The sequence below is a fragment of the Hibiscus syriacus genome, unplaced genomic scaffold (genome assembly GCF_006381635.1).
Source record: "Hibiscus syriacus cultivar Baekdansim isolate YM2019G1 unplaced genomic scaffold, ASM638163v2 tig00116974_pilon, whole genome shotgun sequence".
Taxonomy (NCBI): domain Eukaryota; kingdom Viridiplantae; phylum Streptophyta; class Magnoliopsida; order Malvales; family Malvaceae; genus Hibiscus; species Hibiscus syriacus.
In genome coordinates, this window is record NW_024063498.1 from 246135 (window position 1) to 389353 (window position 143219).

General features: G+C 34.3%; 15 protein-coding genes, 1 long non-coding RNA gene and 3 pseudogenes across 21 annotated transcripts in view; 7 read left to right on the plus strand and 12 right to left on the minus strand.

Annotated features, from left to right (window-relative positions):
- The first annotated feature begins 529 nt into the window (after positions 1-529).
- LOC120192344 lies at positions 530-1015 on the plus strand. The gene is made up of 3 exons (XR_005522768.1): positions 530-609; positions 688-758; positions 936-1015. It is a non-coding gene; the product is annotated as an uncharacterized LOC120192344 (long non-coding RNA).
- Positions 1016-1770: 755 nt separating this feature from the next.
- LOC120192343 (coiled-coil-helix-coiled-coil-helix domain-containing protein 10, mitochondrial-like) lies at positions 1771-2216 on the minus strand. The gene has a single exon (XM_039195131.1). It carries the CDS (start codon positions 2204-2206, stop codon positions 1775-1777), a length of 432 nt encoding a protein of 143 aa, XP_039051062.1. The 5' UTR covers positions 2207-2216; the 3' UTR covers positions 1771-1774.
- A 3930-nt stretch (positions 2217-6146) lies between these two features.
- Positions 6147-9447, minus strand: LOC120192294 (protein CONTINUOUS VASCULAR RING 1-like). Its single transcript, XM_039195084.1, has 7 exons — positions 9064-9447; positions 8152-8204; positions 7831-7940; positions 7091-7258; positions 6864-6961; positions 6600-6726; positions 6147-6324 (listed from the first exon to the last, which is right to left on the minus strand). The coding sequence occupies exons 1-7, from the start codon at positions 9193-9195 to the stop codon at positions 6230-6232; spliced, it is 783 nt and encodes a 260-aa protein (XP_039051015.1). The 5' UTR covers positions 9196-9447; the 3' UTR covers positions 6147-6229.
- Positions 9448-17622: 8175 nt separating this feature from the next.
- LOC120192293 (dynein light chain 1, cytoplasmic-like) lies at positions 17623-18399 on the plus strand. The gene is made up of 2 exons (XM_039195083.1): positions 17623-17899; positions 17988-18399. Exons 1-2 carry the CDS (start codon positions 17762-17764, stop codon positions 18129-18131), a joined length of 282 nt encoding a protein of 93 aa, XP_039051014.1. The 5' UTR covers positions 17623-17761; the 3' UTR covers positions 18132-18399.
- A 150-nt stretch (positions 18400-18549) lies between these two features.
- Positions 18550-20878, minus strand: LOC120192275. The gene is made up of 4 exons (XM_039195070.1): positions 19997-20878; positions 19753-19884; positions 19554-19710; positions 18550-19197 (listed from the first exon to the last, which is right to left on the minus strand). Exons 1-4 carry the CDS (start codon positions 20876-20878, stop codon positions 18560-18562), a joined length of 1809 nt encoding a protein of 602 aa, XP_039051001.1. The 3' UTR covers positions 18550-18559.
- Positions 20879-27971: 7093 nt separating this feature from the next.
- Positions 27972-30336, plus strand: LOC120192276 (rho guanine nucleotide exchange factor 8-like). Its single transcript, XM_039195071.1, has 7 exons — positions 27972-28206; positions 28276-28407; positions 28773-28927; positions 28999-29073; positions 29157-29423; positions 29537-29860; positions 29954-30336. Exons 1-7 carry the CDS (start codon positions 27972-27974, stop codon positions 30149-30151), a joined length of 1386 nt encoding a protein of 461 aa, XP_039051002.1. The 3' UTR covers positions 30152-30336.
- A 469-nt stretch (positions 30337-30805) lies between these two features.
- On the minus strand, positions 30806-34628 carry LOC120192373 (aspartate aminotransferase, cytoplasmic-like). Its single transcript, XM_039195161.1, has 12 exons — positions 34431-34628; positions 34064-34135; positions 33887-33948; positions 33710-33793; positions 33476-33575; positions 33257-33377; positions 32745-32908; positions 32456-32593; positions 32231-32352; positions 31766-31860; positions 31500-31620; positions 30806-31121 (listed from the first exon to the last, which is right to left on the minus strand). Exons 1-12 carry the CDS (start codon positions 34482-34484, stop codon positions 31037-31039), a joined length of 1218 nt encoding a protein of 405 aa, XP_039051092.1. The 5' UTR covers positions 34485-34628; the 3' UTR covers positions 30806-31036.
- Positions 34629-42612: 7984 nt separating this feature from the next.
- Positions 42613-43573, minus strand: LOC120192277 (transcription factor MYB1-like). The gene is made up of 3 exons (XM_039195072.1): positions 43406-43573; positions 43196-43325; positions 42613-43114 (listed from the first exon to the last, which is right to left on the minus strand). Exons 1-3 carry the CDS (start codon positions 43536-43538, stop codon positions 42613-42615), a joined length of 765 nt encoding a protein of 254 aa, XP_039051003.1. The 5' UTR covers positions 43539-43573.
- Positions 43574-64644: 21071 nt separating this feature from the next.
- Positions 64645-65190, minus strand: LOC120192336. The gene has a single exon (XM_039195123.1). The coding sequence runs from the start codon at positions 65126-65128 to the stop codon at positions 64754-64756; it is 375 nt and encodes a 124-aa protein (XP_039051054.1). The 5' UTR covers positions 65129-65190; the 3' UTR covers positions 64645-64753.
- Positions 65191-66389: 1199 nt separating this feature from the next.
- LOC120192360 (mechanosensitive ion channel protein 10-like) lies at positions 66390-68933 on the minus strand. Its single transcript, XM_039195150.1, has 3 exons — positions 67480-68933; positions 67262-67385; positions 66390-67193 (listed from the first exon to the last, which is right to left on the minus strand). The coding sequence occupies exons 1-3, from the start codon at positions 68847-68849 to the stop codon at positions 66423-66425; spliced, it is 2265 nt and encodes a 754-aa protein (XP_039051081.1). The 5' UTR covers positions 68850-68933; the 3' UTR covers positions 66390-66422.
- A 1875-nt stretch (positions 68934-70808) lies between these two features.
- On the minus strand, positions 70809-73241 carry LOC120192296 (vacuolar protein sorting-associated protein 2 homolog 1). Its single transcript, XM_039195085.1, has 5 exons — positions 73066-73241; positions 72372-72502; positions 71715-71819; positions 71224-71484; positions 70809-71103 (listed from the first exon to the last, which is right to left on the minus strand). The coding sequence occupies exons 1-5, from the start codon at positions 73100-73102 to the stop codon at positions 70966-70968; spliced, it is 672 nt and encodes a 223-aa protein (XP_039051016.1). The 5' UTR covers positions 73103-73241; the 3' UTR covers positions 70809-70965.
- Positions 73242-76845: 3604 nt separating this feature from the next.
- On the minus strand, positions 76846-78043 carry LOC120192314 (protein BIG GRAIN 1-like B). The gene has a single exon (XM_039195105.1). The coding sequence runs from the start codon at positions 78039-78041 to the stop codon at positions 76890-76892; it is 1152 nt and encodes a 383-aa protein (XP_039051036.1). The 5' UTR covers positions 78042-78043; the 3' UTR covers positions 76846-76889.
- A 10695-nt stretch (positions 78044-88738) lies between these two features.
- LOC120192279 lies at positions 88739-92161 on the plus strand (annotated as a pseudogene).
- Positions 92162-93876: 1715 nt separating this feature from the next.
- Positions 93877-97809, plus strand: LOC120192354 (nuclear transcription factor Y subunit A-5-like). 6 transcript variants are annotated; one of them, XM_039195145.1, is made up of 7 exons: positions 93877-93975; positions 94855-94909; positions 95621-95985; positions 96327-96439; positions 96522-96593; positions 96888-97058; positions 97246-97809. In XM_039195145.1, exons 3-7 carry the CDS (start codon positions 95685-95687, stop codon positions 97594-97596), a joined length of 1008 nt encoding a protein of 335 aa, XP_039051076.1. In that variant the 5' UTR covers positions 93877-93975; positions 94855-94909; positions 95621-95684; the 3' UTR covers positions 97597-97809. The 6 variants fall into 6 exon arrangements, with proteins under 6 accessions (XP_039051076.1, XP_039051074.1, XP_039051077.1 ...); XM_039195143.1 differs by having other exon boundaries at positions 95624-95985; XM_039195142.1 differs by lacking the exon at positions 93877-93975 and adding an exon at positions 94263-94448.
- Positions 97810-98146: 337 nt separating this feature from the next.
- On the plus strand, positions 98147-106660 carry LOC120192280 (annotated as a pseudogene).
- Positions 106646-110383, minus strand: LOC120192313 (annotated as a pseudogene).
- Positions 110384-111528: 1145 nt separating this feature from the next.
- Positions 111529-112909, minus strand: LOC120192303 (WD repeat-containing protein VIP3-like). Its single transcript, XM_039195091.1, has 2 exons — positions 112534-112909; positions 111529-112252 (listed from the first exon to the last, which is right to left on the minus strand). Exons 1-2 carry the CDS (start codon positions 112882-112884, stop codon positions 111638-111640), a joined length of 966 nt encoding a protein of 321 aa, XP_039051022.1. The 5' UTR covers positions 112885-112909; the 3' UTR covers positions 111529-111637.
- Positions 112910-128459: 15550 nt separating this feature from the next.
- LOC120192330 (mitogen-activated protein kinase kinase 2-like) lies at positions 128460-131575 on the plus strand. Its single transcript, XM_039195120.1, has 9 exons — positions 128460-128738; positions 128826-128910; positions 129107-129253; positions 129648-129872; positions 129956-130138; positions 130249-130472; positions 130754-130799; positions 130907-131006; positions 131390-131575. Exons 1-8 carry the CDS (start codon positions 128656-128658, stop codon positions 130994-130996), a joined length of 1083 nt encoding a protein of 360 aa, XP_039051051.1. The 5' UTR covers positions 128460-128655; the 3' UTR covers positions 130997-131006; positions 131390-131575.
- Positions 131576-133571: 1996 nt separating this feature from the next.
- LOC120192281 overlaps positions 133572-143219 on the minus strand; it is a 10885-nt gene continuing 1237 nt past the window's right edge. Inside the window, exons 2-17 of the mRNA XM_039195073.1 lie at positions 142218-142749; positions 141864-142143; positions 141453-141748; positions 140380-140562; positions 139445-140197; positions 139226-139320; positions 137909-137968; positions 137698-137806; positions 137565-137588; positions 137268-137274; positions 136676-137158; positions 136289-136363; positions 135982-136052; positions 135820-135877; positions 134710-134983; positions 133572-134546 (exon numbers count right to left, since the gene is read on the minus strand). Coding sequence (XP_039051004.1) covers positions 133936-134546; positions 134710-134983; positions 135820-135877; positions 135982-136052; positions 136289-136363; positions 136676-137158; positions 137268-137274; positions 137565-137588; positions 137698-137806; positions 137909-137968; positions 139226-139320; positions 139445-140197; positions 140380-140562; positions 141453-141748; positions 141864-142143; positions 142218-142627 — 3789 coding nt within the window. The 5' untranslated portion in view covers positions 142628-142749 and the 3' untranslated portion in view covers positions 133572-133935. The remainder of the gene's footprint in view (positions 134547-134709; positions 134984-135819; positions 135878-135981; positions 136053-136288; positions 136364-136675; positions 137159-137267; positions 137275-137564; positions 137589-137697; positions 137807-137908; positions 137969-139225; positions 139321-139444; positions 140198-140379; positions 140563-141452; positions 141749-141863; positions 142144-142217; positions 142750-143219) is intronic.

Sequence of the window (143219 nt, forward strand, 5' to 3'; positions counted from 1 at the left end):
GCAGCATCTCAAAAGCCCACTCCTCCACCAGTTACAGTATGGCAATCTCAGCCAATGACACCACCCCCACCTTTCATGAGCAGCAGTGGAGGTTCTGGATCTAATTATTCAGGTTCCGAAACCCTGCTCCCGCCGCCCTCACCAGGTATTGCTTTAGGTTTCTCGAAGAGCACATTTATGTATGAAGAATTAGCGAAGGCAACGGACAGCTTCTCAGATGCAAACCTGATTGGACAAGGTGGTTTCGGATATGTGCACTGCGGAGTTCTCCCGAACGAGAAACAAGTAGCCGTGAAGCAACTGAAGGCTGGAAGTGAACAAGGGGAGAGAGAATTTCAGGCAGAAGTGGAAATTATCAGCCATGTTCGTGTCATTGTAGGATACTGCATCTCGGGGAGAACAAGAATGTTCGTTTACGAGTTTGTTGCGAACAACATTTTGGAGTTTCATTTGCATGGTAAGAATAAGAGTCTTGTTTGGATTATTGTGAATGCTGAGTAATGTTCATAATGCTAATTCCAGTAAAGGGGCAACTTACCGTCGATTGGTCGACGAGGATGAGAATTGCTATAGGATCTGCGAAAGGACTGGCATATCTTCACGAGGACTGTATGGTTTTTGGCTATCTCCCTTGCATGCTTGCTCTAGATTTGGGATTTTAGTCTCTTGTTAACTACTATTATCAAGGTCATCCTAAGATCATTCATCGTGATATTAAGGCGGCTAATATTCTTTTGGATTACAAGTTTGAGGCTAAGGTATTTATTTCATTCTAATTTCCTGATACATATAAATACTTGAAACATAAACAAAATCCGATGTATATAGGTTCGGTTTCAAATGGTCGTCTTGGTAGTTTTTGTCGTCGTCGCCCGAATCCGTATGTTTCCCTCACAATCTTGTCATGAGATGACGGATAAAAATGTTGTTTTCAGGTTGCTGATTTTGGACTCGCAAAGTTTTCTTCCGATTTCAACACTCATGTCTCCACTAGGGTGATGGGTACCTTTGGGGGTAAAAAGACCGACGCATTCTGTTTTCTCGGTTCATATGCTAGTTGTTTTGGTTTATGTAAATCTCACTCTCTGTTGAATAACTAGTGAAGAAACACATAATACTTGTATATTGAATAGAGAATGAATGCAATACATGGTTTACAACTCCTCTGCTGTTTATATACAGCTCTCCATAGTTGTTATAGTCTTAACAGACTTTGTAACTACACATTAACAACCTCAACTAAACATTAACAGCCTTAATTGCTAGCAAACTTCTAGAATCACTAAACAGCATTAACTCATTATGCTAACATTCCCTCTACTTCTTCTTCTGTTCTTCTAACCTTGAACACACTATTATAGCAAGCTCTAAAAACAAATTACAACTAATTTTTGACATTCAACCTTCTTGATGAAAAGATGAATAATTGAATCGAAAGTGTCGATGCTTCCTTCCGTTCACTTTGAATCGAAAGTGTCGATGATTCCTTCCGTTCACTTTGAATCGAAAGTGCCAATGCTTTCGTTCTTCTTGAATCACCTTCATTTCTTTCTTCTTTATCCTCTTTTACAAGGTTCCTTGACATACTTTTTTTCCCTAATCAAGAGTTAAAGTTGTCCACCTAGAATTCTTTGTAGAATCCATACAAACTCATGTTTGAGCTAACAAAGCCCATGTTCCAGAATAGTAACAACTATATATCACGAAAAAAATCACGCCTAGTAACATCTAAATTGCAACGATCTTGATATGAGATAATCAAGCTTTGCCATCATCAAGCATCCAACGCAGCACCGGAGCTCCTGCGGCATTCTTTCAACATGTCCTTGTAGAACTGGCATTTGCTAATGTCACTTCCATAGTTGGTCAGACTATCACTTAGAGCTTTGGATTGACCGCCACAAGCATCCGAGTTCACAAGATTGTTCGTGTTTGGTGCGGGAGCAGCAAAGGCAGCTGGTTCTGATGAAGCAACAGTCTTGTGTTTGATGACACGAGGGCCAACAATGGCATCAACTGCCTTGTGAGCCATAGCAGTTCCAACACCCCATCCAATACCATCTACGATTGCAACGCCAAATCCATTTCCCTTTTGCACAGGTGTCGGGGGAGGGGCAGAACTAGCAGGCTTTAAAGGAGCATTGTTCGCTGGCGCACGAGCAGTAGGGCGTGGGATTGACCTTCCTCCTGAGCTTCGGCGAGGCATCGTTTGGAGATTGCAAATTATAGGAATTTGACTTGTTAAAGGCTTGAACGATAAACAAGAGAAAACAAATATCGCAGGCTTTTCATCTAACAGTGTCCGGGTAGTTGCAACTGGTACCCGAGGTGGCAGTGAAGGAAACGAGCAATCAACAGCTTGGCCGCAAGGTTTACGGGCATCTTCCTCGGTTGTAACTCTAACAGGCTTTTCATCAAACAGTTTCTGGGCAGCTACATTCGATGCATAAGAAGGCAGTGAAGGAAGCGAGCCATCAAGAGCTTGGCGGCAAGGTACTGTACGTGCATCTTCTTTACAAAGCAAGACTTCATTTTTCTCTTCCTCGTCCTCCGCATTCGTTAAATACAAAGGAAGGGGTAATGCCTCAGAAGTTTTGGCGGTGGAAACGGAAGTCGGCGGCAACCGAGGAGGAGGAGGACGAACTCCATGCAGCGACTGTGAATCAGCAGCAACCATGAACACCGAAACTTCTTGCAGCAGAAACGATATCTCCAGGACTTATGGCGATTGATACCATGTTGAATAACTAGTGAAGAAATACAGAATACTTGTATATTGAATAGAGAATGAATGCAATACATGGTTTACAACTCCTCTGCTGTTTATATACAGCTCTCCATAATTGTTATAGTCTTAACAGACTTTGTAACTACACATTAACAACCTCAACTAAACATTAACAACTTTAACTGCTAGCAAACTTCTAGAATCACTAAATAGCATGCACTAGAGCTCGAGCCACATAAGAGCACTAACTCATTATGCTAACACTCTCTAGATATTTGGCTCCCGAGTATGCTTCAAGTGGAAAACTCACGGACAAACTGGACGTTTTCTCTTTCGGAGTCATGCTTTTGGAATTGATTACCGGACTCAGACCCGTCGGCTCTTCTTACATGGAAGACAGTTTGGTTGAGTGGGTTAGTTATCAATTTTGGTCTATGTTTGTCCGAGCAATCACTCACGAACACACATACTTTCATCTGCATATTCTTCTCGGACTCTACGAACAAGTTCCAGTAAATCTGAATCAGCATTGCAGGCTAGGCCATTGCTCACACGAGCTTTGGATGATGGAAACTTCAATAGTCTGGTGAATCCCAAGTTACAAAAGGAATATAACCATAATGAGATGACTCGAATGGTTGCTTGCGTCGCTGCTTGCGTGCGACATACAGCAAGACATCGACCTCGGATAATCCAGGTAAATGGTGTAAAAAAAAAGTTTCCGTTTGACCTTATAGTACTTTAATTAAGTGGACTCTGACCAAAACTGTAGCCAAGCAGATTGTACGTGCTTTAGAAGGAGATGCATCATTGTCTGATAAGACTATCAATGATTCAATACATATTATTTATGCAACAAAACTTGAATTTAGAATATTAAAGGTCTTAAGATTGTAATATTATCACTGAATTAAGATCTTATTAACAATAATTATACGATTCATTATATATAGCAAACAAACCTTGCCTACCCGATGCTTGTCCGTGTACATAATTCAAAGTCTGATGACTCGAAAAAGCAGACAGCAGATATTGAAGAAGCTGGACTTTCATATCTACTGGTTTGTTGGATCATACAATCTATTTTGTGTAGGTAATTCAAAGTGATTGCCTGCAGTGTTTATATACACATTGTTTGTATCAGGCATGCCACGGAAGAAAGGCTACTGTTTAATTTGTCTGTTAAAGCAACAAAATTTTAGATTTCATTTCTGTAGTCCAATAAACCCCCTATTTCGATTGGCATTCTCTGATACTAAGAACATGATTCACTAGTCCCACAAAATTGCACTCTTCTTTTCATTGTTTTGTTCTTCCAACTTTCGGCAAAACAAGTCAAAGACAAGGTGAAAAGACGAAAAACAAACCCATTAAAATCTGGGACACACTCCAACCTTTTTCGTTTCTCAAGTGAAGGGTGAACGATGTTGAGAGTTACTGCACTCATATGTATGCAGCAGTCCCAGATGTGCTTCCATGCATGCTCATGCATGATATAGTTGAGATGGTTCTAGAATTAATAAGTCTAGAAGCTAATTGGTTATAACAGAATATTGTTAAGCGGTTTTTAAAGCTTTGTAAAGCTATTATATAAGCTGGAAGAACGTGAGGCTTGTAGTAAGCTTTTGTAATCATCTTTGTTAATTGAATAAAGAAAGTGCACAAGTTCTTGAAGGTTTCTCTGGTATATTCAACATGGCAGCATTCTCATATGGTATCATTCGCTAAAGATCCTGGCATCTTTGTTTTCTTTCACTATTGCGCCGTTGATAGTTGATCTCAAGTTTCGTTGATGTTGTTCCGTTTCTTCCATTGATTGTTGTTTTTCTTCTCAGTCGATTGTTTTTCCTTCATCCGTTGCTATTTTCGTTTGTTGTAGATCTAAATCAGTTCAACTATTGTTGCTTTCTCCATCGGATTGTCACTTTCCTCTGCTGCCTGCACCAATTTTCTGCAACCCATTTTATTTTCATAGTAATCCCAATTCTCTTCTTCAACAGTTTATCCACTGAATCAACCTTCTGTTTTGAACCAATGGTGACCAACACCACTTTGGACAGAGTCTGCCCTTCCCAGGGATCCCATAACAATGTAGAAATCGAAAACCCTACTCGCTTTTCCGTCGACGAGCACAACAAGAAAGAAAACGTGATGGTCGAGTTCGTGCGAGTTGTGAAATCAAGCAAGCAAGTGGAGTCTGGGATGTTTCACCATTTGACGGTGGAAGCTATCGATTCCGAAAGATGTTCATGGACCAATACTGTAAGTTGTGTCCACAAACGATCCTGTAGTTCATGGTGCTACAATCATGCTGTGAAGACTATACAACAGAGATCCAATTCGCTGCTGCCTTACGAACTTATAGAATTCGTTCATGCCAACGCCGAAGTATCAGAAGATTTCGCGAAACTAAACATTCTTCTTAAGTTGAAGAAAGGAAGATAAGAAGAAAGAAATGAAGGTGAACAAGAATAACGGAAGGAAGCATCGCACTTCCGATTCAAGTGAACGGAAGGAAGCATCGACACTTCCGATTCAAGTCGAACGGAAGGAAGCATCGGCACTTCCGATTCAAGTCTAACGGAATGAGGCGTCGCACTTTTGATTCAAGTGTTCATTTTTTTTCATTAAGAAGGTTGAGAAAGAAGGAAGAATGTTGAGAGTTACTGCACTCATATGTATGCAGCAGTCCCAAACGTGCTTCCATGCATGCTCATGCATGATATAGTTGAGATGGTTCTAGAATTAATAAGTCTAGAAGCTAATTGGTTATAACAGAATATTGTTAAGCGGTTTTTAAAGCTTTGTAAAGCTATTATATAAGCTGGAAGAACGTGAGGCTTGTAGTAAGCTTTTGTAATCATCTTTGTTAATTGAATAAAGAAAGTGCACAAGTTCTTGAAGGTTTCTCTGGTATATTTAACATGGCAGCATTCTCACAAACGAAAGCTGTGAAGGAGACTCCATGGGGCTGTCGGTGGCCGGTGTTCTTGCCTGTATGGAAGACGACTTGTCACCATCGTGGGAGTCCCTTGAAGGGATTTGAACGTAGTAGAGTTGGCGTTTTGAGGATCTTCGTCAGAGATCATGACGTCAGAATCTGATCGGTGTGCATTTTGAGCTTTTGTGAAAATGGACCAAGGACGAGAGAGTTTGCTTTTGAGGGAAGAAATTTGCAGTGATGAACCGAGGAAAAAAGGAGACAGTAGTAGGTTCGGAGGTGAAGCTGGGGGTTGGAAGAACGAGTCTCGGCTATGATTTCATTAACGTCGTGTTTGACAGAACATAACGAAGACTGAAAACGTCCTCCGTTTTCGAGATAATACAACGACTAATGAGATAGAAATAATAATACATATAAAATATATTAGGTATACAATAAACATTTTCTGTTCCAATTTTTGAAAGAAATACAACCTAACACCCAAAAAAGAAAAACTGCCCCAAACTATATTCGAAAGCAAACACTATTCTGTTACAATCTATGTAAACGGGCGACAATCAGCTTCTGTTAGATCTACTTCTTTCCAGTGGCAAACGTGTACCTAGCGTCGACAGGATCTGGGGCATTGACATTCCTCCGGAGACGACGATTTCTGCAGTGAAAAGAATGAAAGAGATAGAATGAGCTTTAGGTTGAACCGGGAAATGTTATGGCAATGCTTTCGCTCTATTTGATTTTATTTTCTTCCTACATATAAAACCCACAGCTATAACGACCACCGCTTCACAAAAGAAAACCCGTTCTCATGTGAAGTGGCAATTTCGGAAAGTAATGAGAAGACAGACTAATTGGTAATAGCAAGCAAAATGTAGTTTCACCCTCCCTTGTGTTTTGTACATTACAACAAAAAGAAGGGGAGTCCCTCACCGATTCCTTCACGGACTGATAGATTTGGTCTGGTAACATCATTGGTATTGATGAGGAATATATCACCGATGTAAAGATGATTTGTGGGAACATAGACACAGCATAGCTCTTCTTCACCGGAGTAGGTCTGCATTTTAAAAATGATAAATAATAAAAACAACATTCCGAAAATGATATTTTCTGAAAGAAAATGCGATTTAGACATGCATGCCAATCACATCATGTAGAAATTGTAATTTCGGAACAAAAACTTCAATTGCCCACCTGTAGAGTGACAGATGAAGTAATGAACCCAAACGCATATTCACCGATACGTGGATGCCTTATGATGGCTACTTCCTTGAAGGCCTGGGTGTTTTGATCTGAAAATAAGATATATAAAACGTGAAAGAAGATGCAGAATATAGATCGTCACTATCTGAAACAATTTTAATAATGTGAACAACCCAACTAATTTTTGTCATGTGGAAGAAAACCAGAAGAATTCACACCTGGTGAAATAGCAGAACTAATCTGCTTGGAGGCATTGTAGATATGGCGAACAAATGGCATCCGCTTGATAAACCACTCACCAAGGCCTAGGACAGATGCTCCCAACCATGATGACATGAAAACCCCAACCAAGAAGATGAATGTTATAGAAGTTACAAATCCAAGACCTGTCGAAGAAGTGCAAAGAGAAAACATCAGGAGGCCTTTTAGGTTAAGCAGATGATACATACCCTAATAGTAGACATTTCTAACAAAAACTGACAAAGATTGACATCAGTAAATGTAAAAAGGGTAAACTATGTGCAACATGTCCAGAATATATAGAGATATATCTGTTTGTGTGTCTATTTATTTCCATGTTATCAAAGTCTCTTGCAAATTTCGTTAGAAGAATGCTAATAAGTATCATCTAGGCAGACTAGGCTGTAAGCATAAGGATATTTTTTGAAAAGATAGTAGAAGATAATGAAAGATTTCTCAACTCCTTGTAGAATATCATCCAAGATCTCAGAATTATCAATTTATCACAAATATCATCCACAATCCCTCAAAAAAAATGCAGCGCACAACAATACTCTGTCATTCAAAGGCCCTAAGGAAAGATCACATAAATTTACAAACTCCAAGATGCAATTAAAGAAAGGAAAGAGAATGATTTAACAAACTAATAAACAAGTTCACAGGTCTAAAAGGGAGAGGCAAAGAAGAGAGCTTTTAAGCTACTAAGTGAGATGATAACCAAATATATCGATGCCAAGTTGAGCATAAATTGGAGAGAAAAAGCTATCCACAAAGTGAATAAACCACCATGTTATGTAGAAAGTGATTGCTATAGGAAACAGAATGACACTGCAAAACAAAAATGAATCAGCCACTGCCATAACAGCAAAGTAAATGCCAATAGAATTTCCATAAGATAAAATTTGAAACCAAATCTACGAAGATTCTGAGTCATCAAGTAAAAGTTTACTACATAGTCATGATGGTAAGAACTACCATTTTTATATAATGATAGACAAGTAGCAGAAGAAATTCATGATAAATCAAGCATGCCACCTACCATCCCGTCATGAACTTCTTTGAAGCCCAGCTCCGGATAAGTTTGTAAAATGTCTAAATAAAACAAAGCTTGTCAGTTAAAATATTCAAAAAAATAATGTACATGTTTCATTACAGGATCTCATAGGTATAGTTCCAGTACAAGCAAGCAGCTGAAAACATTTGTTTCAAGAAGATATCAATAGGAACTATAACAATACTCTTAACCAAATCCATCAACCAGAAAAAATAATGTTAACAAGTCCCATAAGGGGAAGAGTGAGATCAAATTCAAGACTAGGATTCAATACCCAAACTTATCAGAGGGAATTTACAACAGAGATCGTGTATAAAGATTTTTTTTTGATAAGATCGTGTATAAAGATATTAGTAATCATATATTCTCTGGTACACAATTTAACATGAGTCACAACCCATTTTAAGCTAAAATATAAATCTGGGATACATACAAAAACTTACATAGCCTCTAAGAGAAAAAAGGAACCATTATCACAAATCTTGGACAAGACCCATTCAACCATCAGTCTTATATTCTGGTTTAAAAAACACGTAAACATGAAAAAAAAATACAAAATTTTCAACAGCTCCAATAAATTATGCGGTAATCCTACAACACAATATAACAGTTCAATTTCATATAAATATTCTTAAAAAAAACAATGATATCTTAATAAAAAAACCAAGTTAGAAGATCCAAATTTCTCTCTTAACATTCAAACAAAATCACATTAAGCTCCATTATGAAAGTAATAATTCACATGAACTGATTGCAACCTTACCGGTAGCAACAACAACAAAAAAAACGGCTGCAGCAGACCAAGTCAAATCGAATCCAATAAAGAATGTAACGCCAATTAACAACCGAAAAAGTCATTATAAAATGATTTATTTCTAAAAGGAAAAACAAAGAGACCTCGCGGCCGGCGTGATGCGAAGAAGATGAAGGAGAAGGTTTGGAGGTATCATCGTGGGGAGAGTCAGCGACCGCGATTAGAAGTTCTCGATCTCTACTCGCCATCACGACCATCGATTTTTCATCGCCCATCACAAAAACTTCTCAGCTGCTACTAATCTCCACGGACAAAAAATCCCGAAACCCTAGCTCGCTTCCACCCTTTCCTCCCAGCTCACTGATTATATCAATCACGAACAACAAACACAGAAACAAAAAATGTATATAATTTGAAATTTGGAAATTGAGATGAAACGAGGGATATGGAGGAAGAGCTCTCTGAAATCTCTGCTTCCTTGTTCGATGATGAGTAGAATAATGGGGCGTCAAGAGGTGTAAAACATGTGAAGGGTGGTTTTCCCAATGGAGATATTGGGGTGTTTTTAGCACTAATTATGGGGTTTAATGAAGGATTTGATTAACTAAAGATAAAAAGGCTTAAATATTTTAATTTGGTTAAGTAGCGGTTGCTGGCGTTGTAATGTAAATGAGCTGTCGTTTTGAATGTTATTGGGTGCCAGCGTTTTGCCTCGAAACCCGTATCTGTAGAATATAATTATTTAGTTTTAAAGTTTTTTTTATACAAATGGATATAATTGTGATTATAATACGATTTCAATCATTATTTAGAAAATTTTCAATAAAGGCTGCATTCCATTATGATTAGGTATTTTCGTTTAAAAGTGTTTTAAGTAGGGTAGTCATGAATCGGGCAATATCAAATTTTTATTTATTTAAATTTAATTCGAGTATAAATTTTTTTATTTAGGGTAAATTATGTGAATAGATTTTGTATTTAGGGTCGGACAAACCTTGATAGTCAATTTAAAAATTAAGGATAAATTATCCATTGCATTATCAATTCGTTCGATTTAAGTTCGTCTATTATTAATTTTTGTTAACCCCTTTTGTTTAAGTATATTTTGTTTAAATCCTAACATGTTGAGGGACTAAAATTGAATTAGAGTTAACGACCTAGGGACTAAAATCAAATAGATCGATAATATTAGGAACTACAATCAAATGGATTGATAATGTTAGGGATCATTTCCCCTTAATTTTTAAATTGGTGAATAAAGTCGGTCAAATAGAAAACATAAGGACTATTCGCATAGTTTACCCTTTTATTCATTAATTGATTCGATATTCATTTAGAGAAATTTTATTGAACTGGTATTTAGGAAAAATTATATTTGATATGATCTATACAAATATATTATTATTATCGAGTTAATTATTTTATCTTAAATCCATATTCGATAATATATGATCTTATCCTTAAAAAAAATTGACTTGATCTAACTTGAATCTGAATTTTCATAAATCAATTTAAATTTATAAACTCGAGTCAAAGTTAACTAAATTCGGGTCAAATATTCATCTTAATTTTAAATAGTAATAGTTTTATTTAAACACCATTTAAATCATAATTATAATTGTCATAGCGTCTCCCTCGATGATACATTAGAATTGAAATATTTAAATTCGGAGAAGGTGATGAAATTCAATTTTGAAAACAATTTGATTTTTAAGTCCCCACCAACCTTTAAGTTAGGTAGTTGGAAACATTAACGATTATATCAAAAATGATATGCATTTTATCAAAAATTCATTTTTTTAAGAGTTCGGGAGTCGATTACGTGTGGGGAAGAATAAGCACCCCCACAACACCCAAGTTTGGTACCTAAACGATTATATGTTGTTTAAATATTGGGAATTACAATCTCAAAAATATATTTAAATTACGATCCTTTTATTCATTTGACGTTATTCAAAAAGTGTCGATTTTCGGATAGTGAATGACCTTTTGTGTGAAAAATCTTCGGGAATGCACATCCTTTGTAGTTTTTCCCATAGTTTCCCTTCACAAAAGACATTATTTCGTAATTTTTCGCAAAGATAAAATAAAATAAAATAAAACAAAATAAAAGTGAAAAGAGTTGAAAAATAATCAAAATAAATAAACGTGGAACAAAGAGAATTATCGAATCCAAAACAAACATTTATGCAAAAAAATCCTCAAAAAGACACCTTCCCTTATAGTCGGGAGATATCTTCGTAGATTTCTCTCACAATAAAATTTCACATTTACATATTTAGAAAACAAAATGAAATATATATAAAAAATAAGGTTGAAGCAATAATATCAATGCAAACAAATAAGGAACCAACATGCAAGATTTCTAAACAAATTATTTAGATTAAAAATATCATACAAGTTAGAAGGTAAATAAATAAGACTAAAACATAAACATTAAAAATTATAGGCACAACAAATAAATATACCACCAACAAGCCCAGTAACTAAAATAAAATAACAGAAAATAAAGTGCCGAAATCATAAATAAATAAAACATGAAACATAACATATTAGTGACTAAATTTAAAGTAATAAAACTAAAGTGCTAAAATAAAATAAATAAAACATAAGGATTTGGGGACCAAAATATAAAACACGCCTAATAGTACAGAAACTAAACATAAATTAAATCAAAAATACAAAACATGCATCATAAATGGGTAAACTACAAAAATGGTCCCTTTAGGTGACCATTTTACATAACACGACAAACTTAGGGGGATTTAAAGTGAAATTTCGCCCTAAAGTTTTCTATAAATATCATTTTTTTCTTTTTTATTTACATTTCAATTTTTTAAAATTATTTTTAGAGAAAGAGGATCTCCCCTCTCTCTAAAAAACCGGCCAATCGCTAGTGATTAACTTCGTCGGCCATTGTGTCGGCCGCTGCCACGCCGCCATCGCCGCCGGTGGTTATGGTCACCAAATTTCACCAGGAGATTCACCTTGACCTCCTCGTTGCCAATCTAACCTCCGTTTCACGAGACTCGGCTCCGTTAGTCATAAAAAGGCCGAAAATCGCTCAGTCTTCCCCAGCTCTGATTGTCGCCGTCCGTCGTTAGATTGTCCTAGTTTTCGTATGCTGCTCGCCTCATCGATGTGATGCATCTCAATGTTTGGATCTTGGAAAAGAAGTCTCGATTATTGGCGAATATCCGATCGAATGTGGCATTTCCCCTTTCTCTCTTTGTTTATTTATTTTGCTTATGTTTTGAATATATACATATAGCTAGGTATTAATTTGAAAGAGAGAAAAAGAAAGGGAAAATCATTTTCTTGTTGCTTCATTGATCGGAATAAAATTGGGAAAAACCCCTGTTACAAAATAGGATTTTTCAAATCCCCCTTTTACATTTTCAGATTCCCTGTTAAACCACTAAAACCAAAAAATTAAGACCCTCAACCCCTTTTTTTGGGTTTGTTCCCCTTCCCATATTACATTGTTTTATGGGTTCTTATAATCCCATCCGATTTACATAAAAAAGAAAAAAGAAAGGAAATATTCTTTCTGCTTTTGCATGATATTTTGTTGTTTTTTAATCTGGGGAATGAGATGTCACTTTGTTATTTTTGTGCTAGGGCTACTGCTATGCGGATTTGATGCTGCTGCGGATTTGGTGTTGTGGTTGTGAGTTGGTCGGTGCTGGCAGCAATAGGTGTTCACTGATTTTCCCTCTATTCTTTTTTTTTTGGTTTTCAGGCTTTGGTATTGTCCATGGGCTCCTGGATTTAGCTTGTATTTTGGGCTTCAAGTATTAAGCATGCAAAAGTAAATGTAATTGTATAATATTAATTACAATAATAATATAATTTAATAATATTTTTGTAGACCTAAACAAAAACGGGTGTCTACAATAATTATTAGTACATAAATGATGTATATTTATGAATATGTTTCGAATCAATCCAATATAATATAGTCAAATTTTTAGGGGGAAAAAAGAAAAAGAAAAATCAAGTCAAGTTTTGTAAAGACTGAGAACAAATAATGTAATATCCCAAACTATGGGTCAGTGACTAAATTGTAAAACTTCATAATTTTGTGATTAAAGTGGAATAGTTGAATAGTTCAATGATTTATATGGAAATAGTTTATGAATTATTGTTGGTAATTATCAAAGGAAGTAAAGGGAAAATTGGTTATTTGACATGAAAGATATTTTCCCCTTTAATAGGAGAGAAACGCGTAGGGGGAGAGTTAGCTGGAAAACTCTCTTATTCTTCTTCTTGTTTTCTTCTTCTCCATCGTGAACCCAAGGGAGCAAAGGTGAGTTTTCTGATTACTAGATTGTTTGTTGATTTTAAGTATGGGTTTTGATCCTTAGGTGATACTTAAGCTTAAGGAAAGCTTAAGTTGTCTTAAAATCAACAGATGAAGAAGTCTTAAAAGATTAAAGAGAATGAGTTTGTAAGTGAATTTCTGGAAAAGAGTTGATAAGTTGAATTTGAAACTAAATTTGACTTGTCATCAACTTAATTAAGAGATATGAAGTGATATAATTAGATTTAAAGCATCATGAAAATTTGATATGATTATTGATTTACATATGAAAGATGGAATTTTGAGGTTAATGATGTATTGAATGAGTAAAATTAGTTTAAGTATATGTACTTGAGTTAAGAATAGAAAAGAAATTAAACATGAAGAATTTAAGCTGAAAATGATGAATTTTCGAGCTTAAAATACAATTTATGGGCAAAGTGCATCGGTACACATTCAATTTGAACCAATACACTTCAAAAGGAAAATGGAAATAAATCTTTCCTTTAGTTTAAGAAACGAAAGATTAGAGTAGGATGTTTAAAATACTGATAAGTATTAATACATGATTGTGTAGACATCAATTGAAAGCAAAGTTCGGATGGGTCGTCAGAGTAAGATTCAAGAAAGAACAAGAGTTGGTATTGGCAAGTAGCTAATGTGAGTACATGATAATAAGTGTAAGTTATGCTATGGAATTAAGACTTGCGATAAGTCTACTTCCTATATTAGAATGCATGAATTTATGATTATAAGTATGTAAATGACATGATTTGTATGTATACATGATTATGTGTTGATATGATTATATGAATAAGAGTATGTTTACATGGATGTATGTGATATGAACTATATAGGTATATTAAACGGGGATAAACAATATGATTATGAATTAGGCTAAAACATGATTGGGAGATAATTTAAGTGAACTAGTATAATAAAATTATATGATTAACTAAGAAGTGAAATAATATAAATAGCATTGACTGTAGAATACTATAAGAATAGTATATAAATTAAGAGACATAGACATAGTGATTATATGAAGGTGCAAAATAAGTTATATTGGAAAGTTTATATGATTAAAGGAAACTAGGATATGAGGTAAATGGTAAAAATTTATGAAGTTATATGAGAAGATTCTAGGTGCTATGTGGAACTGAACTAAGTAAATATATTAAGCTAGTATATAATGATGTGAATAAAGGATAGATGTTAATATGTTGTGATATATAAATATATATAAATATGAGTTAGGAGAATATTATATGATCTATACAAGGATAAGTTAGGAAACTACATGTGAAATGGAATGACTACATGTGTATCTGTGATGTAATGTGTGATTATATGAAAATATGACATGAACTATGAGATAATAAATGATATGATTTCATGTATAAGTTTATATGTTATTTTATGTGACTACGTGAGAAAGAATATATGTCTATGAGAAGACATAAGAACGAGGTATAAGCAATGTAATATGTGAATATGAATCATATGAAATGTTCTATGTGTAAGTGAACTATGTGCTGATATGAATATGTGATAAATATAAAAGATAATGTACATGTTATGTGTCATGAGATCTAGAGGTATATTTGGCATGCCAAGAGTCGAGAGTGTACGTGGTCCTTCGGGACATATATGTATTCTTTGGAACATGTATGATGTCTTTTGAGACACCTACTTGATCCTTGATATATGTATATGATTCTTAAAGAAATTCTATGTGGTCCTTATGGACATTTTATATGGCACTTCGGTGCATTTCTACGCGACACTTAGGTGCAATTCTACGTGACACTTCGGTGCATTTATACGAGCTGTGGTGACAACATTTGTGCACAACCTCAATGCACTCGCATACCTTAAGTTCTCAAAAGTATACATGGACTAATAAAACATTAATATAAATATATTATATGTGATATGTGTATGTGTGATATGTTATGGAAAATGGAATACAAGGGTTATAGGATGATATGTGTGTTATATGATGTACATAAATAAGAATGTGAATAATAACATATGTGCAAGTGGATAATTGTTGCATGACAGAATATATGTTGTAGTGTGTGTATTGCTTAATTAAGAATGACTAGAAGAAAAATGTGATATGATAATGGAATGAGGTAATGATGGAAATAATGAGTTATGTATATGAATATATTTAATTATATGAAATGTTATATGATTTTGTACGATATGATAGTATTAATTTTACATGCATTGTTATAAGCCAGAGTTTATCTTAGACATTTTATATGCCTCACTAAGTCAACGACTTAGCGTGTGATTGTTTCACAAGTAGGTTTCGAGAAGAGAAAGATTGATAAAAGTTATGCAAGACATGTCAGTTTCTTCTTTCCAAATATCAGTTCATAAAAGAATTGAATAGTTTGTGTTTTGTAATATTAATTGTGTTTGGCATGTAAATAAAGATTTGAATCCGACATGTTGTAATCCGTTTTGTAAAATCATGTGATTGAGTTTTGTAATAATTTAAATGTATTTATGTAAATGGTAACTTTATAATGATGAAAGGTTAAATTTTATGAGTTTTATATAAGTTGGTTGAAATTACTGTAGCAGAGTATTGATATACTGTAGCAGAGTATCAGTACACTGTAGCAGGGTATCGTTACCACTGTAGCATTTTGGATTTTTTTGCATTGATATTGTTCGTTACTGTTCACGGTACTATTTGTACAGTATCAGTACTATTTATACAATATAGTATTATTCAGAAAAACGTTTTTTCCTTAAATTCGTCATAACGAAATATAATTCAACCGTATATTATCGTATTTTCTTAATATAAGTCTAAATGTTTTGTTATTTTGTAAGAATATTGTTTTAAAAAGCCAATGTGACATCTCGGACTCGTATCTGGGTTAGGTACAGGTTGGGGGTGTTACAAATAATGTTCGAGTTTAGGGTGAAAAATCTCTTACCAAATCTCACTTGATATACTAATATAATTTTATTCTGAGTTAATTGTATAATATATCCCCAAACTATAACCCTCATTTTAAATTAGTTCTTAAACTTTTGAATGTTCTAATTTCATTCCCAAACTATGAATTCGTTTTAAAATATACCTTAAACTTTTGAACATTCTAATTTCATCCCTAAACTATGACCCTCTTTCTAAATTAGTCCCCAAAGTTTTGAATATTCTAATTTTATCCACAATTCATCCAAATATATAATTAGTTTCAACCTTAATTTAACCTAAAATTTGTTTTTCAAGCATATATTAATATAACATGGTCTAACAATTTTATTAACAAGGGATGTGATTAGTATATACATATAGCTTGAGAAGAAATTGGAATGTTCAAAAAAGTTTAGGGATCAATTTAGAATGAAGATCATAGTTTGGGGATTAAAATTGAAATATTCAAAAGTTTGAGGATTAAATTAGAATAATAATCATAGTTTAGGGATATAATTTAAATATTTAAAAATTTAGGGATCAATTTAAAATAAGGATCATACTTTAAAGATTTGTGATGCAATTAACTATTTTCTATCTAGAGATAATTGATATAATTATCATTTTTGTAATCTTTATTTTACTCTATAGGAATAAATTTTTTATATATATATTTATATCACATTATATCAAATATAAATTTTTATTTTAAAATTTAAATTAAATTTTAAATCAAATACGATCTTTCTAAATTTGAATCAAGTCAAATTCAAATAAATATATTTTTAAAATGGGTGAAGTACACAAATGATCCATCGACTATATAATATTATTTTGTTAAGTCATTCTATTATTAAAAGTAACAAAATGGTTCCCAACCATAAGATGCTGCTTTGTTGAGTCTATTAATTATTAAAAGTTACACAATAGTCCCCCAACTGTTCATTATGTTTCAAACTAATCATTTTTTTGTTAAAAAATTGACAATAACGAGCTGCACATTAACATGCCGACTGAAATATGATAAAATATTATCTTATAATTTCAAACGACTATCATATATCAATCAACATATTAATAGTTAGCTCAGAGGATCACAAATTTTTTAACAAAAAAAGACGAGTTTAGAATATAATGAATAATCAAATGATTATTTTGTAACTTTTAATAGTTGAAAGATCTAACAAAATATCATACTATAATCTGATAATCATTTTATCTTTTAATAATTTAGACTCAACAAAATAACTAACCAAAAATTCTAACTCAATCCAACCTAATCCATTACCGTACCCAGTGATATTTAAATAATTACCGCTAGAATCCAACAACGCTTCGCGTCACTTTGGATTAGATTCTTAGATTAGATATATGTAGACGATGCCTAATTTGAAGAATCTGACAAATTAGAAAAAGGGTTGGAATACGTGCCGCCATCTGAAAAGTTGTATGATTCATTCGCAATAATGTTCCTCTTTTCCCATTTCCTCTTCCATATAACGGAGCCTCCTGGCTTTACTTTTCAAACTTGTGTGTGTTTTCACTTTTCATATGTAATAAAATCTTCATTACAAAAGCGAAAAGAAGCTGAAAAATGTTGGAAGGCATAGCTACGATAAAAGAAACCGATATGCCGGAGAAGATGCAAACCCAGGCCGTGGATTACGCTTCTCAAGCGCTTGATCTCTATGATGTTTCTGATTGCATCTCGATTGCTACTCACATCAAAAAGGTCTTCATTTTCGATACCCTTTTTTCTCTTTTGTTTTTATATGGAAGAATTTAGTATGTATGTGGGAATTTCTTTTCTTACTTTGCAGGAATTTGACAAGAGATATGGAGGAGGATGGCAATGTGTGGTGGGTTCAAAGTTTGGGTGCTTCTTTACTCATACGAGAGGGACTTTTGTTTATTTTGCTTTGGGGACTCTCAATTTCCTTATATTCAAGGGTTCATCTTCTTAGATTTTAATCTTATGAACACAAGTCGAGTCTGGGCGGAGGGCCAAAAGGGCGGAGCACAGCAGAGATGTAAAGAGTAATATAAGCTTGCTGCTGCTGCTGCTGCTGTCAAGGGTTGTGTTCAAATTGATAAACTCAGTAGTTCAAATGTCTCTTTATGCTTGTTTGCAGTGTTCTTGAAACCAATAATATGGTTGAGTTAGACTAATGTGAATTATTCTTTTTTATTATGAATTTGGTTGCTTCTTGGGTTGGTTGTCATTTTCAGCAAGGCTGCTGCTTATAGGTTGCCCTTTAGAAATTTAAGCTTGACACATGTAGGTTCAATGATTGAATAAGCTTTAGGCCAAAATTGAGTTTCTTGGTGGACCTCCAGAGACTTACAGAGCGGTGGTGTTTATATCTCTTACAGAGACTATGATTTTGAAGGTTTATGAACAAATCTCTGCAATTAATCCTCTTAATAGTTCCTTTTCTATGTCTTCTACTACTTGTATTGTGTCATCCACTGAGAATCTTTTCTTCCAACCCAAGTCCCATATTCCACTCAAAGCTTCACTGTGGTTTATATCTCTTTCCATCATTGCATAAAGGCGAACGGTGGGGTAGTTTTTTCCGGAAATTTCACTATACCTTCTCAGATCTTCGACACCGTCGCAAGTTTCCTTTAACAAATGATCTAGAGAGAGATGCATTTTGGTGTCTCCAACCAGGCTTAACCAAGGAGGGAGGAGCATTCGAGAATTGGGATGGCTTTTCCGTTGAACAATTTCCTTTGCACAGTCAAAGGAAAATCGTGAGTCGGCATCTGAGAAGTCACCAATGCCAAATTTTTGTGAAGCTATAGGAACATCCACGTGAAGATCGAAAAGCTCATCTACATGATTCATAAAAGCTGGACTGCTCAATAGCAATGCCTTTAGATTGATCCTTTTCGTGAAGCTTTCACTGTTGGCTCCGATGGGAGTTATGGGATGATCATCATCGACTTCGTCAAAAGATTTTCTGCTGTTTTGATCATCGGTTGTAACCAGGGTGACATCACAAACATAACTCTCACTGCAGTGCTCTATAAGGGAAACAAGGCAAAAGACAAGAAAAGTCAGCATCCCCATTTTGATCATGTTTTTTTTTTCAGTAAGTTGGTTCTCAAGTTCAAGACAAGACAACCTGAGTTAAAATCTCAACGTGTAGGACACAGTCGATGTCGGATACTATGTTGTTGACAGTCCTAACAGTTCTTGTTGGAGGAGGAAGTGTCAGGCATTAGAAGAGAGAAACAGCAAATTCCAACATGTAATGATTTCAATATGACAGACATTGTATATGCCATTACATCAAAAATGCATCTTTAATGCGAGCAATTGGAATCTGGCTAATGTCAACACTGTGATTTAATAAAATTCCAGTCACAAAGTATGTTACCTCCAATCTGAATATCGGTGTGCTCTGTTCCCTCTTCTGTTGAAAGTTCCTCTGCGGTTTCAGCGCCGTATCCTTCGACAATGGTATTATTTTCCAGCTCGTGAACAAACCCCTTTCCTTCCAAAACTGTATCATTATTTGATGCAATATCAATGCTATTTTCTCCCGAAACAGTATCGTTATTTGATGCAAGATCATTCTTTTCTTCCAAAACAGTATCATTTTCAGATACAAGAACAATCTTCTTTCCTTCCAAAACAACCTTATCTCCTTTGCATTGTAACTTTTCAGTCTGCACAGAAGCTAAACTGCATTTAATAACGTTTCGATCCTGTTTTCATAGCTTAATACATGAAGCAAATGCAATTTAAATCTCGGATGTCAACATGCCATTTAATGAAATAAGAATAATAACAGCAGAAAGTAAACTTAAAAGAACTCACAGATATTTTAGCTATCGTAGCCTTGGTCAATGCCTTCTTTGTTGAACTCTTTTTCTCATCAATAGGGCCACGAACTGTACTTTGTGGTCTGCAAACCAAGTTGACCAAGTTGGAGTTTGCAACTTCGTTTGCGGTTGCACTTGGTTGATGCAAAATTTTATTCTTTGTAACATTTGATGGGTTTTCAGGTTTACAGAGCTTTCGAGGGGCAACCTTGGCTTGATCTTTAGACCTTGATAAGTTCTTTGCTTTAGCAATTTCCTTTTCAACTGGTTTCCTGCTTCCTATCATAGGCTTTGGCATCATGTTGATGTTCTTTGGAGTGGGCATTTTCTTCAGCGATGCCCGAGTTATAGAACTCGAACATTTCACCTTAGTAGGAAAGCTTTGTTTAATCTTCACTTGCTTTGTCACTGCTCTGGTCTCCTTTACTTGTCTGTCTTTTCCATCTTCCTGCCGGATATGTCTCTTCACAGGAGTTTCTTTAGCTTCCACTCTCCTACTCATTTTACCGACGTTTACTTTCGACTTTCTAAGCATAGTTTCCGAGTTCAAGCTTCCCTCCTGAAACACGGGTGCAAACTTCTCTTGCAGTAGCAGATGTGGATCATGTCGAGGTTTTATGAGTACAATAGGTGGACTATTGTTAATCAACCTGTTTCCCGAAAAGAGGCCGATTGATTGACAGGAAACAGGCTCCTTGATGGAGTTGTTTTTCAGAAGCCCTTTAAAATGCATGTTCTCAAGGACATCATTCAGCGTCTTCTCCTGATCTTCTGTTTGGGAAACAAATTGAGACTTCCTTACTTTCGGCGTATTGATTTCAAAAGTAGGTCTCTGTTGACTGAAAATCTTCTTTTTCTCCGTATGTTTCGAAGGCATTTCTTCTAGGCCCATAAGCTTTGCGATCAAACTCGGGCCTTTTGCCTTCTTCTCTTCAGCTGCCGACCAGAGAGACATATCATGGAAGTAAAGTTGTTGGTTTGAAAAGACAAAGATCGGCTTGAGCTAGTGGACGGGATTTCCGAAGCTGAATCTGGATATCTTGAATTGAAGCATCTTCTTTCTTCAGCAATTATGTTAGGCAATAGATTTTGCCTAGCCAAGCTATCTCTAATCACTTCCCTAAGCTCCTCAATGCAATCTCTTGAAGAAACACCAGCAGAAACTTGTGGATTCTGAATTCCCTTCTGGTAATTCTGCTCTCCGACTAGACTCGAATTCACTCTCCAAATCACATCGGAATTTTCCTTTTCTTTCTTCTTCAACCTAGCCAAATGAGAAGCTTCTTGAAACTTCCCGAGCACGTGTAAAGAATCCTGCAATTCGAGAGCTCCTTTCAACAGATCGTTTGCTATATCTTTCGAGTGCTGATCGCACCAAATCCCTCCTCTCGACCACGAGCTGATCACCTGATTCAGCTTTTGAGCTCCTCTCGAAACCTCCAACAGTTGACAGGAAGAGGAGCCATGAAGTTCTTCCATGGCACCACCTTTAGACACCATCTCTCCTCTCTCGCCCTTCCTCGATACTCGGCCTTTGTTCTTATGCTCCATCTTCTTCGTAATTGCCGCGGATTCAACGACTCCCTTCGGATCATCACACACAACAAATGATCTGTAAACAATCGATCTTAGACCATCTTGAGGCATAGTCTGCTTATCCAAACCATTTTATAATATGTCAGATGCTTACAATACTCAAATACCAAATCCACCAACACTAAAACATATTCTCATGAGATGATTTCTTGTATGCCTTTCGATTTTCTCAGTCCTTTTCAAAAGATTATCCGAAACAGACAACAGCAACAATTGTTCAGCTCTGGATCAATGAAAACAACATAAGCAAAAATCCTAACTCAGTTGCTGCCATCCCAATAAACAAAAGCAAAGGCTATTAAAAAATGGAGAAAAGAAAAACAGAATCCCATCTAAATCTGTTGTCGAACCTCTTGATGTAGCAACAATGATCTGCTTGACATCTGGTAAAACCACTGCTACCCATGAAGTTATCGAACTTCTTGTACCACTGTCTAGGAGCTTGTTTTAAACCATACAAGCTCTTCTTCAACCTGCATACTAGGTTTTTCTTGCCTGCCTCTATGAAGCCTTCTGGCTGCCTCATATAGATTTCTTCCTCCAAATCACCATGAAGGAAAGCTGTCTTTACATCTAACTGCTCAAGATGTAAATTCTCTGTAGCTACAATTTTCAATACCAGTCTGATTGTAGACAGCTTCACGACTGGAGAGAAAATTTCATTGTAGTCAATACATTCTTTTTGCTGAAAGCCTTTGACAACCAATCTTGCTTTGTAGCGTTTGCTCCCATCGTGCTCTTCTTTGATCCTGTAAATCCACTTGTTATGGAGCGCTCTCTTACCTGGTGGTAATTCAGCTAATTCCCACGTCTGATTTGACATAAGCGAGTCCATCTCATCTTTCATGGAAGACTCCCACTTGATTGAATCATCCACCTGCATCGCTTCATCATAGCATGTTCTTCCTTCGTCTTTGGTGACTGTTCTTTGGAGAGTCTGAAATGAACACCTAAAGGTGTACTTACTGGTTTAGCATCTTGCATGTTAAACCTGGAGAGTACTTTGTTGATGTACTCAGCCTGTGATACATCAAAGTCCCCGACTTTGTGTCCCTCTTGATCCTCATCCCAAGAATCTGCTTTGCAGCGCCCAAATCCTTCATAGTGGTCTTTTCCTTTGCTATGTTGAAAGCAACATTTCGGGACAACGTCAGTCGGATGACTCCGAGGGCTTGTCGGTCGAGAAGAGCCCAGTCTTCATTCTTCATGCCCTCTGGTTGCTTTCCTGAGAGAGGTTGATAAAGATTTTTCTGGTACAGAAAATCTTCAATCTGCATCTTCCAAAAGCCAAAGTCCGCACCATCGAACTTTTCAATTTTCACCTTCCCTTCGTCTGCAGCCATCGCTTCCACTCGAATCTGGCTTCTTTTGGATCGTTTCTGACAATTCTTGCGAACCACCGTGTATTAGAACACCACCGTCGACAAACTCATATCGCCGACTGAAATTTCACTATTCACGAAATTCACTATTCATGTGAATAGTAATGAATAGTAACCTCGCAGAAAAATTGACAAAATTCACAACCAAAAGCTCTGATTACCAGTTGTATGAGAAGCCATCGGCCTCAAACAAAGTTCATTTGATGAGGCGATTATTCAATTTGCGGATGACGGAAGGGGCATCGGTGGCACAACACCTAAATGAACTCAACACAATCACAACCCAGTTGAGTTCAGTGGAAATTGAGTTCGATGATGAAGTTCGAGCTTTAATTCTCTTATCATCTCTACCAGACAGTTGGAATGCTACTGTTACAGCAGTCAGCAGCTCGTCGGGAAGCAACAAATTGAAATTCGACGATGTTCGGGATCTGGTATTGAGTGAAGAAATTCGACGGAGAGAATCGGGTGAAACATCAACCTCCTCAGCCTTGCACGTGAAGTATAGAGGAAGAACTTCAGAAAGATATTCAAATCGTGGCAGATCAAAAACCAGACGGGAAAAATCCAGAACGGGAAAGAAAGATTTTACCTGTTATAATTGTGGCAAGAAAGGTCACTTTAAAAGAGATTGCCGAGCACTGAAGAAAGATACTGGTGCATATGAATCTGCCAACGTGACAGAGGAGACAGTTGATGTCATGATTCTAAGCGTCAACAGTCTGATTGAATCATGAATCTTGGATTCAGGGGCATCTTTTCACTCCACCTCATGCCAAGAAATCATGGAGAACTATGTTAGTGGTGATTTTGGGAAGGTTCATCTTACTGGTGATGAAACCTTAAAGATCGTCGAAAAAGGAGATATCCGACTAAAGCTGCCAAACCATACCACCTGGAAGCTGACGGGAGTGAGACATATTCTTGGCCTCAAAAGAAATCTGATTTCTGTTGGACAGCTTGATGGAGAAGGATATAGTACAACCTTTTCAGGATGTGAATGTAAGATTACCAAAGGAGCACTCGTCATTGCTCGTGGTAAGAAGACTGGTACTCTCTATGTAACCTCAAATTTAGAGAATATCATTGCAGTAGCAGATGCTGATGGAAAATCAAACCTATGGCACCAAAGGCTTGGCCATATGAACGAGAAAGGGATGAAGACACTTTTGTCAAAAGGGAAGCTGTCGGATCTAAAGAATGTAGATGTCGGACTATGCGAGGATTGCATCTTTGGCAAACAAAAGAAAGCCAGTTTTGCAAAGATTGGCAAGACACCCAAGGCAGAAAGGTTAGAATTGATTTATACTGATGTATGGGGACCATCCCCAGTTCCATCTCTTGCAGGCTCACTATATTATGTCACCTTCATCGATGATTCAACAAGGAAGGTGTGGGTTTATTTTCTGAAGAAGAAATCAGAAGTCTTTGATACCTTCAGAAAATGGAAGGTCATGGTGGAAAATGAGACTGGTTTGAAAGTCAAGCGGTTGAGGTCTGACAATGGAGGAGAGTACAGAGACAGTAGATTCAGAGATTTCTGCGCAAACAATGGGATCAAGATGGAGACAACAGTTCCCAAGACACCGCAACATAATGGTGTAGCAGAGCGCATGAACAAAACTCTGAATAAACGTGCCAGAAGTATGAGGATACATGCCGGCTTGCCCAAATTTCTATGGGCTGAAGCAATCAACACTGCAGCTTACTTGATCAACCGTGGGCCCTCAGTTCCTTTGGATGGCAGAATACCAGAGGAAGTTTAGAGCAAGAAAGAAATAAACCTTTCACACTTAAGAGTGTTTGGTTGTATTTCTTATGTACACATAGACTCTGCTGAAAGAAGTAAACTTGATGCTAAGTCCAACAAATGTGCCTTTGTTGGTTATGGCGGTGATGAGTTCGGTTACTGGTTTTGGGACTATGAAAATCGGAAGATCATCAGAAGCAGAGATGTCATTTTCAATGAAAATGTGATGTACAAAGACAGGTCAACCGCAGAATCAAGTAATACCAAAGCTGAAACAAAGGAATTTGCTGAGTTCGAGGAGATTTCTGGAAATGATGTTCAGATCAGTCCTGAAGCAGTTCAAGAGGAAGAACCAGGCACACCAGAACTGAGACGCTCCTCCAGAATTCCTAAACCAACCCAACGGTATTCGCCTTCTTTGCACTACTTGTTGCTGACTAACAACTGCTATAACCAGATTAGTGAGAATGCAAAATAAAAGCGGAAAAATAATACCCGAAATTGATAACGGAGTTCAGCCAATTTTGCTTACGTCTCCGGACTGCTGCAGATCTTTTACTAAGAGAGAAATTTTACAGGTGTTTACAAAACACTCACTACTCACAAGAAAGCTCTCTAGTATTGGAGAAAGAAATGATTTTTGAATATTATTTTTCCGCTTTTATTTCGCATTCTCACTAATCTGGTTATAGGGAAATTACTTGTACTCGGTTTATTTCCTAACAAAATCATATTCCATAGATTTATTTATCCAAATGGATCCTTAAAACTAAAATTGAGAACCCAATTTCGTCTCATCGTCGACTTTGAACAAAACCAACCCAAGCAAAACAAAGAAGACCCAGATGAGAAAAATGCATGCAAAGAAGGGAAAAAAATAAGAAAGATCCAAGAATTTAACCTGGGAATGCTGACCTTTGCTGCAAGTGAAAGAGCAGAGACTCAGATCCAAAGAGAGAAGCAAAGCAGTGAGGAGCATTGAGTTTGATGTTGAAGCAATGAAGGAGACGTGTGCAACAGAAGAAAGTTCGGGTTTTGGTTCCGAATCAAAGAAAATAAGTTGAGTTGGATTAATTTAATGGGACACAAAAGAAAGAGATGGTTTGAAGAAGAAGCTTGGTGAGCGGCGTGATTCCGCGGCGGCGGTGAGATGTTTTAAATTTATCGTACACGTCTCGCAGGAATAAAGGGTGTAAAAGATAAAAACAAACGAAATCTGTTGGAAAGCACGAGGAGGGAAAGGACAGTTACCAGTAACGTAAGTTTTTTTCGGATAAACTAAACAAATGGTCACTGGTGTTTGCTAATAAATCAGTCTCTTATATTATCTTTATAATAAATTGGTTACTCGTATTATTGGAGTAACGAAATGTTGATTTGATGCGATAAAATGACTGATATGACACCGTTTGGCCACGTGGGCAGCCATTTTAACCGTCTCGACACGAAGGATTCCACTTTGCAGATCTATATTACCTTGTTGAGTAGATGGCACGTAAATTGCATTAATTGCGACCAATAGAGATTGGGAAAGGTTTCGAAGAGAGAAATGAAGCTTTCCCCGACAAGAAACAGCTTGTCATCCAAGCTTCCCACGCCAACCAGTTGAAGTGAAGCTTGTAGCACTTTTATTTAGAAATCATTCTCTTGTGGAAATGTAGCACTTGTTTCGGTGGCTATCATAAATGCAATTGAATCCTCACCGTCTACATGATTGTAAAATAATTTTTAGAATGTATCGTTATTTGATAGTCTAAATTATTTATAAGTGATATAAGATTATAACATTTGATTATCGGAATATAAAATTATTTAGAAATATCTTTTATATTAAATATTTTAGGTTAGAGTAGAGTATCTGTAAAGTGATGCTCCGTTAATTAGTTAAGAAATATTCTTGATAATAATCACCACATACTATTAGAAAAAGAAGTATTTTTTATCAAATTAACCTTGTGATATATTTTCTTTGATTCTCCCTAAGAGCATATTATGTTTTACTGTGTTTTGCTTATCAAATAATGTGATATCAGATTATATGTAATCACCTGATTGGATACAAAATAAAATAAAATAATTAAATTAATAAAATATCCTTCAATCTGGTAGTGACACGTGTCATCAACTAATTGGAGATTAAATTTATTAAATTGAATTAAAATTATGATAAGATTAATAGAATTTATAAATATTAAGAATCAAACATGTAATTATACCAATATTATTAACTGCACGTCAACACTTCTATTAAGTGGTTTGATTAAATGTATTTAAATAATTAGATGACTTGATTGGTAAAATTTCAAAAATGATGGTAAAAAAGAAAAGGGATAATATTTAGGTGGTCAATGGTATAATTTACCCAAAAACTACAAAAAAAATATATAATTAATATTTTATTTTAGATTTTTAATTAATTTATAATTATACACTGAGTCATTTAGAATTTTAAAATTTTATAAATTAAGCTAATAGTGTTGTTCGGTAGTAGTATTCAACAGTGCTTATCAAACATTGTAGAATATTCCTAATATAAAACAAACAAAAAATAAATCTCATTATATATTTTATATTTATAGTTATCGTTCGAATGAGTAATATTTTACATGATCTATTATAAAGTTATAATAGATGCATAATGGATAATGAAATCACGGGTACAAATGAGTCAAGGGTGATCTGCTGCCTGTCTTGCCCCATGACATCCACTACAAACATGAAACATCGATATCGGGTTTGTTGGTTAATTAAATTAAATTAGATATTATAGATATTTATTATGATAATGATTATTTAATTTAATTTAATTAATTATTTTAAATTTAATTTTATAATTTTATTTAAAAGATCTAACGTCTCATATTAGACCAATCGAGAATCGACAACTTTAGCTTTAATTTTATTGCCGATAAGTTAGTTAAGGCAGTTAACCGGATATTATGCAACATTGATTTTTCTCAACAATTTAGATGTTCTTTTTTAGACAAAGGTCATCGAATTTCTTTTGTTATTTAGAATTTACGTTTAATTTATGTTTGTGAAAACATGCAGACCGCTCATTCTCTGGACGTAAAAACAGTAAACGATAATTGACCACTCGAACCTTATTATTTCTTCAACCTCTGCCCGTTCACATAAACCCTATCGAAACTTGTTTTCTTTCCCTATTCTTCTTCTTCTTCTTCTTTGTTTTTTTATTTGTATTAACAAAGAAGAAGCGGAATCTGCATAATTTTGACAGTATGCTTCGCACAATAACACGTAAGTGCACCATACTTACCTCGGCGGCATCGTTCAAAGGTTCGAAAACTTCTGACAATTCCGGGAAGCCTCACCACCAAAATCTCATCCCAAACGGTAGCGTCCCCGTCCCCAACGTGCCTGAAGGTATCGACATGAAAAACGCAGAAGAACAATCAATAGTGAATCAAAATGTGGAACAGTCTGAGCCAGTTGCACCCGATGAGTTACGTGCAGGTTAGTTCATCTTTATATAAAATTTTGAGTGTAAGTATTATTCATGATCCGTAAAAATTTCGACCACAGCTGCCATTGATACAGATATGGAGATGATGAAGGAAAGGTTTGCAAAGCTGCTTTTGGGTGAAGATATGTCGGGTGGTGGAAAAGGTGTTAATTCAGCTCTCGCTTTGTCAAATGCAGTCACTAACCTAGCCGGTAGGTATTCTTAATTCTTTTTTTTTCTTTCGAAATATATATATATATATATCCAGGTACGGATCCAAAAATTAAATATTGGGTTCAAGATTTTAGTACTTCTTTTTCAGAAAAAAAATAGTATGCAAAATTCGTATTTTTTTCTCCTCACCATAATCCATTAAACTATTTTTTACAATTTTTTTCAAAAATAATAGGGATGCGCTTGTTCCCTTATAGGCTTAATGCATCGCTGTTCGACATATATTCGAATATAATTATGATTATAGAAAATATCGAGTAAACATGTGTTTTGACACATATTTGTATCCGGCAATCATCTCAAGTTCGAGAAATATATATCGTTACTGATCACATATTTGCAGCATCCATTTTTGGAGAGAAAGGGAAGTTGGAGCCATTGGCTCTAGAAAGGAAGGCAAGGTGGAGAAAAGAAATGGACTGGATATTATCTGTTACTGATCACATTGTTGAATTTGTTCCTTCAAAGCAGACATCTAAGGATGGAACGAACATGGAGGTGACCACATCAATCATAATCTGTATCGAATTTGATTTTGCTGGTAATAAAATTTGTTTCGACTTTGACAGGTTATGGTCACGAGACAACGGGCCGATCTGCTCACGAATATACCCGGCCTGCGCAAACTCGACGCAATGCTCATCGTCAGTATCTCTATTCTTTTCGAGCTGATGGTAAAAGGTTTAACACTTTTGTTGCTGATCATATTGTATGATGAATGACACAGGAGACTCTCAACAACTTTGGACAAGAACAGGAGTTTTGGTATGTGTCCAAGAATGATCTTGAAGGGCAGGAAAGCAGCCAAAGGGAAGACAAATGGTGGCATCCGATTGTTAAGGTTCCGGAAAACGGTCTATCGGAAACACAACGTAAATGGCTGCAATATCAGAAGGAGTCTGTGAACCAAGTGCTGAAAGCAGCAATGAACATTAATGCTGAAGTCCTGTCCGAAATAGCAGTCCCCGAAAGCTACATCGATTCCCTGCCCAAGGTAAAAGAAACCGTTGTCGAAATGTGACATGAATCGATTGGAAGATGAGTTAGGAAGCAACAAATATGCCCGACCATGCTGCCACTGACTTTGTTCCATTATGTCTGATGCAGAATGGAAGAGAAAGCCTTGGTGATTCGATCTATAAAAGCATCACAGTGGAGCACTTCGATACAGTGCAGCTCCTTTCGACGATGGACTTCTCGACGGAACACAAAGTTCTCGACTTTAAGAACAGGATCGAAGCCTCCATTGTTATTTGGAAAAGGAAGATGGTCCAGAAAGATGGAAGGCCTTCATGGCCGGGTACAGGCGTTAGTGTCGGAAAAAGGGAACTATTCGAAGAAAGGGCCGAGACAGTCTTGCTCATACTCAAGCAGCATTTTCCTGGACTTCCACAATCTTCACTTGACATATCAAAGATCCAAGAAAACAGAGTACACTAAAAACCATATTCTTAGTCTTCTTCCTCAATGCATTACGAGTATGATGAACTTGTTTAAACTCTTTGTTGCAACATTTTTCAATAGGATGTAGGACTGGCTATCCTGGAGAGCTATTCCAGGGTACTTGAAAGCTTGGCTTACTCGGTGATGTCAAGAATCGAGGATGTTCTTCATGCAGATGCACTTACTCGAACATCATCGCCGGCTCCATCTCCGATGTCGAACATAGATGCATTGAGATCGAGTGCTGCGGAGATACCGAGACTCTCGGAATCACTATAGACGTCGGTTTCAAGGTTGATAATGTGCCATTAAATGGTTCGACCCCAAAGAAAGTTCTTGCCTCGAGAGGATTGAGAACTTTAATGGGATAAGAAGTACCCCAATGGTCAAGATTGATGGAGGATTAACTGATACAATTTAGAAGGAAAGGAAACAGGAGGAAATAGAAGAAAAAAAGAAAGGTAAAGGAACAAAGATAGTTAACTTACTTTTATGTATATAATAATATAATTCAGCCCCATGCAGGATTTCAGAGGATGCCAATGGGGGCAATAACCTTAATATATAACTGAGATTGTTATTCCTTCTGAACCCTACTAATCTGTATTTAATTTGATTATAAAATACAGAAACATTTTTAATATTTTAAATAACAAAATGAATTTTATAGCCCAAACCAATCTGGATTGAATACCCAAGGCCTTGTTCAAATGAGAATCGAATACAAAATATTCAATATAAGATTTTGTACTCCAATTTGTGTGTTTCTAATGTAGCACCTTTTTATATAAATTGGTACTTTCTTCCCATATACTGGAATTTGACAATTTTAACATGCAATTGAAAATCGAATTGATTATTTTATAATAAAAAAAGAAACAAACAAATATTCTATAATCCGGTTCCGTATCCTACATATTTAGTATCGCAAACTATTGATACTAACTGCAAGTATTCCATTTATGAAGGCGTTTAGCATAAAGTCAAAGGCAATTTTATAACATTGAAATCGAAATATCCAAAAACCTGGTTCGAATCCAGGACTAGCAATTATTATGGAAAATCATATTTGCTTGAAAAGTTGGAGAGAAAAGCCATTACATAGATGGGGCTAAAAGCCAAAATGTAATTTGATGGTCGGTATATAACTTTGAAATTTGCTTTCTAAGAGGCACGGGTGACTGCAGCATGTATAGCATCAGCAAGATGGGGAACGGTACCGGAGCTAAGACCTGCCATACTAATCCTCCTGCAAAATAAACAAGAATTCTTCATTCGATTTGAACCATTATTTAGCATGTTGCAGATCCAACTGTCGATAAAAGAGTTATATGGTTCGTAGAATATACAGACTTCAGAACCCCCCCCCCCAATTTCTATGGGTACGGGTCAGAGTAGCTAGAATTGGACGAAGAGAATCACCAAATGTAACTAGAATTGTAATATTTGAACAATTTCATGTTAGCAGTAAAGAAGCTATCTTCATGTTGAATATAAGGCTTTAATGCTATTCAACATTCATCACATTGGGCATTGGCCATCGGCATCGTATAGGAGGAGAAACCTTATGGAATGATTTTCTAGCCTAGAAATAAAGTTCAAAGAAAAAGGAACTAGATCTGTTTACCCATCAGATGTCATGTAAATGTGGTACTCTTTGGTCATGAAGGCAACTTGATCACCGTTCAATCCTGTGAAAGTAAACATTCCAATCTGCTTGATAATGTGACTCCAGTCACCTGGGGTACCTGCAAGAAAGGAGATAGAAACATGTTTAGTTTCTGATTTTATGGAATACACCAAAGATTCATACCTACCAACCTTAGTTCAAGCCTAAAATAAACATTAAAAGAGCACAGATATAGAGCATTGAAAGAAAGGATTAAGCAAAACCTTTAGCAGTTAAAGCATCAAATAGTTGTTTCCTCATGCTAATAATTCGGTCTGCCATTGCTTTCAATTCAATCTTCCACTCATTATACATATCACTGCAAAATAAATAAACAAAAGAAATTTAAAAGGAAAATATGCAGTCCACAAGTGAATTCACATGAGTAATTACCTCACTCAAAGTCCAACAAGAAAATCATAGATGAACAATTACACCAGAACAAATGAATAAATGTTTTCCTTCCCTAATTAATATCACTTCGGCATTAAAAGTAATGAACTTCTCTAAAGAATCATAAGATTCACTTTTCTTCAATCTATAACACCAATACATGTTGCAGACATTCCATTTTCTGAATTTTTGCAGTGCTTGCGGACATTCCATTTTCTGAATTTTTGCAGTGCTACTAGTTTCTGTGTCATCTGACGATCTAAAATACAGGTAGTTTGGTTACACAAAGAACCTACCTATTTTTCAGGATGGTGGATGCAATTGAGGCACCATGGATTGGTGGATTGGAATACATGGGCCTAATCACAAGCTTCAACTGGCTCTCAACCCTGCTTGCAACATCAGCCGCCTTACAGACCTATAAAATTCTTCTTATTAATTATTATTATTATTATTCCATGAAAGAATCCATAGTAATAATGAAAGAAATTTAGTCAAAATTTACAAGTCTAGCATCTTACAATGCTGAGAGCACCAACACGCTCCCCATAAAGTCCCATGTTTTTTGCATAACTTTGAGCTATAAAGCATTCCCCTCCATCTGCAACAAACATGCGAACAGGTTGTGCATCCGCATCTAAGCTACCACTTGCAAATCCCTGGATGTCAAAATTTAAGTGCGTAAAATAACCATTCTAGAGCTTATGAAAACTATAAGAATAACATCTATGTAGTACACTAGCAGCATTCTAACATTTATCACACTCCACACACAGCTTTAGCCATAAGTTTATAACACCAGACAATTACCTGGTAAGCACTGTCAAAGAAAGGCAATAGCCCTTTAGATCTTATCAGCTTCCGGATCTGCTCCCATTGTTCAACAGTTGGATCAACACCCGTTGGGTTATGAGCACAGGCATGAAGAAGCACTACAGCTCCAGCTGGTGCAGCACCAAGATCCTCTAGCAAGCCTGTTTCCCAAAAAAAATTCCATCACTTTTTATTAGTATATCAAAACCAAGATTTTGTCTACATAAAGCATAGAAAACTTTGGTAAAGGAATTTGAAACCAAAAGCAAGCAAAAGAATGGAAATCACATATTTTTGCAGAAAGACATATGGAGAGTAGCTAAGCCTAGATCCTGTATTGTATAAGCATGTTTTCACTCTCAATGCACCAAACAAAAGGCGACATATATAGAAAACTGTAATAAATGAAGGCATCAATTGTTTCTCCAAGAATTTCTTAATCTAATCAATTGATTAACAACAGCAATTCATTCACAGTGTGGCCCATTGATAAGACCATAAACACAGACCTCGGAAATTAAGACCACGAGTTGTTGGATCATAGTAGCTATAAGTCTTCACCGACAACCCTGCCATCGTGAAAACTTTCAAATGGTTTCCCCATGATGGCTGTGGAATGTATATAGTATGCTGGCAAACAAAAGATGGGCAAAATAAGCATTCCTTGCTCCTCAAATAATAACTTACTAGAACACAAATTAGAAACAGAAAAAGAATCTGCACTTTACTTCGTGATAATGCTTTGCTAAAAACTCAGCTCCAACCCTCAAGGAGCCAGTACCGGACAAGCATTGAGCAGTAGCCACTCTGTTCCGTTGAATAGCAGGACTACCCCAACAGCAAAAAAATAAAAGACATCCAATAAGATATCAAGAGAAAAATAAATAGAGAGTTTCAACTGAATTTTTAAGGCACCGTCATTTTTTTCTTTAATTATTTTATTTGTTTCTTCCTTTCTTTACCTGTCATCACCAAGAATGAGCTTAGCACTCAATTTATTAAACTCTGCAAGACCAAGAATAGGAAGATACTCCTTGACTCTATACCTGGAAATACATAAAACATGATCAACAAATTCACAAAAAAACTCGAACAACTTTAGCAAGGCATGAAAAACAGAATGATTGATCGACACTTACTGGTCATTAACAAGAAGCTGTTCTGCTTTCCGAACAACATTGAGAACCAGAGGTTTTCCTTCCTGTTATTGGCACAAACAAACAAATCAACGGAATCAACATCAAGAAGAAGAGGATGATAGAGCAAATTTATGATCAAGGTGGTTTTTAAAGAGAGGAGAAGAAAATTTACAATACCTCAGTTCTGTAAGCACCAACGCCTAAATTCAACTTGACCGGACTTTGATCCTTGTTATAAGCAACTGTAACCTATTTGTTCAAATAAAATATTCAGAATAATAAAAAAATTGAATGAAATATCAATTAACCAAACGAATTTCCAGCTATTTATTTTCTAAAAAGTAAAAAGCGAATCTAAAATGAAACTTCAAATCATCAATATCAGAGCAACATGCAAATAAGAAAAATGAAATTACTCAGTAATATTTGATCATACAGTTCATGATTACTCGCGATCGAACGCAAAATGATCCGATCAACAAAGAGAATTGAATCAAACTTAAATAAAATTCACGGTAAATCAAATAAAGAGATGATGAGCTACCCCGAGAATGGGATCTTCAGGAGCCTGAACAATGGCTGCAAACACTGAATCCATTCCTTTCGAGGAGAAACGTCGAAGACTTGTTCTCTCGTTGATGAATTTTTAGAGGACGGTAGAGAATGATCGGAGAATCGGTGAAGGGAGATGAAAATGAAGGTTTCAGATTCCTTTTTATAAGCTGAGACTGTTTGGTTGGTTTGTTGAAGCAGCGGGCGGTCTTAAACACCCTAACTGTGGGCGTTTCTTTTTGCTTTTCCAAGTGCCATTCACTTTTTACCACGGTTTTCTGATTTATTTATTTATATTTAAGAGTAAACTATGCAAATAGTCACTAATGTTTGAGTAAGTTTTTGTTTTCACCACTGATGTTTTAAAAGTTACAAAACAATCACTAATATTATCGTTTGTTACAAATCGGTCACTCGTCGTTAACAAGCGTGACGAAAAATACAACTGGCGCGTTAATTACTTACATGAATAGGGTTGACTAGGTTGACTGCCACATTGGAGACCCAAAAACTTTAACGGTCACCTCTTCTCTTTTAAAAAAACCTCAACTCTTAAATTTAATTGAGGGTTTTATTTATTTATTTATTCATATCTCTATTATTTAAAAAAATCTGAAAATTGTAAGAGGAGAAATCTTGTGAAGATGGAAGACTTCATTGATGTTCCGATTTGCAATTGTGGATGCCCAGTTAAGGTTTTATTTATTTATTTTTTCTATCAACCCCAAAAGAAACTTACCGTAAAACATAGCGTTATCCTCCCTTTGTCGTAACCTCTATGTAAGTACAATGTTTTTTCTCTCTTTTTTCACTATTTTTTTCTCAAACGAATGGAAGAAGAGTAAATCATTTTTCTCATTGCGTTTTATCTCAGACGAATTGAAGAAGGAAAAATGGGTTTATGGAAGAAGAAGAGGAATGGTTTAGAATGGTAAATGAAACCCTTGATTCCCTTTATTAATTAGGGTAAACTACACAATTGGTTACTAATGTTTGAGTAAGTTTTTGTTTTCTCCACTGAGGTTTAAAAAACGTGGTGGTCAACCCAGTTAACCCAGTCCATGTAAGCATTTAACGCACCAGTTGTGTTTTTAGTCACATCTGTTAACAACTGTTAACGTTAAGTGACTAATTTATAACAAACGATAACATTAGTGACCGATTTATGACTTTTAAAATATCAATAGTGAAAACAAAAACTTAAACATTAATGACCATTTGCATAGTTTATCTTATGTTTAATTACTTCTTTTGAAATTTTCTCAGTTGGTCCAAGAAATGCTGACGCGGCGAAAGGTGTGCACTCTTACGTGGATACGTGGGTCCCATTGATAATAAGTACTCGTAGCCATGCACCACTGTCCACTAACAAGTACTGAGTAGCAACTGAAAAATGAATTCTGACTTATTTTTCCCCGATATAATTAATAAAATAATAAATAGTTAGGTAGTAACAAGTAGAGCCAATTTAATTCAATATTAATTTTGTAGAGTTTAAAAATAAGTTAGTGAGCTGAATTTAATATACACGTATAGTATATATTAAGAGTGTGTTCTGAAATTATAATTTAAATGGATATTTAGTATGAATTTGATGAGTTTTGATTTGATCTAATCTTATAAAATCAGAGTTTTTTTTAAAAAAATTAAGTATAAATTCGAGTTGAGTAAACATTTTTTAAATATAATGTTGGGTTGAATTTATATTCAAGTTTTGAGTAAAAATATAATATCTGAACTGACTCATAAATAATATTATATTTAACTTTATATATTTAAAATTAGGAACAAATATTATAATATTTTCATCTCTATATTTTTCTAATTAAAATTTTATTTTATCCAATAAAAATAAAAAATTTATGCATACATTTTTGTCTAATTAAACACAAATTTTTACTCTAGAAATAATACCTTTTAGTATTAGGGTTAGAAAACTAAACAATAAACAGAAAATGACATGGATTCTTATTAGGATTTAGTGTTTTGATTACACAATGTATCTGACCCAATTACATGAGATGCTTTTAGAGCCCAAAAGCTAATAACAATCTGACTAGTAACGACCCATCTAACAAACTAATCACTCAACCCAACAGATTCAACAAACTAACTCAACAGATTACAAACTAATTCAGATTAAGTTCTTATGAAAATCAAGGAGGTTCTAATCATATAGGAACATCAGTAGGTTAACATGTCCTCAACTACTTTCAAGTACGAGCATCCTCTATGATTCAACTAATTACTATTCATTAGTTCGATAGTGTTACCATATGAACCCAGCTACCTAGAAAAAATATAAAATAATAAATAACTCGATTCAATCTATTTCTGCCCCGATACACTTTTTTATATCAAAATTTGCTGAACTACTTTCAGAACCTCCAATCAACTTCATAGCTTGATTCTTTAAACCTTCTCAGGGTTTGTTAGTGCATTTTTTATTAGTTTGAGTAGGATATAAGACATTATTTGTTCATATATTATCAATTATTTAAAATTGAATCCTCGTATACAATTATGGATCCATAAATATTTTTTAGAGTGAGTACATGCATGTTAACAACATAAAACTTTTAAATTATGTGAGCACAAATAATATTTCAGGGTGGACACACACATGTTAACAACATAAAATTTTTAAATGATGTGGACACATAATATTTCAGAGTGGGCACCATCAGTAAAATAAGTAATTAATCAAAGAAAATTTGGGTTTCAAGGTCGACACAAATAAAATTTCAGAGAGCACCATTAGTAAAATAAGTGACTAATAGAAGGAAATTTGGATTTCAGGGTGGGCACGTGCCCAATCTCAACTCTGAATGGATTCGCTACTACTCATACACTATTATATATATGGTGCTCAAATTCAAATTCTCATAAAACAATAACAATTCATTAACAACTGAGGTAACTTGATTCGTGATTATTAGTACATTATAGTTGTAGTACTTGGGGAACACAACACATAGAGCATCAGGAAAATTATTGATGAGTGTTCTGAATCGATGATATTTGCTTGATAATTCTTTGATCTTATTGATTTATTGTTGATTTGGTTGTGTTATGCTTATTTTTCGTGCAGGGTCTTACTTTCTAAAATTAGTAGTAAAACGGGTGCATTCTGCATTTTTTTTTATTATTTGGTCACAGTTGGAGACATGGGCACGACTATGGGCATGACATAGTCTGACGTGGCAGTTTCTAGAAGGTCCAATCAGCAACAGTTTTATAGAAGATCTAGTCAGCACCTTCTGGGATATGGACGGACAGAGTTATCTTAGTAGACTTATTTTCAATTTTTAAAGTTTTAATTTAGAAAACTTTTGGAATTACCTTCAGGATTATTTTTATTTCTATGTTTATCTCTAGTTTTTTTTAGAGGCTATAAATACCCTATTGGGGTAAGCTAAAGACACAACTCAGAATTTACTCTTCTTCTTTCTAGTTTTATAAAATTATTTATTTTCTTTTCAAATTTTCTTTTTTACTTTATTTTAAGTTTTATTTTTAAACATGCTAAGTATGATTTTTGTCATGCTTAGCTAATTTTCTCATAAGCTGAGAGCTAAGCGATAACACAATTTCAACGTGAGAATTGAAAATCACTTGAATAACTTCGGAATATCTCTCTCAATCTCTGAGCTTATTTTCAAAATAAAAAAAGTTTTCAAAATCAAATATTGATTTTGGTCAAGATGTTGTTACGATTAAATGAGTGAGAGAAAGGATCGGCTTATTAAAAGCATATTCGACTTTCTGGGAACACATTTGGCAAGATTGCCTTGCCAAGAGGGAATTGAGATTGAAATTAGTAGTTATTGAAACAACAATCCGAGTCGGTCTTCACAAACTTAAATGGTTATTGTTACGACAATTGATGTTGATTAAATCAATTTCCAAAGTCAGCATCAAAGATTGTCTTAGGTATTCGGTATACAAAATAGAGTCACTAGGATTACCCTTGTAGACAAAGTAATCGACGTGAATCCCGAAGGAAAAATCTGAAGGAAATTGAGTTAAAACGAGGCTTGAGACTGTTTTTACCATATTCATTTTCAACCTTCAATTTATATTTTCTTTATTTTTCTTTAAATCGCTTTTTATTATTTAATCTTTTTTTTTACCAAAATCCTTTTACTACTTATTGCCTGGTTTAAGTAACTCAAATAGAAATTTGAATTTTTTTAAGTTCTTGACCTTTTACTACGTATTTCTTTTATTTATTAATTGAAAAGAATAAATTTATTTTTACATTAAAACGATAGTTTTAAATTCTCAAAAATACTTGACAAAACCCAACTCGGCAGCCTAAAGCTATTCATAATGAACGAATGATGGTATAAGTTTCACGTAAAAGACATGCAGGAATCTATAGGTTGAGATGTGTGCACACTTGTTGTTTTCTACGTAAAAGGATGGAATCTAACCACTATTTTCTTTTCTTTTCTTTTCTTTTTTTAGATGAATAATCTAACCATTATTTTCTTTACGTTAACGTAAAAATAAAAGTTCTTTTTTTATTTGTGTGGAAAAGAGAACTTGTTTCATGTCTACAGAAAGAAAGAAATTATTTTATAAATCCTCTTTATCAATTCCCCTAAAATATAAATAGTAATAAAATGATGGTATAAATTTTAATTATTAAAATATTATTTTGATATTTTAAAAATTAAGATGTTAATACCTAATTTGTTTAATTTTAAAATTAATAGATTCCTAATAAGTATTTAAAGATAAGTTTTCTTAATAGTGTGAGTGATTTGATCAAGATAATATATGTTCAAAATATTTATTTGTCAATGATAATATATATACCATGCAAACGCTGCTCAAACTTAAACACTCTAAGAAGAATAATATTTCATTTTTTTAACTAGGAGACTTAATGGAGACTTTGATTTAATTACATAATTTTAAAATAATTGAATCCAGAAAATAGAATAAATGCTTAATTTATTTAATTTCAAAATTTGAAGTGACCTAATATGCACTTAAACTCAAAATTTACGCCGGGGGGGGGGGACATGCACTCCTCACCCTCTCATTGTATGCATGGTTTTTACCCTTATCAAAATCAATTATTACATTGCACAAATAAAATGATTATCAAATTATATTTGAATCGATACCTATATAACTCAAATCATGACTTATGTATATTATTAATTTACGTATAATATCTAAACATATATTATCTTATCACCGTATATTATTTAAAAAAATTACACATAATATTTATAGCTATATATATTTAATTAAAAAACATTTTTGCCAATAATTCGGCAATCAATACACACATTTATCTCCATAACAGTTACTGAAAGTCAACAGCTACCATTTTTATTTTGAAGTTGGCATGAATATATATACACCAACCACTCAGCAGCCAATGAACCCAACAAACTTTCCTTTTATGAGCACAAAATTCCCCATTAACAGCCACATTATGGCAGTGAAAATTGCCACTTTCTCTAACTCATGACCCATCAACTCATAAAATTAAACTATTTTAACTCAGTTTGATACAATATATATACTATTCAAATCTTTTCACTTATAAATTAGAAGTATATTGAATATTTTTTTTGAACGTTTAAACATATTTGATCTCAATCCTCTCGTATAATATACTAACGATAAGTCGATAATATCAATCAGATTAAATTCAGTCGATCACATTTCAGTTTCTTAACATTATAATATTTCATGTTTATCATGATCTATTTTATATTTAAAATCTTTCGAATTTAAAATTTAGTGTTTATTACTTAACTACTTTATTAAATCTACTTAAATTCAGTAATATGGACAATATGGCTACAGCATATCACATGGACGGGACCAGATGATTTTTGTGATGTACCATTTCTGCACCCATAACTCATCTCCAATAGCTTGGGAAAGAGGTGCAGCTCTTCAAATTAGGGCAACCGACCACATTGATAGGCTCCGAAAACTATTGGCAAGGGAATTTCATATTTGTCCCATTCAATTCGTTGAATGCTTGTTAGTCCGTGACGATCTGTTCAACCATTAATGTGTAGTAATTAAGGGGCTGTTTTTTTGCCTCTTAATGGAACCATTCAGCGCTGAATGTTGAACCGTTCAGCATTCAGCGCATTTGTTTCGCATATCTGAATGATTTAGTGCTGACTGATTCAGTAAAACAATATTGAATGATTCAGCACAGAAGTACATTCTGAATGATTTAGAGTCATTATCAAACAACATGTCACATTAAGAGCTAATTCATACAGAGTCTCTGAATCATTCAACATTTGAATTATTCAGCGCTTAATCATTCTGAAATAAACAAACAGCCCCTAACTCATTTAATTTCCGTTTAAATTTTATTATATATGAATCATGTTTAAAATTATTTTAATCGAAATCTAAATATAGTTTAATTATTAATTTATATTTTGTAATGACTGATTCTCATTATAGTTATAGAAATGCATTCGTTCATTCTCTTTATATACTGTATTTGTAAAAATCTGTAACTATATTCAAACATATATATTACTTATAACATCTTCAAAACGTTGCATCATCTTCTTATTATTAGTATCTTATCTTGCCGAGGATAAAAGAACGTGTCGGACTCGTTTTACCTGTACACACCAGCTTTAGCTGTAAACAAAGTCAAATGAAAGTCAATCATTCTTCCTTTGTCATCAAACATATTCATTAACGGAAATGGATTGTTTGAATCGGCAATTGTATGTGCTCCCTTATTTTCCAGAAATTATATTAAATAAATTAAATAGGATCTTACAGAAGATTGTTTTTGGTGAAAATTATTATTTGAGATTTGATGGAATATATAGATGTTCAGAATTAAAATTACTATTATATCATATGAGATCATTATTTTTATTTAATTAATAATTAAATTTGATGAATATGAAGTACCAATATAAAAATATAACATAATTTAAATAATCAAAATAAAAATATCAAGTAAATAATAGAGGGAGCATGTGTTAACTCGTCCACTTCAGTCTTCAATTCGGCAGCACTCAGAAAAAAAAAGTTTGAAAATCCCATCAACTTTCCGTTAAAGGCATGAAGAAAATCTATTCGTGTCATAATTTATTTATTTTAAGGAGCATATTTCTTTAAATTTTGAAAATTTATTTTATATTTAGATCTTATTCTATATATATATATATTATATCTTCTTCGGTTTATATTTTAGATTATTGATGTGTTTGTGCATGTTGATAATGAATCCACAAAGAGTAGACTTGTTTGGGGCAGTCTCTCGATCCCTAATCATTCTTTATAAATAATAGGATGATTGTTTGCTTTATTATTCAAGATAGATTGTTTATAAATAGTAGGATGATATCTCGAAATATTAAGTTGATCCTTTATGTGTGTATATATATGGGTAGTTCTGCGATGCGACGCCTTAATATACGGCTAAAATAAGATTTTATCGATTTTGTTATTATTTTAAATAACAAAATCGGTAAAAAATGACCGAAAACATCATTATTTTGACCGGTTCTAATTACCTATATAGGTAAACGCGGTAAAAAAAATTCGGTAAAAAATGATGTTTTCTGTCAAACGCTACCTAAAACATTATTTTTGACTGAATTTTTTCTACCATGTTTACCTATATAGATAATTATAACCGGTCAAAATAATGATGTTTTCGGTCATTTTTTACCGATTTTGTTATTTAAAATAATAACAGAATCGGTAGCGCCTTATTTTAGCTGTACTAAGGCGCCGCACGTGAGCGTTTCCCGTATATATATATATTTGGTTATGTAAAAGAGTTTAAATATATGTAAATAAATAACTATGATTTATATTTTATACTGTGTTTTTCCCCCTTGTGCTATGAGAGAAAATTCATTATTAATGTAATTTCTACGTGAGTTAATGAGAATTTTAAATAGTTATAATGAAGTTTATAAAAAAGAATTTCAGCAAGTGGTGCGCAGTAAAAAAAACAGTAAAAGTTATTAATTTTAGTTAATTACTATCACAGATTATAATTAATACAACAAGTTGATAAACAAACAATCGTTCCCACGTGAAATTCTGATCGGAAACCGTATTTAGAGAATTATTCATAGACGATTCAATCTTTATTTTGCGGTCTATTTTCATTCCATTTTCAAGAAATGGAGCCGACGACCGGATATTCAAAGTTCAAACCAACATTTTAGCATATCGTCGGAGAAAGCGAAAGTCTGATCAGTTGAAGATGACGAACAAAAAACATTACCGTTATCAAGCTCGTTCACATCACAGAAATCGAAATTCAAAAGATCCGATAAACAAAACTCTTCCTCTCCCATGTTGAAGTCAAGCGTAAAATCCGACGAAACAGGACCGGTCCCTTCGTTGTCGGATTCAGACATCACCGGCAACAACACATTAATCTGTGCCGGTTCCGACGATGTTTGGTTCTCCGAAACACTCGAAGCGTCAGGGTTTATGAAAACCTTGGAGCACCTTGTTGCCCTTGTCCGTACCACGTTTGTTGAAAAAGAAGCGTTGCCATTAGCACCAGTTGCTTGTTTCGAAGTACCGGCAGCCGTCTTTTCGCGGCAGTCGTGGACCTTTTTACTTAAGTTTGTGTTCCAGTAATTCTTTATTTCATTGTCTGTTCGGCCTGGAAGCCTCCCAGCTATCAAAGACCATCTGCATTAACGCAGGATAAGGTGACAAAAAACATGAAGACAGACAGATGAATTACGAACACACGCTTTAAAAACAAATAACCTGTTTCCCAGAAGTTTGTGGAGTTTGATGATGAGTTCTTCCTCGTCAGCTGATATGTTACCTCTTTTGATATCTGGTCTCAAATAGTTCATCCAACGAAGCCTGCAACTTTTCCCACACCTTTTCAGACCTGTCAAAAAACAAACAAAAACATACAAATTTGTCTGAAAAAAAAAGTTAAAAAAATTTCCAGTATTATTTTGACGATACCAGCTCTTTTAGGGAGATTTCTCCAACGCCCTTCACCATGTTGTTTAATGTAATCTGTAAGAGTTTTGTCTTCAAGAGCAGTCCAAGCTCCTCTATTCAGACCTTCCTTTGAACAACAAGGAGTCCTTCCCATTTTCTCTCTGTGATTTTCCAACTTTGTTTTTCAACGATTCTCGACATTTTCTCCCTTATTGTAGTCAGGGGATGATTTATAGCTGCCTTTCGCTGGGGTTTATGACATTGGTGACGTTTTATGGGAGAAATATAATAAATTTTCTTTTAATTTCTCACTTTGCAAAGTTAATGTGAAAATCAATTACAAAATGGGTTATCGTTGTACATGTGCAGAAGGGGCCCCGTTTATATATTCCCCCATATGAAGAAATTAACTTATTTTCCTTCAATTTTTTTTGGCTTCCTATCTATGATTCGAGCAATCATATTGAGATTTTTTATTATTATTTAAATTAAAAATTAAAAAATCGTAATTAAATTTTAAAAATACTAGAAAATAATCTATTTACATTATAAAATAATAATAAATTTTGTCCGAGGACGCTATTATTCTTGAAATTAAGCATATTATAGGATCTCATTTAAGCAATAGAAATATCAATAGACTAGATAGCACTAATATAGATATTTGTAATCAATGGGGTATAGTTTAATTTTGATTGTTCATAGAATACCCTGATTCTTTCTTCTTTTCCTCTGTATGAACTGATTTTGTAGCAGGTTTCTGCCACCTTTGGGTAATAATAATATTAATTATCCAAAAAAATAATAAATTTTGATAAGTTCAAAGAATACTTTATAATAATTTGATAAGTTTAATAATCGCTTTTATAATCATTTTATAATTTCGGAAATTACGGTGATAACAAATTGTTTTAATATAATTTAATGATCGTTTATGTATTTTATAAAAAATAAATTTGATTAAATTATAATATAAAAATTAAATCTGTTAAAAACATATTTAACGTATAATTACGTTCTCTCATTCTCAAAGAACTTTGTGTTCAACGGTCAAATCTGGTCTTCAACGGAAATTATCCGATCGGCATGGACCTGGGCTCAGGCAATCCCACACAACCAGAGTAGACAGATCCGACGAGGCAACACTCGACCAAAGAAACAAAACTGGCACCCCCAACACTGATAGGACGAAGCTTAACACGGACGAGGCAGTGAATCAAACCATGATGATTGCGGAAGGCGGAGGAGTTCTGCGTGACAACAATGGAGATTAGATGGTCGGCTACCACAGGGAACATAGGCCGCTGCTCTGTCCACCAAGCTGAGTTATAGGTTGAGGTCGATGGCCTTATCACTGCTTGGAGCCATGGAATTAGGAACCTTGAGGTGGAGATTAACAAAAAGAGATGGTGAGACTGTTGCTTTCACCGAGGGGCTACGGTTGGCAATTGAAAATGGATCTGAACGGGAGACCATCGAAGGTGATGTCATATCAACCGTTAACCGTTTGGCAAACCCTAAATGAGGACTTTTCAATGATCGGATTGATGCTCAACGAAGCTCGTGAGATACTGGTAGCTATCCGACGCTCAAGGTGCATTTTGTTAACCAAGAGACAAATAAGACTGCTCACGGTCTTGCTAGCTGGACCAATCCTTTTTAGTTCTATTTTGATAAACCGGAATGTATCATAACTCATCCCCGCAGGCGTACGAGACGTCATCAGGCGAATCCAAAAATTATGTCGCCCTTCAATGAAGTGTCTCACATACCTCGTGAAGCCAATGACACTGCCGATGCTTCCGCCCACTTAGGAAAGGAAGGATATCTGCGATTATCCAGGTTTCAACAGCCACCAAATGGAATACACTAGCCTTGAGGAATAGCTCCACCCACTGCTAACGTAGTGGCCCTCTTGTTAAAAAAAATGCATTTTTTAATGTAAAAAGGTTGAATCTAATCTTTTTGATTTATGCATGGCTTAGAAAGTTTGTTGCAAAACCTTCTTAAGGATAATATATATTTTAAATTTATAATTTTAAAATCTTATAATAATGAATTTTTATGAAAATAGAGTAGCTAATTTTATTAACAAAATATTTAAAATTATAATGACGTTCATAAACTAAATATATAATTGGAATATTTTTCTATAACCATTAACACAATGAACTAGCTACTTGAGATTATACAAGGAAAATATTAAAGCTCATTAAAAAAACTCGAACAAGATAGATACGAACAAATATGGCTACACCGACAAACGAACCACAACATAAAATTAAACTACTGAAAGATCATCGACAACTGCAAATCAAAATTGAGCGCCGTGAGAAAACTATCTACGAACGTAAATTGTGTATCCAAATCCAATTCGATGATCCAAAGTATGAGAGATCAACAAGATAACAAAGAAACGTCTTCTTGGTCGATTGTGAAAATGTTAACCCTAAACAATAAATGATAAAAAATATCAAACAATCGAAAATATATCATAAAGGCATAAAAATATTACATAGAAATATAATTATTAAAAACTAAAAATATATAAATGATACAAGAAAAATGAGAAATAAAGAATGCATACGATCCACATTAGCACGAAGATTGATTCATTGTCTGAAGAAGTAAAAAAAATAGCAATCTTTAGAATTTAGTGAAAAATAAAAAATAAATAAAACGTTTATAGTAATAGTTATATCAATCAAATCAAGAATCAATTAGTATCTCGCACAATACACATATTATATAATTAAAGTTTCACAAAAATTTAAAAATAAAAAGAATCATGTTGTCTGCTGCCACACATTCAACTTGGACCGTCTACGTCCCCTTCATTATTGCTGTATTTATTATTTTACTGATTATGGCATTTTCCCGCTTTTAGTATATGGATGATGAATGAATAGAAACTAAAGAATAATAAAAGAAAAATTCTATAAGACGAGCACTATCATTAAATTAATTTATAAAATATTAAATTATAAAGTATTAAATGTATAATTATAAATTAATTAAAATTTTAAATTATAAAATATTTGTTTTTAGGATAAATTATATCATTTACCACCTAATTATTTATCTTTTTTACTTTAACCATTGATTTTTAAATTTTATCAATCTGATCACATAATTATTTAAATATTATCAATCAAGTCACATGCCTTTAATTATTAAGATGACGTGACAGTTAATAAAATTTATATAATTAAACATTTAGTCTTCATTACTTACACATTCTATTAATTTGATACCAACTTTTAATTAATTTAATAAATTTAATCCTTAATCAGATGGTGACACGTATCACTATGTGATTAGATGTTTTTCCTTAGTACTTTTATTTAATTTAATAAATTTTCATCCAATTAAATGGCTCCATATGTCATCAATTGCATGAGTAAAAAATAAATTGAATCAATAATCGTTGTTGGTGGGAGTTTGAACTCGAGATGAGGAGAGGAAGCAAATGCCCCAACCACTGGGCTATACCATTCAAATAACATATATATCACGACATAATATATATAGTCAATGTCAATAAAAAAGAGAAAATGACCTAATAAGAACTCCAACATGAAATAAGTGAATGATACGATAATATGATATATATATATATATACCAAAAATATTATAATTGGTTAATGTGTGAATGTATTTTATTTATATTTTAAATCATTTTAATGAAAAAATAAAAATAAAAATAATTTTAATATATTATAATTGAAATATAACGAAGAACTTCGTTGACTTAGAATAATCCTGATAGTTGAAGGTTTATCGTAGTAAGTATTTTAACTGATGCATTAACTTTTTTATATCCCGATTATAGTAAGAATTTCATATTTTATTATTTATTCATTATCTATTTGAAGAAAATTTTAGGGAAAACTTGATTTTATTGAATTAGTATATTTTAATATAGAGTTGTTAAATAAGATTAGAATTCGATCGATGTTATAATATTTATATTTTAATTTTTGCATTAAATGTGATTTAAAATATAAATAAAACATATTCCTTTATTAATCAATTATAGTATTTGTTTATGTGTATTTTATATTTTCATACTATTCAATTATTTCATGTTTGACTCCTTATAAAATCATTTATTACCATTAACTATATTATACATTATATAGATTATGTTCTGTATATTAAACAAATTTAGTGGTTTAGCTTAGTGGTTAGGACAATTAGATTTTTTGGCTTACGTCACAGGTTCAAATCCTATCAGCAGTGGTTATTGATTTAATTTATTTTTCATTCGTCCAATTGGGGACACGTGCCACCACTTTATTGGATGAAAAATTTATTAAATAAGAAATATTAAAAAACATCCAATCACTCAGTGACACATGTCACCATCAGATTGAAGATTAAATTTATTGAATTAAATAAAAGTTAGGATCAAATTCATAGAATGTGTAAGTAATGAGGACTAGATGTATAATTATATAAATTTTATTAACTGCCACATCATCTCCTCCATTAATATTTAATGCCAGGTGGTTTGATTGACAATATTTAAATAATTAGGTGACTCGATTGACAAAATTGAAAAATCAATATTTAAAATAAAAGGGATAAATAGTTATGTGGTTAATGGTATAATTTATTCTAAAATATATTGTTTTATAAATATTATATTTTAATTAAATTACATTTAAATTTTTAACTAATTTATAATTATACGTTTATTATTTTATAATTTAACTATTTACAAATTAATTTAATGGTGCTCGTCATTAACCGTGCTCACTCGTACTAATCAAGCGTGGCAGCATCATCCATAATAAAAATACATATACAGTTAAATTTTTTTAATATTTTATAACATTTTTCTTCATTTTCTAGATTTATTTCATTTTTAAGAAAAAGTCAATAACTCTTTGTCCCTTTTGTACAACAATACTTTAAGATTTTCAAGTATTTTGAAAATCATAGATTAAAGTTTGGGAGAATATTTTATTATTGTTGTTGTTGTTAACTTCTTATGCTCAAGTTGGATTTTGATCATAAAAAATAGAATTTGTTGTAATAAAAAATTCTGGAATCTCTTTCGATTTTAGAATTTGATAAATTAATCTATGTATTCGTTAATTTTATATAACTTTGAATGCTATAATATAATTTAACGGTTAATGTTTACATAATGTGTTGATTTAGTTTTGGTTTCAAATATTCAATACATAATTTACACATTATGTAATCGTTAAAAAGATATATTAGTTTTTTTTATTAAAAAATGTAATTTTATATGATTTTATTAATGCATAATCATACAAAATAAAACGAAAACGAGCTTGTTAAAAAATCTCCCTACACCTATTTAGAATAGAAAGAGTGCACCATGTTCAACGAAAACCTAAAACACAACGATACAATTCAGAAGCCTCTCATTAATACAAGTAATCCAACTGAGTCCTTTTAACATAGAGTAAGGATGAAACAAAATGCATATAAAACCGAAGTTTAAAAAGGCAACCAAGAAACTATAATATTAAATTATTTTATTAATATCTCTTTATATTGCGAAATAAAATTAATAAAATATGATTAATTTATTCTCATGTCATAACTGTACTACTACTGCTACTACTAACCAAATTACTCATAGCTATTAATTATGATATACTTCCAAAGACTCATTGGTACGGTTCCACCTAAAGACGACCGTCTCTCCGGCAACAAATATCCCTGCTTCAACCATTTCTTTGATTCCGTGCATAAAGTAGTTATACCCGGCATCTTTCAATTTCACAAAGTATAAGTCGTCGGTCTTGGCATCGACAGCCGGAATTTCCACACTCTCTTCGCCTCTAGCGAGCGTCTCCCTCTTTCTCGACGACAAATTCGACACGATGGCTGTGTAGGTGTCGGTCTTGTTTAAATATAGGCGGTTGTTGCGAATTTCGGACCCAATAACTGTTTTCTCAAAAGATGCTGCCATGGTTGGATTGTGCTTGTGGTCTCTACGTACTCATGCTACGTTTTGTAGGGGAAGAAAAGGTGAATATCAAATTAGTCAAAAGTATATTCAATTAATGCCTTATTTCCCCTTTTGGTTTAAAACCCTAAACTCCATTGATTTTCAATTTCAAACTTTCTAAAAAAATTGGATTCGAATGTACGGATTATGCTTTTCTTCTAATTTATTTACTTGTATCCCTTTCCTTTCTTGTACCTAAGGAAAGAGATATTATTTGGTAAATTTAAGAGTTAATCTTTAATGTATAGTCGATTATTCATAATAAAATATCTCATTAATGAAGTAAATAAAGCTATCAGTATTGATTGTTAATTCCTTTTAAAAGATTCTATTTATTAACAACCGACAATGTGCAAACTATTTCTTAGTTTTTAAATTCTTATCTTAATTTTAATAATAAAAACAGTAAATATAAATCCCAATTCAATTCACAAGATTCACTCATTTCAACAAAGAAATGACCAAGTTTTTAAATTTAATTTATAATTAATGTGTTGTCCTTTGTGGTGAGAGCTCAAAATATGGTTCCTTTTGTTGGAGACTTGGCCCTAATTGAAACTTATTTGTTACTTGCGGACATAGCCCGACTGCTATTTATGTATATTTTGCATTAAAGTGTACTTAATTTTTCGATTTTTAAGATATATGTATTGAGTCAATTTTTCGAATCAACTTTCAAGCTTTGATCTGAGTTTTAGATGGATGAACTTATTTGTGGGCTAAGCTTGTGCTTAATCATATAAGAATAAAGTCAAATCGAGTGTAAAAAGGATATTTTTGAATTACGAATGAAAGAAGAATGACTAAAAGAGTAATTACACAGAATTTTAAAGAAGATTGGTCTCCCATTACTTTTGGTTTGTATTTACGTGGGAGGGAGGGGAAAGAAGTTGATTTCACGAGCTCATCCCTCCTTCATCTTTGTCACCCTCATTCACTCATCTTTTCTCTAAAAAATATTTAGAGCATGCTCGTCAAAAGAACAATATATTATAGTGATTTCCATCTTTGAAGATTAAGAAAAATAAGATTCATCATCTTCAGTCCACGAACATCATGAAAAGCTACCATCTCCTTCAAAATATGGTATGAGGATATCTTGAAGAGTTTTAAGAATGTTTAACCTTTAAAAGCTTTTCCAAGACACTCCTAATGAAATTAAAATTAAGATCAAATTAGTAAGACGTAGATGCTCATTTTGTCCGGGGCGTCTTTTGAATTTATATGCATATTCGTTTGATTATTTTCTTTTTCGGTTATTATTAGGTTTATAGGTTGATATTAGGTGAAGTTATTAGTAATTCTATACTAGTAATACATACAAGTATATATTATTATGAGTACGTATAAATAATATAATACTTATATATATAAATATAAATAAATAAATAAATACTAATGAATGTTTTATTTATGTTTGTTACAGTCCAAATTACAAGAAGTTGGATCAAAACGGCCCAAAAATCAGAACAACCAGACTTGGGTGTTTAATCCCAATTGTGAAAACCCTAAACTCGTTAGGGTTTTCTCTGAAGAGGTTCCCAGCGCCGCACAGTGTGAACCACAAGATCGGGTGATACTCATCTGACGGCTCAAGAAGGACGATAACAACTTTAGGGTCTTTTAAACCCTAAAGACATCTAGCGCCACAGTATGAAGGCCGTTGGATCTGGCTTCATGATCCAACGGCTCGCAGTCATCCCAGAAGCACGAGCCAGCACGAGGATCGGTCTGCCATGCCTGTCGACCACTCTCGAGAAGACCGAGGCTGTCGTAACTGCTTGGTTCCCCATCACCCGTGCCCATGCTGCTGAAGCCTCGTGACTAGCTCGCACCCGTGACCTGCAAACACACCAAACGAGAGCAGGAACAGAAGAGAACGAAACTAGAAGAAATCAACTAGAAATAATCGGTGAACACAAGAACGAGTGGGGGATGAAAAAAAAATAGAGTCTACAAGTCATCAGCCACAGATAAGAACAAAAAAAAAACCAAAAACAGTCCAAAAAAAATAGAAACCACCATTCTAAAAAACCACGAAAAAAAGACTTACCTCTTGAATCCAGAAGCCTTGGTCGTCTTTGCTAGGAACCCACGACCCGTGAGAAGGTAAACCCTTCATTTTTTTATTTTCCAGTCATGCATGTTGGTTTTAAACCTTGGATTTTGGGGATTTGATGGGTTTTAAGTAGGTCTCGGCCGGGGTTGTCCTCGGATCTAGGGGTTATAGTCATTTCCTCGTCAGAACTTAGGGAGAAGGAAACCTACGGTGGACGTAGGTTTGGTTTTGAGGGGTCTTGAGGGTTCGGTTAGAGCCTAGGCATTGGGGCTTTGGTTTAGCGGTTGAGAGGCTCATTGTCAGGGAAGTTTGGAGGTGGCAGCCATGGTGGTTTCCATAGTTGAGGGCTACGCTTCGTCTAGGGTTCGAAGGATGAAGAAGGTGAGGTTGGGAGAAAACCAGAGAAAAGCTGCGAGGGGGGAATGTTGTCTGGCTTAGGGGTTGAGATAAGAAGTGAATTAGGTTAAATTTTCACCCCGAAAATACCATATATTCGTGAAGCCATACGACGTCGTTTAGGATAGGGCCAAAATGGTAGTGTTTTGATATATGGGGATGAGCTGCGTGTTTGATGGGGAAGGGTTAATCGTGTGAGAGGCCTTCCTACTTTTGTTTTGTCTCACTTTGGTCCTTAAACTGAGCTTGGTTATATTTTAAATTTTGTATCGTAATTTTCAACGCATTTCATTTTAGTCCAGTTACATGTTTTGGCTATTTTCGCGCAAATTTGACATTGGATGTGTAATTTGGAAAGCTTTCATTTTGGTCCTGGAGTCAGCATCTTATGTTCTTTTAATTTGGTTCCCTTAGTTTACATATATTTTATTTTAGTCCTCGAATCGTAGCTTTTCCGTTTTTTTATTTTGACTCTGTATGTTACGCGTGTTACATTTCAGTCCGGGTTTGTTGTTATATTTGATTTTGAATGTGATTTGTAATTTTGATTATTTGGCAATTTAGTCCTATAGCAAGTTCGTTTAGTTTACTGTTAGATTTACATTTTGCATGCCTAGCTTTATTTTATTTTATTTTGGTCCTTCATGGCATTTTTAAATATGAAATCGAGTTATTAATATTACGTTTAATTTTATACGATTTTACTTCAATACATGTTTATTTTGTTGTATGCATGTAAGTATCAAGTCAATCATACTTTATCTTAGACCTTGTAAATAAGATAAATATTAATTTGGATGTTAATCGATTTAGCATTAAAGCCTTTGTAACACATTAATGAGAATATGATAGGTTTAAAACATTAAGAATAAAAATTTCCTTTGTAAAATGGATAGCCATAAACGCATGTAAATATTTTATTTAGATGTTTATTCTAATGTGTGGCGTTATATGATTAGTTTTTGCATGACATCCTTTTGCATAATTTACATGTTAGCCTCATGTGCATAACTCGACCATTCGACATAATTGTATTAAGGGTAATACCCCTTTAATTTAAAACTGTTTTAAGTGGGTTGTCTTAACTGATTAGATATCCACTTTGACGATTTTTAAATTAAAAGTGCATCGCATTAGTGACACTTAAAAATTGATTATTCACTTTAAAATTTGAAGAACGGAAGAAAAAGAAATATTCGGCTATTTAAATTTATCGAGAAAAGGTTGTTATAACTATTTAAGATCTGGTCTCGATATTTGTAAATAATTGAATATTCTTTATCTTTCTAAATGTTGTGTAATTTTAATTTAATCTATTTTGGTGCTTTCGAGTATTGTAAAATTTGTGTTGTTATTTTGTCAGGGGTCATAAACTAAATTAAACTCGAATTTGTAAATTTCATTGCAAAGACATTAATTAATCGACTAGGTACCAATTTAGGGCGTTGTGGGGGTGCTAATCCTTCCCCACGCGTAATCGGCTCCCGAACTCATTTTCTGGTAACGCGGATATCAATTTGTTGTTTTAATTAAAATTAATTTTTATTTAAAATGGAAAAACGTTTTTGGGTGCCCAATCACACCCTAATCAAATATTGGTGACGACTCTTTGAACCGTTTTTTATCGTAAATGAAATCTCAAACTTTTCGAAACGAGAGGTTTTCTAAAATCACATTACTTTTTAATTAAAATTCAATCGTAAAGAGAATAATTAAAAAATTACGTGGTTTTTCAGATCTCGCTTCCCACACATGAAAAAATCGTTTCGACATAAGATATGTAAGAAATAAGGACCAGATATATATGATTATATCAATTTTATTAACTGTCTCGTCGGCTTATATGTAAAATGTTAACAACAACTAATCAGATTGACATCACTTAAGTAGATAATGATATGATTGACAAAATTTAAAAGCAATGACTAAATTAAATTTTTCTTATAACTAATTATCCTAAAATTAAAATATAAAAACTCTTTCCAATCAAACATTGTCTAAAAAACTAAAATTCGTTTGTACTCACCAGAGTAATTATTAAGTTTGGCATCCTTTAAAAATACAAATAAAAGTAATGCTAAATTACTCAAATCATAATTAAAATCACTAAAATCATAGTCGTTCCTTTAATGTTTCTCGTTTGTAACCAAAAAAAAAAGAAAGTAAATATGGTTTTAATGAAAAATAACATTTTTGTCTTTTATGTTAGGGATGTGGACCAACTTTATGGACCACAACTTGTGTACACCCTTGTTGCCTCCCTCTTTATTAATGGTAAAGAGTTTGCCAATAATAAATGTGGTTGTGGTCCTAACCTTATCCTGCTCCCTTCCAATTAGTATTTTTTTCATAGCATCTGAATTTTAAGAATTATTTATACTAAATCTATCAAGTCGCTAGAAGAAAATGTCGATTTTCTTAAAGATTTTAAGTTTGAGTAACGGTGTCTATAGATCTAAGTAGAAAAACAAAATGTTGATTTCCTTAAAGATTTTGAGTTCGAACAACGGTATTCGTAGAGTGCGTGTGCATTGTCAATTTATTAAGAAAATTCTGAACATATATTACCTTGTAATCCACTATACCATTTAAAAAATATTTATATTCAATATTCTTTTTGTTAAAAATCATAGAAAGGTGAAAATTTGAAAATTATTTAACCAATTAGATTCATGTGTGTAATGTTATTATTTTTGTTTTAATTTATTTGTTTATTTTTGAAAGATTTTTGTTTTTGTTTATATATATATAAGGAATGGGGTGACATCTGAGATGAAGTTGGTTCAATAACTAGTCTATCTGGGGCTCATCGGCTCCCATTTGCACTCTTCTGTCACCTTCATATCGCCCACGTGGGTTGGGATCTCGGAGCTGCTGCAACCTTCAAACATTTTTGTTTAGATAAGCCCGAGGTTGATTTCATCCCAAATACACCAAACACTGTTACATATTTACCATCAATGTCTGAATTTCCACACAAAAATTAACACATTACAGCTATTTACGTACCAGATATGAAATAATTTATTATTTATATTTTATTTTATTTCATTTTAAAAATTTACGGTATATTTTACTTAATAGAGTTATATATATATATATATATATAAAATTTTAGAGTTTAATGTATTTTCATACAATTCTATGTTATAATAAAAATAATCTTCTAAATTGTATTAATTGAGTGATTGAATATATATATATATATATATATATATATGTTACTATCGTTTGACTCGTGCTTGTGTAATACATTTTCTTTTTAAATCTTTGATTAATTATTTTTATTTATTTTATTTTAATCCTGAATGACATCAACGTCGGAGAAACTACCCATAAAACTAGCTATGTAAATAAAGACACACATTTGTTAAAATGGTGCCATTTTGGTCATAATGTTGTTTGAGAGTCATTTTAATAAAAGAAAAAAAATAGATTTTCATAAATTAACCTAACAACTAATATAGTGAAATTAGATGTTAATTTTTTTAAGTAAAGAGTCCAAATTGAAAAGGTCACTTTTGTAGTGAATTTTTTAATATTAAATCCGAAATTAATATATTAATAAATAATATATTCATTATTAATATATTAATAAATAATAAATAATGAAGGTAAAATGGCGGAGATAATCCTTTTGGAAAAAAGAATTTTCAAAATGATCTAACATGAGAATTATTTCCTAGGATAGGACGAATCCTACATTAACTAGGTGAAGGCACCTAGTATTCCAAGCGGCTTCAGAAGACCCCAAGAGTGCAACGCGTCTTCACCATTTTTTTAGCTCTACAAAGCTAAATATATATAGTAATTCATGCGTCTTTCACCAGAAAAAATTGAAGTTGCATGATAATCCAAACGTTTTCCATTGACACTATAACAATGATCCTAGTTCATGAAAAAATATATGATGAATGTCTTACGTAAAAAAATCATTTTTCCCGTAACCTTTACGGATGAGGAAGCCAAATAGTGAGATTGTCTTTTCAATAATCAATCCCGTTATCCCATATCAAACTACTTATTTATTTATTAAAGAAGTGAAAATGTCATTCAAAATATTCCTTCTGCAATACAAAATAATCAAACATCAAACACAGTTTAATAAATAACGATAGAATATATATATATTTCCATCTACCAAAGCAACATGAATGAATGTTCGTATAAAATCAGGTTTCCAGGATAGAGGGACCCTTCCATCGATAGATGGGGGATTTTCCATCAATGTTCAAATTCCACGTGGCCAATAAATGAACACTTGCTCGAATCACTCATCATGTCCTCGGATCTGAGTATAAAACAAATACCATTCTCTCCATTATATATTTATATATATGTATATGTATATAGAACTCGTATTATTCTCTCTCCTCTTTGGCTCTTCTCTCTAAAAACAAACCATAATTCATTCTTTTTTGAGGTTCCTGATGCCCGGCTTCCTCCTTTGAATCTGTGTTTGATTTCGAGAAAATATAATGCTCCAGCAAGGTACGTATATGTGAAGTAACTGTATGTATGTATATATAGTGTTTTACTCATGTCCATCTTTAGGAAAACAATTCATATACCTCTTGTGTAGTTGAATTAACGAGGGTTTTTCTTTTCTTTTTTAAAGCTGATTCGTTTATCGTATAGTAATTCTTTGTAAGACATCAATCTTATCAGCTTCTTGTTTCTCTTTCCCTTGAATTTATAAAAAGATATACGGTGTATTTGGATTTGGATTTTTTTTATTATACTCATATTTTCCCTTGTCATTTTTGCTGTTGAAAAGATGAATAATGCTGTCTCTCTGCATCATGGTACCCTCCAAGGAGACTAATCTTATCTGCATCATTAACTAGCTTTTTGTTTTTGGATGTCTTTGAGATGCTTCCTTAACTCGGTGCTTTTGTGAATATTTTCTGGGTACATTTAGACAGAAAAGTTATGGCTTTTATGGGTATAGATCTGCATTTTGTCATCTCATCATAAGTAGCAATATCACTGATGCTATTCTTCTCGGGGTTTGTTAGAACCGTGAGTTGAAAACTAAGTAAACAAAGGAATGGAGGGTAACACACTGAGGCTGGGCAATGGTGGTCAGATAGATGGGAAAGTGGTGCAGACATTTCAGAAGAGGTTTGTTCAGGTTCAGAATATATTGGACCAGAATAGGGTACTAATCAACGAGATAAACCAGAACCATGAGTCCAAGATCCCTGACAACTTGGGGAAGAATGTGGTGTTAATCAGGGAGCTAAACAACAACGTAAGAAGAGTGGTTGACCTCTACGCCGGTCTTTCAAGTTCTGCCACTAAATCATCCGCTGATATTGAAGGTGGTCATAAATGAAACAGGCCTGCATGATTTTGGGCTTTATCAGTGACTCCTTTTTTGCAAGGCATTGGCAAAATTTGTTTGAGGTTTGTAGAAGAAGTTTTATCTCACTTTTGTTAGAGAGGAATAATGGGGTCTCAGATTTCTTCTTCTATTCCCCTTGCTTCTATTCCCCTTGTGAGTTGTAATAACCCTTGATCAATGAAGCTTGTGGTGGTCTTCATCTATAATCGGTGTTCAAACTGTTTGCACATATATATATATATATATATATATATATATATTCGCTATCAAGGTTCATTATCAACATTTGGAAGTAACAGACTATTGGCAATGCTTTTCTGAGCTACTACACAACATTTTTCTTTTGAAATTTATGAAATTATCTTCAAACTTTCTTAAATTTTTAAATGAATATATAAACTTTTGAATTCCTTTAATTTCTTGATGATAAATTATCTTCTTTCAAATTTCAATAGTGGAGAGGCGGAGGAATAGGAAGCGAATTGTATATATTAATTTCACGTTGATCATACAATGGATATTATAAGCTATAAGGGTTGAGTTTTAAAGTGATTTATATAAAATAGAGTGGTATGAGACAATGACATAAGTTCGTCGATATCTTGAATTGTCAAATATATATATATATATATATATAAATGACAATTACAACTTCAACGTGAGACAAATAAAATCATTGAACTTTCATCTTTGAAAGATGAAATATTAAGAAAAGAGAAATCGATGCGAACAACATGAATTTCAGTTAAATGAAAAGATGTACAAATCAGCAGGTGATTGTCATATCACCTTTTCATTTAAGATTTAATCTTAAGAGTAAACACTATTGCATCCAACTCGAGATCGTGCGGTGGATAGTTCTTCTCATGCAATTTTAATTGTCTCAACACATAAGCCACCACCTTACCCTCTTGCATCAATATACATCCCAAACCATTATGGGACACGTCACTGTACATCACATAGTTCTTACCGGACTCAGGTTGAACAAATACCAGAGCTTCTGTCAAAATCTTCTTCAACATTTCAAAGTTCTCATGACACTCAGTAGTCCAAGCAAATGCTACTCCTTTCCTCATCAACTTGGTCAAATGTTAGGTTATCACTGAAAAATTCTTAACAAACCTTCGGTAATAACCAGCAAGCCCCAGAAAACTTCGAACTTCAGATACATTCTTTAGAACTTCCCACTCCAGAATGTCTTTTATTTTCTGAGAATCAACTCGAATTCCTTCAACGGAAATTACATGTCCAAGAAATGTTACATCATTTAACCAAAATTCACATTTAGATAGTTTAGCATACAACTTCTTGTCCTGAAGAGTCTGCAAAACTATTCTCAAGTGTGCACTATAATCTTCATTCGTTTTTGAATACAGCAATATGTCATCGATGAAAACCACTACGAATTGGTTTAAATAAGGTTGAAATATTCTATTCATTAGATCCATAAAGGCATCAGTTGCATTTGTAACTCCGAAAGGCATCACAATGAACTTGTAGTGACCATACCTCGTTCTAAATGTGGTATTTGGAATATCTTTCTCCTGAACCTTCAACATATGATATCCAGATCACAAGTCAATCTTAGAGAAGACCGAAGCTCCTTTCAACTGGTCAAATAAATCGTCGATCCTAGGAAGAGGATATTTATTCTTAATAGTTACTTTATTGAGCTGTCTATAATCGATGCAGAGGCATATTGACCCATCATTCTTTTTTATGAACAACACTAGAGCTCCCTAGTGCGAGACACTCGGTCTTATGAATCCTTTGTCCAACAAATCCTGTAACTGTATCTTTAACTCTTACAACTCTTTGGAGCCATTTTGTATGGTGCCATGGCAATAGGTTCACTTCTCGGCATTATTTCAATATAAAATTCCACTTTTCTATCCAGAGGTAACCCCGATAATTCTGCTGGAAAAACATCAGGGAACTCTCTGATTATAGGGATTTCTTCTAACCATTTCTCCTTGATTCTAGGTAATTAGCCATGAAACCCTGACATCCCTGTAGCAATAGCTTCTTTGCTGACATCACTGAAATAACATTTTTCAATAGATTCCATCTTTCACTGAGCACTATCACTTCCAATCCATCTAAATTAATTAATAATACCCTATTCAGTCTACGATCGACATTCACATGATAGTGATATAACCAGTCCATTCCTAATATCACTTCAAATTCATCAAAGGGTAATTCCATCAAATTAGCAGGGAATTCAATTCCCTGAATCTGTATGGGATACCCTCGACACACTCTGTTAACCCGAGCACTTTGCCCTAACAGATTTGTCAATATCACATCATTACTGGTGACTTCTAATTGAATTCCCAATTCTCTCACCAATTTACTACTAATGTATGAGTATGTAGACCCCGTATCAATCAACACTATAACACATTTATTATACAATAGAAAAGTACCTGCGATTATATCTGGATCATCCCAGTCTTCATTGGTTTTGAGGTTATACACTTGAGCAGTGGAGTGAACTTCCTGCCGAGTAGAGGATTCTGGTTGACTTCTGCCTCTTCCTCTACCTCGTCCTCTCTGGGATATTGAAGCAGATCTCTCCGGTGGAGCATGCTCTTCAGCCCTCAAAGGACAATCTCTCATGAAATGCATATCTCCCCACATTGGAAACAAGCTACATATTTGACTCTGCATATCCCGTTATGGTTTTTTCCACAAATTTGGCACTACCTAACTGAACTCTATTGTGCTCGCCCATCACCAGACCCTACAGATTGAGTCTATCTGGCTCTCATCTGATTTGATCCTCTAGTAGAGGATGCCACTAACTCTGACCTCGCCTGAGACAGAAAACCATAATCTCTACCTCTCTTAGGCGGTGCAAAACTTGATGAATCCCCAGTTCTTTTGGACGATTGAGCTCTTTGCTCCCCAAACTGTTCATTCAGAGCTCTATCTAGAGCTTTAGCACGGTTTACCACCTCTTGAAACGATGAAATGTTCAACACAATTAACATCTCCTTTAGCCTTGGACATAAACCCTCCATAAACCACCCATACGCATCATTATCTGTAGGCACTAATTATGTCGCAAAACGACTTAATTTGTTGAACTCATACTCATATACAGTGCGGTTCATTTGCTTCAGATTCAAAAATTCTTACTTCATCTGCTTGATGAACTCGTCTCCTATATACTTATGCTTAAACTCTTCTAGGAATAGAGACCGTGTCACTTGATCACTAGTCATCCTCATAGTGATATTTGTCCACCAAATTCTTGCTTGCCCGCGAAGCAAGGAGACCACCCCATCTAACTTTTCTACATCAGAATAGTGGAGTCCCTCTAACATAATCTTCAAGTTATTGAGCCAAAGGTCCGCAGAAACATGACCCTCTTCAGATTCACCTTTGAACTTATGAGCTCTTAATCCCTTTAGCTCCATTGCAACATTCATTCTTTGAGCGGAGTAAATAGGAGGTTAGAAACGTGTCAAGATAGCGTCCAACGACCTGAAGAATACGTCTTGGTCTTGTACAGGCACTCCAAAAGGGCATGTCCTTCGCGTTGTCTGGCCAGGGCAGGTGAATTACTGCTCTCAGCAAATCTATCATCTCCCGCTTCACTTCGGGAGCTATCTTATCTGGACATCTAATAAGATATACCCAAATAGTTCTATTAACAAAACATCATACGTATTACTCTTATCAGATCAAAAGTTCTTATTATCATGTTGGCATGTACACATAATAGGACACTCTAGACTCTGGTTTATGCCGAGAATCGACTAAACCATGACTCTGATACCATTAAATGTAACAGCCCAACCTGTATCCGACCCGGATAAGAGTCTGAGGTGTCACATTGACTTTTCAAACATATATATTTATAAAAACTATAAAAAAAATTAAACTTTCATTAATATAATGCTAACCATTTACATAAGTACGACCAAAATATTACAAAACTGATCAGAGCATATGTAAATTACACCTGTTACATGCTAACACTTTTATACAACAAAATACATACTGTGAATTTACTTCTGATCTGATCTTCGAGTGGATGTACATTGTCCTGTTGATCTTAAACCTAGTCGTCTCTTTTTTCAGTACCTATGTATAAAAATACTTACACGCTAAGTCATAGACTTAGTGAGGCATAAACTTCTAATAATGCATTTCTTATAAATATAAACATGCAATATAATATTCAAATAAAATCATCAATATCATTTCATGATTCTATCACATTACATATGATTCATGATAACCAATAATAATATGATATAATGCAATACACACACTTTTTATATTCTTTGTAGGCCCATGTATATACTGAGAACTTAAGGTATGTGGGTACATAGAGGTTGTGCACATATACTGTCACCACAGCTCGTATAAGTCCCACTGAGAGGCATATGAAATTTGTCTCTAATGACCTATGAATATCTCCCGAATGACCTATGAATATGTCCCAAAGGACCTATGAAGCCCTCGACTCTTGGCATGCCAACTATACCTACAGCTCTCATATCACATAACATGGACATTAGTGTTATATTTCATATAAACATGTACTTATATCATTTTCTTTGTAATCACATGTGTCTTTTCTTCTATTACATATCACATATGCAAATATTCATCAATCTCATATCCTGTAACATATGTATTTGAATACCTTCACATGAGTCATATAATATAGATCAAATCATATAAACATATATATCTTATGCACGTGTTTATAATAACCATAATGTATACATGTTTATAACTATTAGACTATGAAACTAACATAGGAAATAGACTTATCACAAGTCTTATTTCCATTGAACTATACCTAGGTTATGCACTCATCTTGGCCTCACTAAATTCCAAATCTGCTTCTATGATTCTCTTTCCTTAGATCGATCCTAACTGTGTTGTTGTTCCAGAACTTGCTTGAGCTCGATGTCTACATAATCATACATTTATACATATCAGTATTCCAAATAGCTTACTCATAGGGTATGGGTACCCCCTATAGGGTATCGATACCTCACTTAACTGTGGTATGGGTACCATACCTAGGTATCGATACCCATATTGTATTCTGTGATTTTGGTTTCAAAGATGGTATCGATATTGTCCTTAAGGTATCGGTACCCTTGGTATCGATATTACCCTCCAAGGTATTGATACCCTTTAAATGCCTTTAATAATTCTAGACCTGAAGTATCGGTACCCGTTGAAGCAGTAACGACACCCATAGCCCGGATTTCCCTTTTTAAGCTCGAAAATCACTCCAAATCAACTTAAATCCTTTATATCTTAACCCCTTTAATACTCTTAACTCAAATATACATACCCAAACCAATTCATATGCATTTAATATCTCTTTATCTTCAAAATCTCATCATCAAAATGGAAATCAAGAATCATACCAAATTTTCTATATGTTCTAATTTCAATTCTATCACTTCATATCCCTTAATTCAACTATTGACAATTCCAAGTTTTCATTCAGAAACTCCTAATCTTTAATCTCTCCTAACTCCTTAATCATTCAATTTAAAGTTGACTTAAGCTTTCTTTAAGCTTAAGTACTATCTAATAATAATAACCAACTCAAAAATTCAACAAGAGATTAACTAACAAGAAAACTCACTTTTGCTTTAAGCCTTCACATATGAAGAAGAAATGAGAAGATGAGAATTCTGAAAACTTTGGTTGTTCCTCTTTACATCCCACGTGTAAAAATATATAACCCCTCTCAAATAATTATCTTGCTATCAAATGTCCATTTTAACCTTCCATTCTTCCTTCTTTGATACTTAATCCTATACAAAATTTATAATATAAGTCCCTAAACTATTCAATATATCTACATTTACCTACAAATTCTAAAATTTTTCAATTTAGTCACTAACCCGGTATTGAGGATGTTACATATATATAAATTTCTCATGATTCACAGTTATTTTTTAACTATGGACCCAGCCGGGGTGGATATAATCCATCTTTAAAATCTGAATTTTTTTAATTAATTAATTAATTATTTATTTATTTATAATGTTTATTTTGAAATTTTTGTATACTATTTCATACGGAAATTTTACATTTATATATATATATATATATATATATATATATATATATATTTCAAAAGATATTTTTAGATCCGCTATCAAATCCACCATTTATATATCCATCTTACACGGGGTTAAGAATTATACACAAGTATGATATCACGGTTAAATGAGAAAGAATATTGATATTGAAAAATAAAATTAAAAAGAATATTTAAGAAAATAAAATGAATTTTATAATATTTATTAAAATTGTCTATAAACAAAAATAATTCTTTTTATTTATACATCTCTCACTTTATATACAGAATAAAAACATAATTTTTTTCTTGAAATTATATATCGATTAGTTTTATTTCCTTTTGAAGAATTGATATTATTCTACCTTTTTCATACGAACGTGAGAGTGCAGTTAATTTTTTTTTATATATATAAGATGTTAATTTTATTTAAGAAAAAGAATGTTTGCAATTATAATCGTAAATTAAATGTATAATTAAAATATTTTTTTATGATCACTGACACAAAACTAATCACTTAAGTTTACATAAAAACTATATAAGAAAAAAGTTAAATACCTATTCAAAAAAAAAATTGAACAAAGATAAATACAAATAGATTTGATCGCATCGACAAACGAATTATAAAAAGACTATTAAAAGATTATCGAAAAACAGTAAATCAGAGTTAAACGACTTGAAAAACTATCCACGAATGCAAATTATGTATCCAAATTTAATATAAGGTCCAATGTAGGGAAGATAGCATGATAACATATAAGTGTCATCTTGATCAATTGTGACGATGTCGAAACTAGCAAAAACGTACCAAAAACCAGAGGAAAACATACCATGAAAGTAAATAAAAACGTGACATAAAAATAAAATTATTAAAATTTAAAATTTAACTAAGGTATCAAATATGTAAAAATCTTTAATGAGAGACTCACTCACTAAAATTAAATATGTAATATAAGTCTATCCTAATTAATAAAAAAGAAGCCTTGAAATCGAAAGAAAAAAAAAACATAAGATGCGGCTATTGATCATTAAAAATGAAAACAAAAGGATGAACCGCGCAGACAAACGAGAGAAATCTAATGCTGTTAATTTTATAAAATAACATCTATTTTACAATTACACTAATCATAAGAAAATTATATTTATTTTATATATTTATCGTGCCATAATAAATATATTTTATCTTATACAATTTAATCTTACTTTACACATTAATATTAAGAGTGTTTATGTTGTTAACCAGATTTGGGGTTGGGAGATTAGCAATGCTCTTGGTTTATGACTTACAAGATTATATAATTTTGAGTATTCCTTTCATTCTTTTTCTCCTAGAAACATAAGATTCATTTACTTCCCAATGTTTTCTCGAGAAAAAAAAAATGGAATTCTCAGATTTCACAAAGCACACAGAAAGAAGGAAATTCATAACTGAAAACATATCAAACAGATACATAAACATGTCGCGAAAAGGGGGGGGGGGAATCACAGCATCTCAGAAAAGCTCAGCTCCGCTTGACGGGGTCGAAGTTGGACACACCGATGACGGCTCCAATAATGGCAACAGCCACAACACCGCCAGCCGCGATGCTAAGCAAGAAGTTCTTGAGCGATGGGGTAACACCGTCGGCAGCTTGAGCCACCTCGGGGATCACCATGGATGTCGTCAGAGAAGCAGCTGTCAATCCAGTGACCACCTTCTCCCTGAAAGAAGAAGAGGAAGCCTTGACTTGGAGCTTTCCATTGGATCGCCTATTCGTCGCCATAGCCCTCGATAGCTTCACCGGCAGCGGCTTAAACAAAGCCCCGGATCCGAGCACCTTCTTTTGGATGGCACCGGTTAATGGAAGAGCCATTGAAACAGCTGAAGTAGAAGCCATTGTTGGATTGCTTCTTCTGTGTTTTTGATGAAAGTTTTGCTGTGAAATAAGAGATTGGGGGTGTTAAAGTATGTGGTTTCGAGAGATGGGAATTTGAGGATATCATCTCTATCTGTGTTCCCAAGTGGCAGCTTCTCAGGCTGTGATCAATGGATAAGGTTATCTCGTTGGTCCAATCCCCATCAAGTTTGTGATTTGGAAAAGAATTTTCATGGTTTTTTTCCCTATTGGTTTTGTGGTTCTTAGCCATTTGGTTGATTTCGGGTACTTACGTAGTTTGCTTCTTAAAAACATCATCTCATAATTTACATAAATAAATATTAAAAATTAAATTTATTATTTTTTATAATTAAAGTTAAAATATAAATTTATTACTATCTTCTCGATAAATCTGAGTGAATATAAGATAATATATGTTCAAAGACTATTAACCATTTGATAATAAAAGTTTATATCACTACATACGTGATGCTCGAAACTAGAATCTCAAAAAATAATAATAAATCTCTTAATCACTGAATTCGTTTGGTTGACACATATTATTAAAAACATAATTGAATGATTTGGAGTATATTTTATCCTTTAAATTTTTTAGATTTAATTGCAACATACATACCTAAACTATGCCACTTATTTTAAATTTATCCCTAAATTTTTGAATATTTTAATTTCATCCCTAAACTATGACTCACATTTTAAATTATTCCCTAAACTTTTGAACATTCCAAATGCAACCTCAAACTATGACCCTTATTTTAAATTAGCCCCTAAACTTTTGAACATTTCAATAATATCACCCTAAATCATTCAAACCTTCAAAGTTGAAATTAGAATATTTAAAGGTTTGGGGGATCAATATAGAATGAGGGTTATAGTTTGGGAATGGATTTGGTATGTTCAAACGTTTGGGGACTAATTTAAAATGAAAACATAGTTTGAGGATGAGAATGTTCAAAAATTTAGGGCTTAATTAGAAATGAGGATCATAGTTAAGGGACATATGATACAATTAACTCAAATTTTTAATAATACAATAAATGGGCCAATGGGAAGCTTTTGAGATGCTTCTTTAATGGGCCAATGCCGAGTTTACAACATCATACGCAGAAGATGATAAATGAAACTAAACCCATAGAGAAACCCAAGCATTTCTCTTGTTTTTTCAATCCTTTCAAACATCGCACACATAAAATTATTCTAACTCGGATTATCTAAAGAGAATATTCGTTTTTATCATTGGGACGACTCTTTTGAGTCCAAAGAATGCAAATTAGAATGAAGAGAAACGAGACCGTCATCTAGCAGGTTGATGAAGTGCATAAGCAGCTGAACCAACATAGGTGACTTGAACTTCTTGAGGCAGAAGATGGTATTTAATACTCAAAGCTTCGAAAATTCTCTTCAGTTCCAACACCAGCTCCGATCTCCGGCTGCTCTTGTCGCCGTAGTTCTGAAAGTTAATGGTGTGAGTCATATAAAGAGCCATTTTCATCTTATTCACATTCTCAATGTCCTTCACTTGCACACTATGTCCAGGTCGCCAATGCTGGGGCTTACTCTCCAGGTACTCTTTTATTTTAGCTTTTAGCTCTCCTATTTGCTCTATCGATGTTGAAACATCGACTGTGAACTCTACGGAATCACTCATGTCCGGGCTCCTGTAAAAGTTGCTGATCGGTTTGGTCGCCAGAACCGAATTTGGATAGAATATTTTCTCGTTATCGTACCTCAGAAATACCGTCGTCAGGATGTTCATCTCCTCGACGACCATTTGTACTCCATCAATGACACAACGGTCGCCGACGTCGAAAGGGTGCATCACAAATACAAATATGATGGCTTCGAATACGGTCTTTGCAGTGTTACCGAACATGAATGCGGCGAGTAAGAGCTGAGATGAAATGAAAACGAGTACTTGGGTCGATAAGAATCCCATCATGAGTAACCACACGACGATCGTCACGACGAGCACCACCACCGAGATGAGCTTGTTAAGCTCCTCTATTGCTGTCTTGGTGTCATTTAAGGAATGTGCCAATGACTTGCGTTCTAAGTAAACATTCACCTGCAAACCAGCAAGCATATATGAATATATTGAAGAGGACATACATGAAGAAAGATCATAAGAATTACCAGCCAACTCTTGAAAGTTGATCTCTTGATCTTTCCGGATTCTACAGCACCTTCGAACAACGGAAGCACATTGTCGACTTCCTCCCTTTTCATGAAGCGCAAGAGATCGTCGTCTTCGATGTACCTATGTCATTTATCAAACAGGGATCGTGACTCAATTACAAAACAAAAAATTAAAGCATTCAACAATTGAGTTGTTATAAGTCATGTACGCTCACTTGTTACCAGGCTTTGCTACATTCTTGAATATCCGATAAGCGGCGGCCTTTGCTTCCCACTCGCTCGTTATTTCCTCATCCACGTGCTCGTTCTCTTCATCGTCAACATCTTCGATGTAATTAGCAATGGTGGACAGCCCCGAACCACTTATCACATTGATTAATCCTTTCATGGTCCAAGCAGACACTTTCTCTTGCTTCATCTTCTTAAGCCTATCCACATCAATCACCTCTTGCTTCTCCCCTCCTTTGTCCTTCACCAAATTCGTGAAACTCAACTGGCCAACGCTCGTGCTTCTCCCGACGTTCTCGGCCATCTCCATGACCGGAGGTCCCGAGAGAACTCGGAGAATGTACTGATGAAAAATCGATTCTTGAATCCGATCGAAGAATCTGGTGCATTGGAAAGAAGATGCCAAAAGCTTAACAAAAAGGGTCTTGGCCAGCCAGATAGCTGATCCAATGAGACATGAAGCAAGGGCCCTGGTGATATAATTTAGAACCCTATTGGCCTTCTTTGATCTCTTAACCCCACGGTTAAACAACAAACCCCAAGTCAAAAGGACCAGACCCAACCAGACGAATAGCCTGACACTGCCTTTCAATCCAAAAACAAAATACAGAACTTTCTTCTTAAGCAAATAGTTCTTTTCAATCAAAAATACAACAATGTTCATCATCCATTCAGTAAACAATCTGCCACAGAAAATGACCAAAACCAACACACACCATTTCCACAATTCCAGGCTCCAAATCTTAGTTTCTTCAAGCTTGTCCAATGTCAAACTAGCAACAAGAAGCCCCATGATGCAGATAAACACAAGAAGCTCAACCCAAAGCAAAATCTTCCATTTTTTACTTGGTTTTTGACTGACTTTAAGATCAGCCGTCTTGTAAACCTCCTCTTCGTCTTCCTCCTCTAGCCCTGGTGAGATCAAAGGCGTTTTTGGAGTAATGGGAGCTGATTTATTAGCTTTGTTGTTTGGTGAAGCTGCTGCAGGGGAGTTCCTATAAGGTGATAAGCTTGGATTCAAGATCTGGGTATTGTTTTCTTCCACCATTTTAGCATCTTTTAGATACGATGGCTCCACAAATCTTGATTTCGGCTTCGAAAAGGCTGATCTTGCAAGGGATTTTATTGGAGTAAGCCTGTTATCAATGGGGATTTTGGGAGGCTTATTTAGAGTTGGACTCATATTTGCTATCTCTCTAGCGGGAGATGAAATTGGAGTAGTTGTTGAAACTCGGACCCTGGCGAGACTCTCGAGATTCCTGTGCGAAGTGTAAGAGCCAGCAGCTTCTGCCATTGAAGTAGAATTTTCAGGGCTTGAAATCTGGAGAACAACATCATTTGTTCCTCTTCTCTCCATCAACGCTTTGTTATGATGCTAATCCAACCATAAAAGTGAAACGAGAATTCTACCGTCGACCCAGTTTCTCCTGGGAAACAAACAGAACAATGAAAATTTGACAAAATCTTTTCTCTTCAAACGTAAAATAGAAAACGACGGATTACGTAAAAAAGGTCGACCGCCAATATTGACAAAGATGGGAAATCTAAAAGACCATAGAATTTCAAAGATAGAGGCTTTTTTCGACCAACGACAGTGTTGTTTAGTTGCAGCGGCAGCAAATAGTTGACGGATAAGAAGGTCAAAGAAAGGCAATCAAAGCAAGCTGCTGACATTCGGGCGTGGTGTCGGGACCTTCGCCGACTTTTTAATAAACTAAAGACTGCAACATTTCCGGACAAATATAAAAAAACAGTACACAACTTGTTCATGCACTTTTTGCAAACTCCTCCATGGTAGTGACTGTAATTATTGAGTAGTTAGTTTTTATTAGCTAATTATTATTAAATTAATTTAGGCTTTAAATTAATAATAATCCTTTGGACAATAATATTAATTATAAAAATATACAAATATTATTATAATAACACTAATTATAATTAAAAATAAAAATATTTTAATAATTTCAAATTACGTTAGCATTCGATTAACCAATAATACAAAAGTCAATTAGAATTTTAATATAATATTAATAATATTATATAATTTATACAATCTTTTACTTCCTTCATACATTGTATATCGCTTTCAAATGAGGAAAAAAATCCAATACATCGATCTTTGTCATTCATTATAATTTATAAATAATAATTTAAAAAGTTGAATAATAATTAAAAAAAAATAGAGCAGACAATATTTTATAAGTGAAAAAAAATGCAAAATTTATGAAGCATACGCATTGTTTATTAATTGGAGCAGAGAGTTGGTGACCGAGTTGAAGCAGGTATTGATGAGTTGGTTTACATTTTTTATTAAAACAATTTTATGGCATGTTTCGAAAAGAATTAAAAGTCGAACGTCTTTACAATAATGACATTGATGATTATTGGGAATTATATATTAAAACTTAAATATTTAGATTTATTAAAAATTAAATTTATTAATCAAACAGTTAAAATATAAAATAATTTTCGTATCTTATAATTTCTCTAATTAATGAACAGAATTTTCATATTTATTTATTTAATTAAAATATTTTTATAATATTTCATTTAAATTAATAAATTAAGAAATTGAATATCAATAAAATAATGACAACATAAATGAAGAAAATTGCAGTAGGAATAGATTTGTTTTGAAGTAATACAGCTGACAAGTTAACAACTGCTTTCCACTCTAATTCATTTAAAACAAAATAAAGTAAGTTGAAATACAAGGATGACATAGGGTCAAATTAACAAAAGATATGTTGTCCACAATTTGACGCAATAGACTATATTTATAGGTTTTATTCTTAAATTCAGTCCACGTTACAATGTTAACATTAATCTAATTGAGTCTTAAAAATCAATGATTTTAATATATAAATTAAAAATTCACAATAGTTAAAATGATAGTTATTATTATTAGAGATTTCGAATTTGAGCACTATGTATATAAAAATGTTTCAACGTTCATTGTAAATGGTTAAGAGTCTTTCAAACATGTACTTCCTTATAATCATCTCATATTAATAAAAAGAAATAATAGTTCTAATATGATAAAAAAATTAAATCATATTCTTAACGGATATTAAATATTAAAGTTTTTTTTATTATTTCAATTATTTTGAATAATTAATTAATTTTAAATCAAATTAACCGACAGCTGAATTTTAAAAAGAAAAATTGACATTAACCTATCCAACGCCTAATAATCCAACTGATTAATTGAACTAAATTTTAATAAAATTGATTAATTCAGTTTAAACCGAACAATAAACACCCCCAAGAGCCAACTCCAAAAAGAGAGAATACAAAAACTATTTATAGCCAAGCATGAATAAATTTATACGAAGTAATTTATTATAATTCCATGTATTTCGGAATCTTCGATAAACAAACTCTGGTACAGATTTCCCAAATGTTAAAATCCAAATGTTCCAACATAGAGGAGATGTCTATATTTTACATAACTGATTAGGAGACGTACCTACTTACATCCTTCTCAAATTGTCTAACCTTGCCTGTAGGTCACTATCTATCCCACTTTCATCGTTCCCGGTTGCTTCTGCATGTGCAACCTTACCCTTTGCGGCTGGTGCCGCAACCACACCTGATGGTGCAGTAACGAGCTGCAATTGGATCCAAATATGCAGTGTTAGTAGGCTATTAGCAACTTTATATGAGCAATGATGGTGGCTAATTTTCAAGCTAAGTGCAATATGTTGAGAAAGCAAAGGTGAAAATAGTACCTCTTGGTTGATGTCGATTCCGATCTCGTCAAGAACCTGGCTCACCAATTCTTCTGTTTCCTCCTCTTCCTCGTCCCCTTCTAAAGCATCATCGATTGCATCACCCATCACCTCAGTCACCATCTCCATCTTCTCATTCTGTCTTTCGAATTCTTGCATAATTTTCTGCAGGGATGGCAAGTTCATCTGTCTGTTCATCTGTCCCATTGCCTTTGTCACACCTTTCATTGCCTCTCCCATTGCCTGTGTTGATTTCAGTGTCTGAAAGTTGTACGGCACAGAAAATTAGTCGAGCTTTGAACCTTATGACATATAAGCAATTAAAACTCGCAAAATTAAAATGCTACAATCTTGCAATGAAACTCAGATAGCCTAAGAGCATTTTGTAAATCAACTGTTTATACAATTGATTTATCCTCGTAGAACAATTCGGAAAAAGAAAGCGCACATTTTAAGTCATTGACTCAAAGATAAAATGTAAAAGTACATACTTGAATTCTAAGAGATACACCCTGGAGCTGTGATTTGAGCTTATAAAATTTTTCAATCTGATGTCGTGTCCGGATAAGGTCTTTTGCCATCACCTTTACAGCTCCCTGAAATAAAATTCCAAAAACAACATGTTTAGAGGACAGCACGCCCGATGGACATGAAAGACCATTCATGTCTAATACGAAACATGACCGCATCAGTCCACTAATTCGAAGCAAAATAAACATACACATGATTCAAGTAACCAAATTGCCAAATATACAAAACTGTCACACATATAATTGATGCATTTTGTTTAAAATGAGTTACAAGAAATGCACATTAACTCATCATGTCGATCTGCGAAAGTACTAGTAACTATCACAATTCACAAATAAATCAATATAATCCTAGAGAACATGTCATACATAAAAATAGAGTCATCTAGCACCGAATTAAATCATGTTATGTTCAAAATCACCAATAAAGCAACCTCGTTTATACCAAAAGATAAAAGATACTTCTCGTTGACGAAAAGTACATAAATATGCAAAATCAATAAGCATTTAAACCTATATAAAGTTATATCCCAATTTTAAGAGGATATTAATTAGACATAAGTAAAAGATGTTGAGCAAAAAAATAAACTCAGTTGTAAAAAGTTACATGTAACTCACCATCTGCCCTTGCTTTGCACTTTTCTTCATCTCAGCAATCAGTTTCTTCTCTTGGGTCTGTAGACCTTGCCTCTCCCTCTCTATCTCTCTAATAGATTTATCAAGCATCCGCTTGTTTTCTCGCAGAAGCTCTGAAATCAAAAACCATCAACACTTTCAGATAACTACCCAATATCTCAATACAAAATGAGCAACATAATTTAATTCAAACGATCCACTTTCAGAGCCTATCAAGGGAAAAACTTGAAAACCACAAAAGTACACAATTCATCTAACTTCTTTGCTTGAGCTTTGATACACTAAGGTGAAAAAGGCCAAAAGGCTCAATAAATTGCAGAAGCCTTACTGTTATATATATGAACAAAGAAAAACACAATGAATCGTTCTTAATATCCATAATTAAATCAAATAAACATAAATAAAACATTCGAATTGCTTTCATAAGCAGAACTCGCAACTATTTCTAAAATTAAATCTTCAATTCTAAAAAAAAAAAAATCGAACAGAGTCAATTTCCAGAAAATTATCAGCGAAATATAATCAACGAACACTATAGTCACTTAATTATCCAATCGCTAAAACACTCTAACTAAAATAACTTTATCAAAATCAAGCAACGTACCGATCAGCACAAAATCGGTAGAAATTTTCGAAAAGAATACAAATTGTAATTATTTAAAAACAAATTTGATACCTGCTGGAGTTTTTCTCTTGCCAAAGATGAAACTCATGTTGGATCGATGCTACGAAAATTGTCGTATACCGATTTGGTGGAGGCTACGACGAACCGATCTGATATAAAATCGCGTTGGACACGGCAAGGAAATTGCTTCTTCGAGGTGGTTTGTTTGGTTGCTCCGCCGCGAACTAACTTATTCGCTACTTTACGCCGCACAAGGACAATCGAAAACGGTCAGGGGGAATCGGGTATGATCAAATCCCATTCCACACGTGGCTGCATCTGAGTGCGAGGGTCCAGTGTTTATCAGTAGGGTTGTATCTTAGTATAATCATATGGACTCTCTGAAGTTTGGGCTTTCTCTTGGTACGGTATATGGCCTTTGGACGGCGAAAGAGCCTTGCTTAACTAGATGTTACGGTTTTTTTTTTTTTATGAATTTATGATCAATATTATATGTTTTTAAATATTTTCAATCATTTGATGATATATTTGATGTATGAACCTAAAATATTAAGAGATATCAATCATTCCTTTAACCACTAAAGTAGTTTAATTCATGCAAGTAAATATTACGATTTAAATTGGATCGATTTGATTAAATTAATTCACTTTATTTGGTTAACGAGTTTAATGTAACTCAATTTAATTAGTAAATTTTTACATCACTACCACTATTTTCATTTAATCGGTAGTTAAAATTAATGAGGAAACTAAAATAAAAATAAAATGTAACATTAAATATGATTTTAAAAAAGTTAAGAATAACTAATAGCCAATATATGTCTAGTGGGATGAGACACTAGGTTTATTAAACAATGTCAAGAGTTTGAATTTTGGTGTTCGCGAATTAGCAAATTGGATTGGAGTTGTCCCCTTTATAGGCTTAAGTAAAATTAATTTGTATTAGTCGATCAATAGATAGGATACTAGTTATTAATTTAAAAAATTGTGAATAGATTAAGAATTGAGTGAACTGTGTTGGGAGGGTTGCTCCCGTGAAGAGTCTCTGCAAAACTTAATCTAGAATAGTCAATCAATAGATCAAGTACAATAAGTTAATTTAAAACAATAGACTGATTAAAATAAAAATATAGAAATAGATGGTATACCAAATACGGAATTTACCCAAAGATTATAATACCCACGCGCTGTAACACTCTTTTCTTACGGAGCTTTTCTCACATAGACAATCTAAAGTGAACAAAAGCAGTGAATTTATTTTATTATTTATTATTTTCACTGACTTCTGAACCTTAAAATAAACAAAAAAAACGTAGCACACGTGCGCTTGGTGGCCATGCTTTGTACATAGAGTGCAGGCTGTCACGTGCGTCTTTGTCGTCCTCTCCTCCCCTCTCTTCTCATTGTACCTCACGCGCGTCTCTTTGGGCTTCACCAGGCCAGCTATATGAGGCAGAGATCACGTGCCTTGGACCCGACACAAAATAACCAGGAGGGCCCATTTGAAATTATTGCTAGCTTAAAACATCAGTAAATTTTTACAAATTAACTAAAGTAATTCCTATTATCATTGTGCCTTTTTTGCTGGCAAACACATGTAGTAGTGTAAGTTTTTCAATTTAATGCTAAATAAGTATGTGTTGACACAAAGTATATTTATTATCTGAATTCATATTATTTATATAAATTCGAATGGTAAAATTATTATCGGTTGTAAATTTAGAGTGAATATAGATCCTCATACTCAAATATCTATTATTTATCGATACGTAGATTTGAATATACGAATATACTATGGATTAATAAATGATAAAAATATGTTTGCTTCTAAAGAGATTAGAATCTTAATCATAGAGCTTTCACGAATTCAGATTCAGATTAATGTGGATTCATTCGACATATAGTTCAAAATTTAAAATTAAAAAATTTTACAGATTCAAATATTGAATATAAAATAATATTTCCTTTAAGTTTAGATCCGATAATAATACTTATATAATTTATTGATAAAAATATATTTGCATTTTGATATAAAATTATAGATTTAAATAATATAAAAATACAAATACTTAACTCATGATTGTCCCTACTTTTAAACTTTATACAGTAACCGGTGAGAAAACAGGGATGCATGGTTCCATTAAGACAAAATCAGAGGGCATAGGAACTGAAGTGGTCCTCGTCTTAAAATCTTAATTAACGATACTAATGTCACTTATCCTTCGAAGCCAATTGGGTAATGGTTAGGGCATTGCATTGCTTGCTCCACATGCATTTCTTACAACATTATCGAAGTAACCTACTATGTTACGTACCACAAATTCGTGTTTGGTTGTTGAGAAACATGCTCCACTTATACTTACTGGCAGATTATGTACATATTATGGAATTATATATCTCTATTATTGAGTTTTCTTGTTTCTCTTTCATTATTATTTGAAGCCTAATCTTTATTTCTTAACTATTAATTATTGTTATTTGTTTTCCCTGTAAAATCGAATTGAATAAAAAAATTATTGAATTTAGATTATTTTGGGAGTGTTGAATCTCTTGATCTTCATGCGAAATCCCATTTTGAACACATCTTGAGGGTGGGTCTTAATAAACTTTTTCCCACCATTCTCAAGTGAGAAAATTGAATTTTCTTTTCAGGGTTTTCTCCATTCTTTTTTTCTTTTCTCTTCTTTTGACATGGGAGTACTCGATAGAATGGCAATGAAGTCAACTATGGTGGCCAATCTCTCGATGTCCCATTTCATCAACCCAAAGGAATCCATTGTTGCTCACAAAACTTTTCTACTTTTTAACTTTTTTTTTTTTTTTCATTTTCCTCTGCTGCAAAAGTTAGTGTGGATTTTTCTTGATATCATGTCTGATCCTGCTGTATTTTGACTTCTGAGATTCCTTACTAGACCCTACTTGTCTGCAGACAATTAACGATATTTCGTTCGTGTTCGTGGTAAGAAATTTGATATATCTTCGATACTAATATAATTCTATGCTGTTAGGTCCTATCACAACAAATCAAGAATTGATAAGGGGAAGATCCTTGAGACTGCACCCTGTTTGGTGATGATGATTTGATGCAGCACAAGTACAAGGTCAAGACAGACAGTTTATGCTACTCCAACTGTTGGCTTTGGCATATTGTCAAAGCATCGGCTGTCCCTTTTGTCGAACTGTTTTCAGCATTCAAACGTCCATGTTCAATGTGATAGCCATGGAATTTGTCCAGAAAAATCTAAGCATTGATGTGACCGTCTGTTCGAGACGATGCAAACGGTCTATGTTTGTTAGAAAAAACGAGCCATGTTACGATAAATGCGAACCCGAAATCTAATGAGTTATCTAATAGATTTGAAGTTCGAATTCGAATGTTTTTTAATGAGTTATCTAAGAGATGATGGAGGTTTTTTAATTTGTGGCTCTAAAGGGGAACTAGTTTATGTTGGGATGTTGAGGCCATGTGCTTCTACCGGTTTTGAAAATAAAGCAAAGAGGCTTCACTTTCTCCCTTCTCTCGTGGGAGAAGATTGCTGTTGGCTTTCCTCTTTCCACTTTATCATTCATTCCCATCATTTTAGTGATGTTTTTAAATTTCAAGACGCGAAAAGTTTAATATCACTTAAATAAGATTTATGTTTTGATTTCTACTAATGAAAAAACCAATTTTATCATTTTAGATTTTATTTATGTGTTTAATTTCAATATGATTTTATTATGAAATCATCCAGATTCATATAATTACTCGATTAGAAGATGTTTCTTAATAAAAAAAATAGTTACTCAAATAACTTGAATGTTCTGTTCCAAACCCCCGAAGCCAATTGTTACATTTGAAAGACGAAAAATAATTGAGAAAATGAGCTTATAAGTTACAACATGAAGCCATTAACAATGGCTTGATTATTTTTCAACCTAGTAGTTTCATACACCGGTAGTTCCTCTCTGTACCTTCCGATTCCGATGAGATGATCTAACTCGAAAAGATCCGAACTTGAACAACTCAGTGCATCGTCTTCTTCGTCTTCATCATCATTCTCTTCAATAAACCCTCTCAAATCCAGTTTCCCAATACCCCTTCTTTGATAACTCCTCACATAATCAATTGCTTTACTGCTAACTGCATATTCTTTTTTCTTCAACTCCTCGGTTCTTGAAGAAACTTTAAGATTCTTTTGAACAGTCGAAGAGGACGTTAATCTGGGATCTTCTTCATAAATGCATTTATGGTCACAAGGTCTGCAATCTTCATCGGCAATGACACTAACTGGGCAAAATTTAACTGACCTTTTAGTACCATTACTGTACTTATTATTATCACCTCTTGAAGAAGGTGTTTTGCTCAAACAAGACCTGGAGAATGAAGAGGGTGATGAAGCTTTCGATTTTGATTTTCGATGAAAAGCGACATCGGCCGAAACCCCATTGGAGCACATCTTCACTTTCTTGGCATTGGCATTGAAGATGGAGTTTAAGAAGCTAGTGATACGACCACCGGGGGAAATTGGTTGCTTAACTTTCTTCAATTCACCATAGATTTTCAATGCTTTCAGCTTGGTCTTTGTGAGCCCACCGCCGTTTTCTCGCTTGGCCTTTTCTCGCTTCTTATTGTCGTCGTCGTCGTCGTAGAACCGCGTAGATTTATCGTACTTAACCGGCTTGGATCTTCTCGATTTCTCTCTATAACCCGACTCAGCTTCGGACGACGAGAAAACTCCGCCGTTGCTGGAATCCGAGGAGCTCGAAGTCGAGTTGAAATGAACAACTGAGCGATAATCGTCGATCATGATATCACGTTTAAGACTCGAAGCCTTTCGACCACCTTCCATGGGAGCACCGCTGCTCTGTTTCTTAACAGGGTTTGCACTTGTTTTATCCCTGTAATGGCACAATGTCGGCTCGTTTCCGTAGCCGGAGTCGTCGATGGATCGATAAATGGCATCGAGAAGGGTTGAAGAGAAAGAAGGGGTTCTTCTTCTATGAGGAACCGTAGTATCCACCATGGAACTCTCTCTTCTATGCATAGTGTGTTCTTTCTTCTGCATACACACACAAGCACAAACCACGAACAGGGGAAACAGAGATTTATACAGGATTAAAGAAGGAGAATAAAAGAAGAGGGACAGGAAATGTTTAATTTAAAGCTTTGATGTCTACTTAGAGAGTGTCAAAAGCTGCAAAGACACGGATTAAGTAGAAACATGCAAGTAGATCATGTGAAACAAAGAACGCACACAGAGAGAGAAAGGGAATACAAATGATAGAAAATTCATCAATATGAACTGGACTGTTGAGTTTAGTTTGGAGCCGGTATATATAATATTTTTATGTATAAATATTTGTTTTCCGTTTGTGTACGGCACTGCACAGTGACAAAGGCATAAACAAGTGGATTTTTATCTATAAATTATTCTAATACTATTATCCGAATTTAAATTAAATTAAAATTCTAAATCATATATTTTAAAATATTTATATGTATTTACTCCAAGTCCACAAAAATAAATGACTGGAGTTTAACCTTTAATCCCTCCGATGTGGGTTTTCTCGAATTAGGGAGGTCTCATATTTTACTGAGTTTTCTTTTAGAAAAAGAATTAAGGATGATTATGAGTCCAGATTTGACATGTTTCACCTTGATTCAGCCTTATAGAATCATGTATTCTTCTTTTTTTTAATTCATAATGAGTCGAGTATTTTTGTTTTTGAAAAAAATAAGGTCGACTTAAATTTAGATGAAAAATCTTTGATTTAATCCGACGCGAGATAATAATATAATGATCTTTTGTATATTTACAGATAATTACAATAATGTAATACATTTCTCTATATTTGTTCAATTAGTTCTCTATTTTATCTAATAAAAATAATTCTTTTTATATATTTGTACCACATTAGATTAAGTGTGAGTTTTTATCAATTTTTTGGATTGGGTGAAACCTCCCTAAACTTGTGTCAATCGGACGAAGAGATAGAATGCTTAGATGAGATGACGATATGAGAGGTAGAATATCTGGATTAGGTTCAAGTTGATAAAAATCTGACTTGACAAATATTCATCTTAAAAAAATCATTTTAGATCTAAACTTACATTTAACTTCAAAGTTGATAATTAGATTAACAAAAGGGTTTGATGTGAACGATACTCTAGTTTGAAGATTGAATTACAATTTGAAATTTAAGGATTAAATTATAATGTAGCCCGTATATTAAAGATGTTTAGTGTAATTAATCCACAAAAAGGGTAAAAGTAAAGAAAAAGAGAGAGTGGTGTACTTTGTAGTTGATGTAACCGAGGAAAAGAGTCGGAAGTGCCGCGCGTGCGGGTGGAGGGGCGCCAGGCTGTTGCAGGTTTGATTACTGGGTAACTTTTATCATTTGTTTTTACCAGTTTGATGATCGTAAGGACTAAAGTTAACTTTTCTTTTTCCCTTTGTTGGGGTTAATTGTAAGCCAACAGCCAATCAGATAATGTGTGGTCATTTTCTCCTTTCACTTTTCTTCCAGTAATTTGTAATTCTTATCACCCAGTTTTTACCCCCTGAATCAGAGAACTCCATGAGCTCAGTGCTTCTTTGAGGAAGAAGATACAACTCGAACGATTTCGAAATTTGATATACGAGTACAATCATAAAAATATAATTGGACGAATAACCAAAAATTATACGGAGTGTCGAGCGATGATAAATCCCGAAAGGACCTGTACATATTGAGATTTAAATCCGCAAATCAACCTAAAAACTCAAATATGTTTTTATCATCAAATTAGGCATGCAAACAAACCGAACGAACAAGAAGAAGGGTATGTTTATATTCGTTCGTTTAACTTTAACCGAACAAATGAACGAACACGAACATAAACGAACAAAAATTTTCTTGTTCGTGTTCATTCGTTAAGGAATGTAGATTGTCCGTGTTCGTTCGTTTAAATGATAAACGAACACAATAAACGAACACAATAAACGAACGTAAACGAACGGATGTAAATAAACACAAACGAACGAACGTAAAATAACACAATAAATAAACATAAACGAACGTAACTAAACATAAATGAAAATATATATTTTTTTTCTTTCCTAACATTTTTAGGATTATATTTTTATTTATTTTTTAAGTTTTTTTATTTATATTTAAAATTAATTGAATTTTAATTTTTTTATGGGTATCAGATTAAAATTTATTGTGCTTTAATATTTTAAATGAGTCTAGAGATATTTGGCTAAACATAAATAAACACACATAAGCAAACGAACATAAATGAATGAACATAAATGAACGAACATATTATCGAACGTTCACGAACGTAAATGAATGAACGAGTCCTCTGTTCATGTTTATTCGTTTAATTAAACGAACACAATCTTGTTAATGTTCGTTCGTTTAATAAATAAACGAACATAAATGAACTTCCCGCAGAACTGTTCGCTGAACGTTCAGTTCGTTTACAGGACTACGTCAAATTGTTTAGTCTGAACATCTATATCAACATTTGGAAGAAAAAAATCTGAATTCAAAATTTAAAATAATATGTTGAGTACTCGGATATGTTACTTGATGATCAAGGTTTGAATCCTCTTAAAAATAAACATACTCTCTATTTCGTAATGTAGACTCAAATTCAAATATCTTAATATGCATAAATAATACGGATTTAAATATCCCAGTACGTAACAAATAGTAGTTTTATCAATCCAAATTGACAACCCTACTCATTGCCTTAATCCCTCAACTTTAAATCTAAATAATTTGATCATGTACTTTTATGTTGTTAGTTGTAAACTTGAAGCCAAGGCAGAAATTGTATTTAGAGTGGCTAAAATTGAATTACTGTCCTTTTGGGGTTTAGAGTGTATTTTTACGATGACGTTAAATTAAAATTTCATAATTTCTAGAGGACTAAACAAGAACTATAACATACCATCAATTAAAATGGCCTCGAGATTTTTGAAATGTATTATCAATTAAATATAATTAATTAAAGAATTAATTGCATCATATATCCTTAAACTATGATTCATATTGTAAATTGGTCCCTAGTTTTTTGAATATTTTAATTTCATCTTCAAACTATGATACTCATTCTAAATTAGTCTTTAAACTTTTGAACATTCCAGTTTCATTCTCAAACTATTACCCTCATTCTAAATTGGCCCCAAAACTTTTAAATCTTTCAATATTATCCTCAACTTCATCCAAATATGTAATTAGTTTTAACCATAGTTTAACCTAAACATTATTATTTTTAAACAATATAGCTTGGCCTGACGATTTTATTGAATGGAGCATGATTTATATATACATATAATTTGGGATGAAATTGAAATGCCGAAAAAGTTTGAGGACTAATTTAGAATGAAGGATATAGTTTGGAGATGAAAATAAAATGTTCAAAAGTTTAGAGACCAACTTTGAAAGAGTATCATAGTTTGAGGACGTATGATGCAATTAATTCTTAATTAAATTTTCTCGTGATTATAATTGTATGATCTAATAATAATAAAAGTTTAAATCATTAATTTATCGAAAGTAACTAACGAGGTTAAGTAAAGAGTTTAGTGTAATAAGGAACTAAAACAGTAATCAGACCATTTTGGTTCAACACAGAGAGAATGCTTGGGTTTACATAATTACATAGAACCCCCAAAGAATTAGGCCCAAATCAGTGGAACATGGTCGAGTCCCTCCCGACCCTACTATATATCATTCTTAGTAGATAAAACATCACCCTAATATATATATAAAGATGTATTATTATAATTATTCATAAATATAATAATTATATTATAATACTTTAGTTGGATTAATAATTTTTATTTTACATTCAATTTCGATTCAATCTTATTCTTAAAAAATCAATTTGATCTAAATTCAAAATTTTTTTTAAATAACCCGACCCTCGAAATCCATCAAATTTGAATCCTATGCCCATCCCTAATAGGCAAAGATTTAAATTGCAGTTATGGTCGCGTTTCCAATCACGTTGTGTTTATCGTGCTTGTGGATATAATGGATGCTATTGCGGTCATTGTGAGTATCGCAATGGTGAATATTTTTTAAAGGAGTTGATTTTCTTTTTTTTTTAAACTATATTTTAAATAGAATAGCGGAATAATAGCGGGAATAACATGCTACCATTGTCACTATTAATCGCTACTCGTTAAATTGATGTTGTGATCCACTGCTATTAGTGTGATTATGCTATTTTCCGTAATAACAGTTTTAAACACTGTCACGATTGTTATATAGCAGCTGCTATTTTGCTATTCGACCGCTATTTAAATCCCTGCTAATAGGCATAAAAGAAGGATGAAAAACATTCTCTCTTTTATTATATTTGTTTTCCATTTTTACCATTATCCACATACACATTCGCTGCTCTTTACCACCAACATTTCTTGTTTTCAAAGAAACTAGTAATATAAAATCCCACCACCATGATAGCTGCTACGAAGCTGGAAAAAAAAAAAGAAAAACTTGGCAAAAGGTGACAGTATGTAGAAACACCTGCTTAGATCATTGTAGAAGGGATTCTACAAGTATGGAAGAAGAGAATGACACAAAATAAACACCCCAATGATTTAGAAATGCGCCAGCAAGCGGCTAATCTCCTTCGTTTCGCTGTTCGTGTATCCTGGCTCGGTTCTCTTCCCACTACAGTCTGTCACGCATCTCTCCAAATCTTTCCCGGCTGCAGGATATAGAGTGATGGAATCACATTTCATCAATGAATAGTTCATGTTGGATTTGTCTAAGCATGGGAGTAAAATTAGTTGGTAGAAAGGAAGCATAAGTGACTCAGTAATTATACTGTCAAAAGAAGGTTTTGCAGCTTATAATTCTGTTTCTGAGGATCAGTGATTCAAATCATACTTGTTTACATCACTGACTTGTGCTGGACCCATCAAACTAATAATGAAATCAAATCCACCAAAAAAAAAAAATGGCTTTTGGCGGGTTTCATGTACATTGTAATAACTAACCTAAATCTCAAAATAAATTTGAGAATATCTTATTTTATTAATTAATTATTCCGCCTACATTATTTGCAAAATTTTACCTATAAATGCACCTACACCATTTAATGTGAATGGAAAATTTTAATTATATACTGGGGCCACTAGGTTGGCTCACATACACCTTGTGACCAAGAAATTCCCATTATTAGTTAGGATAATTAACCTACCAACCACCATTAGTGATTAGACGAGGAGAAATTCTAAAATTTTCAAAGTGGCATTAAACCAGGTACCATGACCATGAATATGGAAGTGGTGATGGAAAATACAGTCAATTCAGAGACCAACCAATTAAAATCAAAATTTCTAGAATGGGAAAGAGTAAAGGTTAAATAAGGCCAAAGGTCATAAATGACCGAGGCAACCAATTATACTTTCAGTAATGTAATATAATATTAAGACTTTTTTTTTTTGATGTACCATATATCAAGGGTGGACAAATGATTGATAATCCTCAAGTCCTGATCTCGTATACACAATAAATAGAGGTCTAAGGCATAGGTTATTGAAATAACCTTTACTCATTCTCACTAGATGCAACATATGTAGATTATTTACAAAAACCATCATATTTAAGAAAGTAGTCATGGGTGGACAAAAAAATTCATTTTTTACAAGACGTGTCTTTAACTCAGGCCGTCAATTTAAGATAATAAGAAAAATATTAAACATCAATTTGAGAAAAAATATAAGTTCGAGTAGCAGTTTACCAAGTACTAAGTTGATGTGTCGTAACGTATATTGTTGTAGTTATATTACATAATATAATATGTAAAAGAGCGTTTTGTAATTATTAGTTTTTTCATGACCTAGTCTTATTAATCTTTCTTTTTTGGATAAGTAAGATTTTATTATCCAAGAATAAAGTTCAACAAATAACAGGCATCCCAATAGGAAGAAATTTACCCCTTTATACAACAAAAAAGAAAGAAAAAAAATCATTAGTCGAGACCCTAATTGCTACAAAGATTGGAGTTTACATGATCCATTCTATTAATATCTTTATCACTAAGCTGAATACGAACAAATTCCTTGACAAACTTAAGAATTTGGTATGTTGTTCTTGATCCACCTTTGAAAATCCTCCTATTTCTTTCCTCCCAAATCATGTAGTTAAAACCGTTCCAAGCGATTCTTAGGATGATGGAAAGTAAAGATTTTCCCTTCCATTTGTGAGCAGCACATTCAATTCTTGCATCCCAAGTCCTGTGAGTATCTCGTAAGTTGGTAAGAAACATGATAGAGTTCCAGTTAGTAGAAGCAAAGGCACATTCAAAAAAACAAACAAATGGTTTCTGGTTTCGGGTTCAACATTGAAAAGGATACATATCTGATCAGTAGTGATTCCCATTCTGAAAAGTCTGTCGCGAGTATGAAGACGATCAAGAATAATCATCCAAGAAATAATGCTTTATTTGGGAATATGGAGAGGAAACCATAGCATTTTCTGCCATGGAACTTTATCTCTATGCTCCCTTAGTTCATCCCAAATGGCAGAGGTTTTAGTGATTCCAGCAGAGATGATTGGGAGGGCCTCTGTTATAAGTTTAAGAAGTCTTCTAAAGCTTCAGCTTAAAGAATAACTTACATTGATGTCACTTAATTCACTGTTTTTAATAACATAACAGTGAATCCAAGCAACCCACAGGGAACCTTTACTTGCAAGGATTTTTCGAATGAGTTGGATCATGCAAGCCTTATTCCATAAGCTAAGATCTTTCAAGCCCATACCTCCTTCAGATTTAGGATAGCATAATCTGTTCCAGCTAATTCTGGCACCATTGGCAACTTTATCTGATCATTTCCAAAGGAAACGAGCACATAGTTGTTCAAGTCAATTGATAACCTTCTGGGGAATAAGGAACTGCTGACACCGAAAATTAACAACACTATAGAGGACAGTTTTAATAAGCTCAAGGCATCCTGCATAGCTTAAAAGTTTTCCAGACCAATTGTGAAGTCTTGTTTTGAAGTTATCAAGGAGAGACATACAATCAGTTTCAGTAAGTTTTCTAGTAACCAGAGGAACACCAAGATATCTAACAGGAAGAAATCATTGTTTAAAACCAGTGGCAGATTTGATAGAATTTAGGGTTCCAGCTGAAATATCAGCAGCATAAAATTCAGTCTTATTGATATTAAGATTAAGACCAGACAAGGTATAAAAGTGGTTTAGAACAGTGGTAACACTAACAATAGACTCAAGATTACCTTTGCAAAAAATCAAAAGATCATCAGGAAAAGATAGATGAGTGATACCTATTTTTTTGCATTTTGGATGGTATCCAAAGATACCTCTGGCAGCAATAAGATTGAGGATGTTAGAGAGAATGTTCATAGCCATCACAAAAAGAATAGGAGATAGAGGGTCTCCTTGTCTAATATCTCTCTGACCTTTGAAAAAACCTATTAGAGTTCCATTAAAGGATATGGAATATCTAGCTTCTCTGTAACAAGCTTCAATCCATCTTATGAAAGTGGGTGGCAGACCAGCAAAGAGAGTAGAGGAAATAAAATCCCAATTGAGAGAATCAAAGGTTTTTTGAAGATCAATTTTTATAGCATCCCTTAGAGAAATGTTTTTCCTTCCATAGCCTTTCACCAATTCTTGAGCAAGAAGAGTATTACCCATTATAGATCTCCCTTTCACAAAAGCAGTTTGGTTGAGGGTAATGAGATCAGACAGCAGCAAAGAAAGTCTTTTAATAAGGATTTTAGTGATAATTTTGTATACCACTGAGCAACAAGAGATGGGTCTGTAATCTTTGACTTTACTGGGGTTTTGAATTTTAGGAATCAAGGCTATTATGGTGGAGTTGAAAGCAGGGGGAATTATAGCCTCTTGAAAGAAGTAAAGAACAACATTGATAATATCCTCCCCTACCACAGACCAAGAGTTTTTGAAGAACATAGGAGTGAAATCATCAGGGCCTGGGGCTTTGTCATTGCCTTGGCTAAACAGAGCTTTTTTATCTCTTCAGCAGAAACTGTTTTGGTAAGCTCAGAAGCAATCTCAGTAGGAAGAGAAAAACGAAGCAGATTTTTCAAGAAGGCATAATCAGTAGGAAGAACATTAGGATCAGAAGTTCCTAATTGATTCTTGAAGAAATCAAGGACCTCATTAGCCATATCATCATAGGACTCAAGTCTTTTACCCTCATTGTTAATAAGAACCCTAATGGTGTCTCTTTTAAATTTAGAGGCAATAGTAGTGTGAAAAAGTTTAGTGCATTTGTCACCATCTTTAATCCACCTCACCTTTGTTTTTTGCTTAAGGAACATGAACTCATTTTCTTTAAGGGCAAAAAGCTCCTTTTGAACAGTTAATTATTTTTCAATAGAATTATGCCCATTTAAAATAGAGATTTGAATATGCTCCAGCTCAGTTCTCTTGAGCCTTACCCTTGCAGAAATGTCACTATAATTATCCTTGTTAAGCTTCTTCAAACAAGGTTTTAAACGTTTAAGCTTAAGGAAAAGTTTCTACAACGGGTTGCCTTGAGTAGGAAGTTGCCAAGAGGATTGAACATCATCAAGAAAATTAGGGTGTTTGGTCCAGAAATTAAAGAATTTGAATGGATTTGGTCTATTGGTTTGAGTTTCTTTAGAAGTCCAGACTATGGCCATACTGTGATCAGAGGGACATGGGGCAAGAAATTCAACAAAAGATCCTTGAAAAGAGGAAGCCCAAGGAGGATTGATTAACACCCTATCCATTTTTCTAGCAAGATAAGTTTCTTTTTGTTTGTTGCTCCAAGAAAAAGTGGGGCCAAAAAATGGGTGATCTTGGAGAGAAAGGTCTTGAACTATTTCTTGAAAGTCAAGCATATCAGTTGTAGAGTAGGGGCCAAGAAGGTGAGAGTCAGAGCTTTCTTTGTGATGGAGGTAGGTGTTGAAATCACCTCCCAGAATCCAAGGTTGAGAACCATACATGGAATCAAGAATTTTGAGATGTTGCCAAAGAGATATTCTTTAAGAACCACTATTACTGCCATAAATGGCAGTGATAATGAAAGAAGTGTTATTATTAAGGCATTTAACAATGATACTTTGATAAGTAGAGTAGCAATGAGTGAGATCAATGCTTATTTTCCAGAGAAGCCAGATTCTGCCATTGACAGCAGAATCATAGTTATTAATGATATTCCAGCTCCCTAAAATATTATGAAAGTTTTTTTTTCCAGAATTTTCAGGTTTGACCCGAGTTCCTAACAGACAGAGAACATCAACATTATAGAGTTTAGCTCTATTCAGGACCTTAATCTGTTTTTAAGGATTATTGAATCCTCTTATGTTCCAGAAAGAAATGATCATTGAGAAATAGAGGAGGAAGAGCCCTCTATATTTTTCCAGGGGTACTTTTGATCACATTAATATGGTCTTTCTTTTTAGACTTGAGCTCTTTGATGAGTTTGACAACCCCAGCAGCAGCAGTTCTTGCTTTCCTGGCTTGAATATCAAAAGAAGGAGAAGATTCATCCACTGTGGGGAGGATTTCAAATCTATTTGTTGAACCTCTTATAGCAGATTTTGTTGTGTTCTTAAGGGGTCTACCTCTACCTCTTTTAGGATTAATTATAGAATTATTTGTTATGGGAGCAGTTTCAGGAGGTTGATCAGGTTGTTCACCATTATCTGGGACTTCAGAAAATGGAGGTTCAGATGACTGTTCTTTAATATCCTCAATTGACAAATCTATAGGAATAAGAGAGTCACTTTTAGAAAGTTGAACCTTTTGTATAGGATTGTTATTTCCAAGTTCATTAACTTGTTCCTTTCCATTTGAAGCAGTCTGATCTTTTGAAGGGATAACATCTGGCAGTGAATTTTGTAGGGAAGGATCAGGCAAAGAAATTTGCAGAGATGATTTTTCTTGAGATTTAAGATCAGAATTTTCATTGTGATTATTTTTTATCCTCTATATTTTAGTAGTAGTAGGGGCAAAGGATGTTTTGACTAAACATCCTTTATCCGAGTGACCAAACGTGTTGCATCTCCTACATCTATTAGGAAACCAAGGAATATCAAAGATAGTAGTTGTAGTACCATTGGCTAGCATTACTTCAACAGATTCAAGCAGTTCATCTTTAGCCCCTATCTCGATACAAATATTAGCATATTCTAACCTAGATTTGGAAGCAGTGATTGAATCCATTGAAAGAGGTACTCCTAGGGCAATGGCTATATAGCTAAGGCCTTCCTTTGAAAACAGTTCAAGAGGAATATTATAAAGGTGAACCCAAAGTGGCAGTCTTGATAAATCAAAATTTAGTCTTTAGAGATTGGGTTCCCATTTCCTAAGAATTAAAGGTTTATGAAGAATATGCCAAGGGCCATTATCTAGGACCCAGTCTCTAGCTGATACAGAGCTAAATGAGAAAATGTACAGGTTATTTCCTACGAGACTTACCTGTGCTCGAGCCCCTTGTGATGGATGATTCCAAAGCTTTTCGATGGTTCGTTGTAGAGTGATGAAATTTGGGGCTGCACCAAGGAACTGCCCCACCAGAGAAGTCTTCCACTCTGTCGTTCCAGCCTCGAAGACCTCAGGAGGAGGCTGAACAATTAGGGTTTCGTTGTTCTGATTTGGGGAAAAAAAGGAAAGTTCTTGATTTGCTTGACAATCGAAAAGCTTTCTCCAATCCATACCAGTAGAAGGAAAAAACAAAGGAGAGCGAAAACAGACTGGAGATCGGAAGGAAATGCCGGTGAAGCGACGAAAAACTCAGGATCCGTTAGTCCTGCTAACGTGCGCCCAGAGAATTCGTATCGTGTGCCCAGACCGTTTTATTAGATCAGATAGATTTGAAAACATATATTTAAAGTATATTTATTGTCTAGACTATACAAAAAGTATTTATTTCCCCTTCCTATACTGACTCGCATGATATTATTAAGAAAAATAGTTATAATAACTTTTTTCTATGCTTTTTAAAGATGGAATATAGTTTGTTTATCACATCATCTGTCTTCAACTCAAGGGTATAAGGGTCAGACCAATATAGTTTATTGGTCTTCAAATCTTGAAGCAACCCAACAGTTATATTTGTTGGACCCTCCGGGTATAAAGGTCAGACCTGTATCTGGACTTGTGGCAGCTGATTACTTTGCTGTAGGGTATTTTGTTTGGGCTGTGTTAATTGCTAATTTGGCTCAAATTGGATATGAGGAAAAAACAATGTATATGGCTGCTTATGATTGGAGATTATCTTTCCAGAATACTGAGGTATGCACTTGTTTTGAGATTTCATATTCATCCCAAAGTTTCTGCTAAATAAGTTTTTCCTAACATTTATATGTATTTGTGTATGTGTGTGTGTGTGTTTGCATACTTTTGATGTTTTTCTTTTGTGTTTATGATTTGAAAATAGCATTATGCTATAGCTCCCTGAAATTATCTTATTACTTCATGTCTATTTGAATAAATCAGGTCAGGGACCAAACTTTGAGCAGAATGAAAAGTAACATAGAACTGATGGTAGCAACAAATGGTGGGAAAAAGGTTGTAGTAATTCCGCACTCAATGGGTGTCCTGTACTTTCTGCACTTCATGAAATGGGTCGAAACACCAGCTCCCATGGGTGGTGGGGGGTGGATCAGATTGGCGTGTGAAGCACATAATGGCAGTAATGAACATCGGTGGACCCTTTTTAGGTGCCCCAAAATCGGTCTCAGAACTATTTTCTGTTGAAGGCAGGGATATAGCCGTTGCCAGGTACTTCTTTGAATTACTATTTTATGAACAAAGATGTATTTCTTGTCTTGCTAGGGTTGTAGTTGTCATATTTCTACATTTCAAACCAATGAATTGGCCTCATATATGATGCTATTTATGACACAATGGTTTCCCAGAATTACTGTTGCGTTGATGAAGTGTTCCCTTAAGCATGTCACCCCAGATCATGTGCATGGAAAAATGTTCCTGTTATGGAGAGCTAACTTTTCTAATGCTTTGCTTTTATGGCGTTAATTTTACAAAAAATAATGTTTTTGCATTTCTTAAACCAGTAATAAATCTGGCTTTTCTAATGGCTTCTATTCTGATAGTATTGTTATTAGTTCTTGAGTGAACAAAGTAAAAGGTTAGATCAATGTTAAGGTATCACTAAAATATGCATCATTGTTCAATTTGCATTACTGCCTCAACATGTGGCCTCTCTTTTGTCATTTTCTTATGAGCAGTCATTTCAAGCAAGCGATTGTTGTAGTCAGTTTTGATTCTATATTCCGTGAACCTTGGAAATAGTTTCTTTTCATAGTGGTGCTATCATGCTTTCAAGCATGCTGTTTCACCTTAAACCATATCAACATGTTTCATTTCACTCTTTGCAAACATAAGGTAGTTGTCAGATAGTATGAATATTTGCATGTTTACTTTGTCTTGGGAGCTTGATGAAATGCTAATTGTTAAATAGGGCTTTCGCACCAGGTTTTCTGGACAAAGATGTATTTGGTCTGCAAACTTTCCAGCATTTAATGCGGATGACCCGTACATGGGATTCCACCATGTCAATGATACCAAAAGGTGGGGACACCATCTGGGGTGGACTTGATTGGTCACCTGAAGGAGCAAGCTTTAAATGTGGTGCAAAAAGGTTGAGGAACAACAGCATCAATGGCATGGTTCAAAATGCAAACATCAATTTGGAAGATAATGTGAAAAGTGTGAATTATGGGAGAATTATTTCATTTGGGAAAGATGTGGCTGAGGCACATTCTTCCAAGATCAAGAGGGATGATTTCCAGGTACTGTCCTAGCTATCATCAAGTTATTTTGCTTAAGTAAAAGGACCATCTCTCTATCTCTAACCATCCCCTGAACCTTCAAGTTTCAACACCCTCCTATGTCAAATGCAAGCATGCCCTTCTGGAAAATTTTATCCATTAAAATGCATTTACGAGGGGATGGTCATTATACATTGTGCTTTCTGGTTTTGCATGCTAGGAGATATTTGGTTTGCTAGTTCATAACCTGAAGTTCATATGATTATTGTTGATCAGCAGGATGCTGTGAAGAGTGTTAAGCTGCCCAACTTAACAACCAACTGTGATATATGGATCGAGTATCATGAAATAGGAAATCATCGTATTAAAGCAGTTGCTGATAACAAGGTTTACACAGCTGGATCAATTTTAGATCTGCTTCATTTTGTTGCCCCCAAATTGATGGCACAGGGAGGTGCCCATTTTTCGTATGGGATAACAGATAATTTGGATGACACGAAATATCAACACTACAAATATTGGTCAAACCCCTTAGAAACAAAGTGAGGTTTTTCTACTTTCTTGGTTATTCTATTTTTTTTTCAGTGCAATAATTGTATTTTTTATTATACTTTGAATTAATTGAACGTGTCTTTAGATAACCTTTATATGGAGTGAAATGATTCATTAATGTAAATAACCATTATATAGTATCTTATAATTTGTTGAGTCTGCATTCTTAGCCAATGTCATAGTTAGCTTAGCCTCTTAGGATTACTAGACTTGCGGTTAACATCTGTGAGCTATTGTTGTTAGTGAATTGTCTATTTTCGACCAGATCATCATGCCTTTGAGTTTCCTCATTCCTCCCTTTCTTTATGTTTACTTGACAAGTGCAATATAAATTTTCAGGTTACCAAATGCTCCAGACATGGAGATCTACTCAATGTACGGTGTTGGAATCCCCACAGAAAGAGCTTATGTCTACAAATTAAATTGCTCTATTCCGTTTCAGATAGACACCTCAGCTGAGGGTGGCAGTGAAGATTCATGTCTTAAAGGAGGCGTTTTCTCTGCTGATGGAGATGAAACAGTTCCTGTTTTAAGTGCTGGTTTCATGTGTGCATAAGGTTGGTGAGGAAAAACTAGATTCAACCCTTCAGGCATTCGTACTTACATACGGGAATACATTCATGCCCCTCCGGCTAATCTTCTCGAAGGCCGAGGTACCCAAAGTGGCGCTCATGTGGACATAATGGGGAATTTCGCATTGATTGAGGATGTTTTACGAGTAGCAGCAGGGGCCACCGGCAAAGAACTGGGTGGAGATCATGTTTACTCCGATATCTAGAAATGGGCTGAAAGGATCAACTTACAGCTATAGCTTCCACCAGCACCTCCGGAAGGTGAGCACTCAAAGGTCAATAGGTGAACTTAGTTAAGAAATTGAAACCACGAACGAATCCTGTTCCTTGCTTTAGTGCCTATGTTCTTCATTCTTATAGTGACAACGGAGACGGTGCTCCCTCGACAGCGGGTCATCTTGCCTGGGAATTGTTGTTGTGTGATTTTAGCTTGAACAAGCCCTCATCTACCTTAGCAAATGTGGTGTAAGAAAATGGCATTAGGTTAGAGCACAGTTGATAGTTGCATTAAATCCTCAGATATGTTCCATTAAACTGTTTGATATATACTCCAGTTCAGTACTTAGTTTATTGTATGTTTTTCTCACTTTTTTGGTAAACCCTTATGTTCTTAATTATTTTTTCAATCTTTAAAATTAAAATAATCCTTTGATTTCTGACATTGTACAACTATATGATAAAGGGACAGCTCAACCCTCATGAAATATTTTTATGAGGAAAATTATAACCGTTGATCTCTGGTGGTGGTTGAGATATTGATGAATTTTCTTTTGAGTTTGTGTTCTTAATTATTTTTTCAATCTTTAAAATTAAAATAATCCTTTGATTTCTGACATTGTACAACTATATGATAAAGGGACAGCTCAACCCTCATGAAATATTTTTATGAGGAAAAATTATAACCGTTGATCTCTGGTGGTGGTTGAGATATTGATGAATTTTCTTTTGAGTTTGTTAACATATATTAATTATAGATATAACAATTTATAATACTTAAAATGATTTAAAATTATAATATTAAGACCAAATATCAAAAGATTAAATTGTTTAGTTTTAAATAAATAAAATTTATTAAATATTTTAATTTGATTTAATTCAATTATTATTTTAAACAAAAATAGGAAGAACCATAATAACACTAAACAAATTACAAACAAGATACCCACCTCAGAAGAGACATGAATATCGACAGTGAAGGACGGCTGATTGCAATAAAATAGAGTTACGCGAGAACCCAAAGGGAGGAGCGGTGTCCATACAAGATAAAAAAAAGTTAAGGTCTAATTATGAATATCATCCTTCTACTTTTATGAAAACTCGAACTTTAGTCTCTATTTTAGCTTGTTAATTTGATCCTCACACCTTATAAAAGTTGGAAAAATTAATCAAATTACTGGTAAACGTGTGAATCGAACAGGTGATTTTGTCACTTTTAATTAAATTTGTGGATTTATTGATTTTTTTAAAATTCTATATACAAACAAATTATTGAATAGTAATTTTCAAATCAATGAATTAACCACAATTTTGATAATAGTATTAATTGAATGAACTCCTCCTTTACAGAGTTGAGAGACCAAATTCTGGTAAATTAAAATAAGGGTAAATTATATGTTTAGTATCTAATTATTACTTTATTTCATTTTAGTATCTAAACTTTATTTTATTTAATATCATACCTAACATTTAATTTAGGTTTTAATTTAGTATCCCGCCGTTAAAAAAATTAACAAAATTACTAATGTGGCACTACCTTATGGTGAGATGTTAATTGTTAACATTATCGTTAAGTTTTTAATTACGAGATACCAAAATGAGACTTAAACTAAACGTTAGGTATGATTTAAAAAAATAAATTTAGATACCAAAACAAAATAAAAATAATAATTTAAGTACTATGCAGTTTGCTCTAAAATAAATGATAGTAGAGGATGGATTTTAGAATTAGATCAAAGAAATTAAAGCTACTAGAAGAGTAGTTGGAGAGTTTCAAGGGAGGGGACATGCCTAGGGTCTTTCCGACAACACAAACATTTCTTCTTTGCTGCTGCTGCTGCTTCTTCTTCTTCAAGCCTCATCAGATCCCATAGGTCCTTTCCTTGACTAACTTTTTGTTTGTTTATTCAAAACTTAATCTTATCTCAACCACCACTACTACTTTTTTCTTTTTGGTTTTTTTTTGGATAATTTTTTCTTTTTGGTTTTATCTCCTGTTTTTTTCCCCTTTTCCCACTTCAAATGCATGTTGGTTATGAACACATGATGATGAAGTTGTTGGCTTTCTTGTAGAAGTTGTGAGTTTGATTTTTTTTTTTCTCTCGGTAAAGTAGTTGGCTACTGTTGTTTATGCTCTCTTTTCCTCCCTTTGGGTGCATTATTTTTCTTGCTTGATACGTTTGTTTTTACTTGTTGGAGGAATGGCTCATATTCATAATCATGACCTTTAAGCATTATCTTGTCTGTACAGTTTAGATTTCTTTTAATATCCTGGCCTTTTCTCTCCTTGTTCTTGGAATGTGATAATTCTTGGTCGGCTCTCTTCTTTTTCGTTCACCACAGAAGGGTCTGGCCTTACTTCAGCTAAAATTTACTGATTCTTAACTTCATGGGATTCTTTTTTCCTGATTTAAGTGTACTCTTTATTTTGCTGATTGCTATTTTCCTCTGTGGTGCTCTCAAATCTGTCATGATTCTTGTAATCCATGGAATGTGTAGCTTTACTCTCTTTCAAGTTTCAAAGTTCAAACTCCCCATGTTGGTAGCTAGGGTTTTCTTTTAACTCATTGGGATTTGTAGTATTTTTGTTATTTTATTCATGGAAACCCCATCATACATAAACCGTGTATGGTTCCTTGCTGAATTTGCAGTCTAGACTTGAGTATTAAACTGTCTTCCTTTTGAGGCTTTGTGGCCAAACTGCTTGCATATTATCTGGGTTCTTTTTCTGAGATCTTTTTTGTTGCATGCAGAGCAGAAATGTTTTACAGAGTTGAGTTTCTGAGCATGCCTTAACTGCACAAACTGGTTCGTTTGCTTGTCGAAAATTGACTTGTAATGATGATGATGCCTTGACATGTTTCAATTGCTCAATAGCTCTTGCTCATGTTTTTGATTCTGGGTTTTGACTATCAATCTTCATGGAATTTGTATAAGGTGCCGTTGTTTCTATTATTCAGAAATGTGTTTTTTGAAAAGCCTTTATGTTCCTCGCTTGTTCGTATTCTTAAATGTTTTTCTTTTGAATCCCTTATGAATTATATGTGTCCAGTGTTTAATCCTGAGTGAGTTCTTGATGATTTAAATAAGCATCTAAACTGCTGCCTTTCAATTACTTATTCTACTAGTTCTTCAAGATTGCCTATTGAATTGGTCTTCAATTTTCCTTCCAAAGATGGCCAGGTGCACTTGGTTGCTCTTAATACATGTATTAGTTAATATTTTTCGCCTAAAAATTTGATGGTTTTGTGAAATATGACCCGTAGCAAAGGATCACCGGATCAACCACCTTTTGCATTGTTGTTCTTCTGGTCTGAATTTTCATCCAATGTTAAAAAGTTACAAAATGTTACATTCTGAATATAACTTGTGATTCTGGTTATGTGCTAAGCTTGTGTTTTTAATGTTCCATGATCCATCTACTTTATTTCTTCAGAATGGTTGGTTTGGTTTTATTATTGCAAATTTTGAGTATCACTTAGACATCCACTGCTCGTTACATATATTTCTCTCTTTTAGTAGTTGACATTGGAGCGCGGCAAATAGGATCTGTTTGTTGATAAGGATCGTCTCGGATAGTTATATGGCTGCCTGGGTTCAAAACTTGTCAAAGAAAAACTTTGATGAAAGGTCCGTTCATTCGGTATCCCATGTATCTGCTGGTTTGCAACCATGGTGGAACTCAAATGAAAGAGAAATTGCACTGTTTTTACCCCAAAACATTAGCCTGAAGGAGGAAAGTCCCTTCAAACTTCATAAATCAAAGCATCTAGAACCTCAAATGCCAGACCAAGATTCAAACTCAGCTCAAGTGATTGGTCAATCTTTTCCAGAAATTGGTGTGACAAGAGGGTCTAATTCTCCGTTCTATTCATCTGAATCTGGTATTGATGCTTCTGGAAGTTTAATTCATTAAGAATTTTCTATTCTCTATTACTTTACTCCTCCCGGTTCACTAGTTATTGAACTGCTGGTGAGTATCTATCTATTAGCAATGTCCTAATTCTCATAGTTAGTTCCTTCAAGTTCCGCAATTAGGAGTCTTGTTATTGGCGATTAACATTCTTTCTTTTATCGTAGTCGATGCATTAATGTGCTTTTCCTTAGTTCCCGAATGTGCTGAAAAGGATCCACTAGATAGTCTATTGAAGAGGGAAGCGTGTTGTCGAGTTTAACAAGTTGAACAATGTTTGCCTGATATCATAATCTTTTCCTCACGCATCAGGTCAAGCTAAGAGTTGTGGGAAGGACGTAGAGGATCAAATGAAGCCGGTTTTCTTGATTAACAATCCGAACACCATGTTCAGCCCTTCCAATCCGAACAATAACCATTCAATGGTACGATGAACATGTTTAGCAGTCACTGTCAAGTTCATTTTGTTGGCTTCGCTTTAAATTAATAATCCTCGTCCTGTTTCAGGCTCCTGCTCAAAATCCTTATGCGGACGCATACTTTGGTGGCCTATTTACTCCATATGGGCAACCAGCTATTGTAAGATTTTCCAAGTTATTCTGCCTTGCTGCAGTACTTGTTACTGTGCTTATTTTCAATTCTATGAATCATTGGCATCTTGATTGCTTTAATACGATGTTTTTACGGTATGCTGTTTATCAACAACATGTTTCTTAGCTGTGGGTCGGATAGCTTAGAGAAGCTCGAATTCTTTTCTTCAATCATCGACCCTGCTCCTGTAGTATCGGTCTAAGTTTTGAACTTGTTTACCATAGAATCTTCCATGTTACCATTTTTCTTCTTGTAATGCAACTTTATCTTAAACTTGACCAGATTGAGGCCCAGACGGAAGGAGGAAGTGCACCAGCACGGATTCTGCTACCACTTGATCTTGCTGAAGATGGCCCCGTTTATGTCAATGCAAAACAATATAACGGGATTCTTAGAAGGAGGCGGTATCGTGCAAAGCTCGAGGCACAAAACAAACTTATCAAATCTCGAAAGGTATATACGTAGAATTCGTTTTGGAATTTGTTTCAATTTATAACAATGTTTAGTGGTATGGAGTATACATTTTGGAAATGAAGGATCAAATGATATAAGTGCAGCTTTAGCAGTGATATTAAATATGAACTAGTAATGGCAACATTTTTTCGGGGCCTTTGACTGCTTTTGTCTGAATTAAATGCAGCCATATCTTCATGAATCTCGACATCGCCATGCATTGAACAGGGTTCGGGGATCCGGTGGACGTTTTCTTAGCAAGCAGAAGCTTCAACACCCTCCTGGCCCAACTTTCAACACAAGTTCCCTTTCTATCTCCAATGCCAGCTGCTCAGACCGAATGAAAAGTGGATCAGAACTTGAGAGCCATTTGTGTGCGGCAGATTGCAGCGGTTTGAGTACAAGCTGCTCAGACATCTCAAGCGTCTCCAACAACAATGGAAATTTCCAGCGACCAAAACACGGATTCATGGACATCTCTCCTGGCGTGAGCAGCATGTGTAATGGAATCCAACACTATGCTTCAGTTGTCCTGTGAGAAACCGGGCCAATGAAGTCGGCAACTCATCCTTGGCTTTTATATTATCTATTATATCATCATTTCAACTAAATTTCATGCATGTTGTGTAACTGTAAGGTGTCTTAAGAACATCTGTTTTAAGATTCTGCTGAAAAGAGTTTGGCTTGGAATTTTAGCAGTGATACCTGACTTGGTTCTTAATTGTTATGGATGTTGTTTATGTCAACCGTGTAACGCAGAAGATTCCTATTCTTGTTTAAATATATATTTATATAATAATAATTGCTAATTTTATTAAATAAGATTATTATTTTTTATTTATAATATTCGAACTTAAATTATTGTTTTGATATTTAAAAATAGAAGCTTCTAAGGTCCCATCCTATCTCAGTGCCACGACAAAAATCCCAAACACACTCAAACCTTTGACCATAGCATCATCGTTATCAATGTAAGCCACTTCCCACTTCTTGTTTTTCCGGTCAGTTCCCACTATCATCGGCGGCTTTTTATCATACATTGACCTTTGATAATTGAGTCTGTAAAGAATGGAGAAAAGGCAACAAAAATGGAGTAAAGATTATCAAATGCAGCCATGGAAGGAGACATCAAATCCCTTCGACAATTACTTCAAGAAGACCCCCTCTGTAACACCCCAACCTGTATCCGACCTGGATCCGAGTCCGAGGTGTCACATTGACTTTTCAAAACTCTGTTCTTTATAATTTCACAAAATCTTAAATTCATCATTTAATAAAATGAGTATTTTACATTAATAAATACAATCAAATTGTTTTACAAAACCGATCAGAGCATATTCAATTCAAATCTTGTAACTATATGCCAACTAAATTCTATAAAACAAAATACATATATTCCATATGTTTCTGATCTGATCCTCGTAAGGAAGATGTTGACCTGTCTTGCTCCTCTTTAATTCTCTTCTTGCTTTCCAAACCTACGTGTGAAACATTCACACGCTAAGTCGATGAGTTAGTGAGGCATAAAAACATATCTAATGAAATTTATATCCATTAACTATTCATGAATATTTTATGTTATCATATCATACAACTCATATACTTTTTCATGCAACAATTACATACATACACACATACATGTCATCATTTATGTTTTTGACATGCTCCTATACTATTATCCTTCATATCTCTATTCTCTTGTTCCTATGATCTCTTATGTTCATATACTATAGCTTATAACAAATTTTTATATCATCATATAAGTCATTTCTACTCATTCACATATACATTAATATATATTCATGTATATCATATAATAGATGCAATAACCCATAACACATATATATCATGTCATACAATTCATATCACACATCATATATATTATATACATTGTATTCAGGGTTATCTTTTTTATTAACCCACGTACACATGTTAGAACTATAGATATGCGAGGACATAAAGGTTGTGCACTATGTTGTCACCATAGCTCGTATAAGGTCCCACTAGGGGCATATGAATTTGTCCCGAAATACCACTATGAAATGTCCCGAAGGACCATCATGTCCCGAAGGACCACGTAGAACCCTCGACTCTTACCATGCCAACTATACCTCTAGCCCTCATGACATATAACATGGACATTATTATTTATCATTTTACATATTCACGTGTACATATCACTGTTCATATGATTTCATATTCATATATCATTTATCTTATAACACATCTCATGTGTTCATATAACATGTATATCATTTCCATCTCTTGTTCACATATGTTTCACGTATATCATATATATAACATATTCACATATACATGTAGATCATTTGTACTGTTTCACATAAACATATATGTCATATCTTATTCACATATACTTCCTATATAACTCATATCATCTACATATATATCATCTATGTTCATTCATTTAATCTCTTATTTACATATATCACATATTCATATCAATCATTATGTCAATATCATATAACTTATATAAACATATATGTCACTTATACTGGTTCCTATGTCTTATCACACTAGCATATATTCATACAATAACATATAACTCATGCACTAATAACAAACATGTGTTCATGTTCCTGAATTCATGCATAATACTATAGGAAATAGACTCATCACAAGTCTTATTTCCCTTAAACATCATATATCAACTAATATGCACTCACCTGACCTCACTAGTCAATACCTATCTCTTACTTCTTTTCCTCGATGACTATTTCTTGTCGACTTGTCCGGATGTCACTCTTGATCGATATCTACACAATCCAATAAATATCGAGATTCAATTTACTTGATATAATTCATATCAATGTAAACTAATTAAAACCCCAATTTCCACTTTCCAACTTAAGTGGTATCGGTACCACGCTTAAGGTACTGATTCCTCTGAGCTAGGGTACTGATACCCTATCCAGGTACCGACACCAAAATTTGCTTCGAATTCCCCATGTATCGATACCCTCCACATAAGTATCGATACTTCATCCATATGGTATCGATATTGTTCATACATGTACCGATAACCCTTGCATCACATCCTCGAAAATGGCCTTGTAGTATTGGTACACACTCAACAGGTACCGATACCCCTTGTCCAGACTATCATTTTTAAGCCCGAAAATCGTACCAAACTCACTTAATTTTGCTTCCATAACCTCTTTTTAACCCTTGAGACTTAACTATACTTATTTAAATCAACTTATATCACTATCCTACAAACACACTTGAATTCAATAATTAAGCTTAAATCAACATGTTCTAAATTCGTTTCTAACAGGCACCGATACCCCTTGTCCAGACTATCCTTTTTAAGCCCGAAAATCATACCAAACTCACTTAATTTTGCTTCCATGACCTCCTTTTAACCCTTGAGACTTAACTATACTTATTCAAATCAACTTATATCACTTTAATTCATCCTAATCTCTAGTATCCTACAAACACACTTGAATTCAATAATTAAGCTAATAAATCAACATGTTCTAAATTCATTTCTAACACTCCTAATTTCTTAGTTAGATCCTTGATAAGTCAAATTTCACTTCCAGCTTCAATTACTAACTCTATTCCAAGATTTCACTTATAAAACATATCATCTTTAATCCTTTCTAACTTAATTATTTTAGAGTTTTAAGCTACCTTAAGCTTTACTTAAGCTTTCTTACTATCCCAAGAATAAAATCCAACTTTAAAATGAAAGAAATTCTTAACTAGAGACAAAATTACCTTATGCAATAACCCACGGTGGAAAGGAAGAAGAAAACTGAAGAAGACTTTGGAGAAATTCTCTCATTTCCTACGTGTTGCTCTTCTATATAAAGGGAGAAATAAAATCATTCCTTAGAAAAAACCATTTTACCCCTTACTTCATTTAATATTTACTAAACAATAATCCACTAAATATTACCAATTTAGTCCTTAAACTTTTCAATCTTTCAAAATCAGACCTTAAAAATTCAAAATTTCTATTTTAGTCACTAGCCCCAATTTCGGGATATTACAAATCTTCTAGTGTTCTCATGTTGTTTTCTCTACTTTATCCTTTCACAATTGCAATCAATGATTTACCTTCAATTTCCAAAGAACCCAATCCATTTCTATCTTTTCTTTTCTTCGATTGTACATTTACCTTTGACCGCTGGAACTCCATATCATGTCACTTATCCTATAAACAGTAACATGCATTCTTACTACTCAAGATCATAAATCAATTGATTTCCTTCATCATATATGATTAAATATATACTTTATGGAATAAAAAAATCTTTTCACATCACCCTTGCACACTTTTCTTATTTCTATATCGAACTTATAACATACACTTCAATATAGCCTTGTCACAGTTGATCCTTTAAACTTAGTCTTTAAATTTCTATTTAACTATTCTTCAAGAAATCAAAATCTCATTATAACATTGATCATATCTATTCCTTCATACTTATATACTATTTTCATATCGTTTATACTTATCCCTGATCACCAATCTTTATCATATTTTATAACTCTGATAGTTATCATTACTTGCATAAACCTTATTCTTTGCAAAATCCTTATTCGGATCACAATACACATATCCCTTTTATTATCTTAAACTTTTCTATCAATCCTTAACTTACTTCAAACATATGAATCCTTATTTCCTTCACTCTTCAAATCTTCTTACCATATACACAACCTTGTTAGTCAGCACCAGTTCTTCCAATCTAAAACATAAACCTTCCTCAAAACATTCTTATATATTCTTTACAGTCAGAATTAATCCATCACTTACTCATACACCATACATTTTTCTTAATTCAACTCAACATTCCAACTTCCTTTGTCTTACAAACTGATCACTGATGTATCTATTCTTAAACTCTTCCAAACAATATCTACGTCATTTTCATTTAAATTAGTTTCACAACATTTCACTCTACTTATCAAACTGTACTCTTTTTCATACACATTACGATTTCGGCTTCATATATCTGATAAACTTGTCACCGAGATACTTATTATCGAACTTTTCTGAACTAATAACCGCATCACTGAATCTTCTATCATTCTCATGATAATATATGTTCACTATACTTCGACTCGTTCACATAATAACTAAACTACTTCATCTAACTTCTCCACTTCAGAACAGTGAAAATCCTTTAACTTTCTTATGGTAACACTTGTTCACCATATTCTATCTTATCCACGTAATAACAAAACTACTCCATATCACTTTTCCTATTCAAAACAGTGAAGACCTTCTATCACTATTCTGATATGATTTCAACTTTCTGAAATCAACATTTGATCTTACGAGGCACTTCCTGAGGTGTTTGTTCTTCATCCTACCTGGCCAGGGCAGGTGAATTGCTATCACCATCAGGTCTATCACCTTTCACTTCTTTCAAAACTCTCATTATCATACTTCTATTATAACATATCAATCTAATTCTATTAACAAGACATTACACTCCTTAAAGTATTAGATCATAAATTTTCACTTTATGTTGGCATGTATACCATTTTAAAACTCGTTTAACTTCAGTTTAAGCCTAGAATCAGCTAAACCTTAACTATGATATCATTAAATGTAACACCCCCAACCCGTATCTCACCTGGATCCGATTCCGTTACATGGACTTTTCAAAACTCTGTTCTTTACAATTTCACAAAATCTTAAATTCATCATTTAATAAAATGAGTATTTTACATTAATAAATACAATCAAATTGTTTTACAAAACTGATCAGATCATATTCAATTCAAATCTTATAACTACATGCGAACTAAATTCTATAAAACAAAATACATATATTACATATGTTTCTGATTTGATCCTCGTAAGGAAGATGTTGACCTATCTTGCTCCACTTTACTTATCTTCTCGCTTTCCAAACCTATGTGTGAAACATTCACACGCTAAGTCGATGACTTAGTGAGGCAGAAAAACATATCTAATGAAATTTATATCCACTAACTATTCATGAATATTTTATTTTATCATATTATACAACTCATATACTTTTTCATGCAACAATTACATACATACACACATACATGTCATCATTTATGTTTTTGTCATGCTCCTATACTATTATCCTTCATATCTTTATTCTCTTGTTCATATGATCTCTTATGTTCATATTCTATATCTTATAACAGATTTTATATCATCATATAAGTCATTTATAATCATTCACATATACATAACATATATTCATGTATATCATATAACAGATGCAATAACCCATAAAACACATATATCATGTAATACAATTCATATCACACATCATATATATATTACATACATTGTATTCAGGGTTATCTTTTTATTAGCCCATGTACACATGTGAGAACTATAGATATGCGAGTACATAGAGGTTGTGCACTATAATGTCGCCACAGCTCGTATAATGTCCCACTAGGGCATATGAATTTTTCCCGAATGACCACTATGTCCCGAAAGACCACGTAGAACCCTCAACTCTTGGCATGCCAACTATACCTCTAGCCCTCATGACATATAACATGGGCATTATTATTTATCATTTCTCATATTCACATGTACACATTATTGTTCATATGATTTCATATTCATATGTCACTTATCTTATAACACTTCTCATGTGTTCATATAACATGTATATTATTTTGATCTCTTGTTCACATATGTTTCACGTATATCATATATATCACATATTCACATATACACGTAGATCATTTGTACTGTTTCACATAAACATATATGTCATATCTTGTTCACATATACTTCCTATATAACTCATATCATCTATATATATATCATCTATGTTCATTCATTTAATCTCTTATGTGCATATATCATATATTCATATAATTCATTATGTCAATATCATATAACTTATATAAATATATATATCACGTATACCGGTTCCTATGTCTTATCACACTAGCATATATTCGTACAATAACATATAACTCATGCACTAATAACAAACACATGTTCTTGTTCCTGAATTCATGCATAATACTATAGGAAATAGACTCATCGCAAGTCTTATTTCCCTTAAACATCATATATCAACTAATATGTACTCATCTAGCCTCACTAGTCAATACCTATCTCTTACTTATTTTCCTCGATGATTATTTCTTGTCGACTTGTCCGGACGTAACTCTTGATCGATATCTACACAATCCAATAAATATCGAGATTCAATTTACTTGATACAATTCATATCAATGTAAACTAATTAAAACCCCAATTTCCAATTTCCAACTTAAGTGTTATCGGTACCACCCTTAGGGTACTGATACCTCTGAGCTAGGATACCGATACCCTATCCATGTATCGATACCCTCCACATAGGTATCGATACCTCATCCATAAGGTATCAATATTGTTCATACATGTACAGATACCCTTTGCATCACATCCTCGAAATGGCCTTGTATTATCGGTACTTACTCAACAGGTACCGATACTCCTTGTCCAGACTATCCTTTTTAAGCCCCAAAATCATACCAAACTCACTTAATTTTGCTTCCATAACCTCCTTTTAACCCTTGAGACTTAACTATACTTATTCAAATCAACTTATATCACTTTAATTCATCCTAATCTCCAGTATCCTACAAACACACTTGAATTCAATAATTAAGCCAATAAATCAACATGTTCTAAATTCGTTTCTAACACTTCGAATTTCTTAGTTAGATCATTGATAAGTCAAATTTCACTTCCAACTTCAATTACTAACTCTATTTTAAGATTTCACTTACAACCATAGCATCTTTAATCCTTTCTAACTTAATTATATTAGAGTTTTAAGCTACCTTAAGCTTTACTTAAGCTTTCTTACTATCCCAATAATAAAATCCAACTTTAAAACGAAAGAAAATCTTAACTAGAGACAAACTTACCTTATGCAAGAACCTACAGTGGAGGAGGAAGAAGAAAACTGAAGAATACTATGGAGAAATTCTCCCATTTCCCATTTGTTGCTTTCCTATATAAAGGGAGAAATAAAATCCTTCCTTAGCAAAAAACCATTTTACCCCTCACTTTATTTAATATTTAATAAACAATCATCCACTAAATATTACCAATTTAGTCCCTAAACTTTTCAATCTTTCAAAATTAAACCTTAAAGTTTCAAAATTTCTATTTTAGTCACTAACCCCAATTTCGGGATATTACACTCTCATTCTTCACCGCTCCATAGTTTTTTGTGCCTCCTAAACCCCTCTCCACGTTTCATCCATGTTAGGCCACCTCATTTTCGTCAAACACCTTCTGAATCTAACTCCGAGTTGGACTCCCACGGCTGCTCCGCTCTTCACCTTGCTTCGGTAAAAGGGTATCTCGACATAGTCAAAGAGTTGGTCAAGGCGGAGCTAAAGATGTCGATGGTGAGAAATCAAGATGGTCGGACGCCACTCCACCTAGCGGCTATCAAGGGAAAGGTTGAGATAGTGAACGAGTTGGTTCGAGCTCCGCCCGAGTAAGCTCGGGTGGTGACTGAATAAGGTGAAACTGCATTGCACTTGTGTGTGGGAATGAATAGGTTGGTGGATTTGAAGATTTTGATTGAATTGAATGGAGAAGATGATGAAATGGTGAATCATAAGGATATTGAAGAAAACACTTTGCTACATTTTACTGATGCCAAGAAGCAAATTGACGTAAGCTTCTAACAATGTTTTTTTCTTCTAATGATGTGTGATCGAATATGCTTAATCACTCAATATCTTTTGATTTATGGTTGCAGATCATAAAGTTTCTGTTTACCATCCCTGGACTGAATGTAAATGAAATGAACAACAATGGCTGCACAGCATTAGATACTTTGAAGCAAAGCCCCAGAGCTTTGAGAAACCTGGAAATATAATCCATTCTCAGATATGCTAGAGCTTTAAGCTCAAATGACCTACATGTAATTGCAGTTGAATGGATTCCGAGTCCACCGAAGATTCCTCGGATACCGAAGACTTTTGTATCAAATAAATCCATAGGATCAGAAACCAATTCAAGGAAGCCAATAACAAAGCAAAAACAAACTGATTGGCTTAGTAGGAAACGAAGTGCATTTATGGTGGTATCATCGTTGATCGTAAGGGTGTCATACCAAGCAGCAATATCCCCTCCAGGGGGCGTTTTAAAAGCGGATGAAACGGATGATAATGAAGGAAACCCGTTACAACACACTAAAAACCGGAACTGCAATTATGATATACAACCAGGGTATTGAATATGGTCAATTATGATCTTCAACACACTTGTTTTCGTCGCCTCTCTAAGCATAATCCTCCTGCTGGCTAGTGGGTTACCATAATGAAACGGAGATAGATATGGGTTCAAATTATTATCACTAAGACATGTCACTGGATAGTGCCTCCGGTATGCTTCACGATGTAACCCAGATATCGGTGCTGGCATGGTTGGGACTTATGGGGGTTGTTTTCGTCGGAAATGTAGTTCATATGAACTTATGGATTCTTAGAAAGTATGGGTTTATTAAGGGGAAAAAAAAAAGCAGAGCCGCTCAACTGATAAAGTAGACAATGACAATGAAGATGTCGAAGATGGAAGCAACATGAAGAAACAAACATTTGACGTGTGAAAGATTGGTTGAAGAGACAAATGAGACAAAACACAATTGCTCTAATTAAGACATAAATTAAACCATGCATTCTTATCACAAAAATAAATAAATTTACAAGACCAAAATAATAATGTAGCCGCACCTTTGCTTTAGGGTTGAATTGCATGAATGAACACATTCAAAATAAATGGAAGAAAATCCCTACAGAGCCACAAGCAAAGTTTACCAATCGTGTAATCTCAGAGCTGTATATAGTGGCTCACCAACAGTCACACCATATTTAGGAGCGAGCAGTTAATCCTTTCAAGCAGACTTCATTGCATGAACAACTCATCGCAACCTGATAGTTTTATTAGGGAATATGATATCAGGGTTTCGAATATGCGGATTGGGAGCTGCCAATTCTTTCCATTTGGCTCCAGTACCATGATATAAGACGAGATGCTCCACAAAGTGTCACCTGGGTGAACCTTTTTTGTTGAAGGGATTGAAGGTTTAGAAGCAAAATCGAATGTGAATGGCAGATGTTTATCGCTCTTTCCCATTCCATTAGCAAGCAACCATCGAGAACCAGACTGCTGTTGGGTCGTGGTACCCCAAAGTTTTGACTTGCCAGGCTCAGTCTTCAAACCTGCAACATGGACTTCTATGATTCTGAACTGAGGCTCTTTCTCTTGGGAACTGTTTTCCTTCAAAGAAGACTCAGAGTCCTCATCCTCTTGATTGTTTTTCTTCAATGCAGCCGAAATAGTATAGTATATCTTTGGCTTTGGTAGGACAAATACTCTCTCCACTTGAATCAAAGCAAGCATTGGTGCACCAACAGGCTCATAGTTTCTTATAGGATTGTGAAGTTGCACCATTAATGCAACCGTGAAGTTATTCCCTAAAAAACCACACTTTCTACCCCGTATTTTCTCTTCCTTTGACCCTCTGCATATCAAGTCTAATGATGAAGCATGATAAGCATCAAGGATTTTAGAAGTCGGCTCGCTTGGTTGATCGTGATCACCAAAATCCCCAGAATCAATTCTTATCCATTCATCAAGTGTCAGTGACAGGCCCATCGATCCATCAACATCATTACCACTGTCTTTTATGTCCTACAATTGCAACCCAGCAGTGCCCCCAGGCGTAAGGATCCGGTAATACCAAATCCCTTACCTTTAAGTGCCGAAATTTCCCCAATAGATTGCACACTGATGCTTGAAGGTGCATCCTCGTCTGACCTGCCAATTTGAATTCTCAAGCCTTCCATTGAGAGTGCTTCAATCTTATCTATTGCCAATGGAGCAAGATCTTCTAGGGATACATAATCCAAACCCATCTCATTGACAGAGGATGAACTAAGCATGTTAGATCTGGGTACAGGTGATCTTTTGATTTTCTTTTGCCCAACCTTAGAATCATGCTGCAACAAATATTGGCTGCACATAAGAAGCACTATCATATAATATCAGTATGATTTCAAAAACAAAGTTTATCATGGAAATAAATGGCAGGAAACCAAAGAACAATGGACTCACAAACCTCTGTGATCCCTCCTGAGTGGGGGCAGCTTCTCATGCAACTTTTTTCATAGTCTTACCGGTTATATCCTCCAAATGCATCAACTTATTTGCCTGCATTGAGAGCTTTTCAATCCCAATTGAGGCCAGTCGTTGAAGTATGTCCATTACACTAGGACCCAATTCTGCAGGCACCACAACTGGACTAGATACTTGCATGATCAGGCTCCCACCAATTTTAGAATTCCTGAAAAGCGAGGGATTCATAGACCGTAGAAACCCTCCGTTTTTTGTCTGAAGCAATGGACCTAAACCATCTCCAAGAGGGGGAAGCTCAAGTGGCACTCCCAGAGGCAATTTAAATGGGCTTCCAAGCCCAATTGAAGAATGAGGTGGAGAATGCTGGAAAGCATTCTCATTCAATCCCCAGTCATGCATTAAAGCTTTCGTCTCCAAGTCTTCCAAAACTTTAACCCTCACTTTGATCCTCCCATTAGTTTCTATCCGATGCTCTTGCACAGCATCTTGAACAACAAATGGCACATCGAAAATCCCACTCGAATTCCACAAAGTAGAGATGTCGAAACCACATTCTATTTCCTCCTTATCAGTCTTGCCAAAATCAAATAATGAGCAACTATTGGCTAGGGTCTCTATCTCAAACAACCTTAGTAAACGCTCCCTTGGTGACTCGGGCTCACTCTCCGAACTCGAGCTGAATGGACTGTGATCAATTCCAAGCATACTCAAGAACTCATTTGCCACAGATTCAGTAACTTCATCCAAGCTTACCGATGACTTCCTATTTGTTTCATAATTAGCATTATGCTCCATGTAGTCTTCCAAGTCTTCAGGAATAGGAGAATCTAATTCTGCCTCCAAATTTGTAATGCCATCTAAAGATAACTCCAACTCTCTCATCAGTGATTCTTCTGAGACTTGGTCATACACTTTGGAATTGCAATCTTGCACCACAAGCGTGTCTTCTTGATTAACACAATTGACCTCATTTAAGGGACCAAGCTCATAGGATTTTTCAGAATTTACACCCATGCCGGGATTAGTTTCAAAAATTTGATTACTTTCTACTTTGGATACAACAGCCACCATTGAACCTTCCTCCGACCTAACTTGTTCTTGTGAAGGTAATTCTTTCCCTTTTTCCACAACAGAAAAATCATCTTCTTTGGTTTCTTTCTCAATGTACTCATTTAATTCAGATGCAACAGAAGATGGATGTAAGGTAGGCTCAAAATGTTCAACCAACACATCAGGTTCACGCTTAGAAGCAATTAAAGCATCATCTGACTTGTATTCATCAAATTTCTTATCTACCACATTTGCATCATTGATGTCCGACTTTGATGCAGGCAGAATATCATGCAGTTCTTTCATCTCCCCCATAAAGTGAGATAAGGATGTGGTGTTAGCCAAACAGTGAAGACTCTCAACAGCCCTCATGGTGCTCTTCTGATCATCGTTACTGAATTTAATACCTATTTTTCTACTCTGCTTCATATCAGACAAAACCGTATAACCAAAACTAACATTCATTATAGCACTCCTGGCCTTCCCCGATAACTTAAAACTTGTTGTCCACTTCCCTGAGCTATTCTCTTACTCCAATTCCTCCCATGTGAGTGGAAGAAACCATGTAAGGTCAACTCGATGCTTCCCCAAATCAAGGTCCGGTGCTCCAAACACAGAAGCGTAAAGCGAACAATGCATTGCCTCATTCTTGACTGCATTGTGAGCTCCACCTTTAGTACCATATACGGAGCAAGTAACCGTTAACTTCTCTTTGAATTCAGCAGTTCCGTCAAAAACTGTAGCACGACGAGTCACTAGATCCTCTTCCCGCTTCTTCTAATGCACCCATAGACTAAGTTCTTTAAAACTGACCGGCAAATCTTCAATAGAGTGTACTTGAAGTGAGAAACTACAAGTAAACTTACGGCTTTTATCATTCGAAAATGCTATTAACGCCTTCCAACTCCAAATGGATTTCTTGTCTCTACGTGATGATTGATCCTCATCAGCGTTCTTAATCCTCCCTTTCGATTCCGAAGGGCGGGTTTTAGTGACTGATTTGGAACGAGAATTAGAATCATAAAAATGAATTCCGTGGAGGGTTCTTGTCCAAATACAATGCTTTGCATTTAACGTCAATTTCATTCAACAACTTACCTGAGTCTGCACCATTCTTCTTCCAATTTTCAACTTTGGCCAACATCATCTTTTTTATGCATGAAATTCTAACAAATATATAAATACATAAATCTGTTATTCCAAAATTCATTCAACAAAACAAAATCTAACAAACACAATATGGAAAACAAATGAATTATGTATTAAACCCAGAAATTAAATTAAAATAAAATACCAAATGCAGCTTTCTAGAGAGCGAAATTTCCCAATCAGACCCCTAGTTTATTCGTTAATACAAAGCCTTTGCCTATCCAGATTCAAAAAAAAACTTTCGATTCAACAAAAAGAAAATATAAATAACGATCCCGGGAAAAAACAATAGAAGCTGAAAAGAATTAAGGGCGGGGATGTGGAACTTGTTAGAATGCGAGTTTTAGAGGCTGAGATACTATTGAGCCGCGCTTGTCACGGCGGGTCGATGTCCCGTTTCGTTCTCTGAATTGCCGCTGCCTTCTTTTGCAATCCAACATTTCAAAATGAAACTACGAAGAGGTATTATATTTACGGTATATTATAATTAATTATTTTCTGTATGGTATTTTTAGTATTTCTCGTTGGCGGTCCCTTATCCTTGCGTAATTTCTTTTCGAGAAGCTTATTAAACTATTAGAATTTTAACATTATTAACATAACAACTCACATTATAATTCACATATACTTCGAAAAACAAATAATGGATGCTTACACTATGTCGTATTGATAAGGAGGTGCATTGTATGTCGTATCGGGCGTGCTCAAGGCTTAAAGACATGTCTCTTGTAACTTTCGTTAAAGATTGCTTGGTCGGCTCACATATATCGATTTGAATTGAACAAATTCATAGACTCTTCAACAATCCTTACAAGTCTGATCAGGAACTACTCTTTTCTATCAAGTATATTGTACAAATAAGATTACAAAATTCAATCAATGAGACATTAGATTTCTTAAACAAATGTCAGAGGTGGTGAGAGGTAAATGAACCTCTTCGATGCCAGATTCAAATTAGTCGACGAATAATATATACCGATGTCAGAATTCTTGATTTTACTTGTGGCTTTATTATGTGAATTTTGATCTAGACTGCTTTACTCAGCATCGAAATCATCAATTAGCCACATTTAATGAATGATGTTCCCAGACAAAAAACAAAGTGAAAATCACAGTACGGGTTTCATCTTGGGCTGAAAGTAAAATAAACAGAACAAAATCTAAAGACATGTTTTCATAAAGCTAAACATGTAGCAACATCTAATAATGCAAACGAATCTCATCATTAATATCAAGAAACCATCACTTGTTAGGAACAATGATACAGTGATATACTCTTGTCATCCGACACACTGGCAAGACGACCCCCTCCACTAGGTCGAAATGCCACTGCCCAGACCTGGTCTGAGTGATTGCTCATCGTCTGTATAGCTGCTCTCATCCTAAAATCCCATAGTCTTACGGTTTTATCACTTGAGCCGGTCGCAATAGCCTCTCCATTGGGACTTACATCCACACTCAACACCCAGCTAGAATGACCAGACATTGCCCCAATTATAGCTTTTCCCTCAGCATCATAGATGTGCACATGACCATCATCTGACGCTGAGTATAGCTTCCGTCCATTGGGTTCAGGGGAAAACACAAGAGACCTAACAGGCATGTAATGGCCTTCGAGGTGATGTAGAAATTTGGCACGAGCTACATCAAAAACAGAAATCGTGCCATCCATTGAGCCACAAACAAGTCGTCTTCCATCCGGACTCCATGCAACAGATAGTACAAACTTCTTGTTGCTGCTTTTATCAGAGGGCTTAGCTCCTTCAGGACGAGGAATCGATAAAGTTGAAACCAACCTCCATGTTGCAGTGTCCCACAACTTGATTGATGCACTACCTCCACCAGCAACAGCAAGTGTCGTACCCTAATTTTGAAAGCTAAGCTTAGAAAAACACCCAAAACAAATTCGGAAAAAACCCTAGACTGTGAAGGGCATTCACCACAGCACCTAAATGAGAAGTTATAATCGTGAAAATCAATTTCGCCTGCGCTACTCTATTTAGACTCTGTTTGAGGCATTGATAAACCATAAATCAATTTGAATTTGTTTCGTTTGAATAAACAATTCATTTGCATAAATTGATACATTAATCAATTTCCAGAATTAACCTAGTTTCTCAAATGAAGAGTAAAAATAGCGCTTACCTTGGGATTGAATTGCATTTGCCAGACCTCAGAGGGAGGAGCTTCGAGAGTAGCGATAGTGGCGTTGGTGTCAAAATCAAACACGCGGACCAAACTGTCGAGCGAGGCGGTGGCGGCAATCACGCCGGAAGGATGGGCGGCCACCGAAACGACGCCGAGGCAGTGGCCGGTGTTGGTGCGAACGAGATCGAGCTCGTCGGGCCTCCACAGCTTGACGGTTTCGTCGAGGGAACCGGTCAAGAGGAGGGGCGGACGAGAGTTGGTGGCGGGAACCCATGTTGCAGTCCAAACCGACTCGTCGTGAGCATTTTCCACGGATTTTAAGCCCGCCAGTTTCATTGATTTCGCCATTGCATTAAAGAGAACCCTAGCTAGTTGATTTTGCAAGTGAAAGCGGAGCGTAAAGTCCGGAGCTTCTATTTAGAGAAAATCGCCTCAGTGATCAAAAATGCCTTATAATATACGATTTAAACAACTTTTTTTGGATTTGCCAAAATGACCAACAAAATCGCAACGCGAAATAAAAATCGTAACGCGATCCCCAGAATCGCAAATCAGTTTCCAAAATCGCAACGCGATTCTTGAAAATCGCAATGCGATAGTACAAATTCGCATTGCGATTTTCAAGAATCGCAACGCGAATATGAAAATCGCAACGCGAACACATAAATCGCAACGCGTATCCGTAAACCGTAACGTGTATCCGTAAATAGCAATGCGTATCCGTAAATCGCAATGCGTATCCGTATATCGCAACGCGTATCCGTAAATCGCAACGATAATCCGTAAATCGCAACGAGAATCTGTAAATCGCAACGATAATCCGTAAATCGCAACGAGAATCTGTAAATCACAACACTGAAATTTTGGGTATATAACTACGCAACAGCAGCAAATCATAAACTAAATCCCTAAATCGCAACTCATTCCATCTCCATCTCCATCTATCACTCTCTCCGGCGACATCCGTTCCTATATCCAACGACATCCTTCCCAATCCGGCAACAAGTTTTAGTTTTGCAGCTCGTCTGTTTAGTAAATTAATTTACAACCATGAAATCATCTAATGTTGATCATGTTTGGATAGATTTGTGTTTTGGAGGGTCATGGGATAATGTTCATGGTGTTTTACAATATATGCCTTTACCCATGAATCTTCAACTAAAATTGTCTTTACAAAAGTTAACTTATGAAACTCTAATGCTACGTGTTTCAAATAAATTGAATTTAGAGCCCCTAAGTGGATTTAGGCTATCTTATCAGAGAAATGGTAAAGTTTATTTGTTAACCGACAATGAAGATGTTGAACGATTCATTGCTTACATTAGTGTTTCACAAGATGATGTTACATTGTATGTTGTTGAACCTAGAAGTAGTATTGTTGGGTCAGTAGCGGGTAGTAATCAACTAAGTTTTTCTCAAAACCCACAACCTTTCTCTAATCCAAATCCCAATCAACTTTCAGCACCAAATTCCGGTTTTCGTATTGACCAGTTAGACGATGATGAGCCAACAGAAAAAATTGTAAGTACTAGTCAGTATTCGAAATTTGGTCTTGGTCAATATCCGGACTTTGATATTGGTCAATACACGGATTTTGATGATGTTTCAGAAGAAGAAACATACCCTGCGTGTAATGATTTTGATATTGGTCAATACCCGAATTTTGATGATGAAATAGCCGTTGCCGAAGAATGTATTGTTGATGATAATGAGGAGGAAGTTACGACTGTGAATGAACATGTTGAACATCCATTCTATAATTCATATAATCCTTAAGAAGAAAAAGAAGAAGAAAAAGTCCCCGAAGAAAAGAAAATGCCACGGGCGTATAACTGGAATATGCCAGAATTACTTCAGATACCGGAAGAAGAGTTGGTAAAGAAAGCAGTTGATTGTTACACAAAGTTATTCGTATCAAGAAAGATGATTGTTTTGATACAAAGGAAGACTTGAAGATAGCTTTGTATACGAAATGTGTGGAAGATGGCTATCAACTAAAAGTTAACAAATCAAGCAAAGATCGTTTCGAAACAAGGTGTATGATTGACAAAAACTGTACGTGGCGTATGATTGCAAAGAGAATAAAAGATTGCGAAATGTTTCAAGTTAGGACTTTTATTGATAAACATACATGTTCAAGAACCCAAGTTTTTCCTCACCATAGACAGGCAAACAAAAAGGTGTTGGGTGGTTTTCTGGCTGAGTTAATGTTTTTGAATGGCAGGGTATATCGGGGACATGAAATTATGACTGACATGAATGCTCGGTTCAAGATTAGTATATCATATTCTCAAGCTTGGAGAGCCAAATGTTATGCCTTGGAATTGTTGAGGGGGTCGCCAGAAGCATCGTTTGCCCAACTGCCGGCTTATTGTCACAATTTAAAGCTGAAAAATCCTGGGTCGGTAACTCATATCAAAATAGATAGAGATGGACACTTTGAGTTGCTGTTTATCGCCATTGGTGCTACGGTTAGTAAATCAATATAATTTTGTTGACTCATTTTTGTTAGTTACATGCATTTCACATTTAAATGATTATATTTCTTGTGTATATTATTTTGTAGATTCGTTCGTTTATTACTTGCATGCGCCCAGTTATTATAGTTGACGGAGCACATTTGAAAGGTCGATACCTTGGAGTAAACTTATTAGCAGTAGCCATGGATGCTAACAATGGGATATTGCCAATAGCTTACGGGGTTGGCAAATCTGAAACCTCTGATTCATGGACATGGTTTATGGGGCATCTTAGGGATTGCATAGGTCCTATTAGCAATCTGACAATCATATCCGATAGGGCAAACTCAATTGACAACGCTGTTAGAAGGTGTTTCCCAGATGCTTTTCATGGACTTTGTGGTGTTCATTTGTATAGAAATCTAAAATCAAGGTCTGCTGGTATAAAAAAGCACAAATGGACATACTGGAAGGCTGTAAAAGCTTATCGGGAAGTGGATTTCAATAAGCATATAAATTGTTTAAGACGTGTTTTGCCTCAGTGTGCTCAAACACTAGAAGATGTCTGGTTTGAAAGATGGTCAAGAGTACATCAACTTGGAGCAAGATATGGTTTCATGACGTCTAATAGTGCAGAATCAATCAACGCTCTAAGTCGTCATTCCCGGAAATTACCCATTACTATGTTAATGGAGTTTTTTCGAGCCTCTATTCAAGAGTGGTACTACAAGAAAAGAAACCATGCAGGTATTATTTCTTTGAATTCGTAACTTATCATATTTATATATTTTACTAAGTATTGTTTATTTAAATTTACAGGAACATTGGAACATCGTGTTACACCATGGACTGAAAAAAAGATAACGAAACGTGTTGTGAAGTCAACGTCATAGAGAGTTGAACCATGTTCAAACACTTTGTTTCAAGTACTGGATAATAACTTAAATTGGCTAGTCGATCTAAATGCAAAGACGTGTAGTTGTATGAAATGGCAAACATCTGGTTATCCATGTGGCCATGTTATAAAAGTTGCTCTTCATTTAAACCAAGATGATTCAAGCGCATACGCTATGGATTGCTACACTGAAGTTTATCGACAGACTTATGCCGAGATTGTCTACCCTATTCCACATCCTTCTGAGTGGGACATACCAGATGACTTACAAACAGTTTTGCCACCAGCCATGGACAGAAGGCTACCTGGCCGACCAAAAAGTCACGATCGTATACCGTCTAAGGGTGAAGAGAAGAAGAGATCGACATGTAGTCGGTGCAAGGAAAGTGGTCATACAAGGTTGACATGTGGATCACCAGTGCCATCAAAATCATCTTTTCCTCTACCAAAATATGGATCCTCATCAAAATCCAAAGCTCATATGGTGTCAAGCAAAAGGCAATCATCTTTAAAATCCCAATCACAATTGGCTTCACCTTTTGGGACTGTTAACTTAGGTGATTTTTAAATGCAAATGTTGTATTATGTGGATTTTATGTGTGAACTTTTAACATTTTCAGTTGAATTAATGACTCAGGCCAACCATTTTGACTTAACCAACTCTTGTTATTCAGTTGTTATCACTTATTAGGCATGCATTTGACTATCGCAACACGGAAATTACAATCGCAACGAGAGAATCGCAATGCGAAATGAAAATCCCAACATGAAAATCGCAATGCGGAAATGAAAATCGCAATGCGAAATGAAAATCGCAACGAGAGAATCGCAATGCGGAAATGAAAATCGCAATGCGAAATGAAAATCGCAACGAGAGAATCGCAATGCGAAATGAAAATCGCAATGCGAAATGAAAATCGCAACGAGAGAATCGCAATGCGGAAATGAAAATCGCAATGCGAAATGAAAATCGCATTGCGATTCTCTCGTTGCGATTTTCATTTCCGCATTGCGATTTTCATTTCCGCATTGCGATTCTCTCGTTGCGATTTTCATTTCGCATTGCGATTTTCATTTCGCATTGCGATAGTCATTTTTGCCTTCAACATAATGCAGATTGAAATCAACAAAATCAACCATTACATTTCAATCAATTAAACAAGCACAAATAAGAATTATGTTCGCATCAATTACACAAATCAACTTTTACAAATCATCTTTTACAAATCAATTAAACAATCAAAAAATAAGCAATAATTCTTATTTCCAATCATCTACTATTGAATCAACTTTTACAAATCAATTAAACAATCAAAAAACAATCAATTAAACTATTGAATCAACTTTTGCAGCCATACATCATTTTCACGCAGTTCACTTCTGAGATTAACCTGCAGAAACCAAACATTTGCTCAAACAACACTTTCTACACATCTAAAACCTACAAACAACAAATTATTGAATTCTAGGTACTTAACCAAACATTTTCAAACCAAAAGTCTATAAACTTACCAATTGTTTATGGACATTTTTATAACGCGGATGCAGGTAGGCAGCGTCTCGTATATATCGATTTAGCCATATAATGCCGAAACCACAAGCCTACTGCAGCTCTATCTCTATCGGTGGGAGGTAGATACTTGGTGCTTCCCGTCGTCAAACGCTCCAACGCCAAGCATACGAGAGGACCACAATCTCCTCTGGCTCCTCCCGTTTGTTGTGGCGCGGTCTCGTCTCTAATAACTGTAATATTGAGCTTCTTTGGCTTCTTGTTTCCAGAACGAGTCTAATAATTGATCGCATCCAAGAATTTAGCCAAATGAGAGCTCCATCCCTTAATAATATCTCTTAAATCAGCCAATGATATGTAATTTATCATGCTGTCATACACTATTGTCTTAAGGGATGGGAGCTGAAGCTCGACGAGAATCCAATGTTTACGTTCCAAAACAGGGATAAACACCTGCAATCATAAGTAATAATTCATTCATTTGTGCACTTATTTCATAAAACCTTTAAACTCAATCTAAAATAAATACTAACCTTATCGACCTCCCACCATGCAGGATAAAGTTTAGCTTGTCCATTGCCCAAATCAAATGATTCATCTCGTGCATTCTTCAAGTGAACGGCGTTAAAAGACGTCGGCATAATTGTATATCGTATATTTTTATTTTTCTTAAGTTTTCTTATTATTAGAAGACGTGTCACCCACGCATCGATATGCTGTTTTACAAAAAAAGACATATATTAGTGACTTACATAAATTTTAAAAAAAATTAATCAAATTGAAATATAAGAAAAATATAAGACTTACCCCCCATCGAAATAGCCATTGTCTTCGACCCCTAATAATACGCCCCACCAAGACCGATCAAGCAACAAATAGATATCATCGGTGAGCTTGCATATGTCAGTGAAACACCCCTGGCTCCGCTCATGTAGATAAAAATCAACTGCGGTCTTAGCCCAAAGGGTGTTATCCAGAATTGTGTCCGGTAGTTGTTTCCTCTCCTCTTCAGATACCGGTATGGTACTGGCCGGTAACTCATACGAGAGCCAACTTGAATCCATCATGTCCGGCACAACAGAGGGTTTCTCAAGAAGCCTACATATGACGCCATGTGAATCGGGCTCTTGAATGGTGGGAGGGACCTCTTCAATGATGACAGTGGCCTCTTGAACGGTGGGAGGGGACTCTCGAGGAATGATAGGGGGGCCTCTTCAACGATAGGAGTGGACTCTTGAGGGATGACAGGCGAGTCGGGCTTCTTCTTGCGGTGTCTTCGCACTATTGGGGTGTACGGAGACTTAATAGCACGTGCACGCTGTCTGATGCGTGAACTCCGTCGTGTAAGCATAACCCGACGTAAAGCATCCACTCTATCGGGCCGCTAAATAATTAAATACAAAAATCAGTAAATAAACAGACATGATATTTAAACAGTGAAAACAAAGACAAATATGTTTCAAACTTGCATTGTATTCACCCAAGTCATTATTCTATCATAGTTCACAAAATGCATCAGATAACAAAGAAAAATATGTTTCAAACTAATACCCTGAAGTTAGTATTTGTTTTTGTTTTGTCTATTGGTTGAAGTAATGCAATCCATTCAAGTTTCAATTTGCAGAAGAAGAAATAGTTTACTTTCGCAACACGAAACTTAAAATCGCAACGCGAAATGAGAATCGCAACGAGAAACCAAAATCGCAACGCGAAACCAAAATCGCAACGCGAAATGAAAATCGCAACGACAGAATCGCAATGCGAAATGAAAATCGCAACGAGAGAATCGCAACGCGAAATGAAAATCGCAATGCGATTTTGGTTTCGCGTTGCAATTTTGTCGTTGCGATTTTGGTTTCGCGTTGCGATTCTGTCGTTGCGATTTTCATTTCGCGTTGCGATTCTCTCGTTGCGATTTTAAGTTTCGTGTTGCGAAAGTAAACTATTTCTTCTTCTGCAAATTGAAACTTGAATGGATTGCATTACTTCAACCAATAGACAAAACAAAGACAAATACTGACTTCAGGGTATTAGTTTAGCAGAATTGGCAGCAGCCGAACAAATTTACTTTCAACCAAAAGACAAAACAAAGACAAATACTATTTCACAGTGTTAAAGAATACACAGTTTAGCAGAATTGGCAGCAACCGAACAAATTTACTTTCAACCAAAAGACAAAACAAAGACAAATACTATTTCACAGTGTTAAAGAATACACAGTTTAGCAGAATTGGCAGCAACCGAACAAATTTACTTTCAACCAAAAGACAAACAAAGACAAATACTATTTCACAGTGTTAAAGAATACACAGTTTAGCAGAATTGGCAGCAACCGAATAAATTTACTAAGCAATCTAAGTGAAATGGCTAATCTAAGTGAAATTACGAGTAAATTTATCATTAAGTTAAATATGGAAAATCTTAAACTTACCTCGTTGCGTAGAGTATGAACCTCATTCTGCAACGATACTATCATCTCACGTAGAGCGGCAACCTCACCACGTAAAGTTGACACCTCCACACGCCATGCATCATCGTTATCGCGTAGAGTACCGATCTCCTCACGCAAGGCATTGACCTCATCACGTAACTCATCCCGTGGAGGTGGAGAACAAGGAGATAAATGTCGTGGCCTCTTTACCGGTCGCCTATCATGAGGTGATGGTGGAGAAGAGGCTCGATGATGTGACGGGATAGGTGATGGCTCTCGTTCTAGAGGTGTATAGTCGGGTCGATCGGGTGATGGCTCTGGGTGAGGTGATGGCTCTCGAATTGGAGGAAGTGGATGCTGCTCATCATCCGTGCCATCAAAAAAACTCTGACTAGCTTGCCACCAATCAGTGGCAAGCTCTTCCTCCGTGGGTGTCAGTCTTTGTAATGGAATGTTGGCCCCCTAACAATATAAAAACTCAAACAAAGTTAAACGTCTACTATTAATAACTTGTTTATATATTATATAAAAGTATTTGTGTTAACTTACATTATTTATTGTCGCATATGGTATTAAGTCTTCCCAATCCAACAGATTTTTCCTCTTCCAGGAAATAGCCCTGGGAATATCATTTGACGTTTTTATTGCATATGTACGCATGCTGGGGAAAGCCTCGAATATCCAAATCTACAAACAATATAATAACAAAATTAGTAATTGTTAAATAATTAATTATAATTTTAGAAACATTATATAGAAATTCTTACCTTAAAGGCCCAAACAAAGCCTGACAAAGTGTATTTCGACCCATCGCCACGCAAACTTTTGCGGTCATCAAAGGCAGTAGACAACTTAGTCCAGGTAGCTTTCCATATATATGAACCCCACGGAAACAGATTCCATGCATTCAGGTCCTCTACCAATATTATTAGCTCCCGAGGAATAGGTTGTCTGGCCTCTCTACCTAAAAAGCCGGCATACTCGGACAACATCGACGTCATCCATCCGAGTGAAACCAGCTTTCTTATTAAACAATTTCTTCAGGTCGTCGACGTGTAGGTTCGGCTTCTCCATTGACTCATCCGGAAAAACTCGGGATAACCATGATGGGCGGGCGATATGACGAGTGTACCGGCCTACATCATCGTGTCCGAATCGTAGACCAGTGATTAAGCAGAACTCCTTCCGCCCAAAACAAGTATACGTTGGTGGAAAATGAAACCATATCTCTTCCTCACCACGTTGTATACTGTCGGGTAGATTTGATGTCATGGTCTGAAGCCACAAATGGGTCAAATTAGCATCTCCACCCGGATGTTGTACTCTCAGCCATGGCCCGAAGCAGGTTTCCTCAAACAATTGTCTTTGTGCAGGTGAAAGCTTCGAAGCAATTGTAGTGGCTAGGCTAACTTTATTCCTTAATGTCAATGAAGCCGAAAAAAATTTCTACAAAAACAATAAACATACCAAGTTAGATATACCAAAAACTACATTGTGAAGATATACCAAAAACAATAAACATAAAAAGTAGTAGTTTATTCTTGAAACTAAAATTTGCAACACTGTTTTGTCTTTTGGTTGAAATGAAAATCGCAACGAGAGAATGAATGTCGCAACGAGAGAAATGAAAATCGCAACGAGAGAATCGCAACGCGAAATGAAAATCGCAACGCGAAATGAAAATCGCAATGCGATTTTGGTTTCGCGTTGCGATTCTCTCGTTGCGATTTTCATTTCGCGTTGCGATTCTCTCGTTGCGATTTTCATTTTTCTCGTTGCAGATAGTCATTTTCACGTTGCGATTTTCATTTATCTCGTTGCGACTCTTCTGCAAATTGAAACTTGAATGGATTGCATTACTTCAACCAAAAGACAGAACAAAGACAAAGATAAATACTAACTTGAAAATCGCAACGAGAGAATAGCAACGCGAAATGAAAATCGCAACGAGAGAATCGTAACGCGAAATGAAATCTAAGTGAAATGGTTAATCTATTATTGAAATGACCAGTAAACTTATCATCAGTTTCAATATGAAAAACCTACAATAATGCAAAAATTTCAAAATAAAAATAATTAAAAAAACTAACCCTCGGAGGTTGATTTTCCATTTCTGAATATTGTGAGGGATTTCTGACCGTGAATGGTTGTGAGGGATTTCGCCGGAGATGGGGACGGAAATCTTCGGAGATGGGGACGGATTTCGCCGTAGAGAGTGAGAGATGGAGATGGGACTGAGTTGTGATTTTAGGTTTTAGGTTATGAGTTGCGATTACGGGATTTTGTCTTAATATTCGTTTTTGTAATTTGAAAATAAAATACGCGTAGCGATTATAATGGCGCTTTAAAAATCGCGTTGCGATTTACGGATACGCGTTGCGATTTTACGTATTGTCGTTGCGATTTACGAATACGCGTTGCGATATACAGATACGCATTGCGATTTACGGATACGCGTTGCGATTTACGGATACACGTTGCGATTTACGGATACGCGTTGCGATTTATGTGTTCGCGTTGCGATTTTCATATTCGCGTTGCGATTCTGGAAAATCGCAATGCGAATTTGTACTATCGCATTGCGATTGTCAAGAATCGCGTTGCGATTTTGGAAACTGATTTGCGATTCTGGGGATCGCGTTGCGATTTTTATTTCGCGTTGCGATTTTGTTGGTCATTTTGGCAAATCCAAAAAAAGTTGGTTAAAATCGTATATTATAAGGCATTTTTGGTCACTGAGGCGATTTTCTCTTCTATTTATGGGATTTGTGTTTGTCAGGGCCGGCCCTGGGCCAGGGCAGGAGAGACACCCGCCCAGGGCCCATACATTAATTATTTTTTATTTTTATTTTTCTGCTAATAAATTAAAAATAGGGTAATTTAAGCATTCAACACCTAAACTATCAGTTTTAATCCGTTTTAATATCTAAACTTTTAATTTTTTTCAAAACCATATATAATGTTTAGTTTTCATTTCATTTTAATACTCGTCGTTAAAAACTTAATGCATTTAGTACCTAAACTATCAGTTTTTGTTTGTTTTATTACCTAATATTTCAAAAAAAAACTTAACGTTAAATTTTGAATGGGTATTAAAATGAAATAAAAAAAACTAAAGTTTTTAACGGCGGGTACTAAAATGAAATAAAAATTAAATCTTAGGTATGATTTTAAAAAAAATAAAAGTTTAGGTACTAAAACGTGCCAAAATTGATAGTTTAGGTACTAAATACATAATTTACCCAATAAAATAATAGGGCTCATTAATTTATTAAGGTATAAATTGTTATTATTGAATTTTATATTAACGTTAATAATTTGTTCTTCTATAAAATTCTAATTCAATATTTCTTTCCCAAAATTTAAAAAAAAACTCAATTGAATATCTTTAATTTTGGTCTTTCTAAATTCCCACCATAAATTCACCAAATCTCTTTCCTGATTTTTCATATCAATGAAAAATTTATTAACGTAATTTTTTTTCTTCAAAAATTAATGAGAGGAAAAAATTAATTATAATTAGCATGTTTCTTTTCTCTTTTATGTTTCACGATTCGTCTGAAAATTATTATTCTCATTTTTAATTTATCATATTTATCTCACACGTAAAATCACACTTGTTTATTATCAATTGTGGTGCTTGAATCATATTGAAGATTGTTCTTAAAATTCTAGGTAGATCACGTTTTCAAATTCTTTCTTTTAATTTTTATATATTTTCAAACTCTAGATAAGATCGTTCTTTTATTTTCAAATGCCATCATAAATGGTTTTGCATCAAAAAATGATCGAATGTATTATTTTTTATAAGTATTTGTATTCTTAAATATATTTTTGATATCTTTTATAATATAATGAATAATTATTTTTTTAATTTAATAAAAAATCTAATAAAATTTTTATATTACATATTTCTTAAATTTTTTATATTGGGGCCCATTTTTTTCGCCCCGAGTCTAAAAATAGTCAGGATCGACCCTGGTGTTTGTGGAATTGGAACTTGGATTGTCAATGCTTATAGTTTTGGGCCTCGACCAACATGAAGAAAAAAAACTTAAGGACCAAGTTGGAAAAGGTTGTCAAGGTCTTGTCGATTTTCCCAAAAAATCACTCTATGCCTATATATTTCTCTGTCAGACACCGTTCAAGCTATATTTCTCGATCTAACACCCTTTACAGTAAAGCACGCTCCCTACAACGCGTTTTAGGCTGATATGGCGTCATGTGGGGTAAGGCGCCCCCTACAGCACGCTTTGTTAAACGTGTAAAAAATATGGGTTCTAATTTTGTAAATATTTTTAAACTGGTGTCTGATATGTAATTAATTTCTGTTAAAGTGATATATGTGTAAAAATGCCAACTTTATCTATTTATTTTTTCGTGATATTATTTTTAACAACAGATAATAATGTTTATTGATTTCTAAAATTAATTTTTTAAAAATATTAAAATAAACTTTTAATTACAATTGAGAAATCAAATTAATCATTATTTACTTTTTTAAAAATAAATAAAAATACAATAAAATGAATTAAAAATAAATAAAATTCAATAAAAATATAATGTAAAGCTAAAAAATATCACCTCTTTATTTAAAATATTATTTCTAATATTAATTTTAAAAATATAAAATAAATATTAAATTTTAATTTTATTAAAAATGAATAAATATTATTAACTGTTGTTAAAATGTAATAATTAATGAATAATAATTCATTTGATCCATCAATTGTAATTAAAAGTTTATGATTGTTAAATAATCGTAAGTGTAGAAAGTTACAGGAATCGAATGAAAATTCGATCGTACAAAGTCAATAACTTAAAATTGTCTAAATGCTGTCTAAATATCAACTCAATTGTACCACGAATAAACATCCGATCAAAGAGTTGATCTTTTATGCTCAATCTTCACACAAAAAATGTTTTGTCTCATCATTAATTATTATTTTTTAACAACAGTTAATAATATTTATTTATTTTTAATAAAATTAAAATTTAATATTTATTTAATATTTTTTAAAATTAATACTAGAAATAATATTTTAAATAAAAAGGTGATATTTGTTAGCTTTACATTATATTTTTATTGAATTTTATTCATTTTTAATTCATTTTTATTGCATTTTTCTTTATTTTTTAAAAAATAAATAATAATTAATTTGATCTATCAATTGTAATTAAAAGTTTATTTTAATATTTTTAAATAATTAATTTTAAAAGTCAATAAAGTTGTCTAAATATCAACTCAATTGTACCACGAATAAACATCCGATCAAAGAGTTTATCTTTTCTGCTCAATCTTCACAAAAACTGTTTTGTCTCGTCATTAATTATTATTTTTTAACAACAGTTAGTAATATTTATTCATTTTTAATAAAATTAAAATTAAAATTTAATATTTATTTTATATTTTTTAAAATTAATATTAAAAATAATATTTTAAATAAAGATGTGATATTTTTATCTTTACATTATATTTTTATTGAAATTTATTCATTTTTAATTCATTTTATTGCATTTTTCTTTATTTTTTAAAAAATTAATAATAATTCATTTGATCTCTCAATTGTAATTAAAAGTTTTTTTAAATATTTTTAAACAATTAATTTTAAAAGTCAATAAACATTATTAATTGTTGTTAAAAATATTATCATAAAAAAATAAATAGATAAAGTTGGCGTTTTTACACAAATATCACCCTAACAGAAATTAATTACATATTAGGCACCACTTTAAAAATATTTACAAAATTAACATCTGAATTTTTTACACGTTTAACAAGCCGCGTTGTAGGGGACGCTTTATTACAAAGGATGTTAGATAAAAAAATATAGTCTGACAGAAAAATATATAGGTGTATGGTACTTTTTGGGGGAAATCGCCAAGGTCTTGGACTAAAAATCATTTTATCCAATTAGAAAAATAGGAAATATTAGGAATATTCGATCTGTTAATTTGGTCAGTAATCAAATCGAATTGAACCGATTTTTTTCTTTAGCCCTTAACTGCATTATTTTTTTATTAACTAAATTGAATAACATTTGATTAATTTAATTAATTATAATTTTCTTAGTTAAATTAATTTGAATTTAATATAATTTTTTTCGTTTGAATTCGATTTGATTAAATCTTAAAGACTTAATGAATATAATATAATTAAAATTAAGTCTCGATTTTTAACATGTTTGAATATAATATTAATTTTTTTAATATATTTGATTAATCTAATGAATTCAATTATTTAACTAATTCTAAATCAAATTAATTACTAATTAAACTTTAAAATAATTTTTAATCCTGAACTGATTTGATATTTAATTATCTAATCATTTAATAAAATTAAATTTTAGTTGAATAAATTAATTGTGTTAAAATTAGGGGTGTAAACGAGCCGAGTCGAGCTCGAGTATTGTCGAGCTCGACTCAAACTCGAAAATTTTAAATGTAAGCTCGACTCGACTCGAAAACTTGCGAGCCTAAAATTTTCAAACTTAACTCGAACTCGAAAGATAAAATTGATACTCAAATCGAACTAAAAAAAAATTTAAAAACTCGACCAAAACTCGAGACTCAAGTTCGATTGAAGCTCGTTTGAAGCTCAAAAACAGATTAATTTCCAATTGTTGAAACCATCCCCTTTTATACCCTCTCTTTACCCCTTATTCTCAAAAAACCACATATGTGGGATATGAACTACTCCAACCAAAAGGAGAAAAAACTTCAACTTTAAATCAGCTTCTTCCCACCACTCCATTAAGCTTAGATCCTCTAATTTCCTTCTTTTCTTTCATCCAGTAATTTAATTCTTTGTTTAATCTCCTTTTCAACAGAAAAAAGTAATTTTCCTCTGGAAAAGTTCGATCTTCAGCTAGTCCAATTATCCATGTCGTCGGATATAAGCTAGACATGCTTCTCTGCTATCTGTAGTTTTCTCACTTTCTCTTCAACGAATCGGAAATATTTTCGTTCTAAAGATGGACGGATGCGGCAACGACTTCAACGGAGTTAATTGCGACGAGAGCTTCATATTTGATCTCACGAGTTTGATCTTGCAATTGGCATCTGCGACGAAAACTTCTTAAAAGTCATTTCTTTTTTTCTCATTTTTCTGTCATTGGGCGTCTTGGAATGGGAAGAGATAGTTTGCTACTGCCAACAGTTGGACCGCCAATTAAACCGCGAGCAGGGTTAAGGAGAAAACAGGCTGGAAGTGGCTCTTACAGAGGAAGCTAGGGGCTTTATTGCAAACAAAAGATAGGTTGGGGGAGCTTTTTTATTGAAAATTTCGCTGCTTTTAGTTGAGGTGGGGGCCTTTTGAACAAAATCAAAGAGTTGGTTTCTGTTTTTGGGGAGAGATAGGGATGGGCAGCAGTACAATTAGCAGTGGATTACACCAGATACTGAGAAGTCCCTGTAGTTAAAGTAGTTAAAGAAATAATATGTAAGGATGCAATCAGTTGAACATAAGGTCTTGTTACCCCCCAACCCAATCCTCTATTAAATTCTATTGTGATTATGATAAGTACCAAATTTATGTATCTGTAGCTTATGCAAAAGTCCAGTTAGTTCTTATTACTTGTTATGCAGGATTGTTGGACAAGTGGCAGTTTCTGGAAAGCATCAATGGACATTTGCAGATAAGCACATTAAAAGCTCCTGCTCATCGTTTGAGGTGAGGAGCTTACCAAGCATTGATGTCTAACATACTGTTTCAGAGTTGATTTTATTTTCAATACTCACTCTGTTTGCTGCCTTAATTTGATTTGAATTTCAGTTATCTGATGATTGGGAAAGTAGTTATCTGAATTTAATCATCATTCTAAAGTTAGTATATTTAGCTTAAATTAGTTATCATATTTAGATTTTTCTTAATTTAGTCACTGTTTAGGTTTGTTTTCTTTAATTAGTTGTGTATATTTATTTTTCATGTTGTTATGTTTATGTATAAGTATGCGATTGATTTATTTAAGAGTCACATAACATCATTTTGTATAATTTGTATGTTATCTTCATGTGCATAACTTAACTTCTATCACAAAATCGGATTTATGTTTTAGAGTTTAGGGTTTATAGTTTATGATTTGTAGTTTAAGGTTTATAATTTATGATTTATTGTAAAGATATTAATTAATCGACTTGGTACTGAATTAGGAGGTAAATATAATTTAGGGTTTATAGTTCATAGTTTATAATTTATGGTTTAGGGTTTAAGATTCATTGTAATGACATTAATTAAAATTTGAGGGTAGTTGTATTATAAAATTTTTAATATATTTTTAAATTTCTATAATTATCAATAGTGTATTTTTAATATATTTTTAATAATGTAATTTAAAAAAAATAAAATTATAATATAACATTTTTTTTGAGTTGCTCACGAGCTTTTCGAGTCAAATATCGAGTAACTGGTTTAGACTCGTTAAGAACTCGAGTCGAATTCGAGTCGAGTCCATTCAATTCGAATATTTATTAAACATTGATCAAATCTATCTCGAATAACTCGCGATATGTCTCGTCTCATGCCCTATTTAAAACCGAATAATGATAGCAAAAGCAGAGGCGCGGGTAAATTAAAGAAAATTGGAGGGGAAGCAGGCCCAACTTCCTCGCGGTTTTGTAGCGGAGACTGATCGCTGCTCTCTGCGAATTATAAAAACACTCTCCAATAACCAATATTCTCCCGTTTCAGTTTTCAAAAACAAGAAGAAGAAAAAAACTGCTCCTTTCTCTCTTTCCTTAAAACCCTAAACTCGAAGGCCTTACGAAAAACGAAGACCGACTTCCATCCAATCAGCTTTAAAACAAAGAAGAAATCGAAAGAGGAATGCCGAAGGGAAAGGGAATTATAATCCCTAATTTGAAGCTCTCTCTTCCACTTCCGGACGAAACCTCCTTCTCCAAATTTCTGTAATAATTGTTATCACGTCACTCATTCAAAGTTTCTACTTTCCTTTTTTAGAAGTTTGATTTTGGCGATGAATCTTCTCTTGGCAGAACCGAAAGCGGCACATTCAAAGATGGCGATCTCCTCGTCAACAAGGACGGTGTTCGAATTGTCTCTCAATCCGAACCTGAATCTGTAAGAATTTGATTTTTTACCCCTTTCTTAGATGTCTTTTTTCGTTGTTCAGATTTTGACCTTTTATGTATCTCTAGACTGCTGTTGGTTAAATAGATATTACCAAATTGACGAAAACTGTTTGATTTTTCATTAAAAAAAATCTTGCTTCGAAGATCTAAATTTGATTCTATCTGTGTGTGTTTTGTGGCATCAGCTTCCGCCTATTAAGGCATCAGAAGTTGACAATGGCAATCAGCTGAGTGTAGAAGATATAGATGCCATTAAAGTTATCGGCAAGGGTAATGGTGGAATTGTGCAATTGGTCCAACACAAATGGACTGGCCAGTTTTTTGCATTGAAGGTACATTTCCATGTACCAAGTTCAACACTTTCTGTATTTTCATGTATTTTGTATTAGAATTTCCCATTTTATTTTGTTAAGCAAGAATTATTTGCTCTTCCAACACAACATTTACTTGGTTTTGTTTGTATCACCTTGATTGACAAATGTATTATGATCAATTTCCTGTTATAGAAAGGCAACTGTTGTAGGCTAAACTGAGAATTAATGAAGCATGTACAAACTTTCTCTATTTGATAGAAGTGATTCTTGTAAAAAGATTTTGTTGTTGCTTCTTAAATATTGGAGCTAGCCGGAAAAATGAATAAAAATTAGCAATAGAAATGATCTATTAGTTTTGCATCTCCATTTTGTCCTCACAACTCTTGATTTCTGACCTGCCATATTTTGTTAGGTTATTCAAATGAATATTGAGGAGTCAGCTCGGAAGCAGATTGCAAAGGAATTGAAAATAAATCAGTCCTCCCAGTGTCCTTATGTTGTTGTTTGTTATCAGTCTTTCTATAACAATGGCTGCATTTCAATCATCTTGGAATATATGGATGGTGGATCCTTAGCAGACTTCCTGAAAAAGGTTAAATCAATTCCTGAACCCTATCTGGCTGCAATATGTAAGCAGGTTTGTAAATTTGAACTTTGAATCACTTATAGTCTATACCAAATGTTCTGATATGCAGTGTGAAATTCTTCTCATTAATGCAGGTGCTTAATGGTTTGATGTATCTTCATCATGAAAGACACATTATCCACCGTGATCTAAAGCCATCTAACTTGTTGATAAATCATAGAGGAGAAGTCAAAATCACCGACTTTGGTGTGAGTGCAATAATGACGAGCACCTCAGGACTAGCAAACACTTTTGTCGACACATACAACTATATGTCTGTAAGTAATTTAATTTACTAAAATAATGTTCTTTTGGCTGCTGTGTTTTATGGTATTCTTATTTGTTCCAAACTCATTAGTCTTTTAATGTCTATTCACTTCTTTTCTAGCCGGAGAGAATTATTGGGGGCAATTATGGTAATAAAAGTGACATTTGGAGCTTGGGACTGGTGTTGCTTGAGTGTGCAACTGGTCAATTCCCATATTCCCCTCCAGATCAGGCAGCAGGATGGACAAATTTTTATGAGCTCATGGAACAAATTGTTGAACAACCACCACCTTGTGCATCTTCAAATCAATTTTCTCCTGAGTTTTGCTCGTTTATCTCTGCATGGTAAATATTATTTTTTGAATTACTTGATACGCTTGCCTTATGTTCTAGAATATTTTTGCGCTCATGAGTTGGCTAGTTCTGTATTAAAGGAAAAGTTCTCTTTGAGTTGTTATTCTGTCAAAGGAGATCATATATCAATTTCCTTTCATTACTGGAATGATATGCTCTGTGATTGGTAATATTTTTCTTTTCAGATGGATTTTATAGTATGTTTGATCATACAAGTTCATCAAGCCCAACCTTGGTTTTTTTTTGCATTTTTAATTATTTATCCATGGCAGTTTAAAAAAAGACCCGAATGAGAGAAAGTCGGCTCAGGAACTGCTGGTATGTAAATATCTTGATTCCTCTGTGGCCCCATTATTTTCAAGCAGTAAAGAAGTGATTAAATATCTGTTAAAGATGGTTAACATCTGATTTCAATGTGAATACAGGATTTGCCTTTCTTGAGCATGTATGATGACTCAAATGCTGATCTCTCATCTTACTTCAACGATGCTGGATCACCACTTGCAACACTTTAGAATCTATGTGGTATGTATATGCTTGAGTTTGGTGTCATAATTTAGTATATGGGTTTGCTCTATACTTGCTAACTCTGCCTTTGGAATTGAATTTTGCCACGCTTGATGTGGGATTGATGATTGATCACAGGATTTTCCTGCTTATCTGTTAAAGGAGGAATTTTCTCTACGATGAAACAAAATTTCTCGTCTTCCTATCTAAAGCATATTAACGTAATTGTTAAGGTTTCTGTTGATTTAGATTTTAGAATCTAAAAAATCACTTTTCTTGCATTTGGAAGCTTGGACGATAGAAAAATAAATAAATGAAAGATTCTAATATAAGCAAACTATTCTTGTGTGAGTTGTAACTAATATTTATTAGTGAAGCTAACACTGCCACCTTTTTGGCAGAGTTTGGATTGGACAAATTTTCGGTTAGGCTCAAAAGAAGCAACCGGGACGATTTGTAGTTGTTGCTGCGTTTTATTTTTCCGTAATTGAGAGTAATGTCATATATCCAAGAACAGTTTTATAAACCTCCTGAAATAGGAATTGTACTGAATTTGATAATGGAAAGTGGACTTTTTGTCTGTTTGAGTTCCCGATTGCTTTTATTATGTTTAGTCAACGGGGCCTATAATAGTGCATTCATCACAGATCTTTAATTTCGCTCGATTTTACATCTTTACTAAATGGATCACTCCACGAATGTTCCGAATCGGATTAAGGTAAGTCACCATCTTATCTCACATTTTTGCTATTAAGAGATGGATAGCTGGATTCTTTCTCCGATGCATTCTTCAACTTTATGCCTAATTTGAAAATTCTGGATTTAAAAGGTTTTTAATATTCGAAATGCGAAAAGTTTGCAGTACCTTAATTTGTCATTTACAAGACTGACAAAGTTGCCCACCGGCTTTGGAAATTTGATAAACGTCATGTGTTTGCTTAATGGATTATATTATGGATCTTAAATGGATTCCAAAGGAAGCGACATCCAATCCTTAACTCTTGCAAGTTTATAGTAAAATGAATGAAGACGATGAGTGTTTGAATCACTTGAAGCTAAAAGAAATCTAAAAAATAATTGAACTTGGAATTTTAGAAGAGATCGTGACTACCAACTCGTTGCACATAATTGCATCTGCGTCCCTGACCTCGACTTAACTTATGTCCGTACCTCATCGGAAATGTTAGTGGACTACAATGTGTATCGTTTATCACAAGCCTTTTTAACATAAAAATTCTTTTGACGGCACAAAACAAATTCAAAGATCACAGTTTTCCATTATTTAAACAGTCATCTTTTACTCGATGGTTTTCAGCATCTTTCAATAGAGGATTTCAAAGATTACGAGTTACACCTCGCAAAGTAATATAATTCTCTAAATAAAAGTCCGAAAAATAATAGGATCAAAAGGTAAATAGTATACATGACTGATTCATTAGGGAATTTGTAGATAAAAGAAACTTCAAACCAATTACAAGTTGTCACATACCAAGCATAAGTTAATCACGTGTCTTAAACGGTGAGATCACTAAGTCACTATTATCGAGCATAAATACTGAAATTTATATTAGGGTCTAACTAAATTAATGACAGAAAATAAATAATTATTAGATCTTTCATTAATTTAAATTAATAATAAATAAATGAACACTTACTATCAACTGCTAGTTGGTCCAGCGGGTAAAGCGTTAAATCTCTTAAATAATGTCAGAAGCTCAAATCTTGATGTTGTGAATCGGAAAATACCGAGTTGAGATGGTCACATCCTAAAATTGGTACAATTCTTTGTTGAACAAAGATACAAAACAGGACGATATTCCTTTCCTACGCATCTAATAACATACTGCAAGTTGAGAAACATGAATTCATGTTTTAGACTGCAGTGGATGAACATTACTTGACATAGGCACTGCCAAGCCTTGGACACTGTCCCAGAAGCGTGTGGATATTCTCTTGCAAAAATAATGATAAACAGAGACATAAAATGCATGGAAAGGTTTATATAGTCAAGATTAGAGCAAAGCTTACCTCAGTGGTAATGCCAGGTTTATTGGAACACGGCATTCTAACATTCAATCCTAGGTATACAAGTCCCTCAATCAGGAAATCCATGGGAGCAGTTTACCAGCAACCATATCAGACTTCTTACCACAACGGATGCTGGAAGAGGGGGAGATAAGCAAGGAGTGCAACGCCAAAATTGATTGCAAATGATGACTTAAAGCATAACATAGTATTGGTAACACAGTAAGTAGCCGGTGCTCTATAAACACAGTGAAAAGAAGCACAAATTTGATGCAACAACCTTGTAGTACGAGGGATCTTAATTCTTACCATGTATAGTTCTTGAGATTATTGATGCGAGAATCTGCATATTCAAGTAATAAAGCAGGAAGGAATTAGTAGTCCCCCGTCGGTACCGCAATCATCTTTTTCTATATGCAAAAACATTTATTGAATTGAACATTCTTACCTCTTATCCTTGAAGCTTAGGTGAAGTTACCACATCGCATATAACTTTGAACGGCTGCTGCAGCTGGAAAGTGAAAGTAAAGACCAATAACCCAGAAAACTGTTATATTGAACAAAAAAATTATTTTTATTGGGAATATAAATTTATGTACAACCTGAGCATTACTCTCTGATTTGTAAAGACTACAGCCTACAGCCAAGATGCATTTTTGCCAAGATATAATTGCTAAGACATACCAACTTCTAGGAACAAAAGATCACTACAGTCGAAGTCGTCAACTTAAGAGAAAAATTCAAGACATCCAAATAGGTTCACTTGAAAATCAACTTCGGGAGGAGCCTATAAAGAATCTATGCAACCTAGTTATGGACCGGACAGCCAAGCAACTATCCACAAAACAGTAATCCCTAGCTGACAGTGGTTGTATTTTTGTTTGTCAACGGTATAATGAACAAGATTATACAAAGAAGCAACTCAAACCATCATATTCAAGTCAGAAAGATCATCCATGGGAATTTCAAGTCCCATGAAGTCGTGATCTTGTAATCCATCATCATCAATGTTTAACCATGAACCCAAATCTTGTCCTGGTAGCTGCAAGTCATCCAACACATCCAGGCTAAAATCATCTTTTTCTTTAGCATTATCATCGGTAGTTATCTCATTTGACTTTGATATGGGGTTTGATAGTTTGGGTTGCTCCGACATCTCGCCAAGAATGCCATTCACAGAAACAGATAGTTGAGTTGTTTTCTGCTTGGGCTTTATTTTTAATTTCCTTTCCCCCTTAACATTGGATATTGGTCGACCAATCTTATTAGTTCCATTTCTAGATAAAACCTCTATACCAAGTCCATTTCCGTCTCGGTCTCTCTCACTCCTCTTTCCTTTTGAACTGCTCGACAAAGGACTTCCAATGCCTGGCTGGGCACTAGAAGAACCAATAGTACCACCAACTACATCCTCCAGCAATAACTCTCTCTTTTTTGCCCTGTTAGACCATGAGTCATCATTAACAGTAGTTTGGTCGGATAACCGATTTGTGGGTGGAAGCAGATCAAAAACATAACTATCCCCATTTTGACCTGCCAGAATAGTTGTGTGAGAAGACAGAGCAAAACAGTATCAATGAATAACATTTTACAGAGGATCACATTACATGGATCAAACACACACGAACAGACACAATTAGACATGGGGGAATTAAAATATCTGCTCTCAGTCTCTCCAAAAGCATCAAAGTAATACTTGAAGTTCTACCTTCCAGAGAATGGGTGGAGCCGTTGGCATATGGCTTCCCAGATTCAGTGTCTGTAGGAGTATCTACTAATCGTGCACTATTTAGCCGGGAAGATCCAGAAAGAAAAATGTCCCTAAGCATGGGCTCATTGAAGAAGCTCTGGCCTGTATCTTCAAATTTATGATATCGATCTAATGTCCGTTTAACAAATGCTAAGGCAGCTTGCTTCATCATTTTGTTACCGGAACTCTTCCCACCAGTAGCATTAGGACCCCAACAACTCTATAAAAAGATTATTAATAAATTATCCAAAATAGAATACCAGCATGATATCATTATATGACAGTATATAGCATGATAACTGGGATAATCAACAGTCCAACTTTGTTAGCATACAAATTTTCAATTGAAAATTAAAGGCTGTAACATAAACAGAGAGAACCAAGCAAATTTATCTGCCTTAGTAAGAAGCTCTAGAGGGGAGAAAAACAAGATTTATCAGACAAAGTTCTGATGGCTAAATTCTTCAAAAGGCTTTTAGAAAAATCTAAACCCCAGAAACTCAAAAGGTGAAAAGAATAATGAGGAAGTTTAAGCATGTATACCAGGAAGGGGGAGAGGAAAGTACAAAGCCTCAGCTTTTCAACCACATGATACTCATGGTTGACACAGATTCCAGATATCAGATAACAATAACTGGAGAAGCATTATCCACTTGAACACAGATAACAGCTAAAAGAACTTTCTGGGATCATCTTGAGATGATGTCTCTTCACTATTTGAATACTATGAGTTTGAACTACCCAATAGGAGGTAGTTCACTTCTGTGATATAAAAGATTTTTCACCAACTTTGAGTTGGTTGAGGTTAACAATGTTGTAATCCCACCAATTTCCATCTTTTCTTTCTTGCTTTGTTAGTAGTTTTAGTCCACCCAGACAATTATTTCATTGAAATCCTTTGACTTTAGTCTAGATCAAAGATTGGTTTCTATATCCTTATGTTAAAGCGCTTTCATACAGACTTGTACTGTGCATTCAAGATATTAAACATTGTCATTATGAGTGTGCACAAATGAAAACCAAAACAAACAGGAGACCGGATATTAAGAGAATTACCATGTACTTTTCATAAGCCATTGTGACAAGCTTGTCAATAGCATTTTTCTCGAATTCCCTATATCAAAAATGATATGTTCATACATACACTAGGCACCAATGACTTTATGTTAAAAGGAAAATGAATACAAAACTATATGGAGAGAAAGGATAAAACAATACTTCTCCTGAAGTGTTCTTGCTTCTGAGGCAGCTTTCAACAGTTTATCAAGCAAGACTTTCTTCCTTGAAACCTATTGCATTCACAAAAAAATTATAAAATGAACTTCTCAGAACAAGTTTTGAACTTTATAATGGACAGTCCAATAATAAGTATATAAGCTGAGCATAGAAGGGCAAAATCCATTTATATCACAAAGGCAATTATCATAAAATAAAGAATAAAAATTTAACCGTAAAGTGTGCAGAAAAAGAAAATGTAGATACAAGATTGCATATTGGAGCCTCAATAATTCCTTTGAGAAACTACCTGTTCATTGAGCTTCTCCTCTAGCATACTAATGTCCTCACAGATTTCATCAGCATCCATCTGTGTTATGCCAGGCTGAAAAAGCGTGAAATATGTAAAGTTTAACACATTAACAAACTTAATGTCAAGGCTGAAAACCAAAAAAAAAAAAGGACGAATAAACAAGTCCTTCAAGATAATGAGAAGATGCAGTGGATAAACATGCACAATTTGGCAACCAACCATTCGGATAACAACAGAAATGACCAGATTGCTAGATCATGATATTGATGTTGAAACAACAAAGAGAGCAAGAGAGAGATAATTGCCAAATGAAGGATGAAATAATATCAAGACATATGGATAATGCAACATATAACATAAATGTTCATGTAGAAGGAGACTAACCATTGGTTCTAAGAGAATTCCGACACTTTGTGCCTCCAAAAAGAGTTTTTCATTTATCTTCATACTCTCGTACTGAAATTCTGAACAAACCATATCAGGAATTGGTTTGTCTGGAAAAGTGTCATTCAGGGAATGACTAAAAGTTGAGCTGATTCCTGTGTTTCCCATCATATCAGTTTCAGGGTTATCATATTCTGGCTTCCCAGATGTCCTATAACCATTAAAAGAAGCATGCCCTGTAGATTGGAAATTAACGATATGACTCAAACCATTAGAGTCCAATTCTCCATCCATCTGAAATCCAGCTCCATATGCGTCAAATTGGAGGTCTTCATTTCCACTGTCACTCTCTTCTTCTGGAAGGAGAGCTGCTAAAAATCTATGACACAGGGGAATCACATTATCGTCCCTTGTATCCAAAAGCAACTGTTGTGAAAGGATTTCATCAGTTGATGTTATAGCAGCAATTCTGCCATCTCTTTCCTGTCATATAATTTGTAGCACCAGAATAAATGATCCATTTGGAAGAGGCGGAAATGAAGCATGTATTAGGGTTACTTGACTCAATAAGAGCAGAAATTGGATCGGAAACTAAAAGTCTAAAACAACCGCATTCAAAAAAGGCTTAGGCATAATGCTATCTTCTCTTTTCTTTTTTTACAAGGTGCTTAAGAGAACACTCATAATTTTTAATGTTAAAATAAACAAATTTGACAACATACACTTTATGATGTGGTTAAGAAGAAAAAACAGCTCCTGCATCATTTTAGATTGCATGCCAAAACAAAATGAGAAGATGAATTCTTGAATATTAATCACATGGTTCGATATACATCAATGCCTAACATAATTAGCATGCCAAGAGGAACTTATTTCCCCTTTCCCCTACCTTGTTGAAAGGAAATCACCCACCCTGGCCAAAAACAAACATAAATTGCAAACAATTACTCATATTAAGCATTTCAACAAAAGAGTTGATCAAAGAATAGTTTCCAATGATTTTTTCCCCTTAAAAATGGAACATATTAAAGGGCTCTGATACCTGCTGCTTCAAATATGCAATATCTGCATCAGATATGAAACCAAGAAAAGGCTCCATCTGCCTCCAAAAGGAATTGGGAAATGCATAAGCTGCAATGAAAGTAAAATCAACCAATGTGAGAAGAAACTTTGAACCAAATAAAATAACAAAACTTAAACACAAAAATGTCCAAATATTTCAGAAGACACTACCAGAACCGATAAGAGCATTCACAGCAGCCACCAACTCTTCATGTCCATCCTCGGTACCAACTAAGAAAAAAATGTACCAACAGCAATTAGAAGCCATGTACACGTAATCACAGATTTAGAAGTTCGAAAAATATTGTTAAGCTTAGATTTTAAGAATCCAAGGAAGTTTCTTAGGTGGTGTTTGTTTTTACTGTGTAAGGTCTGCAAAGCTCTTATGTCTGCGTCGCGCAGACCACGCGCAGACATTGGGCTTCGCAGACCGTTTGTTTTTTAGAAGACAGAAGCCCTTCTAACGTCTGCGCGTGGTCTGCGCGGCGCAGACGTGGTCTTATGTCTTCAGACGTCTTCTAACCTCTTCAAAGAGGTTTTATTTAATTTTATATTATATTTTATTTTAATTTTAATATTAATTTTTTAAATAAATTAAATATTAATATTTTAATATTATATTATAGATATTAATTTTAATATTAATTTTTTAAATAAATTAAATATTAATTTTTTAATATTATATTATAGATATTTAATTTTATATCATATAAATTATTTTATATATTATTAAAATTTTATATTTATTTTAATTATTTTGATTTAAGTTTAAATATAATATTTTTTAGATTTGTTATTTTTAAATTATATTTAAACTTTTTATACAAAATGTAAGTATTTAAACCACATTGCTTAATAAAAAATGATTTCATTGTTTGATAATTAAGATTTTAAAATATAAAAAATTATAAATTATGTTTTTAAAATTTTAAAATATAATCACAATTAAATAAAAAATAATCATAAAATAATTTGATAAATTAAAAAATATTTTCTAAAAATATCATATAATTATAAAAAAAATTATGAATATATATTTAAAAAAATTAAAAGTATTACAAAATTACATATTTAAAAAAATCATATAATTTAATGATCATTTATAAATTTTATTCTATAAAACTTATAAAACTAATAATACATGTGATTATGTGCGACGTATAATAGAATTAATAAGGTAGTGTTTGTTTTTTAAAAAAAATTATTATTGTAGTTGTATAAATTATTTAAATTTTAGTATTGTAAAACTAAAATTATTTAAATATCAGTATTACAAAACTCTTTTAAGTTTAAAAAATCAGTTTATTTATATTTCAGTTTATTTTAGCAGTTTGCAGACGTTAAAAAACAAACAGTCTTTTTCTTGCAGACTGCAGACTTTTGGTCCACCTCTTCTGCTGCAGATGCCTGCAGATGTGGTCCGCAGACTGCAGACATTTTACCTCTTCAAAAACAAACACCACCTTAATAAACTTGATATGTAACTACCAAGAACATCTGCAGCTGCATTCATTGCTGCATGCTTCTGGCATGCATAAGCCTTGTGATCAGTAAGCTTCCTAGTTGGAGGACGACCAGCCTTGCTGAGAAAATATTCACCAAACTATGAGATCTCAATCAGGAAAAATAAGGGTTCTAAACCACGATAAAAGAAATATTTTGGGAGAATAAAGGTAACAGGTGGTCAGGTAGGAAGAAAATTTTAACCTTTCAGTCTTATCCAAGCCAAGCCTGGAACTTCTGAGCTGTTTTGCTGTTCTCACGTTGCCAAACTTCTCAACTGTCATTGGCATAATAGACCTCGTAGAAGCACCCCGCCCTGTCCTCCCTTGTCGACGTACACCATCTCCAATATCTTCTCCAGTCACCAGCTTATTCTTTCTTGACAGCAGGACCAATGTGGATACTTTCAGAACATTCTGTCCAGCTTTCTCATCTATTTCATCGGACCTTTTCACTTTTTCTTTAGATTTGATTTCAGGAGCCCCAGACTCCTCACTCTCGGAAAGAGCTGCCGAAGATAAGGCATCACCATTTAGTTTATTTTTTTTAGGAGAACTGCTTGAGAAGCATCTAGCAAATCCTGACTCAATCTCATTACCTGCCATATCAGACATAGTATCCAGTGATGGTCTTTCATCATTACTTGAAATGATAGGAACAATATTTGTTCGTCTTGCAGTACGGGAGCTCTTTTGTGGTCTCTGGCTGGCCCAGTGGGCAACAGGTGGTGATGAAGACCAAGCTGATGCTGTGCGTTTGCGATTAGTAGCTCCACCGTGAGTAGGTGGTTTATTTGTACAGTGAGAAAGCTCCCATTCATTTGATGCTATTGCTCTATGAATGACTGGTGACAACTTTGGTGCAACTCCAGTGCCTGATCGTGGACCACGAATAGATGCATTCATTTTTGTGCTTGAAGTAGGACTAGCAGAATTAAATTCATCACGAACACTAATCCTGCACATTGTAGAGACCAAAAGGGGCATACATGTAAGTAAACAAACAGAAGTAAGACCTAAAAGGAACTCCAGGTGCCAGAAAAAAAGATGCACCACATAACAAAACAAAGGATAAATGCAAATGGAATATTTACACTAAAAAATGGAAAACAAAATATTCATCAAGAAAATTATGCATACTTGTTGGCAACTCTGAGATTCATTCTCTCTTTATCAAGAGCAACATGATGGTCCCTCCTGTCCTTAAGAAGGTAACTGGCATCCGGGTCATTCCTAGGGGCAGATGACCGTGGACCCAAACCTGACTGCTGCGAGATACCTTCTGGTTTTCCAACTCCAACAGATCCATTAGCAATTCCTGACCTATAACAATTTTTTTATTTATTAATAGAATATCAAGAATATGATATATCAAACTGTTAGCAATAAATATACAGGAAGGTTCAGTTCACGAAATGCTCAAATAGAAGGTTAGAAGAAACTTTCAAACAAGAAAACCCCTCACACAATTTCTGTATAGCCACCATTATGATCATCTATTAAGGAAATTACATCCCGCTAGCAATGGCCACAATAAACATCCATTCTTTATGTGTCCAAAAATCATGTGCCTGGATCTTAGTAAGAGTGTAAGGTCAAATCAAGACTATTCTACCTCTCAAACATTACTTCCAGGATGGATTAAATCACATGGTTTACCATTCGGTTCAAAAACACAGTTTAGAAAATGTAGTGGATTTTCATTTTCACAACTGTAAATGCTCCTTTAAGGCATTAGTTTAGATGTCTTATGCACTAAAGGCATAAGCTCCTCATCATAATCTAAACCCCCATACCATGCATTCAGAAGATTTAGATCTCAACCAAAACATCATGTCAAATAAGGGCAATATAGTATCGGATTATATAATGTGGGTACAACAAATAAATGAACATGAAAGAAACAACAAAGGGCTACCAAAAATTTATTGTTACTCGCCCTGGAAATATCATTAACACCATGCTCAAAATAGAATAAGAAACTCAAAAACAAATATACAACTCAAATGCGAAACAAAAAGAACCTCAGAGGCATAAATAAAAGCCTGGCATCTTAATTATCCTCCACAGCATAGCAAAAAAACGAAGAGGAAGAAAGAATACTTTCCAGTTGATAAATTATGTCATAACAGAATACTGACAAAGCCTACTATTGCCACCATCATAATAATTCAAGCCCCTTATTCTCACAAATCTCGAGGCAGTGGACCTACCTGCACCACTGTGCATCATTACTCAACCTTGATCGAGTATCAGAAACAGTCCTTTGCTGTATTCCCTGTTTAGATTCCCGATGCCCTTCAAGTTTAGCTGATACAATACTTGGAGATACGTCCGCTTTTATCCCAAAACGCTTTTTCTTCATCTTTGTCTTTTCACATCCATCAACACCACCTGATAAAGTTCGCTCTTCACCCTGAACTGAGCCACAGTTTGAAACCCTGAGCATTTCCTTATCTCTATCTGTATTACCAGGCTGCCTGACTAGAGCATTATTCCGTATATCCATCTAGATCCATTACAACAAGTGTTAAATTCTTCTTCAACAGATAGTGATGCAAAAAAAAAAAAAGGCAAGCCACATGCAAATTGGCACAAAGATAGAAGATATCACAGATACAAACCCTCACATCCACCAAAGAAGTCCGAGAACGTCTATTAGGAATAGCACTTTTAGGCTTTTCTTCTGACTTCTTCTGTTCAAATTCAAGACCTCCAGCAATGGAATTATTATGTATTCCCATCTTACCAATAGAAGGGCTCAAGACCGACCGATCACCAGATATCAAGGCATTAGGACGATCATTAGAAAAGCTTTCTGATCGAGATCTCTTCTTAGATGGTATGCTTGAGAAAAACTTGTTGAATACTGATAAGGCTTCATTGAAAGTTTTCACTCGCTCCCTGTTAACTGATTTAATTTAATAACTAATGACATCTTAGATCCAATCCAAAAACACAAAATTTACAAAGAATACCTTGCTTTGACAGAGCAATCCCGTAGACCAGCCTTAACTCGTTTGATTTCTTCTGGAATAGGAGAGGGAAGGAGCTTGCCTTTTGACAATGAGATAGGAGATTCATTGGCAGAAAGGCCGAGAGCAACATTAATGTGCCGTTTAAAATCTCCTTGACGATTAGACTTATGATCAGTAGCAACCACCTTAGGATCAAAACGCAAGCACTGGAAGAATTTAGATACATTTCCTTGGGCTGCTACCGACCTGCTTCTCAACATGCTTGGCATGGAAGATAGAATCTGATTCTCCATGGTCTCACAAAAGCTAACTGATCTGTCTAATTGAGCAGCTAAGAGGGGTCCACGCTGCCCACTGGTATACAGTGGCCTGTCTGGGCTACCAGAAGAAAGCTCAAACTTGCTGGACATCTCCACTGCATCTGATTTTACAAATCCACAATTTTACGAGGCCGATAAATACAGCGGATCATTACAATATTGAAGGAAAGCAGCACATAAAGGCTGATTTAAACTCTTAACGGACTATGTATCTGCACATAAGAAAAAAAAACTAAGGATAAGCATGTAAATTACATATTAGAAAAAATACACTCAATGTTACCTCAAAATTCATGCTGTTTTGTGCATAATGCAAACACAAAAAATACACTTTTTTATAAGGGAAAAAATACAACTAGAAGTAGCAGATTAAAGTTAAGCCATATAATAATCAATAGTTGTTAGAAAGAAATATCGAAGGTCGCCGAACCAAGATGACATTCATCACCTTCCACAGCCTGTGCGAATAAGCTTTTTACCGAGTTCCCAAAGGTTAAAGGAGGGTACTTCAGTAGCTTACATTTACATTTTCAATTCATGTTGAGCTATCAATTTACATAACTAAATAATGACCAGATATTGGATGCATAATCAATATAGAGATTTTTATATATTATAAAAACTAGTAAAAAAAGTAACTTGGCAAAGGCACCTCACATAAATGCAATAAATGAAAGCAGTG

Coding starts and splice junctions, on each gene's coding strand:
- LOC120192277 (XM_039195072.1), bottom strand. CDS start 43,538: ATGGGAAGGACTCCTTGTTGTTCAAAGGAAGGTCTGAATAGAGGAGCT. Junction 43,326..43,405: donor AAATCTCCCTAAAAGAGCTG/GTATCGTCAAAA, acceptor GTTTTTTGACAG/GTCTGAAAAGGTGTGGGAAA. Junction 43,115..43,195: donor CACAAACTTCTGGGAAACAG/GTTATTTGTTTT, acceptor GCGTTAATGCAG/ATGGTCTTTGATAGCTGGGA.
- LOC120192373 (XM_039195161.1), bottom strand. CDS start 34,484: ATGGATTCAGTGTTTGCAGCCATTGTTCAGGCTCCTGAAGATCCCATT. Junction 33,794..33,886: donor CAGCTTCTTGTTAATGACCA/GTAAGTGTCGAT, acceptor ATGTATTTCCAG/GTATAGAGTCAAGGAGTATC. Junction 32,594..32,744: donor TCTTTGACAGTGCTTACCAG/GTAATTGTCTGG, acceptor TTTGACATCCAG/GGATTTGCAAGTGGTAGCTT.
- LOC120192294 (XM_039195084.1), bottom strand. CDS start 9,195: ATGGGCGATGAAAAATCGATGGTCGTGATGGCGAGTAGAGATCGAGAA. Junction 6,727..6,863: donor CTTCATCTGTCACTCTACAG/GTGGGCAATTGA, acceptor TTTAAAATGCAG/ACCTACTCCGGTGAAGAAGA. Junction 6,325..6,599: donor ATCAGTCCGTGAAGGAATCG/GTGAGGGACTCC, acceptor TTTTCACTGCAG/AAATCGTCGTCTCCGGAGGA.
- LOC120192336 (XM_039195123.1), bottom strand. CDS start 65,128: ATGGCTTCTACTTCAGCTGTTTCAATGGCTCTTCCATTAACCGGTGCC.
- LOC120192276 (XM_039195071.1), top strand. CDS start 27,972: ATGCTTCGCACAATAACACGTAAGTGCACCATACTTACCTCGGCGGCA. Junction 28,408..28,772: donor TGCAGTCACTAACCTAGCCG/GTAGGTATTCTT, acceptor ACATATTTGCAG/CATCCATTTTTGGAGAGAAA. Junction 29,861..29,953: donor CAAAGATCCAAGAAAACAGA/GTACACTAAAAA, acceptor ATTTTTCAATAG/GATGTAGGACTGGCTATCCT.
- LOC120192330 (XM_039195120.1), top strand. CDS start 128,656: ATGCCGAAGGGAAAGGGAATTATAATCCCTAATTTGAAGCTCTCTCTT. Junction 130,139..130,248: donor ACACATACAACTATATGTCT/GTAAGTAATTTA, acceptor CTTCTTTTCTAG/CCGGAGAGAATTATTGGGGG. Junction 130,473..130,753: donor TGCTCGTTTATCTCTGCATG/GTAAATATTATT, acceptor TATCCATGGCAG/TTTAAAAAAAGACCCGAATG.
- LOC120192296 (XM_039195085.1), bottom strand. CDS start 73,102: ATGAGTTTCATCTTTGGCAAGAGAAAAACTCCAGCAG. Junction 72,503..73,065: donor CAAGAGAAAAACTCCAGCAG/GTATCAAATTTG, acceptor TTTTGATTTCAG/AGCTTCTGCGAGAAAACAAG. Junction 71,820..72,371: donor GTGCAAAGCAAGGGCAGATG/GTGAGTTACATG, acceptor ATTTTATTTCAG/GGAGCTGTAAAGGTGATGGC.
- LOC120192343 (XM_039195131.1), bottom strand. CDS start 2,206: ATGCCTCGCCGAAGCTCAGGAGGAAGGTCAATCCCACGCCCTACTGCT.
- LOC120192303 (XM_039195091.1), bottom strand. CDS start 112,884: ATGGCGAAATCAATGAAACTGGCGGGCTTAAAATCCGTGGAAAATGCT. Junction 112,253..112,533: donor AAATGCAATTCAATCCCAAG/GTAAGCGCTATT, acceptor TTTCAAAATTAG/GGTACGACACTTGCTGTTGC.
- LOC120192275 (XM_039195070.1), bottom strand. CDS start 20,878: ATGCCTTCGAAACATACGGAGAAAAAGAAGATTTTCAGTCAACAGAGA. Junction 19,885..19,996: donor CTACGATAGCTAAAATATCT/GTGAGTTCTTTT, acceptor CTATGAAAACAG/GATCGAAACGTTATTAAATG. Junction 19,711..19,752: donor ATACTGTTTTGGAAGAAAAG/AATGATCTTGCA, acceptor TCGGGAGAAAAT/AGCATTGATATTGCATCAAA.
- LOC120192293 (XM_039195083.1), top strand. CDS start 17,762: ATGTTGGAAGGCATAGCTACGATAAAAGAAACCGATATGCCGGAGAAG. Junction 17,900..17,987: donor TTGCTACTCACATCAAAAAG/GTCTTCATTTTC, acceptor CTTACTTTGCAG/GAATTTGACAAGAGATATGG.
- LOC120192314 (XM_039195105.1), bottom strand. CDS start 78,041: ATGCATAGAAGAGAGAGTTCCATGGTGGATACTACGGTTCCTCATAGA.
- LOC120192360 (XM_039195150.1), bottom strand. CDS start 68,849: ATGGAGAGAAGAGGAACAAATGATGTTGTTCTCCAGATTTCAAGCCCT. Junction 67,386..67,479: donor GTAGCAAAGCCTGGTAACAA/GTGAGCGTACAT, acceptor TAAATGACATAG/GTACATCGAAGACGACGATC. Junction 67,194..67,261: donor CAACTTTCAAGAGTTGGCTG/GTAATTCTTATG, acceptor GCTGGTTTGCAG/GTGAATGTTTACTTAGAACG.
- LOC120192354 (XM_039195145.1), top strand. CDS start 95,685: ATGGCTGCCTGGGTTCAAAACTTGTCAAAGAAAAACTTTGATGAAAGG. Junction 96,594..96,887: donor CATATGGGCAACCAGCTATT/GTAAGATTTTCC, acceptor AAACTTGACCAG/ATTGAGGCCCAGACGGAAGG. Junction 97,059..97,245: donor AACTTATCAAATCTCGAAAG/GTATATACGTAG, acceptor AATTAAATGCAG/CCATATCTTCATGAATCTCG.